Source organism: Trachypithecus francoisi, unplaced genomic scaffold (assembly GCF_009764315.1).
Source record: "Trachypithecus francoisi isolate TF-2019V2 unplaced genomic scaffold, Tfra_2.0 Lachesis_group3, whole genome shotgun sequence".
Lineage (NCBI taxonomy): Eukaryota > Metazoa > Chordata > Mammalia > Primates > Cercopithecidae > Trachypithecus > Trachypithecus francoisi.
Window position 1 is genome coordinate 161,570,401 of NW_022681468.1, and position 105,950 is coordinate 161,676,350.

Here is a 105,950-nt window from a genome sequence, read left to right on the forward strand (position 1 = left end):
AATAAAGATATGGAATTATCAAGGGAGCTCTATTAATGGAGCTGAATCTTTGAAACAAGAACATCTTCCTTCATCAAGGGAGCAAAACTGCCCAGAAAAAAAGTACAGATGAGGTAGAAGCAGCCTGGTCCATGAGTTGATCTTCACAGTGGATTGAGAATAGGGAGACTAGAGAAGAGGTTGAGGGGGAAGTCAGGGCTCACTTTTGTCCTAAGAGCAAAAGGGAGCAAAAGAACCATGTTCATCTTCAGATTCACACTCTTCACTTTCAAAGAAAATTTAAGTTTAGTAGGAAACAATATCAATGAGGAGTTTTTATTTTTTTGTTGTTATTGTTTTCTTTTTTTGAGACAGGATCTTATTTTGTTGCCCAGGCTGGAGTCAGTGGCATATACACAGCTCACTGTAGCCTCTACCTCCTGGGCCCTAGCAGTTATCCTGCCTCAGCCTCCCATGTAGCTGGGACCATTGGCATATGCCACCAAGCCCTGTCTATTGTTTTCTTTTTGTTTTGTAAAGACATGTCTCACTTTGTTGCCCAGGCTGGTGGGGTAAAAGTTTTAGAGATTCATTAAATCGTTTGTGAAATTCAAAATAAAGAAAAATATTCTGTTTTGGGTATTGCCCAGTACATGTTTGGGGCTCACAGGTGAACAATATAGACAAAATAACCTCTGATATTACAATCCAGCAGTGATTCAAAGACTGTAACCAAAATCTCAACTGTAGGAGTTAGAGCAGCTCTTGGGAGCTGAGAGCACAGGTATCAGACCTGAAACGGAATGGACAAGGAAGGCCTCTAAGAGGAGGAACATTCTGGAGAGTGTGGAGCAGTGAATCTGGCAAACAGGAGAAGGAGAAGAGGAAAAAATGTGTCCGTAGCACAGGCCAGGACATGAGAAGGGGACAGTGGATTGGAAGGACTGCTGGGATTAGCAACATGTAAGGAGGGCAGGAGCGGGAAGGGTAGACCATGGAAAGGCTGTGCAGTGGAGGGTAGGCAGGTCAGGAAGTGACACAGAGCTGGCCAGCCTACTAAGGAATGCATTGGTTGTGCTGGTAGTTCAAATATCTGAGTCTTGTTCCTTGTAACTGTACCTCCAGGTCAGGAAAAGTGAGGATAGCTTCTGTCTCTGGGGAGGTCCCTGTGCATTATGAGGAATTGGTTCTAGGAAGAAGGGAGAGTGAAAAGAAACAGAGAAGACCTTCCAGATCCAGTACCGGCTGACTAAGGGAACTTGGATGCTCCTGTTCATGTCCCTTTCTCCATCGCTCAGACCCACCCCATTCTACCCTGAGGGCAGGTTCCTTTCCCCTCAGTTATTTTGTGCATCTCAGATGATGACATGTATTGTGAGTTTATTCTATCACATATGACTTCGACATTATACCATAGAAAGAGTTACTTACATAAATTACTTAATGGTAGATTATTCATAGTCAAAATGTTGTCAGCTTAGTAAACAAATGAAATTTTCACACTTTAGTGTTTCTTCGTTGATCATTTGTGAAGATTAATGTCTCCTCATTTTCATGGATGTCACAACTACCTGTTCTTAAGTAAGGTATACGCTTGGGGTGTTGTGTTTTGCCTGTTAATGTTGGATACTCCAGTGTTCAGCGAACTATAAACCTGTCAACACGCATTTGAAAAATCCAGTTGCTCTGTGTTTTATTTCATGTTTCCTGTCTTTACAATATTGTATCTTTTCTTCTGCTTACTTTAAATTGAATTTGCTCTTCTTTTTCTATGTTCCTAAGATGGAAACTTAGGTGATCATCATTGGGCACCATCATAGGGTCTATGCAGTCCAACCTGGGAAACAGAGTGAGACCATATCTCAACAAAAAAGAGAGAAAAGAAAAACTAACAGAGAAAATTAATTTTTAAAAATTAGGTAATGACAAATAGGGAATTCCAAATATATTGCTAACAATATCGCTAATGGTCTGTTAAGCTTGACAGTGCTTTCAGTAAACTTGTTTTGTTTAGAATAGTGTTAGAGTCACAGAACAATTGCTAATATAAAAAGTTTACATATACCACACACACACAGTTTTCCTTATGAATCTTATTATTAACATTAGTGTGCTGCTCTTGTTACAATTAAGAACCAGTGTTAAACAGTATCATTCACTACTATCCTTGCTTTATTCACATTTCCTTAGTTTCACTTAATGACCATTTTTGACTCTGGAATCCCATCCAGAATGACACATCACATTTAGATGTCATTTTTCCTTATGCTTCATAAGCTGTTGACACTTCCTTTAACTTTCCTGGTCTTTCATGACATTAACATACTTCATTAGGAAGTTGTCTGATGTTTTTCTCCTGATGAGAGTTATAGGTTTTTTGTGTGTGTGTTTTTGTTTTATAGACGGAGTCTCACTCTATTGGCAGGCTGGAGTGCAGTGGTGCAATCTCGGCTCACCGCAACCTCTGCCTACCGGATTCAAGCAATTCTTCTGCCTCAGCCTCCCAAGTAATTGGGACGACATGTGTGCACCACTACACCCAGCTAATTTTTGTATTTTTAGTAGAGACAGGATTTTACCATGTTGGCCAGGATCGTCTTAATCTCTGGACCTCGTGATCCACCCACCTTGGCCTCCCACAGTGCTGGGAATACAGGCGTGAGCCACCACGCCCAGCCTAGAGTTGTGGGTTTTCAAAAAGAGGACTGCACAGGGAAATTGCCCTTCTTATCACATCATACCAGTGTTACATACTAATAGCATGCTGTATCATGTTGACCTTAATTTGATTACCTGTGTGAATTACTTCTTATCAGATTCCTCCACTGTTAAATTGCTATTTGTTACACTTTCTGTGTTGTACTTTTGAAAAGAAGTCACTAGGCTTAGCACGTAAGAAGTGGGAAGTCATTTTTCACCTCCTTATGGGAAAAGTATCTGCAAAAACAATTTGGAATCCTTCAACATGTGAAATGCGTCAGTTTTCCTCCATTTGTTTTTTATATCTTTTCACTCATTTATTTATATCACTATGCAAACATGGATATTTATTTTACACTTAAATCTTACTAGTTTATTTTGTTGGTCAAAGTTTTCCACTCTTGGCCATTGGAAAGTCTTTTAATTAGCTCCTATATAATTTCCATATACGTACTCCTAGTATAATGGCATTAATCCATTTATGAGGCTAAAGCACTCAAGCCCTAATTACCTGGTAACAGCCTCACCTCAATACTGCTACAGTGGCACTTAGTTCCCACATCAGTTTTGTAGGGGACAAAAATTCAAACCATAGCAGGAACATAGCAAAACCATTTTTAGAAACAATAATGCATTAATTTTTGCAAAACTTGGCCATAAAGGGCCACCTTTATATGTGATCATGTAGATCACCATCTACATGATAAGAAAGACAAATGGAGAATGAATTGGATAGAGAACTGTTGTGAATTAAAGTATTAGGTTTGAAATACAGCTTTTTGGGTTCATTGCTCATATTTCTTAGAACAGAAATTCTCAATGTACAACTTTAACTCTGAAGAAAGCTACCCACCCAATGAAGAAGTAGCAAAGTGACTGTCATTTCTATCTTCCTTCTCAATAGATTTATTGAAACATAGCATATATAGCACCTCTCCACATTTATTGTATTTTTGTTATTTCTAGTTCATTCTTGAGGTTTCTCTTTAATACAGTGACTATTAATTCTAGCCTACTTGGCCAGGAGCAGTGGCTCACACCTGTAATCCCAGCACTTTGGGAGGTTAAAGTGGGTAGAACACTTGAGCTCAGGAGTTCAAGACCTTTGGGCAACATGGTGAAACCCCCATCTCTACTAAAAATACTTATTTAGCTGGGCGTGGTGGTGGGCACCTGTAGTCCCAGCTACTTGGGAGGCTGAGGCAGGAGAATCACTTGAACTTGGGAAGCAGAGGTTGCAGTGAGCCGAGATTGTGCCACTGCACTCCAGCCCGGGTGACAGCGAGACTCTGTCTCAAGGAAAAAAAAAATTCTAGTGCTGCTCCAGAGGCCTCTAGAAGATTTGGTCATGGATGTTTACATTGTGCCTTTCAGGACAAACTTTTTTAAATCTTATTTTACAGCCAAATACATTATTATCTGACTTGTCAGTGGTTTTATTCTCCATTGTGAAATGTAAAGTAATGATGCAACTTATAATTGATGTATGTAATTTATTTTGCAAATACTGTTTATGTCAGTATCGGCAAATACTACATTCATTTGTATAGACTTGATATTAATCTACAGGTTTTATGGATTATTAGTTCATTTAATCCTCACAGCATCTCAAGAGGTCGGCACTAGTTTTACTCCCATGTTCCCCTAGTGAATTTGATCTGAAGCCCTACAGGAAAGGAATGGATGAAACTTGAGTTTGACTGAGTCTATCTTTGAAGTCTTTACTTACATCAAGTGTTTTAGAATATCATTTTTGTATGGAAAATACATTCTAGGACCAGATTAAGAAATGTTACTCTAGGGCCAGGCGTGGTCGGTTATGCCTGTAATCCCAGCAATTTGGGAGGCCGAGGCAGGCAGATCACCTGAGGTCAGGAGTTTGAGACTAGCCTGGCCAATGTGGCAAAATCCCATCTCTACTAAAAATACAAAAGGCCGGGCGCGGTGGCTCAAGCCTGTAATCCCAGCACTTTGGGAGGCCGAGACGGGCGGATCACGAGGTCAGGAGATCAAGACCATCCTGGCTAACGCGGTGAAACCCCGTCTCTACTAAAAATACAAAAAAAAAAAAAAACTAGCCGGGCGAGGTGGCAGGCGCCTGTAGTCCCAGCTACTTGGGAGGCTGAGGCAGGAGAATGGCGTGAACCCGGGAGGCGGAGCTTGCAGTGAGCTGAGATCCGGCCACTGCACTCCAGCCCAGGTGACAGAGCAAGACTCCGTCTCAAAAAAAAAATAAAAATACAAAAAATAAAAATACAAAAAAATTATCCAGGCATGCTGGCAGACACTTGTAATCTCAGCTACTCAGGAGGCTGAGGCAGGAGAATTGCTTGAACCCAGAGGGCGGAGGTTGCAGTGAGCCAAGATTGCACCACTGCACTCCAGCCTGGGCAACAGAGTGAGACTCTGTCTCAAAAAAAAAAAAAAAAGAAATGTTATTCTACCCTGTGAAGTCATGTTCCCAAACTAGATGTAAATCCTGTGTGAAACTGATTTAATAAATAGGTCTAAGATCCACCTAGGAATGATTTTATGTGTAATGTGAGGTTATAGATCAGATTTTATTTTTTCCTGTGGATGTATTTCTTGGAATATTTATTGAAAAATCCACATTCCCCCAATTAATCTCATAAATTATTTGTGTATACACGCATGTGTCTGATTTGCTGACTCCCTTTTTTTCCATTGGTTTATTTCTCTTTGTGAAAATATCACACTATTTTAGTAAGAAACTTCATTTAACACAAGAATTCTCTCTCTAGGGCCTTCTCTTAACCCAGTGTGCTATTATGTAAAAAAGAAAGAACTAAAATCTGTAGGCCTTGCACCTATACCAATATGCTCAGTTGCCCGTTGAAAAAAGAGGATAATTTAGAACTCATCATTACTGTTGACACGTCTTTAATGTCCTTGTGAATCTTAGGCAACCTCCCCAACATCATTCCCTGCTTTGTTTGCTTAGTCCATTCTTGGTAGATTTTATGAGATGTCAATATTCCTCATTAGGATTCCCTCCTTCTGAAGCCTTTGGGATTTTGTACCCACCCAGCAACCACCATAGGTGGCAGAAACCCCTACAGACATCCCTCTTGCGCAAGCGCAGTTGCCCCATGAATGCGGGCCTCCTGCTGCAGACCACGCCCACCAAGGGCGGGGCCACAACCACTGCAGCTGAGCTCAGAGCCTTCTGTGGGGTCTACAGTGTGGCAAGGCCAGCTGCCCCCTGGCTTTCCTCTGGAGCTGTTTGAGGAATGCGGTTCTTTTGCATAAGAAAGACTTTTCTCTCCAGTCATTCTGCTTGCTGATCAAGAACACTTAACAGCTTCAGGCTTTTCTGGTAATATTCATTCTTGCTTTTGTGTTTTTGTTTTAAGGTCCAAATATCTTTAATATTTGTATGCAGTTTTCTTTTTTATAATTTCACATAAACATCATCTAAAACCAACTTCGCATGTTCGTATTCTGTATTAACAACTTTCATTTTTGTATTTAAAAATGCATTCATAATCATTTTTTCAAAGTATCTTGTCAGTTATTTTCATCTTTTCCATTATCATTCTTTACCTGTGCAATGGAAATATTACTTTTATTAGGAAAAGCAGATGTTACACGCTTTTTAGTGTTGTCGAGAAATTTCCTATGAAATATCTCTGGTTGAAAAGGAGAGGAACAAGATTTTCTCTGAGGCACAAGATCAAATATGCTCAGAATTTCATGCTTTAATAAAGGCTATGATTATTTTCATTATATTGTTTAGCTTGTTCTAATTGTAAAAGGTGGACAAAGAATTAATTTATGTAGACAGAACATTATGACTCCCATTCTAAATGTAGAGACAGTCACTCCGCACTGCGCAAATAGGAATGTCGTCATGTTGTTTGCTTTTCTCCGTACCCAAAAACTGTAGACATTGCCTAGAGTCTTTGATTTGTTTTCCCAACTTGCTTTTGTAATTGTCTGCATGATGTTTGCACAGATAACCAATAATATAGATATATATTTTTCTTACTATTTGATGAATGATTACTACATTTTTTTTTTTTTTTTTTTTTTTTTTTTAGTTTTCAGTGAACCAAAAATATCATTCAGAAAACGTTGTCATCCATATCCAGGTAGCATATAGTTTTATAATCTGATCTTGTAATAAGGAAATTACAGTCCTTAATGATTTTCTATTATTAGCATTTTTTAAGTTTTGACGCTTGTGAGTGTTTGGGGATTTTCTTTTCTTTCTTTTTTTTCCTTTTTTTGACTCTGTCAATAATTTAACACCTTTGTATTGGTTATCTTCTGGGTTGATGTCCATTGTTTAGGCTGAACCTTCGACACTTCTCTGAGGTAGTTTTTATGTGAATTGGTAACCACCCAAGGGGTTCACCTTGCCAGCTGTCTAGACAGAGCCGATTTCTCAAAACAGGGGAACTGTAATAGGGAAACAACAGTTCACCCAGAGTCGGCTGTGCGGGAGACCATAGTTTTATTATTCCTCAAATCAGTCTCCCTCCCGTAGGGGGATCAGAGGTTTCTAAGAATAATTTGGCGGGTAGGGGGTCGGAAAGAGGGGAGTGCTGATTGGTCAGGTTGGAGATGAAACCATAGGGAGTGGAAGCTGTCCTTTTGCGCTGAGTCAGTTCCCCAGTTGGGGCCATAAGATCAGATGAGTCAGCTTATTGATCTGGGTGGTATCCGCTGATCCATCCAGTGCAGGGCCTGGAATATATCTCAAGTACTGACTGAGCTTAGGTTTCTCAATAGTGATGTTATCCCCAGGAGCAGTTTGAGGCGGTTTAGAGTCCTGCAGTCTCCAGCTGAATGAATCCTAAACCCTAATTTCTAATCTTGTAGCCAATTCGTTATTCCTGCAAAGGCATGATGGAGGGGTGTTGTTTTGGGAAAGATCTGTTACGTCTTCGTTTAAAAGCTAAGCTATACACTAAATTCCTCCTGAAGTTAGTGGGGAATGAACAAGGGCGGCTTGGAGGTCGGAAGCCAGATGGAGTCGTTTAGGTTGGATATCTTTCATTGTAATAATTTTCTCGGTTATGATTTTTTGCAAAGGCGGTTGCAAATCGATGGTTTAGTGTCATGGGTAGTGAAAATGGGATTCCTCAACCTGAGTTGAACATGGATTTCCTCCTGAAGAAACAATTTAGGGCTCCAAATAGGAGACTAGGGGCCGGGCGCAGTTGCTCACACCTGTAACCTCAGCACTTTGGTAGGCTAAGGCGGATGGATCACAAGGCCAGGAGTTCGAGACTAACCTGGCCAACATGGTGAAACCCTGTCTACCAAAAAAAAAAAAAAATTAGCCGGGCATGGTGGCATGCACCTGTAATCCCAGCTACTCGGGAGGCTGAGGCAGGAGAATTGCTTGAACTCAGGAGGCTGAGGTTGCAGTGAGCCAAGATCAAGCCACTGCACTCCAGCCTGGGTAACAGAGAAAAACTCTGTGGGATATGATGAGGTTTCTCTTCAAATAGCCCGATCAATTCTTTATTATTTAATTCATAGTAAACCCCCCCCCCCCAGCCCCTTTTCCTTTTTTCCCTTTTTTCCTTTCTGCCTTTGTTACGTGCCCGGACATGCCACAGTACCAGGCTTATCAGTACCAGCTCACATTCCTTTCCTTATTTGGAAAGGAGACTAGCTCTCTAGCTCATTGCAAACACCCCTTCCCCTCTCCTCTCTCTCCCTTACATGCCCATCTCATCTAAAGAAAGTTCAAATATCTAGTCAACCGGGATTAGTTCACATTGTGCGACCGGACTCCGGCCAATGGGGAAAGGGTAGAGGGGCAGGACTTGCGTCAGGAATAAAGGCTCTTGTGCCCCTTTGTTCAGGTGTGCTTTCATGGCGGCTGGCCAAGGAGAAGCACCCCTCTGCGCAGAAGTAAAATTGCTTCGCTAAGAATCCTTCGTTTGAGTGTTCAATCTCCTTAGGATTTTGAGCATTATTCCAACAATTCAATCTCAAAAAAAAAAAAAAAAAAAAAAAAAGACCAGGATTGATTTAGGGCCTGTATTGTAAATTGTACAAATGTCAACAGGATTGTATTGAGAGGAACACATTCTCCAGTGAAGGAAGCATTCCTGCAGGATGAGTCCCTGAGACTCATTAGCAAATTTCATACAAGTGATGAAATCCTCAGTCTAATGGACTAAAACAATTCCGGGGCATTTGTTAAAGATGTTTAAGATGTGAGAAACCAACAGATTAACAGTATTGATACTTGGCCGGGCGCGGTGGCTCAAGCCTGTAATCCCAGCACTTTGGGAGGCCGAGGCGGGCGGATCACAAGGTCAGGAGATCGAGACCATCCTGGCTAACACGGTGAAACCCCGTCTCTACTAAAAAATACAAAAAACTAGCCGGGCGAGGTGGCGGGCGCCTGTAGTCCCAGCTACTCAGGAGGCTGAGGCAGGAGAATGGCGTGAACCCGGGAGGCGGAGCTTGCAGTGAGCTGAGATCTGGCCAGTGCACTCCAGCTTGGGTGACAGAGCAAGACTCCGTCTCAAAAAAAAAAAAAAAAAAAAAAAAAAACAGTATTGATACTTTGTGTATATTTTTATTCCAAATTAATAGATGTGTTACAGGGAAAGGGTCCTGATCCAGACCCCAAGAGAGGGTCCTTGATATTCAGGGCCAATCTGCAGAGTAAAGTTAAAGTAAGTTGATTAAGAAAGTAAAGGAAGAAAAGAATGGTTATGCCATCGACAGCAGGCCTGTGGGCTGCTAGATTCCCATTTTTATCGTTATTTATTGATTATATGCTAAACAAAGGGTGGATTATCCCTGCCTCCCCTTTTTAGACCACATAAGGTAACTTTCTGACGTTGCCATGGCGTTTGTACACTGTCGTGGTGCTGGTGGGATGTAGCACTGAGGACAACCGGAGGTTACTCTCGTCACCATCATGGTTTTCATGGGTTTTAGCCGGCCTCTTTACTGCATGCTGTTTTATCGGCAAGGTCTTTATGACCTGTATCTTGTGCCAATCTCCTGATGCGACTTAAAATGACTTAACCGTCTGGGAATGCAGCCCAGTAGGTCTCATCCTTATTTTACCCAGCCCCATTCAAGATGTAGTTGCTCCCCTTTTTAGATGTCTGTTCACGTGCCTCTGGCAGGTGGACATTTGTTTGCCAAGCAATGCTGCAGTCAGGGGCTCTGGATTTCAGTCCTCCATACAGAGAATGTCAAGGGCAGACCTTAATAAAAATAAATAAATGAATAACCAAATTTTAAAAATTACTTCTCATTTCCATTCTTTTATTGTGTTATAATCTGACACCATTAACTTTAATTTCCTTGCAGAGGGAGAGCAACTTGATACAAACTGTGGTATTTATTTAGTGAAGAAAAGAGACAAGATGATTCCCAAATGTAAAGAAAACTAGAAGTTTTGTGGGAAACAATAGAGGAGATAAGACTTACCAGTTTCTGCCGGGCGCGGTGGCTCACGCCTATAATTCCAGCACTTTGGGAGGCCAAGGCAGGCAGATCATGAGGTCAGGAGATCGAGACCATCCTGGCTAACCCAGTGAAACCCTGTCTCCATTAAAAATACAAAAAATTAGCCGGGCGTTGTGGTAGGCACCTGTAGTCCCAGCTACTCGGGAGGCTGAGGCAGGAGAATTGCTTGAACCCGGGAGGCAGAGCTTGCATTGAGTTGAGATTGCACCACGGCACTCCAGCCTGGGCGACAGAGCAAGAACTCCGTCTCAAAAAAAAAAAAAAAAATTTACCATTTTCTATTTATTTTAATGAGAATTGTGTTGCTCATTTATAAATAGAAAGCTCCATTTAAATTACAGATGTTTTTTGATTTATGATGAGGTTACTTCCAGATAAACCCATCACAAGTTAAAAATGTCATCAGTCAAAAATGCATTGAAGACACCTAACTTACTTAAAATCATAGCGTAGCCTATCCTCCTTAAGTGTGCTCAAAACAGTTATATTAGCCTAATGTTTGGGAAAATCATCCACACAAAGCCTATTTTATCATAAAGTGTTGAATATCTCATGTAATTTATTGAATACTGTACTGAAACAGAAAAACAGAAAGACTGGACACTCAAAGTATAGTTTCCATTAATGTGTATTGCTTTTGTTTAATTTTAAAATTTTAATTTGAATCATAGCGAGTCAGGAAGCCCATATATTATAAAATGTAATAAGTTTACCAGCCATAAATAACAACCAATCACAGGAAACTCAGGGATTTGGTTGAGGTGAGGTGGTTCAACCTATTATATCCATTTCCTTCATCTCTAATGGGCTGCCCTTCATCCTTGGGGTTGTTGCAGGGTGGCTGTGCAGTACAAAGACCTGAGAATCACTTGAATCTGGAAAGTGGAGGTTGCACTGAGCTGAGATTGTGCCACTGGACTCTGGCCACTGCATTTTAGCATAATCCACCCTTTGTTTAGCATATAATCAATAAATAACAATAAAAATGGGAGTTCAGCAGCCCACAGGGCTGCTGTCTATGGCATAACCATTCTTTCCTTCCTTTACTTTCTTAATAAACTTGCTTTCACTTTACTCTGCAGACTGGCCCTGAATATCAAGGCCCCTCTCTTGGGGTCTGGATCAGGACCCTTTCCCTGTCACATATCTATTAATTTGGAATAAAAATATACATAAAGTATCAATGCTGTTATTTATTCATGTATTTATTTTTATTAAGGTCTGCCCTTGACATTCTCTGTATGGAGGACTGAAATCCAGAGCCCCTGACTGCAGCATTGCTTGGCAAACAAATGTCCATCTGCCAGAGGCACATGAATCAGAGCAACTCCATCTTGAATGGGGCTGGGTGAAATCTAGCAGATAGGGCAACAGAGTGAGACCCTATCTCAAAAACATAAATAAATAAAAGGAAAATATCTCTGTCAAAGTGCAGTGATGCATTGCTTCATCATGGAAATACCATCTGAGAAATGCATCGTTGGGTGATTTCATCAGTGTGCAAACATGGCGAGCATTACACAAACCTAGAGGGCATAGCCTACTACACATCCAGGCTGTATGGTGTTTACTATTGCTCCCAAGCCATAAGCCTATAAGCATGTGACCATCCTAAATACTATAGGCAATTGTAACACAATGATAAGCATTTAAACATATAACCTATCTAAACACAGAAAACGTAAAAATATGGTATAAAACAAAAATTATTGTTCCGTTGTACAGACAGTTGCCATGCCTGGAGCTTGCAGGACTGGAAGTTCTTCTGGGTGAGTCAGTGATTGAGTTCTGTGAAGACCTAGGACATTACTGTACACTACTGCAGACTTTAGAAACACTGTAAACTAAGGCTGCACTTAATTTATTACAAACTGAAGTAATTGTTTTATGACATTATGACAGCTTTGACATCTCTAGGTGATAGGAAGTTTTCAGGTCCATTATAATCTTTTTTTTTTTTTTTTTTTTTTTTTGAGATGGAGTCTTGCTCTGTCGCCCGGGCTGGAGTGCAGTGGCCGGATCTCAGCTCACTGCAAGCTCCGCCTCCCGGGTTCCCGCCATTCTCCTGCCTCAGCCTCCCGAGTAGCTGGGACTACAGGCACCCGCCACCTCGCCCGGCTAGTTTTTTGTATTTTTCTTTTTTAGTAGAGACGGGGTTTCACAGTGTTAGCCAGGATGGTCTCGATCTCCTGACCTCGTGATCCGCCCGTCTTGGCCTCCCAAAGTGCTGGGATTACAGGCTTGAGCCACCACGCCAGGCCTATTTATGTTAAAAGCCCTTCCGTAGTTATAAAGCATAAGTGTTAGTCACATAAAAATATAAACAATCTTGAAATTAATTCATAAGTAAATTAATAGATATCTTGAAAGTGTGCTTATGATAGTTCTAAACCAGACTTTAATGCACAATCTTGAATATCTTAATCACACTGGCATGAAGACTGATGGCAATAAAACATTTCTTAACAAAAGACACTGCAGCATTTTCTGTGCAATTTGCACCATTCCTCTTCACGCCTGTTCTGTAAGTGTTGCTGCATCACGCCTGTTCTGTAAGTGTTGCTGCATCACGCCTGTTCTGTAAGTGTTGCTGCATCACGCCTGTTCTGTAAGTGTTGCTGCATCACGCCTGTTCTGTAAGTGTTGCTGCATCACGCCTGTTCTGTAAGTGTTGCTGCATCACGCCTGTTCTGTAAGTGTTGCTGCAGGCCATCCTACAAGAAATGACAACAGGTTTCAGCACAAGTTCATGCAAATAATGAAAAGCATGTCATGGCTACCACTAGGCTAACAGCTATTGTAATAAAATTTGAAAAAAAAAAAGACTAGAAATGATGAAATATGACAATAACGTTGGAAATATTTATCAAGGGAGCCATATTAATATAGGTGAATTTTAGAGAACAAAATACTTTTCCTAGGTTTGCAAGGACAAAACTGTCCAAAAGAACAGAAGAGGGACAGATGAGGTAGAAGCAGCATGGCCCATGAGAGGGGCTCTGTGGTGGATTGAGGATGGAGAGGCTGGTGAAAAGGCTGGGCAGAGTCAGGGCTCACATCCTGACCTGAGAACAGAAGAGAGCACAAGAAACAGGTTCATCTTCAGGTACAAACCCTCTTCAGACTGAAAGAGAGATGGGGTGTCTAGGGAAGTAGGCAAGCATTTGGGTAAGGAGAGTCACTGATTCATTAGTGAAACACAATAAAAGCAAAATCTGTGTTGCTGTTTGTCCACTGCAGATGTGGGGCTCACAGGGGAGCAACATAGACAAAGTTGCCAAATTCTCAGGTGTTTAAGACCAGTGGGGATTCAGAAAACTCAACAGAAACTGAACTACAAGTGCAAGAGCTGCCCTTGGGCACTCAGGGGACAGGCATCAGGCCTGGGATGCGATGGACAAGGGGGGCCTCCAGGAGGAGGAGCATTGGAGGAGATGCTGGAGAGTGAGGGGCCGAGGTCCGCCAGACAGGGGAGGGAAAGGGAAGAGGAAACAGCGTGTCTGGCACAGGTCAGGGCGTGAGATAAGGACAGTGGGTTGGAAGGATCGCTGGAATGAGTAATATGTGAGGAGGCAGAAGCAGGAAGGACAGACCATGAAGGGACTGGGCAGGGGAGGGAGGGCAGCTCTGGAAGTGATGCAGAGGCTGCTCCCTAAGGACTGCATTCTGTGGGGAGAAGTTCGAATGCCTTTTCTTCTTTTAAGTGTTACCCACAGTCCATGAGATCTACTGACAAGGAAGACAGTTGGAACAAGTAAGGATAGTCCTTGTTTGATGGCAAAGAGCAGCAGCATTACCAGGAGGGGTTGGTGATGGGGAGGGGCAAGGTTGGGGAAGGGCAGAGAAGTTTCTTTTCCCTCAGCCATTTTGCAGATGTAGGTTGGATCACTGGATCACAAATTCACAGTGGCTGGCTCACAGCCACCTTGCATCACAGGGTGAGAGCGGCCTCACAGGAAACTGCAGATGAGGGAGGTTCACAGCTGCACAGAAGAAGGACCCCAGGTAACTTTCAGTGAAGGTTGGCAGGGGGCTGCAGAGGTGACAGCAATGATGGTGGTGGGCAGTGTGCAGCCTTTTGGGGCACTGTCTTCATGGACATGCAGATGTGCACCCATCTGTGTCTGCATGTCCTCTTCAGTGTTCTGACATTCTTATAAAATCCTCATGAGTTTCTCATTGTTCTGAGACCATAACATGTATTTTGACTTTTTTCTATCGTATGTACCTTTTCTTGTGTACCTAGCAAAATTTACCTAAATTCCTTGTTGCTAGATTATTCATAGCTATTTTATTCATAGCTAATAACATAGTTATTAAGTATTTTCCAACTTAATAACTAAATGAATTGCCCTGCTTTGTGTGCTTTTGCTTAATCATTCCTGAAGATTCACGTCTCCTCACTTCAGGGGAGCCACCCCTGCATGTTGATAAGCAGGAGTTCAGTTTAGAGTGTTCTGTTTTCCTAGTTAACTGCGGACACAGCTATGCTCTGGAAACTATGAAACTCTCAATACTCATTTGAAAATTCCAATTGCTTTATCTTTTACTTAGCTTTCACCTTATTTACAGTACTCTCCATTTTCTTTTTTCTTTTTTTTCTTTTTCTTTTTTTTTTTTTTTTTTGAGACGGAGTCTCGCTCTGTCGCCCAGGCTGGAGTGCAGTGGCGTGATCTCGGCTCACTGCAAGCTCCGCCTCCCGGGTTTACGCCATTCTCCTGCCTCAGCCTCCCGAGTAGCTGGGACTACAGGCGCCGCCACCACGCCTGGCTAATTTTTTGTATTTTTAGTAGAGACGGGGTTTCACCGTGTTAGCCAGGATGGTCTCGATCTCCTGACCTTGTGATCCGCCCGTCTCGGCCTCCCAAAGTGCTGGGATTACAGGCTTGAGCCACCATGCCCGGCCAGTACTCTCCATTTTCTTCTGCTTTCTTTGGATTTAGTTTGCTCTACTTTTAAGCCTCCTATGGAGGAAATTTAGATTATTGATTTTTAGATGTTCTCTTTTTCTTTTCTTTTCTTTTCTTTCTTTCTTTCTTTCTTTCTTTTCTTTCTTTCTTTCTTTCTTTCTTTCTTTATTTATTTATTTTTGGAGACAGAGTCTCGCTCTGTCACCCAGGCTGGAGTGCGGTGGCCTGATCTCCGCTCACTGCAAGCTCCGCCTCCCGGGTTCACGCCATTCTCCTGCCTCAGCCTCCCGAGTAGCTGGGACTACAGGCGCCCGCCACCTCGCCCGGCTAGTTTTTTGTATTTTTAGTAGAGACGGGGTTTCACAGTGTTAGCCAGGATGGTCTCGATCTCCTGACCTCATGATCCACCTGCCTCAGCCTCCCAGAGTGCTGGGAGGTGAGCCACCGTGCCTGGCCCTTTTTTTTTTTTGAAGTGGAATTTTGCTTTTGTCAGGCAGGCTAGATTACAATGGCTCAATCTCGGCCCACTGCAACCTCTCCCTCCTGGATTCAAGCGATTCTCTTGCCTCAGCCTCCCTAGTAGCTGGCATGAGTCCTTGTTTGATGGGAAGTTTCCGTTTCCAAAAACAAAAAAATAAAGTAAATAAATAAATAAAAATTTTTACAAAGAAAAGAAAAAGAGAGCAGGCGCCTGTCACCACGCCCAGCTCATTTTTGTATTTGTAGTAGAAACAGGGTTTCACCATGTTGGCCAGGCTGGTCTCCAACTCCTGACCTCAGGTGATCTGCCCACCTCAGCCTCCCAAAGTTCTGGGATTACAGGTGTGAGCCACTGTGCCCGGCCAATGTTTTTTGTTTGTTTGTTTGCTTTGTTTTCAATAGATACATTTCCCCCCATGCTCCCTCACTGCATTCTAGAAATTTTGATAAGATGCATTTTAATTTAAACTTAGTTCAAAATGTCGTTTAATTTTCTCTTGAGATTTCTTGCATCATGTGTTATTTAAAAGTATGTTGGTTAATCTCCGTGTAGTTTGAAGTTTACCAGTTATGTGCCTTTTATTGATTTTGATCTTAATTTTATTGGGGTTTTAGGGTATATATTTGTTAACATGAAAATCATAAGATCTATAAATTTGGAAAGAAAAAAGCTATAAATATTCTTGAAGGTAGCCCTATGGCATGTGTACTGAACAAACATGCATGTAACCTATGACCCATGTTCACCTTGGTGTGGAGACTGAGTTTTGTTTCTTTCTTTTTTTTTTTTTTTTGAGACAGAGTCTTACTCTGTCCCCCAGGCTGGAGTGCCGTGGCACCATCATGGCTTACTGTAACCTCTACCTCCCGGGTTCAAGCGATTCACCTGCCTCAGCCTCCCAAATAACTGTGGTTACAGGCATTTGCCACCATGTCCAGCTAATTTTTGTATTTTTAGTTGAGACAGGATTTCACCATGTTGGCCAGGCTGGTCTTGAACTCCTGACCTCAGCTAATCCACCCGCCTTGGCCTCCCAAAGTGGTATGATTACAGGCACGAGCCACCGCGCCCGGCCGAGACTTAACGTTTAAATGTATTACAGTTAGGCCCTATGCACAGAAGCCCCTTTCAGGACACAAAGGTAGACAAGTACACAGTCTCTATAAACCAGTCAGACCCAGTACATGTTTGATGGGCTCTTATCAGAAGAAAGTCACTGAAAGTCAGTCTCTTGTGCAATCAAAGCCGTAGCTATGGCTGGAGGAACAGAGGGTGGAGTCAGCGTCTGGCGGTGGATGAGCTGCAAATTGTTTTAAGATTGTTTGTGTGGAAGTCAGTGCTTGCTTATTGGCTAGAGAAAAAGATAAACCTCCTGTGAGTTAGAACATACCTCAAGTATAGGGGTGAGTGACTTAACCCTTGCCTGGCATGGCCTTAGGTCTTGTTTATAATTTGATATCTTATTGCCACCAAGAAGAGTTCATTCCTTCATTCTTATGATCTCTATTTTAACATGAATGCTGGTCAGTTGTTGTGTCTAAACTGCAAAAGAGACAGATGATAAGGAGGCATGTCCCACTTCCTGTCCCATCGTGGCTGGAAACTTAGTCTTTATAGTTTCCCTGGGGTCCTGTCTGTTCAGTCAGTTGGGAGGCTTAGGATTTTATTTTTAATTCTCATAGAGTGTTGAAGTCACCCACTATAATAGTGGATTCATCTATTTTTCCTGTTTTAACAGTTTCTGCCTCATAGTTTTATGTTCTGTTGCTACATGTTAGAATTATTATACTTTCTTGGAAAATTGACCTCACTATTATTATGTAATGCCTTTCTATTTCCGATAATTTTTCTAACTCTATAGTCAGCTTTTTCTGAAATTAATATAACTACTCCTGCTTTTTCTATTTGCTTGCTGTATTTTGTTCCATCTTTTACTTTCAGTTAATATGTGTCTCCATTTTTATTAAATAACAGATAAAACGAGATGTATGTACTATGTATAACATGAGGTTTGAATAATAATGTGCATTGTGGAATAGCTAAATCCAGCTAATTAACATGTGCACTACCTCACAATAGTTATCATTTTTGTGGAGAGAACACTTTCTATCCACTTTTTTTTTTTTTTTTCGAGACAGAGTCTTGCTCTGTCGCCCAGGCTGGAGTGCAGTGTTGCGATCTCGGCTCACTGCAAGCTCCGCCTCCCGGGTTCACGCCATTCTCCTGCCCTGCCTCAGCCTCCCAGGTAGCTGGGATTACAGGTGCCTGCCACTATGCCCGGCTAATGTTTTGTATTTTTAGTAGAGACGGGGTTTCACCATGTTAGCCAGGATGGGCTCGATCTCCTGACCTTGTGATCCACGTGCCTCGGCCTCCCAAAGTGCTGGAATTACAGGCATGAGCCATCGCACCCGACCGTTCTATCCACTTTTTTAGCATTTTAAAAAATAGACACAGGCTCTCCCTCTGCACCTAGGCTGGAGTGCAGTGGTTTGACCACAGCTCACTGCAGGGTAGACCTCCTGAGCTCAAGCAATCCTCCTGCCTCAGCTTCCCGTGTGGCTGGGATTACCAGTGCACACCACCATGCCCAGCTAATTTTTATCATTTTAAAAATAAGACTGTATGTTTTTTAACTATAGAGACCATGTTGTACAATAGATCTCTTGAAATTGTTCCTCCTTTCTGACTGAAATTTTCTATCCATCCACAAACATCTGCCCAACCCCACCCTCAACCCCAGGCTCTGGTAACTACCGTTCTATACCCCCACTTGTACGAAATCACATTTTTTAGATTTCACATGAGTAAGATCTTGAGGTATTTATCTTTGCATGCTTAACATTTCAGTTAACATACTCCAGGTTCAACCATGTTGTTGCAAATGACAGGATTTCCTTTTTATATGCCTCAGTAATACTCCATTGGGGATAGATATATAATTTTCTTTATCTGTCAATGGACACATAGGTTGATTCCATATCTTAGCTATTGTGAACAATGCTAAACACTTCTCATAGAGGAGTGTTGAAGTCACCAACTATAATAGTGGATTCATCTATTTTTCCTGTTTTAACAGTTTCTGCCTCATAGTGGTTTGAACGATGCTAAAATATACATGAGAGTGTGGATATCTCTTCAACATACCGATTTCATTTTCTTCGAATATGTAACAAGCGTTGGGATTGCTAGATCTTATGGTAGTTCTATTTTTAATTTTTTGAGGGGCCTCTATACTTTTTTCCATAATGGCTGTACCGATTAACATTCTCATCAACAGTGTGCAGGGGTTTCCTTTACATTCTCACCAACACCAACATTTACAACCTTTACATTCTCACCAACGTCTTTACTCTTTTTGATAATGGCTTTGTAATAGGTATAGTGTGATATCTCATTTTGGTTTTAATTTACAATTCCCTATACCTGTCTTTATATTGAAATGTTTTCTTTAGAGAACATACAGTTAGGTCTTGGTTTTTGATCCACTCAAACAATCTGTGTCTTTTCATTGGTGGTTTTGGACCATTGACAGTCAACGTGATGATTGATATAGCAGATTGACATCTACCATATTTATTTCTGCTTTTCATTTGCTGCCCTTGTTCTTTGTTCGTCCTCCTGTCTTCCATTTGTTTGCTTCCCTTTATGGTTTTAATTGAGAATTTTACATGATCCAATTTTCTCTTCTTAGCATATCATTTATTTTATTTTATTTTTAAATATTTTAGTAGTTGCCATATAAAGAAAACTTTTTCATATTTTAGTTGATATAACAGATAACAGTTTGTTTAAAACAAAAATTGTAACCATGTATTTGACGAGGTATTCTTATGTTTATAGTTTGAGTGTGTGTGCATGCATATGGGGGTGTGTGTGTGCGTATACACATATACATACATATACATATGCATGAATGCTCATATATAAATGCAGTGAATGACAGCAATAGTACAAATTACCAAAGGTACAAATTAGGATTGTTTCCTTCTTATAGGCAACTCACACTACTTGTGAACTGATAGAGTGTTATTTGAAAGGGAGTTTGAATTAACTGTAAATTTAGCAACTGGTTATTGGATTAAGGTCCTCCATTCCTTGGCTGGCTGTTGTCCAGAGGCTGCGTTCAGCTCTTCCCATGTTGGCTTCTCCCACATGGCAGAATGCTCCATCAAAGGTACAAAGGGAGAGTTTGCTAGCAAGACAGAAGTAACGATTTTACGTAGCATAATTACCCATGTGATATACCTTCAGCTGTGCTCTATTCTCTTGTTTCAAAATAAGTTAAGGTTCCTGCCCATGCTTACAGGGAGAGGATTAGAATGCAAGGTTGTGCTCACCAGTAGGTAAGAATCATTGGGTGCCAATCTAGGGTCTGCCTGCTCTGTCAGATCTTCAACCTACAACAGTTTCTGAGTGTTCAATTATTTTGTATAACCTGAACTCTTTTGAAAAGTACCAGTCAGGTATTTTATGGAATGTCTCACAAAATGGATTAGTCTCATGGGTCTCATTATTACAATAGAGATAAGCATTAATTTAGACACATGTATCTGAGTGTTAAGAAAAACTGAACAATATATCACTTAGAAATACAAAAGGAGAGGCCAGGTGCAATAGCTCACACTCGTCTTCCCAGCACTTTGGGAGGACGAGGTGGGAGGATCACTTGAGGCCAGGAGTTCCAGACTAGCCTAGGCAACATAGCCAGACCCTATCTCTAACAACAACAACAACAACAAAAATTAAAAATTGGCCAGGCATGGTGGTGCACACCTGTGGTCCCAGCTACTAGGGAGGCTGAGGCAGCAGGATGTCTTGAACCTGGGAGATGGAGGCTAAAGTGAGCCATGATCACATGACTGTGCTCCAGCCTGAGCTACAGAGTGATACCCTGTCTCAAAAAAAATGGAGATATGCACTAAGGGGCATTCAACAATATTGACAAGGTTTGGCTTGTTATACTGGGGAGGGAATTTATAAAAAAAAGAAACTTGTTAAATTTTAGAATAGTTTAGATTTACACAGCAGTTGCCAAGATAATACAGATCATTTGCTTATGCCTGGCATATAGTTTCCTTTATTGTTAATCCCTTACATTAGTGGGTGATATTTGTCACAATTCATAATTCAATAGTACACATTATCTTCTCTACAATTCACATTTTATTTAGAATTTTTATTCTACCTAATGAACACTTTGTGTTTCAGGATCCCCTCCAGGAGACCACATCATGTTTAGAAATCCCATCTCATTAGGTTCCTTCTGCCTGTGACAATTTCTCAGACTTCCCTTGTTATTCATGACATTAACATCCCCAATTTGGGATTTCTCTGACATTTTTCTCATGATTATACTGGAGTTGGGTTTGGGGAAGGAAGATCACCGAGAGAAAATGTCATTGTAATCACATCATATCACGGGTGTCTACTATCAACTCCATTCACGCCTGTTGACAGTAATTTGACTACCTGGACAAGGTAGCTTTTGTCAGATTTCTTTAGTGTAAAATTATTTCTTTCTCCACTCTCCCTGTTTTACTTTTTGAAAATAAGTCAGCATACATAGCACATACTTAAGAACAACAAATTCATGCTCTACCTCCTTATGAACTGAGTACCTAAAACAAGAGTTGAGAACTCTCTACCGTATACAGTTGGCCTATTCTCCACCATTATTTCATATCATTTATTTATACCATATTGAATATTATATGAAATTGTGTATCTTCAGTTTACACCTCCCTTGTAGTCCTTTATTCATTTCATTGCTCAAATTGTTCCATTGTTGGCCACTGGAAGGTCTCCCAGTTGGCTTCTGTATCATTTTGAAATAACCACACTATTTTGGTTAGATTTTGCTTGTTTGGTGGTTCAATTATAAAGATGTTTCATATTTTCTTACTTTCAGGCACTACATGGTCCTCCAGGCCAATTGTGTTTATTTCGTGCCCAAGCCTAGTACCCATCATTTCTTCCATGGGTCCTAGTTTCTTTTATTGGAAAATGCCTTTGAAAACAAAGATACAGACCCAGGTATATTCACTGATACTGGGTCATCTGTCGATTTGAGGAGTCATCAGCTGACAAAACAATGAAACATACCTGTGTATACTAACCCACACATATACACATACCTGTAACTATTTCCTCATGTGTTCATATATAACTTGATTAAACATAAATTCCTACTAATGTCTCCAGCACTACATTAATATAATATACTGAATATATTATAATATATTATACTATAATATCATATAATATACTGGATCAGTCTCCCCATTCCCACTACTTGGTTGTAACCCCCACTCTAACAGTGAGTGAGTTGGCCTTGTTAGCTTAGTCACCAAGTTTTAGGCTACATGCATAGTGACTTCAGAATTGTTCATCCACACTCTCATGAAGAACAACATTACCAACTAAAGTACAGTGCTCACAGACAATTCCTTTGACCTTTAGATGCAGAATCTTCACTTTGTATCCAAGTTACTTAGGTCAGTTCTTTCCCCCGCCTCTCAGCTTCCTTTAGTGGGGTTATATCATACATTTTTTATTCGTTTTTCTTATTTTCTCTGTATTCCTCCATGGGATCCCCCCACCTACAAATAATTTTTATATTTTGTTTTTTGTTTGTTTGTTTTTTGAGATGGAGTCTCACTCTGTCTCCCAGCCTATAGTGCAGTGGTGTGATCATGGCTCACTGCAACCTCTGACTCCCAGGTTCTAGCAATTCTCTTGCCTCAGCTTCCCAGGTGGCTGAGATTATAGGCATGCAACACCACACCCAGATAATTTTTTAGTTTTTTTTAGCAGAGACAGGGTTGCACTATGTTGGCCAAGCTGGTCTCAAACTCCTGACCTCAGGTAATCCACCCACCTCGGTCTCCCACCTGCTAGGATTACAGGCATGAGCCACCATGCCTGGCTTACAAATAATATTTTAAATTTCCATACATTTAGGTTCACTGTTTGTATTATAAAGTTACGCAGGGTTTCAAAAACAATATGATGTAGCCACCACGCAGGAAGGTTTTATTACCCTAAAGAAATTCCATCTACTTCACCTATTTCACTGTCCTTCTTGCAGAGTCCCTAGTTAACATGCATCTGTTTACCATCTCTATTGTTTTACCTTTCCCAGGGTGTCATATAAATGGAACTGCACAGTTTGTAGTCTTTTCAAACTGGCTTACTTAGCTTAAAAATGTGCCTTTAATTTTATAAAGTATATCTTACAGTGATTTAGATTTGTATTGCCGAAGGACTAATGATGTTGATCATCTTTTTATGTGCCCTTTGGGGATACATACATATTCTCTGAAGAAATGTCTATTTATACAGTTTACCCATTTTTAGTTGGGATATTTGTCTTTTACTTTTTGAGATGTGACAATCTTTTATATATTCTGAACAGTAGACCCTCATTACCTATATGACTAGCAAATATTTTGTCTTTTTTTTTTTTTTTTTTTAGACAGAGTCTCGCTCTGTCGCCCAGGCTGGAGTGCAGTGGCACCATCTCGGCTCACTGCAACTTCCACCTCATGGGTTCACACCATTCTCCTGCCTCAGCCTCCAGAGTAGCTGGGACTACAGGCACCCAGCATCATGCCCGACTAATGTTTTGTATTTTTATTAGAGATGGGGTTTAGTAGAGATGAGACTCAGTCTCAACAAAATACAAAAATAAAAAATAAATAAAAATAAAATTATAAAAAAAGTGAAACTCCGTCTCAAAAAAAAAAAAGGCCGGGTGTGGTGGCTCATGCCTGTAATTCCAACACTTTGGGAAGCTAAGGCAGGCTGATCACACTGCACTCTAGCCTGGGCAACAGAGCAAAACTCCGTCTCAAAAAAAAAAAAAAAAAATTCCTCGTTGAATTGCCTTGGCAACTTTTGCAAATCCATAGACTATAAATGTCAGGGTGAATCTTTGGGCAGTCATTTATATTCCATTGACCTATACTGCTGTCCTTATGCCAGTACCACAATGTCCTCATTACTATCACTTTATATTGTTTTGAAATCCCATAATCTAACTTTGTTCTGCTTCTCATTATTAATGTGGCTCTTTTAGATCTCATGAATTTCCATATGAATTTTAGAATCAGCTTACAAATTACTCTCCCCTTTGCCCCAAAAAGCAACAGGGATTTCCATAGCACAACATCATCACTCTGCTGGACAGCAAGAGGGTGTGTCCGGGAACCACACCTAGTCTACAAAGCCATGGGACTACATACCACACTTCCAGGGACATCTACAAAATCAAGACTCTTCTTTTTATGGTCTGAAATCACAGAGTATATTCTCCATATCTCATTCCTACCTTCAATGAGGAAATGAGTTCCTGGGATCTGAAGACCTGGAGTGAGAGTTGCAGCTGACCTAGACCACATTTCTCACTTGTAAGATCAGAATAGCAAACATGTATGTACTAGTAATTTGGACATTTGCAATTCAAGAAATCTCACACCTCCCAGAGCATACTTCATTCACTCCATGAGAAAAAAACAAACTCACTTAAATCTTCATCTTCAGAAAAAAAAGAAAAGGCAGAGTGGCAGACCAAAAACAAGCCATATGTCAGTCTGGAGTAGGAGTGACCAGTGTCAAAGTGGAAAATGAGGGCTGATGAGCTTTGGTTCTCAGGCTTCAGAGTAAAGATGGTAGATGCAAAACTATCTATCCACCATGGGTTTATACTGATAATTTGGCAGTAAGTGAAAGAATAGTGTAATCAGCTGATGTCAGAGTGCACCTTTTAACAACGTTCAAGTACAGATGCATCTTAAAATTGACATTGTGAAAACAAAGTTTTCCAGAATCTAGTCATAATATGGCTGTCCTTGTCTGCACATGCGGGAACTTGATCTAAAAACCTTTGATTGACGTCTTCCGGTGATACGATCACCATCAAAACTTACAGAAGTGCTGTCAGTAGGTTGAATAGATAATCTCACAAACAGGAGTCTAGGACTCTGTCAAGAAATGTGATGTCACCAAAGTTCCTGGTTAGCAAAGATGATGACAATGTGGGGAAAATCATGGACAGAATGTGTAGAAGGTGATTCCGAAGAGTTTGCTCTGAGTGACAGGAATTTTAGGAATGCTGTTGTTAGTTTATTCTGCTTATATTTTCCATCTTTGTCATCACAGAAGTGATGTAAGACTAATACCTACACTTATAGTAGTTGATTTTTCAGTAATAAAATTCTAAGTGATAAGATGTATTTGTGCAATAGTCTACGAATTTATTCCTTTATTGTGACACAAAATAATGATGCATTTTATAGTTGACTCAAATAATAACTATTTCAATTCCTTAGAAAACACTGTATTAGAAAATGTGGCTTAGTGTTTAGTATAGATGTGCTATTAGTCTACAGGTTTTAAGTATTATTAGTTCATTCAATTCTCACAACATTTCAAGAGGTAGGCACTATTACCACTCCCAAGTTCCAGTTATGAATCTGAGCTAAAGCCTCACAGGAAAGGAGCAGAAGAACCTGAGCTGGACTTGGTCTGTCTCCAGAATCTTTGTTTACATCAACTATGTTAGAATATCTTTTCTTCCATATGATAAATACATCCTAAGTCTAGTTTCAGAAATCATTCTTTACACAATGATATGAAATTATTTTTCTCAATTGCAATCTAAATGCTACATAAAATTGTTTTTATATTCAGGTCAATGAACCATCTGGTGATCATTTTGTATGTAATGTGGGGTCAAAGGTCAGATTTTATTTCCCCTCCCCCCACAGAAGGATATTCAATTTCCTAGAACATTGATAGAAAAATCAATTTTCCCCCCATTGAACTTTCTTAAATATGTATGTTTGGAGTTTTCCACCAGCCATGGTAGCTCACACCTGAAATCCCAGCAATTTAGGTGGCTGTAGTGTGAGGACTGCTTGAGCCCAGGAGTTGCAGAAAGGCCTAGGCAACATAGTGAAACACTGTCTCTATAGAAATAAAAATTTTAGGCTGGGTGCGGTAGCTCACACCTGTAATCCCAGCACTTTGGGAGGCCAAGGTGGGTGGATCACCTGAGGTCAGGTGTTCGAGACCAGTCTGGCCAACACACTGAAACCCCGTCTCTACCAAAAATACAAAAACTAGCTTGGCATGGTGGCGCATGCCTGTAGTCCTAGCTACTCAGGAGGCTGAGGCAGGAGAATCGCTTGAACCCAGGAAGCAGAGGTTGCAGTGAGCCGAGATCACGCCACTGCACTCCAGCTTCGGTGACGGAGCGAGACTTTGTCTCAGAAAAAAAAAAAAAAAAAATTGTAACAATAAGGAGTGTTCAGTACTCATTCTACTTGCTAACACTATGCAGCTTCAAATCTTGCCTTTTTTTTTTTTTTTTTTTTTTTTGAGACAGAGTCTCACTCTGTCACCCAGGCTGGAGTGCAGTGGCACAATCTCGGCTCACTGCAAGCTCCATCTCCCGGGTTCACGCCATTCTCCTGCCTCAGCCTCCCAAGTAGCTGGTACTACAGGTGCCCACCACCACGCCCGGCTAATTTTTTATATTTTTAGTAGAGACGGGGTTTCACCATATTAGTCAGGATGGTCTCGATCTCCTGACCTCGTGATTTGCCTGCCTCTGCCTCCCAAAGTGCTGGGATTACAGGCATGAGTCACCGTGCTCAGCAGAAATACTGCCTTTTAATGAATTTGTTTTTAATTTGTCTTTCTGACTAATGTCTTTATCACGTGTACATTTTTTTTTCTTTTAGCCACATAAATATCATCTACAACCCAAAATACATTTCTCCTTTATTTAAAGCACAAATCAAGCAGACGTTCAACAAATAGGCAATAAAAATCAGATTAAAGATACTGTAGGTCCAGGAGCCATGGCTCACACCTGTAATCCCAACACTTTGGGAAGCTGAGGCAGCAGATCACCTGAGGTCAGGAGTTTGAGACCACCCTGGCCAACATGGTGAAACCTCTTCTCTGCTAAAAATATAAAAATTAGCTGGGTGTGGTGGTGTGCACCTGTAATCCGAGCTACTCAGGAGGCTGAGGCAGGAGAATCGCTTGAGCCCAGGAGGCAGAGGTTGCAGTGAGCTGAGACTGCGCTATTGCACTCCAGCCTGGGCCACAGAGTGAGACTCTGTCTCAAAAAAAAAGATGCTGTAGTAGGAAATGTGCATTATTCTATTGAAATCCACAAAATGCATGAGCATACAACCTAAATTTAAATGGTAATTGAAGGTTTTCTGGAAGAGGCAATTTATGATTGAATAGATGAAGAATAAGTAGCTGAAAACCATGTAAATTAGAGCTAATAAATACAAAAGATCATTAGTATTGAGGTAGAGAATGGGAGTGTAGAGAATGCAAAAAAAATTGAGACATCGCAAGGAGAGCAGCAATTTCAGTACACTTGAAGGAAGCCAGAAATAGATATACAAATTTCAGTACACTTGAAGGAAGCTAGAAATATATACCAGGGCTAGATTTTTAAGATATTTAATGTCGTGTCAATGTGTTGGTATTTTATAATCTTCTGTAGTTCCAGATATTAGCTAGGGTGTGCTCACTTAGGAACACAGCTGTTGAAATTGTAAATGAGAATTTGGGTCTCACATATTTGAAGAAAAAATTATATGAGGCTTAGGTTCAGATTCTGTACAGACAAAGGAAAAGTATGGGTGGGGAAAATAGCCTGAGGTCCAGGAAAAATGGGCACAGAAAATTTTCGTATTTTCAGATAAAATCTACTCTTCACGTTAGACCTCCCTATGAAAGATGCTGGTTCAATAATAAACTCTCCACCTGGAAAAGGACATTTAAGCTCCAAATCCAGGTTGCTTTCCTGCCTGGAAGTCACCTTATTTGTACTTCAGAAGCACGTGCTACACTAGCTTTAGGGAATGAGGAACCCTGTGCCGACAGTGCCATCTAGCATCAACAGAAACAGGAACCAATGGCAACCTTAATAAGTACAGAAAAAAAGGTGGGGTCCAGGAACCAAGAATGACTGCTCGTTTGAGCAGGATTTTTACAATTTCCTTTTTTTTTTTTTTTTTTTTTTTTTTTTTTGAGACGGAGTCTGGCTCTGTCGCCCAGGCTGGAGTGCAGTGGCCGGATCTCAGCTCACTGCAAGCTCTGCCTCCCGGGTTTACGCCATTCTCCTGCCTCAGCCTCCCGAGTAGCTGGGACTACAGGCACCCGCCACCTCGCCCGGCTAGTTTTTTAAATTTTTTAGTAGAGACGGGGTTTCACCGTGTTCGCCAGGATGGTCTCGATCTCCTGACCTCGTGATCCGCCCGTCTCGGCCTCCCAAAGTGCTGGGATTACAGGCTTGAGCCACCGTGCCCGGCCTACAATTTCCTTAAAAACTTAAACATGATGCATAAATAATGTAACGTAGGCCGGGCGCGGTGGCTGACACCTGTAATCCCAGCACTTTGGGAGGCCCAGACGGGTGGCTCACCTGAGGTCAGGAGTTCAGGACCAGACTGGTCAACATGGTGAAACCTCATCTTTACAAAACACACACAGACACACACACACAAACGCCAGGCGCACTGGCACGCGCCTGTAATGCCAGCTACTCGGGAGGCTGGGGCAGGAGAATCGCTTGAACCCGGGTAGAGGATGTTGTGGTGAACCAAGATCGGGCCACTGCCTGGGCGACAGAGCGAAAACTCCGTCTAAAAAAAAAAAAAATGCAATCTAATAATGCCCATCAACGATACAGGGAAGCCTGGCCCATGCTCACTTTTCCAATCACCTGCTGTTAAGTAGTGCACGGGTTAAAGGACTATGTGAGTGCTAGTGGCTGATGCTTTCACTTACAAACATGGATGGACACGATTGTGTTAACATGGGCAAACACGTAAAATCTGATTGTAAAACTAGTTGACGCTGAACTGTGACACAGTAAATCCTTCAGTAACTGTGTTTCCATACATATATTCGGTCCCACTACAGTTCACAAGATGAACAGCACTTCTTAGGTTAAAGCCTTGAAAAGTTATTCTTTAAAACGTTTTCCAATCTGATAAGAGAGATCCGGCGTATTCGCTCAAGTCTCCGTGGCGGGTCCGGGGCTCCTCAAGCCCGCGGGTCTCGCTGGTGCCACCATAGCTATTAGAGCGACCACCGCGGATACGCAGCCCGCAGGAAATGCGCCATCGTTCCGTGCGGCTGACAAACCCGCAGTGCGCTATGGGAAGGTCACCTGACAGTTGGGGAGAACGGCAGCCCGCGGGGGCCGATCTTCTGCGCGCCTGCACAGCGCAGGCGGAATTGGGAGGCCTCTTCCCCTCCCGGTTTCCGTTTCCGCGCGCCCCAAGGGTCCGTTCCGCTTATGGCGGCCGCCAGGAGTCTCCCTTCCGTCGCAAGCGTTAAAAATTTCCTCTCTAGGCTTCGTATAATTGTTCTGGTCTTGCACTTTATATTTGCATTAACCTTGGGTTTGCTTGTTGTTTTCCCGTGAAAGCTTTATTGTGGTATTTCTATAACATCCTCTCCTCTTGTTATATAAACATTGACCTATAATTGTATATCCTTCCCTCTCAATATTAATAATTTTCTCTTTTTTGCGTTCTTTGAAAAAAAGAAATCCTTTTAACTTGTCATTTTTAAGAAATCAGATACTACTTTAATCATTTATGTGCTGTCCTTAAGATTCTCTATATATTCTCTATTGTTTATCTTTTCCGGTAATATACCATTAATATGAGAGGACTTGTGGAGGCTTCAAGGTCACACTTTCAAAACCCAGAGTTTTAGTATCTCATCATAGAATATTTGTAATTTTAAAAAAATTATACAAGGTTGAAAGAATTTTCACAAATGTATTTTTTAAATAGCTGCTAGTCCTCCAGAATGCATAAGGACAATACTACTTTTCAGCTAGTACTTTTTAAGTGATTATTTTCTGCCTCGTATGCTTTTGAAATTAGGCATTTAGGCCTGGCGCGGTGGCTTACGCCTGTAATCCTAGTACTTTGGGCGGCGGAGGCGGGCAGATTGGCTGAGCTCAGGGGTTCGAGACCAGCCTGGGCAACACAGTGAAATCCCGTCTCTACTAAAATACAAAATAAATTAACCGGGCGTGAAGGTGTTCGCCTGTAGTCCCAGCTACTCGGGAGGCTGAGGCAGGAGAATTGCTTGAACCCTGGAGGCGAAGGTTGCAGTGAGCCCAGATCGTGCCACTGCACTCTATCCTGGAGGACAGAGCGAGATTCTGTCTCTACAAAAAAAAAAAAGAAAGAAATTATGCATTTAATTGAAGCCCAGAAAATATATGTGTAATGTGTTCTATGAAATGAAACATTGTTTAGATGAGAAAATAAACGTAAAATGCATTTGCCTTTTCAAAGCAGCAATTAGTGACGAAGTGTGAACACAAAACCAGTCTTTCTGCAGAGACCATGTCTGTCACCCTTGTGCTGGAATGAACAACATCACATATTTTTTTTGTTTGCATATGGCCTGAGGGTCAAATTCTGCCCAGCATGTTGGCTTTCTTTTTTAAATAAATATTTGTTGGAACACAGCTATGCTGTTCATTTTTGTATTGCTGATAGCTGCCTTAATGCTACAATGGCAGTAGTTGCAAAAGAAACAGAATGACCCATACAACCAAAATTATATACTCTCTAGCCTTCCTACCCCCCAGTGTTCTGTCTGGTGTTAGGGCAATTAAGTCTTTGGTATGTTAATTTGGGTGAGATTCACACTTGGGCAGAGGAGTGGGTGAACCTGTGAGTTAATCAGCAACTCCAAGAGGTCCATTTCCCAAGCATCTTTCCTTCCATAACTTCACGTTAATTTTGGTTTCCTTTTGTCTCCTCTGGCCATTATTTTTCTACTTCTGGGGTAGAGAAAAAAAGGAAAATGATGAGGTTGGATCCACTGTCTTGGACCTTTAATGACTCCTGGCAGAGAAAGGTTTTCCAAGTTTTAGTTTTTGTTCTTGTGAACTCCCTGAGCAGCCACTGTCATCATGACCACAGGATGGCCTGGGAGATGGAGTAGAAGAGATTGGAGAAAAAGGCGACAGAGTGAGACCCTGTCTCAAAAAGAGGAAGATGGTGGTGGAGGGATGGGAGGAAAGGGGAATTCTTCACTCTGAGTTCCGTTTTCATTCCTTGGACTAGAAGACTTTTCCTGGAGCCCTCAGTCTGCACCACAGACTCACTTCCGGGTTTCTGCCTGTCTTAAGTTCAGGCCTGGGGATAAGTGAGAGGTAAAAGTTAAAATTCATCACCAATTTAGTAGTACTTCACAATCCAGTGTTATTCCTTCATTTCCCTGTTACTACTTAGTCCTCAAACAGCTCTTCCATACGTTGTATCCAAGTTTTATAGCTATATTCAGTAGGAGAGACAAGGCAGAATATACTTTATCTTTCCTGAAAATGGAACCCTAATGGGAGCCTGATGAATCTTTTTAATTGAAGCCAAAATTAAAAAAAGAAATTAATATGTGCTCACAAATTCGTATTTGTACTCATAAAATATGACATTCAACCCAAGTTATTCATTTTAATATTTATGTCTTTTTTTGTGAGACAGAGTCTTGCTCTGTTGTCCAGGCTGGAGTGGAATGGCACAGTCTCGGCTCACTGCAACCTCTGTCTTCAGGGTTCAAGCGATTCTTGTGCCTCACTACGGGGTCTTACTACGTTGCCCAGACTGGTCTCGAACTTCTTGACTCAAGTGATCCTCCCGCCGTGGCCTCCCACGGTGCTGGGATTATAGGCAAAAGCCACCATGCTGGCCCCAAAGAATTTTAATCTTCAAAAAAACAAAATCCTATTTGCTGTCCCCGTGTGACATTTGAATAATGACGGTTGATGCCACTTTACATTTCACTTTTATGAACTAAAAAAATTGAGCCTCCACAGGGCAAGTTCTCTGCTCTGCCTGGAAGATAGGCAGGTGTTCAGAGCATAGAAAGATACTGCTGCCCCAGGTAATGCAGTCAAGAGGGAATTCAAGCATATAGAGGTGATTTTCATTGCTATCAAAAGAGTGTGGTTTAATCACACATCTACAGCCATCTGATCTTTGACAAACCTGACAAAAACAAGAAATGGGGAAAGGATTCCCTATTTAATAAATGGTGCTGGGAAAATTGGCTAGCCATAAGTAGAAAGCTGAAACTGGATCCTTTCCTTACCCCTTATACGAAAATTAATTCAAGATGGATCAGAGACTTAAATGTCAGACCTAATACCATAAAAACCCTAGAAGAAAATCTAGGTAGTACCATTCAGGACATAGGCATGGGCAAGGACTTCATGTCTAAAACACCAAAAGCAACGGCAGCAAAAGCAAAAATTGACACATGGGATCTAATTAAACTAAAGAGCTTTTGCACAGCAAAAGAAACTACCATCAGAGTGAACAGGCAACCTACAGAATGGGAGAAAATTTTTGCAACCTACTCATCTGACAAAGGGCTAATATCTAGAATCTACAAAGAACTCAAACAAATATACAAGAAAAAAACAAACAACCCCATCAAAAAGTGGGCAAAGGATATGAACAGACATTTCTCAAAAGAAGACATCCATACAGCCAACAGACACATGAAAAAATGCTCATCATCACTCGCCATCAGAGAAATGCAAATCAAAACCACAATGAGATACCATCTCACACCAGTTAGAATGGCAATCATTAAGAAGTCAGGAAACAACAGGTGTTGGAGAGGATGTGGAGAAATAGGAACACTTTTACACTGTTGGTGGGATTGTAAACTAGTTCAACCATTATGGAAAACAGTATGGCGATTCCTCAAGGATCTAGAACTAGATGTACCATATGACCCAGCCATCCCACTACTGGGTATATACCCAAAGGATTATAAATTACTCTACTACAAAGACACATGCACACGTATGTTTATTGCGGCACTATTCACAATAGCAAAGACTTGGAATCAACCCAAATGTCCATCTGTGACAGACTGGATTAAGAAAATGTGGCACATATACACCATGGAATACTATGCAGCCATAAAAAAGGATGAGTTTGCGTCCTTTGTAGGGACATGGATGCAGCTGGAATCCATCATTCTTAGCAAACTATCACAAGAAGAGAAAACCAAACACCGCATGTTCTCACTCATAGGTGGGAACTGAACAATGAGATCACTTGGACTCGGGAAGGGGAACATCACACACTGGGGCCTATCATGGGGAGGGGGGAGGAGGGAGGGATTGCATTGGGGAGTTATACATGATATAAACGTCATGCACATGTACCCTAGAACTTAAAGTATAATAATAAAAAAAAAAAAAAAAAAAAAAAAAGAGTGTGGTTTAAAAAGTCAAAGTAAGGGCCGAGTGTGGTGGCTCATGCCTGTAATCTCAGCACTTTGGGAGGCCAAGGTGGGCGGATCACCTGAGGTCAGGAGTTCCAGACCAGCCTGGCCAATATGGTGAAACCCGTCTCTACTAAAAATACAAAAAAAAAAAAAAAAAAAAAAAACAATTAGCTGGGCATGGTGGTGGGCGCCTGTAATCCCAGCTACTTGGGAGGCTGAGACAGGAGAATTGCTTGAACCTGGGAAGCAGAGGTTGCAGTGAGCCAAGATTGTACCACTGCACTCCAGTCTGCGCAACAAGAGCGAAACTCCATCTTGAAAGGGAGAGAGAGAGATCACAGTAAGGCACCCTAGCTGACTCAAACAAAAATTTAAAAAGTCATTGTGTTCCAGCATAGGCCTGATAGTTTAAAAATCGAAGAACCGTGGAAATATTAACAATTACATAAAGCATATCTAGATTTTGAAGTCATTTCATGCCATATTCATGAGTTCTGGGTTTATTAACTATTCCTCTGCTTTATTTGGTGTATCAGTTTTAGGAATACTGTATGTATAATTGTCAAGTCTTTCGTCTGAAAGGTGCCAAAACAAAGCCTGGGTTTAGGATCAGATCCTGGGCAGGCAAAAGAGAGATAGAAGCAGAATAAGATATCCTTCCTATCTGAAGCGGCCATGTGTTTTGCATTGACAGCCTTCTCCTCATCCACTTCTTCCCTGAAGCGGCCATGTGTTTTCTATTGACAGCCTTCTCCTCGTCCACGTCTTATCTGAAGTGGCCATGTGTTTTCAATTGACAGCCTTCTCCTCATCCACTTCCGCCTTCCCCTGATGCTCTCAGAGGTAGACTACGAAGGCCTCTCCCTAACCACATTCTAGCTGCGTCTTCATATCCTTAGTGCATCATTTCTCCAAGCTGTACGTGTTCTGGTAATTGGTTTTGAATTTTTATGTTCTTCTATGTGCAAATGATGAAATATTAAATACAAAAGTAGGTTCATTTGTTTTTTTTTTCCAGGCCCATAATCTCTAACTTTTGTTTTTGCTACAAAGCCTTTAAAAAAAAATTCAGTCACCCTAGATTCAGATTTTAACTAAAATTTATTTTTGAAGGTAAATGTCTTACATAAAGTTTGGCTAAAAGGGAAGAAAAAAATATTACCTACAGTTTTTGTGGTCATCCTACTTGCAGTATTTTAGCAAGCATGATTTTTAATGATATTCAAAAATTTTGACAATGAATACTGTTATAGAGACTAAGAGTGCATGATTTCTTCCACTTTCATAGCACAGATGCTCCTCGACTTACAATGGGGTTATGTCCCCAATAAACCCACCATAAATTGAAAATATTGTAAATTGGCCGAGTGCAGTGGCTCACGCCTGTCATTCCAGTACTTTGGTAGGCTGAGGCAGGCGGATCATGAGGTCAGGAGTTCGAGACCAGCCTGACCAACACAGTTAAACCCCATCTGTACTAAAAATACAAAAATTAGCTGGACATGGTGGTGGGCATCTGTAATCCTAGCTACTCAGGAGGCTGAGGGAGGAGAATCACTTGAACCCAGGAGGCAGATGTTGCAGTGAGCCAAGATCACGCCACTGCACTCCAGCCTGGGTGACAGAGCGAAACTCCACCTCAAAAATAAAAAATAAAAATAAATATATAAGCTGAAATGCATTTAATATACCTAATCTATTGAATATCATTGCTTGGCCCAGCCTTGAGCACTTAAATGTGCTCAAAACACTTTAGCCTATGGTTGGGCAAAATCATCAAACACAAAGTGTATTTTATAATAAAGTGTTGAATATCTCATGTAACTCATTGAATACTGAAAGTGAAAAACAGAATGGTTGTGTGAATTCTCAAAGTTCAGTTTCTACTGAACACTTACCACTTTCATACCATCATAAATTTGAAAAATTGTAAATTGAACCATCTTAAGTTGAGTACCATCTGTACTGTGAAATTCCAACTTCTGGATAGTCAAGAAGGAAGCCAGGGAAATTTGAAATCAGAGGCTTTGAAGCCAACTAAGCAGAGAGGCCAAGCATATTCCTTGGATGACCTGTGGTGGACTGTCTCTGCCAAGATGTGCCCCATTAGCATGCACAGCCCTATGCATACACAAAACCTCCCAGAAAGGCACCTTGGCCAGAGCCTCAGGCTCACCCTAATGCAGTGTAGAAAGGTCATCTGGCTGTCTGGGAGGATAGTAGCTCACAGGGGCTGAAGCTGGGCACACCCACTGGGTATAGATGGCTCAGGGCCAGTTTTATAATCCCTGCCTCCTCACAAAATACACTCCACTCTTGACCATTGCACTCCAACCTCTGTCCCTGCATCCTCTACCAGGCTGCACACCTACAGTTGCACTTTGGATAATAACAGGCATCATTGGCAATATCTTACACTCTTATTTCAGATAAAGGCTTGAAAAACATATGTGCAATTATATCTGTGCTTCTTTGTGGATATATGTTTTATTATATTCACTATATGATTATAATAATATTAGTTACTACTAGTATTTATCAAGAGTGTAGGGCTGAAGCTGGGCTCAGTGGCTCATGCCTGTAATCCCAGCACTTTGGGAGACTGAGGTGGGTGGATCACTTGAGGTCAGGAGTTCAAGACCAGCCTGGCCAACATGGCGAAACCTGGTCTCTACTAAAAATACAAAAATTAGCCGGGCGTGGTGACTCATGCCTGTAGTCTCAGCTACTTGGGAGACTGAGGCACGAGAATCGCTTGAGCCTGGGAGGTGAAGGTTGCAGTGAGCTGAGATCGTGTTGTTGCACTCCAGCCGGGGCAACAGAGCACCTCTCTGTCTAAAAAAAAAAAGAAGAAGAAGAAAAAAGAATGTAGGGCTGGGCATGGTGGCTCACGCTTGTAATCCCAGCATTTTGGTAGGCCGAGGCAGCAAGATTGCTTGAGCTCAGGAGTTCAAGACCAGCCTGGGCAACATGGCAAAACACCGCCTCTACAAAAAAAAAAAGAAAAATTGTGTGTGTGTGTGTATATGTATATATGTGTGTGTATGTGTGTGTATATGTATATATGTGTGTGTATGTGTGTATATATGTGTGTGTGTATATGTATATATGTGTGTGTATGTGTGTATATACGTGTGTATATGTATATGTGTGTGTGTGTGTATGTGTGTATATGTGTGTGTGTATATGTGTGTGTGTGTGTATACATGTCAGGCATGGTGGCACATGCCTGTGGTCCCAGCTACTTTAGAAGCTGAGGTGGGAGGATCGCTTGAGCCCAGAAGGTTGAGGCTGCAGTGAGGCATGATGGATCCATTGCACTTTAGCTGGGGTGAAAGAGCAAGACCCTGTCTCAAAACACAAACAAACAAAAAGGGTGTAGTATATTCCTGGTGTTGATCATGTTTTTCATAGTTTAAGTAAGACTTGGTGTAAAGATATGCATTGTGTAGTATAAATGCACAGAGAGGAAAGGAGAGATTGGGTGCAAATTCGGGAAGGCACGAAGTATTGATGTCATGACACTTAGCCCATCCTTGCTTTGCATAGACCACGTTTCTCACCACTGTGCTGGTGTATACACCAGCATGATCTTAAGCCTTGGATAATTTGGTGTGGTTGGCTTTCTTTTGGATTCTTTTAAATTTTGTTCTCTTAAAACTTTCTGTAGTGTTTCATATTCATAGGCCACAGTTACTTTCCATTTACTATTATACTTTTATGTATTTTTTTTTCTTATGTTGGTATGAGAAACAATGTTGGAATAATCATGCCTAGACATAACTAAGCCAACGTCAAAATGTTTGTAGGGGAGACTCATAGTGTTGCCAGAAAAAGGGGCCCCGACCCAGACCCCGAAAGAGGGTTCTTGGATTTCTAGCAGGAAGGAAAACAAGGTGAGACGCAGAGTGCACTGGAAAGAGAGAGTTTATTGAAAGCTACTCAACTATAGAGCACAGCATCCTCAGACAGCAGGAGGAGAAATGCCTTGTATTTAAGTTTTTCTTATGTAAGCGTCTTGTCTATGTAAAGACTAAACTAAACTGTGTCTATGTGCAGGTGGGTTGACAGCATGACAAAATTTACTATTCTGTTGATTTAAAGAAAATGGTCCTTGACATTTTATTAAGTACATCAAAGCCATAACTGTAAGTAATTTGAAAGCACATATTGTTATGAGTATTGGGACATCTGGATTTTGTGTTGTAGGAGTGTGTCCTTGCACCAGTAGCCTAGGTATTGTTAAGCTGTTTCCTCAATTATAAACATGACTGTGGGTTGTGACCAGCAAGGAATGTGCCTTAGTTAATCTCAAGATAGAGCTGAACTTAAAATGCCATTACTTTGACTCTAACCAGCTCCTGCTTCTCTAACAATAGGGTCAAAAGGTGTTCTTTAAAATCTTCCTAGACATTGCCAAGTTGCATGATTATCTTTGGCTCATTTTTCTACATAGACTTGGAAACAGTTTTATGTTTATAAACATGTATCACCTCATTTATAAATTTGTTTGAATAATTTAACCATTTTGCTTTCATTGGCTGTTTTGCTACTCTCTATTTTCCTTGCCTGAGTCTTTCCCACATCTCTGCAACATTTTAGCATTTCCCACACCTAAAACCAAAGAGGGACAGGCAAGCCAGTGGAGAGAGCAGAGGCTGATGAGAAGGAAGGATTTTCAGGGAAGGAATCTGAGGCCACGCTTGTGTGTGTGTGTGTGTCTGGGGTGTGAGTATTGTTATTAGAGTGTTGCCCACCTGTTGCATGGCCATATTTTTACTATCAGGATATAGAACACACTTACTACAACTGCATACAGATGAAATGAGTTTATTTTTCATATGCATTTCAAAATAATAGTGTGAACAGACCAGAACTCTTCTTCAAAGTTGAAGAATGTCCTCATGGATCCAGCATCCAAACCGTCTGGTTTCTGTTTCTGCATTCTCAGTGGATAGCCTCACTTCTCTTTCTCCAATTTTGGAGGATGTGTCAAAAATTCTCTTCTTATCCAAACATTAGTCAGGCTGAGGAACGTTCTCCTAACTCCATCCATGCACTTTCTTGTAAAATGTAGTTTTAGCAAGAACACTGCTATGTTAGTTTAGCAAGACTCCCACACCTTAGATAACTGATCACCTTCAATATCTTATCAGGTTCCTCATCCTCCACCATCCCTTAAGTGATCATCCCAGCTTGTCTTCAGCGAGAATCCTGTTAGATCAGTTTAGCCAGAATCCCTCTTGCCCCTGATGTTAATTCTTAGTAATTTTCCAACCACTAGTCCCCACCCTATTCCATGGGTATAAATTGCCATGTGCCCATGCTGTACTTAGAGTTACTTAAAGAGTTGAGTCTAACTCTCTCCCACACTGCACGGCCCCATTACGGCGGTCCCTAAATCTATTGCAGTGGTCCTGAATAAAGTTTTCCTTACTGTGCATTAACAAGTATCATTGAAAATTATTTTTTTCTTTAACAGATACTTTGACGAAGGCAATTGGGAGTCCCATCAAAACTCCACGCAGCTAGCAGCCACGTGGGGTACTTCTCCAGGTAAGGATTGCCCCTGTTTCACTTACATTCCTGTCAGTAAAATGGTAGGTTCAGTGTCAGGCTTTACCATTTTCTTCAGGAGATACCCATCTGATACTCAATCACCCATCAGATGGGTTCAGCCGTAGCACACATTAGCTGTGACATGACATCGTTTATGACAATGACTGTGAGCAGAGTTGCACACCTGAAAAGGGACTCAATTAAAATTAACATTCATTTTAGTGATTTCTCATATGCATTTATGATTTCCATTTTCCAAAACCCCTAATGTTACATTTCTTCTTCACATGTTAGATATGAACAAAGTAAGACTAACTGTAGCCGCATCCTCTTTACTTGGGACCCTACCCAAAGTGGCAGGAATGGGATGTAAAGTGACATAATCAGAGACTGTCAAACTGGCTTTTAATCATTAAGTATCATTGTCATCTCAAAGCAATTGGCATAGTTGCTGACCCCTTAAATGTCCTTTCTCTGTCTTATCGTCTCCTTTGTTCCCTGTATCATCTTCTGGTCCTGTAGCAATACATCCACACGAGCACACACTGAGGTGTTTGTTTGTTTGTTTGTTTTGAGACGGAGTCTCACTCTGTTGCCAAGACTGGAGTGCAGTGGCGCGATCTCAGCTCACCGCAACCTCTGCCTCTCGGGTTCAAGCAATTCTCCTGCCGCAGGCTCCCATGTAGCTGGGATTACAGGCGTGTGCCACCATGCCCGGTTAATGTTTGTATTTTTAGTAGACACAAGGTTTCACCATGTTGGCCAGGCTGTTCTTGAACTCCTGACCTCAGGTTATGCTCCCGCCTTGGCCTCCCAAAGTGCCGAGATTACCAGTGTGAGCCACCGCACCTGGCCTCACTGAGTCTTAATGCTGACTTGAACTTTGTCTCTGGGCATGAGCATCGGTCCGTGTATTATAATAGGTCTGGGTTGGGTGTGGTGGCTCACACCTGTAATCCCAGCACTTTGGGAGGCCGAGGCAGGCTCACAGGTAAACAACGTAGACGAAGTTTTCACATTCTCCGAGATTTGTATACACTGGAGATTCAGAAAAATGTAACCTAGAATTAAACGATAGGTGGAATAGCTGCCTTTGGGGGCTGAGAGGACAGGCATCAGACCTGGGAGAGACAAGGGAGGCCTCTTGTTCCTTGAAATGGTACCCCAGCCTATGAGGTCTGCATGCCAGGAAGCTGAATGAGTGAGGAGGTCCCTGGATGTTACCAGGAGGGATAGGGTCTGGGAAAGAGGGAGGGTGGAGACAGGCAGAGAGGACCCCCCCCAGGCTCGTGGATGGACTGACCCGAGGACTTATATTAAGTCATAGGACAGTAGATAAAGTAAGAGCCAAGCATAATGTAATCCCAACAATGTACAAAATATTAATCATTTTATTAGTTAATGTCAATGAACTGTACACTTAAAATGGTTAAAAAAGGTAAATTTTAGGTTACATATATTTTACCATAATATAAAATGAGAAATATATTAGAAATGACTTTTTTTTAATTGTTTTTTTGAGATGGAGTCTTGCTCTGTTGCCCAGGCTAGAATGCAGTGGCACAATCTCGACTCACTGCAACCTCCGCCTCTCGGGTTCAAGTCATTCTCCTGCCTCAGCCTCTCAAGTAGCTGGGATTACAGGCACCCACCACCATGTCCAGCTAATTTTTGTATTTTTAGTAGAGACGGGTTTCACCGTCTTGCCCAGGCTGGTCTCAGACTCCCGACCTCGTGATCCACCTGCCTCGGGCTCCCAAAGTGCTGCGATTACAGGTGTGAGCCACCACACCTGGCCAGGAATGACTTTCAACTATATTTTCTTAACTATGTATTCCTACACAACATCAGTTTTGTAATAGTTTATTTTCGTTTTGTTTTGTAATTTTTTTTCTTTTATTGTAAAGAAAGAAGTACATTGTTTCAGTGTGTAAGAATGCAAAAGTCACTTTGGGAGGCCGAGACGGGCGGATCACGAGGTCAGGAGATCGAGACCATCCTGGCTAACACGGTGAAACCCCGTCTCTACTAAAAATACAAAAACTAGCCGGGTGAGGTGGCGGGCGCCTGTAGTCCCAGCTACTCGGGAGGCTGAGGCAGGAGAATGGCGTAAACCCGGGAGGCGGAGCTTGCAGTGAGCTGAGATCCGGCCACTGCACTCCAGTCCGGGCGACAGAGCGAGACTCCGCCTCAAAAAAAAAAAAAAAAAAAAAAAAAAAAGAATGCAAAAGTAATAATCAGACGTTTATCACACCTTAACAAAAAGGGACCTTATTTTCTTTTTTTTTTTTTGAGACGGAGTCTCACTCTGTGGCCCGGGCTGGAGTGCAGTGGCCGGATCTCAGCTCACTGCAAGCTCCACTTCCCGGGTTTACGCCATTCTCCTGCCTCAGCCTCCCGAATAGCTGGGACTACAGGCGCCCGCCACCTCGCCCGGCTAGCTTTTTATATTTTTTAGTAGAGACGGGGTTTCACCGTGTTAGCCAGGATGGTCTCAAACTCCTGACCTCGTGATCCGCCCGTCTCGGCCTCCCAAAGTGCTGGGATTACAGGCTTGAGCCACCGCGCCCGGCCAGGGACCTTATTTTCTAAGATGTTGCTGCATTGAGTCCCTTTCTTGGTATGGTGAAAGCACCAATCAGCCAGGGAGGCGACTATAAATACAGAAGAGAAGTTTCCTACGAAGAGTCAACCATGTTACCCCACTTACTGACTTAATTATAATATATGGAACCTGGCACAATTAACCTTAGTTTCCTTGTATACACAAGAACAACAATGTACTGCAATCAATATAGGCAGATACAGGCTTTTAAAGTTCTGAGCAGCAGCAAGTAAGTTCATAATTTACTAAGATCCTTGACATTTTTCTGTTTCTGTGAAATTTTATGTGTCTGTGAGAAGTTTCTTTTATTTTTTTTTTGAGACAGAGTCTTGCTCTGTCACCCAGGCTAGAGTACAGTGGCACAGTCTTGGCTCACTGCAGCCTCAGCCTCTGGGGTTCAAGTGATTCTCCTGCCTCAGCCTCCTGAGTAGCTGGGAGTACAGGCGCCCGCCACCACGCCTGGATAATTTTTACATTTTTAATAGAGACAGGGTTTCACCATGCCAGGCTGATCTCGAACTCCTGACCTCATGATCCACCCACCTCAGCTTTCCAAAGTGCTGGGATTACAGGTGTGAGCGACTGTGCCCAGCCGAGAAGTTTCTTATACTAGAAGAAAAAAGAAAATTTGATTTATTTTAAAATACAATAGCAAGTAATATGAATTTGTGTGTGTGTGTGTGAGACGGTGTCTCATTCTATCACCTAGGCTGAGTTCAGTGGCATGTACTCGGCTCACTGCAAGCTCCGCCTCCCAGGTTCAGGCCATTCTCCTGTCTCAGCCTCCTGAGTAGCTGGGACTATAGGCACCACCACGCCCGGCTAATTTTTTTGTATTTTTGGTAGAGATGGGGTTTCACCATGTTAGCCAGGATAGTCTTGATCTCCTGACCTCGTGATCCACCCACCTCGGCCTCCCAAAGTGCTGGGATTACAGGTGTGAGCCACTGTGCCCGGCCCTGACATGAATTCTTTAGAGAGGTGATCCAGGGATGGGTTGTGGGTCAATCATGCAAAGACCCAGTCCTCTGGGCTTCATTTCCTCCATAGTGAAAGTGCATCCCTACATGTTCATGTTGTTGTTTCATAGGTAGTGCAGGCGATCAGAATGGGATATCCCCAGCCGGGCGTGGTGGCTCACATCTGTAATCTCAGCACTTTGGGAGGCCGAGGCGGGTGGATCACCTGAGGTCAGGAGTTTGAAACTAGCCTGGCCAACATGGTGAAACCCCGTCTCTACTGAAAATACAAAAATTAGCCAGGTGTGGTGGTGCATGCCTGTAGTCCCAGCTACTTGGGAGACTGAGGTAGGAGAATCACTTGAACCCGGGAGGCGGAGATTGCAGTGAGCTCTCATTGCACCTCTGCATTCCAGCCTGGGCGAGATTGAGACTCCATTTCAAAAAAAAGAAAAAAAAAAGGATATCCCCAACTGCAGTGCCCTCGCATACTGAGTGTTTTAAGCTGAAGGAAATTGAGAAAACCACAGAAGCAGGAAGGACACTCTGACTTGCTCCCACTTTTCTCCCCTGAAATAAGTCATAAAAGAATTAACTGCCCTACCTGTCCTGAAAGTAGGTCATAATGAGACCCTTATTTTGGAGGAGTTCTGCCCTATACCTGGATGCCAACAAAGATCTGAACAAACAGGTCTTGTGAATTTCTCCTCAGATAATTACTATTAGATGATACCCTTTGTTCCCAAAGCTATTTCTTCAAAACTGTCCATAAAAATACAACTATCCAGCCGGGCGCAGTGGCTCCCACCTGTAATCCCAGTACTTTGGGAGGCTGAGGCGCATGGATCATGAAGTCACGAGTTCAAGACCAGCCTGACCAACATGGTGAAACCCCGTCTCTACTAAAGATACAAAAAAACAATTAGCTGGGTGTGGTGGCACAAGCCTGCAATCGCAGCTACTCAGAAGGCTGAGGCAGGAGAATCCCTTGAACCTGGGAGGTGGAGGTTGCAGTGAACCTAGATTGTGCCATTGCACTCCAGCCTGGGCAACAGAGTGAGACTCTGTCTCAAAACAAAACAAAACAAACAAACAAACAAAAAACACCTATCCCTTGGCCTTTGCATCTTGATTTCTGAAGACTCACAGGTCGTGTAAAACTTGTATTAAGTAAACATATTATGTTTTCTCTTGTTAATCTGTCTTTTGTTATCAGGATCTCAGCCATTATGTATTTTGGGTTGTCAGGAATAATCGCAACATGTGAAGAAATAGATAAAATGCCATTTTAAAAATTATTATTATTATTATTATTATTATTATTATTATTATTTTGATACAGAGTCTCATTCTGTCACCCAGGCTGCAGTGCAGTGGCACGATCTTGGCTCACTGCAACCTCCACCTCCTGGGTTCAAACACTTCTTGTGACTCAGCCTCCCCAGTAGCTGGGATTACAGGCATGCACCATCATGCTTGGCTAATGTTTGTATTTTTAGTAGAGATGGGGTCTTGCTATGTTGGCCAGGCTAGCCTGGGACTCCTGGCCTCAAGTGATCTGCCTGCCTTGGCCTCCTTAAATGCTGGGATTACAGGTGTGTAATGGCCTTTTTTTTTTTTTTGAGACAAAGTCTCAAAATGGCATTTTTTTTTTTTTTTGAGACAGGGTCTTTGCTTTATTTACCAAAAACTATACAAGATTATGTGAACTTAAAATAATGTTTGGGTTAATTTCTATATTTTGAAGTTTTAGGAATACTTAGTTATATAAGCATGTACTTCCCTTTAAGTCAATTAAATCCTCTTTTAAGGAACTTTATAAATTAATTTGGTAGTATCATTGAGCCAAGTAGAGTCCTTCCTTCCTTCCTTCCTTCCTTCCTTCCTTCCTGTCTCTGTCTTTCTCCTTCCTTCCTTTCTTTTTCTTTCTTTCTTTCTTTCTTTTTTTTTTTACGGATTCTTGCTCTGTTACCCAGGCTGGAGTGCAATACTGCAACGTCTACCTTCCTTCAAGTGATTCTCCTGCTTCAGCCTCCCAAGTAGATGGGATTATAGGCACCCGCCACCACGCCCAGCTAATTTTTGTATTTTTAGTAGAGATGGGATTTCACCATGTTGATCAGGCTGGTTTCAAACTCCTGACCTCAGGTTATCCACTCGCCTCAGCCTCCCAAAGTGTTGGGATTACAGGCATGAGCCACCGTACCAGGCAAATGTCTTTTAAGATATTTTATTAATTAATTTGGTAATACCATCAGAGGTAGAAAAATTTCACACAGAGAGACATACATAAACATACAGGCAAATATCAAAACAGATCTTGTAGTTATCATTCTAGAATCTTAGCCATGAATTAGAAACACATAGTAACACGAAGTCACTGTTTTATATGAAACAATTATCTCTCGTATTTTCTCCATTTCATATTTTTTCCCTATTGTCCCTGGTAAACAGGACAAATTAAGGCTACCTACTAAATATTAGGCCTAATGCTTTTTACCAGTATTCATGGAGAAGGTTTTTAAGATCTTCATTTGCCTTGTGAAGCCCTTTGGAAGGCTGTGGGCTAAATTTTAAATGAGTCACTGCAAAGACATCTGACAGCTATCAGAATGTCTCCACCACCCGTCTGAGTGGATAGAATATCCAGTCTATTTCCAAATCATCTTTTTTTTCCTCTTCAGCCTTGGTACTTACTTTTGGAGGACTCTGAGTCCCTTGACAGCAGGGTGGACTAAAGTTTAAGAGAAGAAGTCTGACAGGGGAGGAAGAGAGAGAGATGGAGAAGGTAGGAGTTTCAAGGGATCATATCCAGGATTCAAGGGAACGAATGGAAGATTGAAGGTGGCAAGAGTAGGAAGGAGGAACGGAAAGTGTGGGAAGGAAGAGGTCTTAAAGGAACCAGTGGGGGGAGATATTAAATTCCCCAAAGAGGCCAGTGAAGCTCCAAATTATCCTTAGCAAAATCAGGCCAGGTGTGGAGGAGCACTTGAGGCCAGGTGTGGAGGAGCACTTGAGGTCAGGTGTGGAGGAGCACTTGAAGTCAGGAGTTTGAGAGCAGCCTGGTCAACATGGTGAAACCCCATCTCTACTAAAAATACAAAAATTAGCTAAGTGTGGTGGCACATGCCTGTAATCCCAGCTACTCAGGAGGCTGAGGCAGGAGAATCCCACCTTCCAGATGGGAGGTGGAAGCTGCAGTAAGCCGAGCTAGCACCACTGTACTCCAGCCTAGGCGACAGAATGAGACTCCATCTCAAAAATAAATAAATAAATAAATAAATATCCTTAACAAAATCATGCCAAAAAGAGGGAGGTAAGCAGAGTTGTGAAAGCATATAGCCAACAGAGGTTCAAGAAAAGGGTTTTTGTCAATTGATAAGTTTCATGGGAAGATCAGTATCAAAAGGAGAGAACAGAGAGGCCTTAAGACAATTGTTCCTATTGGCTGGGTGTGGCGGCTCATGCCTGTAATCCCAGCACTTTGGGAGGCTGAAACAGGCGGATCACCTGAGGTCAGGAGTTCAAGACCAGCCTGACCAACATGGTGAAACCCCATCTCTACTAAAAATACAAAAGTTAGCTGGGCGTAGAGGCGCACACCTGTAATCCCAGCTATTCGGGAGGCTGAGGCAGGAGAATTGCTTGAATCTGGGAGGCAGAGGTTTCTGTGAGCCGAAATCAAGCCACTGCACTCCAGCCTGGGCAACAGAGTGAGACTCTGTCTAAAAAAAAAAGAAAGGAAAAAAGAAAGTTGTTCCTATAAGTCTATAACTATCAGCTTCCCATTAGGAGAACTATTGATCATAGAGGTCTTAAAAAATCCTTTCAGGCTGGGTGCTGTGGCTCATGCCTGTAATCCCAGCACATTGGGAACCTAGGCGGTAGCACTGGTTGAGCCCAGGAGTGCCACACCAGCCTGGGCAACGTAGTGAGACCTCATCTTCACTAAAAATAGATAAAGTTAGCTGGGTGTGGTGGCATACTCCTGTAGTCTCTGCTACTCAGGAGGCTGAGGTGAGAGGATCGCCTGAGCCCAGGAGGTCAAGGCTGCAGTGAGCTGTGATTGCACCACTGCACTCCAGCCTGGGTGACACAGCAAGATACCATCTCAAACATATATAAAATTTTTCAAATATCTTACCAGGTTTTGGTCAAGAGAAAAAGTAAATACTCCTGATAGCACAGTCCCATTAAAAAAAAAAAATGTACCCATTACAAGAGACTTGGAACCAAAATTAATAGATTCTTTCATGGTTCTTTATTGATATGGTGATAGGGTTTTCATATTCATGTGTGAGATGTGCCTCCCTCAGTCCTTGTTATGACATCATTATGTATGTAGCATGACAAAAAGAAAAAGAGAAAAAAGGTGGAGAAACGTAAAAAATAAGAAAAGAAAAAATGAAGGAAAAAGGAAAAAAACCAAATCCATAAGACTTTTATGAGTTACCCATAAATGCAGAGGCATCTTCAAAGAGGGTGCAAAAAATGTAGCCCTCTGAAGATGCCACACTACTCTCAAAGGTAGCCAAAAGAAAGGCAGGCCTAGACAGTCCCCCTGAGAGCTGGCAGTAGATGTTAGCTGCAAATGGGTTGCAACCCACATGTCTGTCCAGCTGTATTCCCACAGCCCCTCAACCTGATGGTTGGCTGCCGGCACACACAAGAACCAACAACTCGGCCGGGCGCGGTGGCTCAAGCCTGTAATCCCAGCACTTTGGGAGGCCGAGGCGGGCGGATCACGAGGTCAGGAGATCGAGACTATCCTGGCGAACACGGTGAAACCCCGTCTCTACTAAAAAATACAAAAAAAACTAGCCGGGCGAGGTGGCGGGCGCCTGTAGTCCCAGCTACTCGGGAGGCTGAGGCAGGAGAATGGCCTGAACCTGGGAGACGGAGCTTGCAGTGAGCTGAAGTGAGCTGAGATCCGGCCACTGCACTCCAGCCCGGGCGGCAGAGCGAGACTCTATCTCAAAAAAAAAAAAAAAAAAAAGAACCAACAACTTGTATGTCCTGTCAAGTGGAAAACTTCACAAAAATTCTTGACACAAAATGACAGAAACAGAAAAGCAGTAGCTGCTCCTGGGAGGGAAGGGATCAATAACCAATAGGCACCACGAAACCAAACTAGTCACAATCTAGATAATGAATTTTGTAATTTTTTTCCTGTCCATCTGCATTGGGAAAATAAGGGACAAGGAGGTTTTACTTTCTTCTCTTGACCAGGAACTACTAACAGAGATCTGGGAGAGCTGACTTTGGTGAAAATGCTCACCTTGCACAGGCTTGTGTCTGTTTTCCAGAATCCCACCTCAGACTCCAGAGTGAAGTGTCCCACCTGTCCCCTTCTCATGGCCAGAAACTTCTACCCTTCTCATTCCTTTGCTTGCACCCCTGTAACAAGCGACAGATTAATGAGAGTAAAGCATGCAAGTTGATTTACTGTATGTTTTATGTGACATGAGTCTTCATAAGAAAACAAAGCCTAAAAGAAACAGTTAAACCTGAGTATTTTTTTTGCTGGTTTGATGAAGAGTGAAGGGTCATGGAGAAATGTAATGGGACCAAAAGGTGTCAGCTAAGTGTAATACATGGGGGAAAACAGCAAGGGCTATTCGTTCAATGTCCCTGTGTCTTCAGAGATGGAGATCTTTTCTTCCGGGTAGAGCAGGGCAGCTTTCCTAGGAGGGTTTTACTACTTGCTTCAGCGGAAGGTCAAAATGCCCTTCCCAGGTTTTATGACCTGTTTCAGGGAAAGGTGAGAAAGTCCTTCCTACACATTTGGTTTCTAAAATTGCTTCAGCTTAAAATGTTAATTACGCCAAGTTTCCATACATTGGGGTAGCATGTCCTGAACGTATTGTCAGAGCATTACGGAAAAAATACACACACACACACACACATACACACAGACACACACACACACACGAGGACAGCACATTCCCTATGACTATCTTAAAGTTGATTAACCTCAAACGTTTAATTTTGGATGACTGAGTCAAAAAGAGAATTGAAATTGCCATCGCATATCTGGTCAAGCTGAAAGATGGCACTTGGTATTGGAAATTGATGGCTGCTGGTCATTTAACACCCATTTCTCAGTTACATATCTGGCCCATGAGATAAGAATGCTAAACTGTATAAACAAGACACCTCAATATGAAAACATTCTGCCATTACAAAGGTATTCTCTTTGTGTTACTCTGCATTCTCTCCCAGCCCTGTAGCAATTTATCCTTTGTCCATACGTTGAAGATTTGTTTACATCTACTCTTGGCCTTCCTGAATATCCTCTGCTCCAGTAGAGCCTTAAGCCAAGGGTAGGAATGACAAGACAGACTATATTTGCAGAACACCACATAGTCACAGCGATGCACGTGGAAAGGAAGGTATGAGAACAAGGTCTTTCAAGCCAGATTTGGACTATGTTTGTATTAAAGGTGTTATTCCCATGTAAGACCTTAAGACATAATATTAATAATAATTCAGCTATGAAAGATTCATGTTGAGTTCTACTTGCGTGGGCAAGCTGTTAGGTAGAAGTTAAGGACACACAGAACACTTAAGTTCTTTCTAGGTACATCCTTAGCTGAGCAGAATTGCAACCCAAGTTACAACAGGAAAAACTTGGTGAAGCAGGAAATTACCAGCTGGTCTGATGGGAGATAGGATGTGGCCCTAAAGTACAGTAGATGGTGACTGAAGCATGGTGACAGTAGTGGAAGCACTTTAGGGTGACCCACAATTAGTCACTCTCTTATGCAATCCCATTTCCTTGGGTGTGGGAAGAACCTGCCAATAGCATGTGGCAAAGGATATCGTTACTGTGTTTATACTATGTTAAATGTCAAAAGTGAAGATATAATGCAGATGTAATTAAAGTAATCAGTTGACTTTGAGTTCATTAAAAGGCAGAATAGCCTATGTGAACCTCCCCTTATCAGATGAGCCATTTAAAATGGCTCCTAGGCCTTCCCTGATGTCAGGCAAAATAGAAAAGACTCGGTCTCTTCATTGTTGCCTTTGAAGAAGCAAGCTGCCATGAATTCTATAGCCATTGGAAAATGAATTCTGCCAACAAGCAAATGAGCTTAAAAAGTAACACAGGGCCGGGCGCGGTGGCTCAAGCCTGTAATCCCAGCACTTTGGGAGGCCGAGACGGGCGGATCACGAGGTCAGGAGATCGAGACCATCCTGGCTAACACGGTGAAACCCCGTCTCTACTAAAAAATACAAAAAACTAGCCGGGCGAGGTAGCGGGCGCCTGTAGTCCCAGCTATTCGGGAGGCTGAGGCAGGAGAATGGCGTAAACCCCGGAGGCGGAGTTTGCAGTGAGCTGAGATCCGGCCACTGCACTCCAGCCCGGGTGACAGAGCGAGACTCCGTCTCAAAAAAAAAAAAAAAAAAAAAAAAAAAAAAAAAAGTAACACAGAGTCTGGGCACAGTGACTCATGCCTGTAATCCCATCACTTGGGAGGCTGAGGTGGGTAGATTGCTTGAGCCCAGGAGTTTGAGACCAGCCTGGGCAACGTAGTGAAACTTTATCTCTACAATAAAATATAAAAATTATCCAGGCACAGTGGCATGCACCTGTAGTCCTAGCTACTCGGGAGGCTGAGGTGAAAGGATGGTTTGGGTCTGGGAGGCAGAGGTTGCAATGAGTCAGAATCACCCCACTTCACTCCAGCTTGAGTGAGAGCCAGACTCTTATCAAAAAAAACCAAAACAAACAAGCAAACAAACAAACAAAAAACGCAATACAGGCCACTGACACCTTGATTGCATCCCTGTAAAATATTCCACCTGAAAACCCAGCTAACTTGTGCCCACTGACCCACAGGAATGGAGACAATACATTTACATTGTTTTAAACTGATAAATTGGCTGGGTGTGGTGGCTCACACCTGTAATCCCAGCATCTTGGGAAATCAAGATGGGGGGAATCACTTGAGGCCAGGAGTTTGAGACTAGCCTGAGAAACGTAGCAAGACTCTACAAAATTAAAAAATTAGCCGAGTGTGGTGGTGTGTGCTTGTAGTCCTAGCTATTCTGGAGGCTGAATGGGAAGATCTCTTTAGCCCAGGAGTTCGTGGTTACAGTGAGCTATGATCACAACACTGCACTCCAGCATGGATGACAAAGTGAGACCTTGTGATACGGTTTAGCTGTGTCCCCACCCGAATCTCACCTTGAATTATAATAATCCCATGTGTCAAGGGTGGGGCGAGATGGAGATAACTGAATTATGGGGGGTGGTTTCCTCTATATTGTTCTCTTGGTAGTGAATAAGTCTCATGAGATCTGATGGTTTTATAAATGGGAGTTCTCCTGCACAGGCGCTCTTGCCTGCACCAGTAAAATGTGCCTTTGCTTCTCCTTTGCTTTCCTCCATGATGGTGAGGCCTTCCCAGCAATGTGGAACTGTGAGTCCATTACACCTCTTTCTTGGCTGGGTGTGGTGGCTGACACCTGTAATCCCAGCACTTTGGGAGGCCAAGGAGGGTGGATCACGAGGACAGGAGATCGAGACCATCCTGGCTAACACGGTGAAACCCTGTCTCTAGTAAAAAATTCAAAAATTAGCCGGGCGTGGTGGCGGGCGCCTGTAGTCCCAGCTACTCGGGAGGCCGAGGCAGGAGAATGGTGTGAACCCACGAGGCGGAGCTTACAGTGAGCTGAGATCGCACGACTGCACTCCAGCCTTGGCGACAGTCTCAAAAAAACAAAACAAAACAAAAAAACTCTTTATTTATCAATTACCCAGTCTCAGATATGTCTTTATTAGCAGCCTGGGAATCAACTTATACACCCTGTATTAATGTATTAATACACAAATTTAAAAAGTTGCTAAATATGTGAAACTACATTCTGTCTTCCCATTAGTGTTAGGAAGATCAGATAGGCACTACAAGAGCATTTTCTTGCTGAATGGTATCTAAATTCCCTCTTATCAGTGGCAATTACTCTGTTGGACTGCTAACACTGCAGGGCAAAAATCCTAACATGTATGAGTCTTGTAGCAGAACAACCTGGAAAAAAAAAACAGAGACAAACATTTCTGAGCAAAACTGCAAGCTTTTTAAACAAATAGTTTGTTTTCATCAGTTCACATCATGTAGGTCATTTCATCCAACCTCACTGGCACATAAGTCGTATGTATTGAGCTAGGCATGGTGGCTTATGCCTGTAACCCTAGCACCTCGGGAGGCCGAGGCAGGCACATCACGAGATCGAGACCATCCTGCCCAACATGGTGAAACCCCAGCTCTACTAAAAATGCAAAAATTAGCTGGGTGTGGTGGCGGGCTCCTGCAGTCCTAGCTACTCAGGAGACTGAGGCAGGAGAATCACTTGAACCCGGGAGGCAGAGGTTGCAGTGAGTCAATATCGCATCACTGCACTCCAGCCTGGCGACAGAGTGAGACTCTTTCTTTAAAAACAAATGGCCGGGCACAGTGGCTCAAGCCTGTAATCCCAGCACTTTAGGAGGTCGAGACGGGCAGATCACAAGGTCTGGAGATCAAGACCATCCTGGCTAACACGGTGAAACCCTGTCTCTAGTAAAAAATTCAAAAATTAGCCGGGCGTGGTGGCGGGCGCCTGTAGTCCCAGCTACTCAGGAGGCTGAGGCAGGAGAATGGCTTGAACCCAGGAGGCGGAGCTTGCAGTGAGCAGAGATCCGGCCACTGCACTCCAGCCCGGGCGACAGAGCGAGACTCTCTCTCTAACAAACAAACAAACAAAAAAGTAAATATTGAAAGTATAAGTGATGAACCACTTTGAATTGTGTATGAGGAAAGAAGCTCAGAGTTCAGGTGGAAAATGTGTTATTACAAACTCAACTATCAATTTAATCTGTCTTTAATGTATGAATCAAAATTAAGTATTTCCTGTTGGGGTGATCGGACCAGGCCGTGGGGTGATGAAGTCCAGCGGAGTCAAAGGAATAAGAAAAGACAAGGTAAGAGAGAAAGTGGGACCAGGGGCCAGCGCTAGTATGGAGGCTGCAAATGCCCCAAGCTCTGGAAGCCCAGGCTGTTTATTGGTGGTCAAACAAAGAAACAGGTGGTGAGGATGTGGGGGTTGAAAGGAAGTGGTGTATCAAGCAAATGAGCTACAGCTGTGATGGTTTAGCATTTTCTTTGAAACATATGGCTACTTGAGATAATGGAAGTGCTGGAAGCAAGGAGCCAGCAAGTCTAGACACCTTCCAAAGGCCACAAGGGGTTTTAGACCCTGGACCCTGGACATGTTCCAAGACTCTTTTACTTTATGTCAGACATGCAAGCCCTGCCTCAGTTTCTCTCCCAACACTCAGCTTTTCTCCCAACATTTTCTATTACAAACATCAATGGAAAAATCAATGATCTATTTAAAATATTGCAATACCATCACTATGTTTGAAGATATGTTTTAATTTTTTATTATTCCTTTAATTAGAAGAACTGTATGCCAATTAATAAACTTGCCTTTTAGATCCAAATTAATCATTCATTGCCTGCTCTGTAAAAATTGAGTCAGATACCCTTAAGAATATATTGTGTTGGCTGGGCGTGGTGGCTCACGCCTGTAATCCCAGCACTTTGGGAGGCCAAGGCGGGTGGATCACGGGGTCAGGAGATCGAGACCATCCTGGCTAACATAGTGAAACCCCCATCTTTACTAAAAATACAAAAAAAAAAAATTAGCCAGGCATGGTGGTGGCACCTATAGTCCCAGCTACTTGGGAGGCTGAGGCAGGAGAACGGCGTGAACCCAGGTGGCAGAGCTTGCAGTGAGCTGATTGTGCCACTGCACTCCAGCCTGGGCGACTGAGCAAGACTCCATTTCAAAAAAAAAAAATATATATATATATGTATATATATATATATGGTGTTGCAACAGTAAGCTTTGTCAGTAGTCGAAGGTGGTTGGACATTGTAAAAAGAGATTTTCCTTTCTGATTCCACTGTGGTCTCTCAACAGTTTCCCACAGCATGCATGCCTTTCTCCAGCACTAGGTTTCTACAGTATGCATGGGCAATCCTGCGGCAACAATGGCTTTTCTAGCATCAGGCTCCTACAATGCATGACAGTCAGCAGCACTGGTTGTCAGTCACTTCCCATATCCCCTACCCTTAGGTGGTTTCTAGTGTAGTGCTTCCAATTTGACACCTACCTGTGAACACCTTTCCCTGGCATCTAAGCGGGAAGATTTCTGGAAAGTTCCACTGGTGCCACACACTGTGACCATTCTGTGTACCCTCTAACAAGCTCTGGATTGCAATCCACTTATAGTAAACAAATGTCCATTTCAAACACTCCCTCCTCAAATTCTTGTGCTTTGTCTGCCTGCTGATTGGACCCTCCCTGAAAGAATTAATACTGGCGTTGTTCCAAGACAGTTCCACAGAGATGAGTCTGGGAAGTTGTGTTGATCATTCCTTTATGTTTGAGCACATTCCGCAGCTCCTTGCCAATTTATGTGCAATGGGATACTAGTAACTATGACATGCAGTGGTATCACAATTAATCGAGCAATGACCTGTGGTTGATTGTGACAAAGTACCAACTGAAACATGTGCCTTGGGAGTCCAAGTGACTGCTGCACCGAATGTGATGGTAGTCAAGATAACTGTAAGGACTGTGGGGTGGAATGCATTCAGGTGAGGGTCCTTGAATGATTATGAAGAGAAAATAACAAGTTCAGGTTCCTTAATTCTCAGTTCAAGCCACGGTTTGAAACCTGAGAACTTCCATGGCGACTATGAAGGAAACTCATTTCTTGTAGCTGCAGGGCTGATATTGTTGAACATCAAAACCAAGAATGAGATCCTGAAACTTGGAATGGGGGAATCTGTTTAGACTCGTTTGAAACTGACAATCTGGAAACAGAAAGTCAGGCTGAGCCTTTCTTACCAGTGGAAGTAGCTTCTCTCTATTGTTTGAAGAAAACGTCTTTCCTCTGCACAAAAGCTGGGTTAGATACCATTAAAGGGGATGCCCGTTTTTCTTAAAGTCCCCCACAAATCATTACTTTTTGCTAGTAGCATGACTAGACCCCATAACTAGGGCTGAATATCAACCTACTCCTAAGGGACAGGTACACACTATGACCTGTAGGAAACAGCTACATGCAAAAGAAATTGTAACATGTATTGGAAGAAACCTGGGGAAGGTTGGAAGAGCATTCTAAGGTCGTTATACTAAGGAGGACAAAATATAACAGTAGATTGGGTTAATTAACCTCAGTGCTATTATTGGGGATCCAAGATTTACTGTGCTGCGGGCATGTGGCTCACACCTATAATCCCAGCACTTTGGAGGCCAAGGCGGGAAGATAACATGAGTGCGTAAATTTAAGACCGGTTTGGGCAACCTAATGAGACCTTGTATCCACAAAAAGTAAATAAATAAATTAGCCATGGACAGTGGTGTGCACCTGTAGTGCCAGCTACTTGGGGGACTAGGCCAGAGAATCACTTGAGCCTTAGAGGTTGAGGCTGCAGTGAGCTCTGATCATGCAACTGAAGTCCAGCCTGGGCAATAGAGACAGACCCTGTCTCCAAAAACAAAAAACAACAAAAATATAAAGATTGATTGTGCTGTCTTATGTAGAGGAAAATGACTCAAGCATCTTGCTCATGGGATAACTTTGCCAAAGACAGGATGTACAATTTGTTTTAAAGGCCAGAGGAGGATGTACCAGTAATCAGAATGTTTTGGCAAACAGAAGACTTTGGTGGTAGCTAACTAATCACAGGATCCCTAGAATGAAATAGCCGAGACGTGTACTTAAGAGTATTGTTTGATCTCTATGTGAAGAAAAGTTCCGGGTCTGGTAGTCAAATGTTCAACAGATGCCTACCTAGCTTTCAATCCTAAGTCAATTCACAGATGCAGTGTGGTACTACACGGACCATGAAAAGAACACTTGTTTGTATGACTGAGACAAAAAAGAAGAATATCATCTTGTTCTAGCTTACCTGGGAATATGCTCAATTGGTGACAAAATTGTTGCCACTCTGTGCATGACCATAAAGTTACCGCAGGTATTGATTTTGAAGTTACACATAAACTTTATTGAGTGGGCATATTTGCGAATATGTAACCTGACATGAATGAAGATTGACTGTCTTTAAACAACATAAGGAGTCAATAATCAGTTTCTGAAGTAAAATAATGACTCAGTTAAAATTTCAAGGGCAAATTCAGATTTCAAGTGCACAGAACATAGGAAGGAAACGACATGCAAATCAGAAAAATTCGCAAGTGTAATGAGGTGAGAAGGGACATGGCACACTGATTAATTACAAAGAAATCAGAATGATCTGTGCGTAGAGTTGTAAATGGGGTTGTGGAGGAAGAAATGAGGAGGAACAGATAAGCAAGACTGAAGTTCTTTTACTTCTATGCAAATAAGGGAAACTGAGGAATTGTAAGACAAGATCTAATAATATTTTTGGACGTCAAGAATGGTATTCCATAAATGCTGAATTGTTCCTAATTTCGGGAGGAGAAAACGGAAATAGCATTTCCATTGCATTTTTTTGAACAAAATTTGAGTGATCACCTTCTTTCTTGCATGTAGTAGATGGACAGGAGAATGAAAGATTCAGCTTTCTTCCTGCACTTGGGGCATCTGTGAATTGGGAATTCAGACAAACAAATAAGCAACTAATTCTGGATAGAAAATTTGTGATTTAGACTGTGCACTCTACTGGGGAATTTCAGACGTATAGGAATGTGGTTGAAATTGAAGTGGTTAGGGAATGCTATCTGGAGGAAGAAAATTATAACTAGATACAAGAAGTAGTTGGCCGGGCACGGTGGCTCACACCTGTAATCCCAGCACTTTGGGAGGCTGAGGCAGGTGGATCACGAGGTCAGGAGATCGAGACCATCCTGGCTAACACGGTGAAACCCTGTCTCTACTAAAACTGCAAAAACTTAGCTGGGCATGGTGGCGGGCGCCTGTAGTCCCAGCTACTAGGGAGGCTGAGGCAGGAGAATGGCGGGAACCCGGGAGGCGGAGCTTGCAGTGAGCCGAGATCGTGCCACTGCTCTCCAGCCTGGGCGACTGAGCGAGACTCTGTCTCAAAAAAAAAAAAAAAAGTAGTAGTAACTAAAGAAAAATGTATCAGGGAGGCTGGGTGCGGTGGCTCACGCCTGTAATCCCAGCACATTGGGAGGCCAAGGCGGGCGTATCACAAGGTCAGGAGATCGAGACCATCCTGGCTAACACGGTGAAACCCCGTCTCTACTAAAAATACAAAAAATTAGCCAGGCATGGCGGCAGGCGCCTGTAGTCCCAGCTACTCAGGAGGCTGAGGTAGGAGAATGGCATTAACCCAGGAGGTAGAGCTTGCAGTGAGCCAAGATTGTGCCAGTGCACTCCAGACTGGGCAACAGAGCAAGACTCCATCTCAAAAAAAAAAAAAAAAGAGAAGAAAAATATATCAGGGAAGAAAAAATGGATTTTGGTGCCAGGAAGGAAACTAAGTATGAACAGATGACAAAATATTTCAGGAACTGTGTCCGGAATTGGTTCCTTCCGGCGGGTTCTTGATCTCGCAGCCTTCAAGAATGAAGCCGCGGACCCTTGCAGTGAGTGTTACAGTTCTTAAAGATGGTGTGTCCAAAGTTTGTTCCTTCAGATGTTCAGATGTGTCCGGAGTTGGTCATTCCTCCCGGTGGGTTCATGGTCTCGCTGACTTCAGTAGTGAAGCCACAGACCTTTGCAGTGAATGTTACAGCTCTTAAAGGTGGCACGTCCAGAGTTGTTCATTCCTCCTGGTGAGTTCGTGGTCTTGCTGGCTTCAGGAGTGAAGCTGCAGACCTTCATGATGAGTGTTACAGTTCGTAAAGGTCGTGCAGACCCAAAGAGTGAGCAGCAGCAAGATTTATTGTGAAAAGCAAAAGAACAAAGCTTTCACAGGTTGGAAAGAAACCCCAGCAGGTGCTGCTGGCGCCCGTGGCCAGCTTTTATTCCCTTATTTGGCCCCACCCATGTCCTGCTCATTGGTCCATTTTACAGAGCACTGATTGGTCCGTTTTTACAGAGTGCTGATTGGTGCGTTTACAAACCTTTAGCTAGAGGCAGAGCCCTGATTGTTGTATTTACAATCCTTTTTTTTTTTTTTTTTTTTTTTGAGACAGAGTCTCGCTCTGTCCCCAGGCTGGAGTGCAGTGGCCGGATCTCAGCTCACTGCAAGCTCAGCCTCTGGGGTTTACGCCATTCTCCTGCCTCAGCCTCCCGAGTAGCTGGGACTACAGGCGCCCACCACCTCGCCTGGCTAGTTTTTTTTTTTTTTTTTTTTTTTTTTTTTTTGAGGCGGAGTCTCGCTCTGTTGCCCGGACTGGAGTGCAGTGGCCGGATCTCAGCTCACTGCAAGCTCCACCTCCCGGGTTTACGCCATTCTCCTGCCTCAGCCTCCCGAGTAGCTGGGACTACAGGCGCCCGCCACCTCGCCCGGCTAGTTTTTTTTTTGTATTTTTAGTAGAGACGGGGTTTCACTGTGTTAGCCAGGATGGTCTCGATCTCCTGACCTCGTGATCCGCCCGTCTCGGCCTCCCAAAGTGCTTGGATTACAGGCTTGAGCCACTGCGCCCGGCCGTATTTACAATCCTTTAGCTAGACAGAAAAGTTCTCCAAGTCCCCACAGACCCAGAAGCCCGGTTGGCTTCACCTCTCAGAACTACAGATAGAGATTATTTCATTTACCTTAATCAATCTGAAAGTATATGCTGGGGCTAGATGTTGAGGATACTTAATGGCACATTAATTCTTTGATTTTATATGTATTTAGATACATTCATTAGCTACAGTTGGCAGCTTCCTAATAGGGATGCCACAGATATGACTGTAAATTGAGAATTTTGGTTTCCTAGTGTCTGAAAAGTGGTTAACCCAAAGTTTTGGCTTTAGAGAAAGTCTATACAGGCAAAAGTGTAGAGGGTTTGACAGAGAAAAAACAAAATCAAAACCAAAACATCCTAAGGGCCAAAGGAAATGGTCGCAAGGAAAATGGTCAAACACTTGCATCATTCTCTTCATCCACTCACTCCACTCTATGCAGGATCCCACATCAGTCCTTGAATGTTTCAGGCACAGGTTCCATTCATGCTTTCCAATGGAAACTTCATTTGGTTTATAGGATTCAGGATTGTGGAACCATCTGGTATCAAGAAAATAAGAAGCCATGAAAAAGCTTACAGAATGTTGGTACAAGCAGCTGCTAGGGATATTACTGAGTTTTAATGAGAGAGATGGTGCCAGAAAGCTGGAAGAAGAAAGGTCAGGGCCAAGCCCGGTGGCTCACGCTTGTAAAACCATCAGTTTGGAGGCAGAGAAGCGCAGATCACTTGAGTCCAGGAGTTCGAGACCAGCTTGGGCAATGTGGATAAACCCCATCTCTACAAAAACATACAAAAAAAAAAAATTGCTGTATGTGGTGGTGCACGCCTGTGTTCTCAGCTGTTCAGAAGGCTGAGGTGGGAAAATCATCTGAGCCCAGGAGGTGGCAGTTGCAGTGAGCAGAGCTGAGATTTGACCACTGCATTCCAGCCTGGGCTACAGAGCAAAACCCTGTCTCAAAAAAAAAAAAAAAAAAAAAAAAAAAAGAATCGGAACAAGAAAAAGGAAAAAGAGGGGTAAAAACATAGAAATGACTAAGTTCATTTCAGCAGGAATATTTTTTTAAATATATTTCAAAACTGAAACAATGCTATGTTTTGCCGCAGTGTGTGAGGGGAACACAATTCAGGATAATTCACAGTAAAAATGCAGGGAAGCCTGGCCCCATATCCACTTTTAATGCCACATACTACATTTAACAGTTGGTGTGAACTCTATGAGGCTGATTTCAATTACAAACATGGATGTACACGAGTGTGTTTTAATGGCACACATGCATAGTTCATATTTTATTAGAAAATCTGTTCATACGGGCTGCAGTGGCTAATGTCTGTAATCCCAACACTTTGGGAGGCTGAGGCGGGTGGATCACCTAAGGTTAGGAGTATTGAGACCAGCCTGGCCAACATGGTGAAACCCTGTCTCTACTAAAAATACAAAAATGGCCGGGTGCGGTGGCTCACGCCTGTAATCCCAGCACTTTAGGAGGCCGAGGCGGGCAGATCGCGAGGTCAGGAGATTGAGACCATCCTGGTTAACACGGTGAAACCCCGTCTCTACTAAAAATACAAAAAATTAGCCGGGCGTGGTGGCGGGCACCTGTAGTCAGTCCTAGCTGCTCGGGAGGCTGAGGCAGGAGAATCACTTGAAGCCGGGAGGCGGAGCTTGCGGTGAGCCCAGATTGTGCCACTGCACTCCAGCCTGGACAATGGAGCGAGACTCCGTCTCAAAAAAAAAAAAAAGACACATTTTTTCATTTGAATGATGTTAGTCAATTTGTTGTTGTTGAGTTGCTTTTTGTTCATTAAGAACCAGCTGTAATATTTGTTGGGACTTGGTAGAAGATAACTGCTAGGTGGTCATAGCTGTCAGGCTTTTAATGAGAGGAGTTTAGTTTATGTGAAAATAAAAGAAAAACGAAGATTAATATTTGGAATAAACCATAAACTCAGCTTCTGAGTCCAGAGATCAACCAGTCAAGATTGTTTAAACTTGAGGTTGTCTTTAGATGGTGAAGTTAGGAAGGCAGTGACAGCCTAATGTGTTTTCCTAGTTTACAGTTCGTATGTCTTTGGTGATGACATCCAGTGTTCTGGTGAACTTCCTGAGTGGCCCACCCACCAATAGACACAAATTGATTTGTTTGAAATTGTAGGAATAAGAAAGTAATATATTTTCATCACCTGTTAGAAGGTTAATGAGTGAGACCCGTATAACAAAAGACATAGTAATAAGAAAAAATCGTATCAAATGTAGTTACCAAAAGTATGATGTGACATGGGAGCTTTTAGAAATGAAGACCAAAAGAACCAGGGAGAACCCTGTTTTTTTTGTTTGTTTGTTTCTTTTTTTTTTTTTTTTTGATTGAGACAAGGTCTGGCTTTGTCACCCTGGCTGGAGTTCAGTGACACGATCTCAGCTCACTTCAACCTTCACCTCCTTGGGCTCAAGCCATACTCCACCTCAGCCTCCCGAGTAGCTGGGACTACAGGTGGGCACCACCACACCCGGCTAATTTTTGTTTTGTTTTGTTTTTGTAGAGATGGAGTTTTGCCTTGTTGCCCAGGCTGGTCTTGAACTCCCAAGCTCAACCGATTCACCCACCTTGACCTCTCAAGGTGCTGGGATTATAGACATGAGCCACCGAGCATGGCTGGAAAAATCCACTTTTACAGACAGCTATGCAGATGTGTGATTGGAAAACAAATGGGTACGACCTAGTGGCAATAATCTGGGGAGAACTTAGCAAAAGCTGTTCAGATTCTTCTTGGTCCCTGGGAATAGAGAAGGACCCCTCTTGAATGAGGATTTTATGACCTACTTTCAGGGGAAGTAGGTCAGAGAATTCGTTTATGACCCACCTCAGGGGAAAGAGGTCAAAGAGTGTGCTTCCTGCATCTATTATCTCAATTTCTGAAGTGCCACATTAGGGCGCATTATTGACAGAGACTCAGGGGGATGTCAGTGCCTATTATCGGAAGTCATTCTTATGGAGGCTGTTAACTAAGTTTTAGGTGAATGGCTGAGCAGACGTCTAGCAATTGTCATCCAGTCTATTTCCAATGAGCTTTTTTTTTCTTTTCTGACTCAGGTAGTTGATTTTGCAGGATCTTCCGTCCCTTAGGAGAAGAGGGCCCTAAAAAGCAAGTGATTGCAGTACTAGAGGAGATAAAAGGCTGGCAGGGGAGGGCAGAGGGAGGAACGATGAAGCAGGTAGGGGCTTGAAGGGGGAAATATCAAAGGATGCAAGGGAACCGAAGGGTAAAATAATGCCAAGAAAGAGGTGGACAGAGTCGGCAAAGCATATCGTAAGCAGGGATTTGAGAAGAGGGGATTCAGATGACAGAGAAATCCCAAGGGAGAAGCAGAATCCAATATAGAGAATGGAGGGGTCTTAAATAGAGCTAGGAATACGAGCTTTGCAGCCCAGGAAGTCAGGGAATACCTATAGAGGAAAGAAAGCCAAGAAGGAAAGAATTCCAGGCCAAGTATCCAGGGAATAATCCTCACTGCTGTGGTTCGAATGATGGTGACCTCTCAAAAATTCATGTTGAGGCCGGGCGCGGTGGCTCATGCCTGTAATCCCAGCACTTTGGGAGGCTGAGGCAGGCGGATCACAAGGTTAGGATTTCTAGACCATCCTGGCTAACACGGTGAAACCCCATCTCTACTAAAAATACAAAAAAAATTAGCCGGGTGCGGTGGTGGGCGCCTGTAGACCCAGCTACTCTGGAGGCTGAGGCAGGAGAATGGCGTGAACCCAGGAGGCGGAGCTTGCAGTGAGCTGAGATCCGGCCACTGCACTCCAGCCTGGGCGACAGAGCAAGACTCCGTCTCAAAAGAATCAATCAATAAAATAAAATAAAAATAAAATATAAAATAAAATTCATGTTGAAATGTAATCTTCAGTGCGATAGTATGTTTCCCAGGCTGGTCTTAAACTCCTGGGCTCCAGTGATCCTCCCACCTTGGCCTCCCAAAATGCTGGCCCTATAGGCATGAGCCACCACACCTGGCCAGACACTACCTTGAAAGCACAGAGTAGGCCAGGCGTGGTGGCTCAGGCTTGTAATCCCAGCATTTTGGGAGGCTGAGGTGGGCGGATCACGATGTCAGGAGTTTGAGAGCAGCCTGGCCAACACAGTGAAACCCTGTCTCTACTAAAAATACAAAAGTTAACTGGGCATGGTGGTGGGCACCTATTATCCCAGCTATTTAGGAGGCTGAGGCAGGAGAATCACTTGAACCCGGGAGGTGGAGGTGGCAGTGAGACAAGATTGCACCACTGCACTCCAGCCTGGGCAACAGAGTCAAACTCCATTTCAAAAAAAAAAAAAAAAGAAAGAAAGAAAGCACAGAGCGGCCCTTACCAGACACCAATTAACCAATTATGCCGGTGACTTGATGGCATAATAATTGGATTGACATAATTGGATTTCCAGAACTGTGAGAAACAAATTTCTGATCTTTATAGATTTCCTAGTCTCAGATATTATGCTTAGCAACACAATGGACTAAGATAGAAATGGGTACTGAGAAGTGGTGGTGTCGCTGTAACAAATGCCTAAAAACGTAGCGGCTGCTTTGGAGCTGGGTGATGGGTAGAGGCTGGAGGGGTTTGGAAGTGCGCACTAGAGGAAGCCTCGTTTGCCTGCATTAAGGCGATTCTGGTGAGGTTTCAGAAGAAGATGAAAAGCCGTAGAGAAAGCCTCCATCTTTGAGATTACCTAGGTGGTTGTGAACAGAATGTTGGAAAAAATATAGAAGTAAAGGCCATTCTGATGAAGTCTTAGATGGAAATGAGGAATATCTTATTGGAAACTAGAGGAAAAGCCATAGTTGTTACAAAGTGGCAGAGGATTTGTTCCTAGAAAGAACAAGGTCTGGGAAAGAAGGAAGTTTATTTCTGCAGCTGGTTACAGGGAGAAGGCCGGAGTAATTCACCATACCAACGCAAAATTACAAGTTTTTTTCTAGTGCTTATATACATTCTAAGCTCCATGCTACGAGTGGAATTCCATCTCCAAAGAGGAGCGTTTCCTTCAATCTATATCTTATCTTTAAGTAGGACCTAGGGTCTGGAAATCTTTCTCTAGAGTCTTGGGAAGCTTTTTAATCTTAAGTGGGTACCTGGAACAAGGTATATGTGTAAAATGCTTTTATTATTCAACTAGACTTTAGGCTAAGAAAGCCCAGGCAAGGTCTTAATGGGTTTATTTTAATATTCCAGCCCTTACGCTCAGGCCCCAGTTTCTCCAGTTCTTTAATGTTTACATTATACATTCATTAGAATTATAATAGAGGGTCAGTGGAAACAGACTGTTCTGGTTGCTAATGGGAGCCTGCCTGCCACAAACTTGGTGGAGGTATTTCTGTGCCTTAGTAGTTTTTGGAGGGTAGAATGTAAGAGCAATGAACTAGGATATTTGGCAGAAGAAATCTCTAAGCCAAGTTTTCAGGGTACTGCATGGCTTCTCTTAAATGCTTATAGTAAACTGTGAGAAGAGAAAGTCAAGTTAAAGATAGAATTTATAGGCTGGGCATGGTGGTTCACGCCTGTAATCCCAGCACTTTGGGAGGCTGAGGTGGGCGGATCACGAGGTCAGAAGATGGAGACCATCCTGGCTAACAGGTGAAACCCTGTCTCTACAAAAATACAAAACCTTAGCTGGGCGTGGTGGTGGGCACCTGTAGTCCCAGCTACTCGGGAGGCTGAGGCAGGAGAATGGTGTGAACCTGGGAGGCGGAGCTTGCAGTGAGCTGAGATCACACCACTGCACACCAGCCTGGGTGACAGAGTGAGGCTCTGTCTCAAAAAAATAAATAGCCGGGCGCGGTGGCTCAAGCCTGTAATCCCAGCACTTTGGGAGGCCGAGACGGGCGGATCACGAGGTCAGGAGATCGAGACCATCCTGGCTAACACTGTGAAACCCCGTCTCTACTAAAAATACAAAAAACTAGCCGGGCGAGGTGGCGGGCGCCTGTAGTCCCAGCTACTCGGGAGGCTGAGGCAGGAGAATGGCGCGAACCCGGGAGGCAGAGCTTGCAGTGAGCTGAGATCCGGCCACTGCACTCCAGCCTGGGCGACAGAGCGAGACTCTGTCTCAGAAAAAAAAAATAAATAAATAAATAAATAAAATAAAAATAAAAAATAAAATAAAATTCATGTTGAAATGTTATCTTCAGTGCAATAGTGTGTTGCCCAGGCTGGTCTTAAACTCCTGGGCTCCAGTGATCCTCCCACCTTGGCCTCCGAAAATGCTGGCCCTATAGGCATGAGCCACCACGCCTGACCAAGACACTAGCTTGAAAGCACAGAATAGGCCAGGTGTGGTGGCTCAGGCTTGTAATCCCAGCATTTTGGGAGGCTGAGGTGGGCGGATCACGATGTCAGGAGTTTGAGAGCAGCCTGGCCAACACAGTGAAACCCTGTCTCTACTAAAAACACAAAAGTTAACTGGGCATGGTGGCGGACATCTATAATCCCAGCTATTTAGGAGGCTGAGGCAGGAGAATCACTTGAACCCGGGAGGTGGAGGTGGCAGTGAGACAAGATTGCACCACTGCACTCCAGCCTGGGCAACAGAGTCAAACTCCATTTCAAAAAAAAAAAAAAAAGAAAGAAAGAAAGTACAGAGCGGCCCTTACCAGACACCAATTAACCAATTATGCCGGTGACTTGATGGCATAATAATTGGATTGACATAATTGGATTTCCAGAACTGTGAGAAACAAATTTCTGATCTTTATAGATTTCCTAGTCTCAGATATTATGCTTAGCAGCACAATGGACTAAGATAGAAATGGGTACTGAGAAGTGGTGGTGTCGCTGTAACAAATGCCTAAAAACGTAGCGGCTGCTTTGGAGCTGGGTGATGGGTAGAGGCTGGAGGGGTTTGGAAGTGCGCACTAGAGGAAGCCTCGTTTGCCTGCATTAAGGCGATTCTGGTGAGGTTTCAGAAGAAGATGAAAAGCCGTAGAGAAAGCCTCCATCTTTGAGATTACCTAGGTGGTTGTGAACAGAATGTTGGAAAAAATATAGACAGTAAAGGCCATTCTGATGAAGTCTTAGATGGAAATGAGGAATATCTTATTGGAAACTAGAGGAAAAGCCATAGTTGTTACAAAGTGGCAGAGGATTTGTTCCTAGAAAGAACAAGGTCTGGGAAAGAAGAAAGTTTATTTCTGCAGCTGGTTACAGGGAGAAGGCCGGAGTAATTCACCATACCAACGCAAAATTACAAGTTTTTTTCTAGTGCTTATATACATTCTAAGCTCCATGCTACCAGTGGAATTCCATCTCCAAAGAGGAGCGTTCCTTCAATCTATATCTTATCTTAAGTAGGACCTAGGGTCTGGAAATCTTTCTCTAGAGTCTTGGGAAGCTTTTTTTTTTTTTTTTTTTTGAGACGGAGTCTCGCTCTGTCGCCCAGGCTGGAGTGCTGTGGCCGAATCTCAGCTCACTGCAAGCTCCGCCTCCCGGGTTTGCGCCATTCTCCTGCCTCAGCCTCCCGAGTAGCTGGGACTACAGGCGCCGCCACCTCGCCCGGCTAGTTTTTTTGTATTTTTAGTAGAGACGGGGTTTCACCATGTTAGCCAGGATGGTCTCGATCTCCTGACCTCGTGATCCGCCCGTCTCGGCCTCCCAAAGTGCTGGGATTACAGGCTTGAGCCACTGCGCCCGGCTAGGAAGCTTTTTAATCTTAAGTGGGTACCTGGAACAAGGTATATGTGTAAAATGCTTTTATTATTCAACTAGACTTTAGGCTAAGAAAGCCCAGGTAAGGTCTTAATGGGTTTATTTTAATGTTCTAGCCCTTACGCTCAGGCCCCAGTTTCTCCAGTTCTTTAATGTTTACATTATACATTCATTAGAATTATAATAGAGGGTCAGTGGAAACAGACTGTTCTGGTTGCTAATGGGAGCCTGCCTGCCACAAACTTGGTGGAGGTATTTCTGTGCCTTAGTAGTTTTTGGAGGGTAGAATGTAAGAGCAATGAACTAGGATATTTGGCAGAAGAAATCTCTAAGCCAAGTTTTCAGGGTACTGCATGGCTTCTCTTAAATGCTTATAGTAAACTGTGAGAAGAGAAAGTCAAGTTAAAGATAGAATTTATAGGCTGGGCATGGTGGTTCACGCCTGTAATCCCAGCACTTTGGGAGGCTGAGGTGGGCGGATCACGAGGTCAGAAGATGGAGACCATCCTGGCTAACAGGTGAAACCCTGTCTCTACTAAAAATACAAAACCTTAGCTGGGCGTGGTGGTGGGCACCTGTAGTCCCAGCTACTCGGGAGGCTGAGGCAGGAGAATGGTGTGAACCTGGGAGGCGGAGCTTGCAGTGAGCTGAGATCACACCACTGCACTCCAGCCTGGGCGACACAGCAAAACTCCGTCCCCCCCCCCAAAAAAAAGATAGAACTTATAATCAAAAGGGAAGCAGATTAGCTGGGATGGGTTGCTTGAACACAGGAGGTCGAGGCTGTAATGAGCTATGATCATACTACAGTCTGGGCAACAGAGTGAGACCCCATCTTTAAAAAAAGATAATAAAAATTATTATTATTATTGAGATGGAGTCTTGCTCTGTCGCCCAGGCAGGAGTATGATGGCGCGATCTTGGCTCACTGCAACCTCTGCCTCCTGGGCTCAAGTGATTCTCCTGATTCAGCCTCCCAAGCAGCTGAGATTATAGGTGCCTGCCACCATGCCCGGCTAATTTTTGTATTTTTAGTAGAGATGGGGTTTCATCATATTGGCCAGTCTGGTCTCGAACTCCTGACCTCGTGACTCAACAAACTCGGCCTCCCAAAGTGCTGGGACTACAGGTGTGAGCCACCTCGCCTGGCCAAAGATGATGATGATGATGATGATTATTTTATCCAAAATGTGTTTATTGAGATGGTTTCCCACTAATCTTGATTCAGAGTGCTTTTAGTGCTGCTTCCTCCTAAAGGAACATCCTTCTGTAAGCCTTGCTTTTCCTCCTGTAGGCTGGCAAAGGACAGTGCAGCAGCTAACACGCAAAACTACCGTTTGTGTATGGCTGAAGACCGTGGTGATTTTATAGCATCCTGGGGATTTCACATCCATGAAGTAGGAATTGGGGCTCTGCACCAGGCGTTTCTTGTTGTGTTTCGTCTTCTCCTCTTCTGGAGAGAGATGAAGGAGATCCTTTGCAAGAGACATGTTCTTGTGGGTAGGTCGTCACTGCCGGAAAGGGCCAAAGAAAATTATTTTTAAAGGGAAGTTGAACATAAAGATTTGGAAAATTAACAGCCCGGCCTTGTGAAGAATTTTTAAAATGTGTTCAGGAGAGAAAACCAACTGTGTGGCCAAATGACCGTTTGATAAGGAGGTTAGTATGACTAGGACACCAGCTACTATTCATGAACACAATGGGAGGGTGACCCTGAAGACATTTCAGAGAACACTGAGGATGCCACAACCATCACAGACTCAAGTGCCAGGTCCTTGAGGGAATAACAATTGTAAGGAAGGAGCCCAGGGTCCCAGTGAAACCCAGGATGCCTGTGGGAACTTGGGGCTCAGTGACTCTGCTGCCTCATGTATCTTCTCCCTGAAGTCAAGCAAAGCATTCCCCAGCTTCCCCATCTGTGGTTCAAGTGGGCCCAGGTACAGCTCAGATCACTCCTCCAGAAAACACAAGGAGCAAAACATGGGGCAGCTCTCATGCGGTGCTGACTGCGGGCATGCTACATCTACAGCTGTGAAGGCATGGCTTTCTCCACCTAATTTCCGAGGAAGCCTTGAAGAATGCCTCAGGGCCCAATCAGAAAACTGCTATAGGGGCAGGGCTGCCATAGAAAGCTCCCACCAGGGCAATGTCCAGCAGAACTGTTGGGCTGGGGCCACCACAGAGTGCCCTCACTAGGGCAATACTCAGTGGAGCCATGTGGGCAGGGCCACCCCTGAGTTCCCAGACCCAGACCTGTAGATTCACTAGTGCGTAATTCCAACCTGTGATAGACATAGACACCTGACTACAACCTGCAGAACTGTGGCGTGGGCTGACTCCAGCAGTCATGGCAGCAGAGTCCCTTGGAGGCTTGGGAACCTAAGCCCTACCCCAGTGTCTCTGTAAGGTGAGAGGTAGAATCCAAAAAGCTGATTCTCACACCTCAAGATTAAATTTTGTTGGCCTTGTTGGGTTTGAAGTTATGTGGGACATGTTACCCCTATCTTCTTGCCTATTTCCTCTACCAACCTTTTGTTTTTGCCATGGACCTCGTGATCTGCCCTCCTCAGCCTCCCAAGGTGCTGGGATTACAGGGGTGAGCCACCTTGCCTGGCTGAGAAGAGAGTTCTTGATAAACAGGCTTCCATGTTAAAACTAGATTTTATATTGAGGTCCACAGATGGGTGGAGGAGAAGCCTGAGTAGATTTTGGTTAAGCAGAGAAACTTTGTCATCCCTCCTGTATGCATTATGCTCCCTTTTCTCCAATGGAGCTCTCTTCCAACTTGACGTTATTTTCCAATCAATCAGTTTTCCTAGTGTTGATGTTCTGATTTCATCTTACAAAAATATAGCATAAACTTTTATTTGTTGCATTATACAACATAAGCCTGACAATATAACACATTGTTCCCAAAACTATGAATTCCTCACCTCTTTATTTGTAATTTGACTTTTTAAAAATCTATGTAATTATAGAAGAATGTTGCTATTATAAAAATTTTAAGGGGTGGCAGGGAATAATTCCAAAATTATAAAACCCCTTGTGACAAATTTAGGAATGATATTCAGCTAGTTCTATAGTTTTTTTATTCCTTGAATAATCAGAGATATACATCTGATTATAAACACACATTGTGGGTTTTTTTGGCCAGGTTGCCTTTTTTTTTTTTTTGAGATGGAGTCTCACTCTGCTGCCCAGGCTAGAGTGCAATGGCGCAATCTCGGCTCACTGCAACCTCTGGCTCCCGGATTCAAGTGATTCTCCTGCCTCAACCTCCCAAGTACCTAGGATTACAGGCACCCGCCACCATGCCCAGCTAATTTTTGTATTTTTAGTAGAGATGGGGTTTCACTATATTGGCCAGTCTGGTCTAAAACTCCTGACCTTGTTATCCACCCACCTTGGCCTCCCAAAGTGCTGGGATTATAGGCATGAGCCACCGCGTCTGGCCTTGGGTGACTTATTCTTTTTTTTTTTTTTTTTTTTTTTGAGACGGAGTCTCACTCTGTCGCCCAGGCTGGAGTGCTGTGGCCGGATCTCAGCTCACTGCAAGCTCCGCCTCCCGGGTTCACGCCATTCTCCTGCCTCAGCCTCCCAAGTAGCTGGGACTACAGGCGCCCACCACCTCGCCCAGCTAATTTTTTTGTATTTTTTAGTAGAGACGGGGTTTCACCGTGTTAGCCAGGATGGTCTCGATCTCCTGACCTCGTGATCCGCCCGTCTCGGCCTCCCAAAGTACTGGGATTACAGGCTTGAGCCACTGCGCCTGGCCGACTTATTCTTTTAAGGAGCAATGTGGGTTAATGTTTCAAGGTGAAAAAATTTAAAATCTTGGGGGAAAGTGGGGGGAAGAGACAGACAGATATTGAGAGAGATCAGATAGGTACATAAGCTTAGTGACTCAGCCTGTACTCCCCGTTACTTAGGAGGCTAAGGCAGGAGGATCACTTGAGCCCAGAAACTCAAGTTTTCAGTGAGCAGTGATTGTAACACTGCACTCCAGGCCATGCGATAGAACCAGACCTCGTCTCTAGAAAAAAAGAAAAACATGTATATACATATAAACATTGGTGTTTGTTTCTACATATGCTTCACAGTATATGTGTACATGGATTATAGGTAGATCATATAATGGTAACAGTATTAAATTAGGTGGCGGCATTTGTTCAGGAAGTAGTATGCACTACGTTTCAAATTTTTTTTTTTTTTTTTGAGACGGAGTCTCGCTCTGTCGCCCAGGCTGGAGTGCAGTGGCCGGATCTCAGCTCACTACAAGCTCCGCCTCCCGGGTTCACACCATTCTCCTGCCTCAGCCTCCCGAGTAGCTGGGACTACAGGCGCCCGCCACCTCGCCCGGCTAGTTTTTTGTATTTTTTAGTAGAGACGGGGTTTCACCGTGTAGGCCAGGATGGTCTCAATCTCCTGACCTCGTGATCCACCCATCTCGGCCTCCCAAAGTGCTGGGATTACAGGCTTGAGCCACCGCGCCCGGCCACGTTTCAAATTTTAATTGAGAATTGTGTCTGGGTGCGTTTGTGGTCTTGCTGACTTCAGGAATGAAGCTGAGAACCTTTGCAGTGAGTGTTACAACTCTTAAAGGTGGCACGGACCTGAAGAGTGAGCAGCAACAAGATTTATTGTGAAGATGGAAAGAACAAAACTTCCACAGCACGAAAGGGAACCACAGCATCTTGCCTCTGGTGGTTGGGGTGGAGTGGCCAGCTTTTATTCCCTTATTTGTCCCCACCCATATCCTGCTGATTGGTCCATTTTACAGAGTGCTGACTGGTCCATTTTACAGAGTGCTGATTGGTCCATTTTACAAACCTCTAGCTAGCTACAGAGCATCAGTTGGTGCGTTTTTACACAGCACTGATTGGTGCATTTTACAAACCTCTTGTAAGACAGAAAAGTTCTCCAAGTCCCCACCGGACCCAGGAAGTCCAGCTGGCTTCACCTCTCAGAATCAGCTTTTAAAGACCATAAATTTCCAGGCAAGTAGGAATAGAAGAAACGAACATTTCCTTTGAGATCTATGATGTCATTTTTTTTCTCCATCAATGATTTAGTTCCTTCTGGATCAAATACTTTTTAAATGGATGTATGTTTTATAGATGTTATGTTGTCTTAATTATTTTAAAACTCCTATTCCTAGACTCTCCTGAAGGAGAGAATTTAGTAGTTTTGAAGTATTTTTTGAGGCTAGGGAAGAAAAACCAAGATGACTGCATAAGGTTTCAGGGGATGTTCCATGCCTGCCACCAGGGGAAAATGAGGGAGCTTTCCTCCTACCCGCCACTATTGTAGCAGCCTGCAGGGAATATGCCATCATTTCAGCGCGGCCGGCTGGCCCCTGGGTATTCAGGGAAGGTGACGTGTCGGGGCACAGTGGCCGCTCGCAGGGGCCAAACCCGCCCTGGTCTGGGCCGCAGTGCGCGGTGAGGATGTTGGTGCTGGTCCGCAGGGTTTTCGTTCCGCGGCCGCGGGAAGCCCGTGTTCCGTATTTGTTTTTTATGTTCTCTTGTTTTTATGTTGTGGATTTAGTTTTTTAAAAAACAAATGTTCCTCTACAGTCTTAACAATGTACCCTATAAAATAAGATTTTAAAGGATTCTACTTTCCCTCTTAATTTTAGACTTTTTTCTTTTAGTTCTGGCTTTATAAATGTGACCTGAAGAGAGCACTTGGTTTTATGTAGAACAATACAGACATCGTTTTACATGAATTTTATGGTTACAAAAATCATTTGTGGGCAAATTTGTTCACGTGCCTTACTTTTAAAATATTGTGTTGTCTTTAATAGATTTTCAAAATACTTTACATATTTTTCAGTAAGTTTGAGGGTAGAATTTATTTTAATGAGACTCCTCTTATAAAGTACATATCTGTGTGTGCATATGTGTATATTGAATTTGCTTTTGATTCTATCCTGTCAGTTTTCTACCAAAATATCTCTAATGGACAGAGGCCAGAGAAGCACAGCAAATTTGCCACAGTACCACACATTTTATCTTAAAAGATGGTATGGATTTTGCATAACATATGTGCAAACATATAACATAAAAACATATATAAATAAAACATATAGCTGTTTGGTTTATTTTGTGTGTGTGCATTAAATAATTACTCAATTGCTGGGTGCAGTGGCTCATGCCTGTAATCCCAGCACTTTGGGAGGCCGAGGCAGGTGGATCACGAGGTCAGGAGATCCAGACCATCCTGGCTAACGTGGTGAAACCCGTCTCTACTAAAAATACAAAAAATTAGCCGGGTGTGGTGGCGGGCGCCTGTGGTCCCAGCTACTCGGGAGGCTGAGGCAGGAGAATGGCGGGAACCCGGGAGGCGGAGCTTGCAGTGAGCCGAGATCCGGCCACTGCACTCCAGCCTGGGTGACAGACAAAGTAAATAAATAAATAAATAAATAAATAATTCAATTATGCTTGTTAAAGCAAGGTAAAGGTCACCATGGTGATAGATACAGGGACCTCTGCAGATAGAGATTGGGCTAACTCTAAATACAGCCTGGGCAAGTGGGAGTTTATAACCAAAGAGCAGCCTGGGAGGTCTGTGAATGGAAACTTACCAAGGAGAAGCCTCAAAGGTTAGGGGGATTATGGCGAAACCAGCCTAAAAGGATTTTTGCTGAAGACAGGCCAGGGTGATCAAACATCACTTGGGGGAATGGTGCAGGATGATGAACCTGGTAAGGGTTTTTTTGTTTGTTTTTGTTTTTGTTTTTTGAGATGGAGTCTCGCTCTGTCGCCCAGGCTGGAGTGCAGTGGCCGGATCTCAGCTCACTACAAGCTCCGCCTCCCGGGTTCACGCCATTCTCCTGCCTCAGCCTCCCGAGTAGCTGGGACTATAGGCGCCCGCCACCATGCTCGGCTAATTTTTTGTATTTTCAGTAGAGACGGGGTTTCACCGTGTTAACCAGGATGGTCCGGCCTCCCAAAGTGCTGGGATTACAGGCGTGAGCCACCGCGCCGGGCCCCTGAACCTGGTAAGATATCAAAGGTAAGGAGGTTCTTGCTAAAGCTGGATTTCACAAGGGAAGTGCACAGACCACAGAAGGTTCAAGTGCCTGACTAAAGTTTGATCAAGCAAAGCATCTTTGTCAGTGCACAGAAAACTACGTTTTTCTAAAATATTCCTCTGGCGCATCTGTATCTCCCCTTTTCATGGAACACAAAGCACGTTTTGCGTAACTTCTAGATATGTACTTGTATTTTGAATGACCTGATGTATCTTCTCTTTACAATTCTCAGCCTCAGTATATATAAGTGGAACTTAGAAGGCAACATTCCCTGAACATACTCTTCCACCAGAATCTCCTCTACAGATTTTTTACTGCCCGTTTTACCAGTGGCTGAAGCTACCTTCTCTTATGTAAGTAGAAATGTTACATATCTCCAGCCTCTTCCTCCTTGCCTGCCACTTGCATGCACACCCTGTCTAGTCCATGACCTCCTCTGTTATAAATGCTTATAAAACTTTTTTTCTGAATCAGAAACGTGTTGTATTGCTCAAGCCATGTTCACTTTAATTACAATTTAACTGCATAATTTAATTTCCCCATTTTTTGGATATAGTGTTTGCTTTTCTCCAGCGGTTCTACTTTGTTCTAGTATATCCCTCTGGCAAGGGCAGTTGTTTCCCCACTTGAGTGTGCATTAGTATCACCTGGGGGCTTGTTAAACTACAAGCTCCATCCCGGGGTTTCTGATTGTCAGGGTTTGGTTTGCGGCATAAGAATTTGCATTTCTAACAAGTGCCAGGATTGGTCTGAGGAATGCACGTTGAGAGAAGCGGGATTTGGGTTCACTAACCTGGGGTAGAGAAAATTACAGTAGTGTGCCAAATCTGAGGAGGGAGCAGAGTTGAAGCCCAGTTTCAATATGTGAATGAGTGCTTTATACACTCAAACCCCTTCAAGGGCCGGGGAGTAAGGGAGAATGTGAGCGGGCGGGCAGGGGCGTGCACAGGGGCATACACTCAATCCCAGACCTATGGATTGAGAATCACGTGTTAATAATACTTCCAGTGTTTTGTGTGTTTATTACAGTTTGAGAATGACTGGACCAAATTGCCTCCAAAATCTTAAGTCCTAGCAGCAAAGCGAAGCTCAGACAGCATTTGGATGGCTATTGCTTTCTGTCTGTGTTTTAAGTCAGCTGTTAAAGGTTTGGTTCAGAAAGTTACCCAGGTGTAGTACCCTTCCAAGTAGATAATGATTGAAAGAGTATGTCCTGCAGGTGTATGATATTTTCCATCCACTTCAGCACGTTTTTCTGATGGGTCAATGACAGTCCATGAATTGTCTGGTGTAATACTCAAAAATTCTGGAAGTGGCATATATTCAAGGACAGCCATAATATTCCACTTGGCCAAGGCTCTTCTGACAGGCTCATGTTCATGCAGGATCAGATCTGACCCAGAATCAACAGAACTGAAGCTGCAAATTCAGCTTTGTGAAGGCTTCAGATGTAGCCACGGTTAAAGAAGATTGACTTTAAGCAGGTGAGCAGAGTTTGCTTGAGGTTCACCCAGGGAATTCATGAGGCTGCAGGTGCATTCCTTCATGGCCTGAAAAGCACAGTTTTTGAGGAGTTGTAGTCCTTCTCAGAAACTGTTCCTGCAGAGTAGTCCTGGAAACGTGTTTGTCTGTATTCAAGAAAGATCTTCCTTTTGTTTGTATAAAGGAAGCCCAACTTATTTCCCAGGTAAGGGAGTGAAAGCAACTGTGATACAGAATCCTGAGGCATGGGGGCTAGTTGTCATCCAGGCAACATATAGGGTCAGGTTCTCCAAGTCATCCTGTGGTTAAAGGGCTCCACACTAGGAAAGGGAGCCACCCAGGGCTTGGCAAATGACCTTATTATCAGCCCTTGGCCTGTGAACATGTCGTAACCGAGGCACGGGACCGGGTTCTTGGTTTGAATTTGCCAGTCAAATGGCCACTGCAGAAAGGGAAGAGAGCACAGTCCTTCAGGCCAACTCACTCACTTGGCCTATTGAAACATTTGCTCTTCTGAGCAAAGCCTAGTATTGTTGCGGATTAAATACAGCAGAGGATGTAAGTTACCAGTATTAGTCACCATCAATTGAGTACTTATTCTGTATCAGTCACTGTTCCTCTTGCTTTCCATTTCCACTTGTTATATATTAGTGACGATAAAAATGCCATACAGGCTGGGTGCGGTGGCTCATGCCTGCAATTCCAGCACTTTGGGAGGCCAAAGCAGGTGGACCACCTGAGGTCAGGAGTTTGAGACCAGCCTGGCCAACATGGTGAAACCCCTCCGTCTCTACTAAAAAAAAAACCAAAAAAACAAAACCTAAACAAAAATTAGCCTGGCACGGTGGCGGGCTCCTGTAATCCCAGCTACTCTGGAGGCTGAGGCAGCAGAATTGCTTGAACCTGGGAGGCGGATGTTGCAGTGAGCCAAGATTGTGCCATTGCACTCTAGCACGGGCGACAAAAGTGAAACTCCATCTCAATAAAGAGAAAAAGCCATACAAAAAGGCTAAGAGCCTTGTTCAGCCTCACACAGGAAAGTGGCAGAGCTAGGGTATTAATTCAGGCATTCATAGTCCAGATCCTCTACACATTTCACTGACATGAAACCCAGAAATTTCAGGTCTGTTACCTTGAACCCAGAACTATTTTTTCTCAAACTTGTTTTCTTGTGAGGTATATACAGGAAAAAAATTGCATACAATACAGTACTGCTTTACAAATATGTAATCTAATACCCAAGTCGAGAAAGAAATGATCCTGAGCTCCTCAAACCTTGTGGGTATCCCTTCCCCATCTTGACCTTTTCTTCTGAGATGAGTCCTCCATGCTGCTGTTTGTCATTTTGTTCCTCGTGATTACATATTTAAGCTACAGGAATACATCTTACATGGTTTTGCTTCTGCTTACCTGTATGTATTTTTTTTGTCTTTCTCATTTGATATTTCATTTTCTGTATTTATCCATGTTGTGTGTAATTCCAACTTCTTAATTTTTATTGATAGTGTTATCTCATATATAATATATACAGCATGTAGTATGTATCTTTCTCACTATGTATGTCTACAGAGTGTATGTGTATCACTATATAGATGTATCATTATCTTAGTATTTCCATATGTATGCCACAGTAAGCAGATCCCTTCCCCCCACCCCCACCCGGTGAAATGGAGTCTTGTTCTGTCGCTCAAGCTGGATGGAGTGCAGTGGTACAGTCTCAGCTCACTTTGGCCTCTGTCTTCCAGGTTGAAGTGATTCTTCTGCTTTAGCCTCCCATGTAACTGGGACTGCAGGCACCCGTCACCACACCCAGCTAATTTTTGTATTTTTAGCAGAGACAGGCTTTTGCCATGTTGTCCCGGCTGGTCTCTAACTCCTGACCTCAGGTGATCTGTCTGCCTCAGCCTCCCAAAATGCTGGGATTATAGGCGTGAGCCACCGTGCTCGACTGCAGATGCCTTCTATACCTGATGATTGTTTGGGTTGTGTGTAGTCTGCAGTTATCACCAACACTGCAATCGTAATCACTGAAGTATGTGTATCCTGATTTACATAGGTACACATCTCTCAGGGATCTGTTACTGGAAGTGGAATTGATGGATCTTCAATTCAAATGTTGCTCATGGCAGGGTTAATTATAACAAGCACTTTGGTAAACTATCTGCTATTACCTAGAAAACCATGTGTACCTTACACATGCACCAGCCATTCTACTGTATGGAGTAGGCCATGGAAAAATACATGCACAGTTGATGAAAAGACAAGTATTTAAATGTTTATAGCAGCATTATTTGTAATAGCCAAAAACTAGAAACAAAGCAAAGTGGGTAAGTAAATGGTGGTATATAAATTCAATGGAATTCAACTATAAATAATAAAAAATAGGCCGGGCGCCGTGGCTCAAGCCTGTAATCCTAGCACTTTGGGAGGCCGAGACGGGCGGATCACGAGGTCAGGAGATCGAGACCATCCTGACTAACACGGTGAAACCCCGTCTCTACTAAAAACTACAAAAAACTAGCCGGGCGAGGTGGCGGCGCCTGTAGTCCCAGCTACTCGGGAGGCTGAGGCAGGAGAATGGCATAAACCCGGGAGGCGGAGCTTGCAGTGAGCTGAGATCCGGCCACAGCACTGCAGCCTGGGTGACAGCGCAAGACTCCGTCTCAAAAAAAAAAAAAAAAAAAAAAAAAAAAATGACCCATATCTACATGTAAAAACCTTGATGAATTTTATTTTTTGTTTTTTATTTTTTTTGAGATAGAGTCTCGCTCTGCCGCCCGGGCTGGAGTGCAGTGGCCGGATCTCAGCTCACTGCAAGCTCCGCCTCCCGGGTTCACGCCATTCTCCTGCCTCAGCCTCCCGAGTAGCTGGGACTACAGGCGCCCGCCACCACGCCTGGCTAGTTTTTTGTATTTTTTAGTAGAGACGGGGTTTCACCGTGTTAGCCAGGATAGTCTCGATCTCCTGACCTCGTGATCCACCTGTCTCGGCCTCCCAAAGTGCTGGGATGACAGGCTTGAGCCACCGCGCCCGGCCTATGAATTTTATAAACACAAAGTTGAGCAAAATAATCTAGGCAAAAACATACCTGTCTGAATTCATCTCTATAACATTCAGAAGTCAGTGTGAAAAGTCAGGATGGTGGTTACCTGTGAACAGGAGAGAGGCTGTTTTGGGAAGGGCTCACTTGGGTATTCTCAGTTGCTGGAGTTCACTGTGATAAATTTAGGGTTTGTTTCTTTTTACTGCCATATATATATACATATATATATATATTTTTGAGACAGAGTATCGCTCTGTCCCCCAGGCTGGATGCCTGGCTTTTTATATTTTAGTAGAAACGGGGTTTCAGCATGTAGCCCTGGCTGATCTCAAACTCCTGAGCTCAGGAGTCTTTCCTTCTGTACAGGAGGGAAGACCTTTCTTCTACTTCCTGAGAATTCAATAATTGAGTCCATGAAAGAAATTGACAGTAGTCAGATAAACAGTAGAAAAGGTACACAAATTAGATATGGACACAGGGACATCACATGAAAGAAAAGCAAATGTCCCAGAACCCAGTGAGATCCAGAAGCTTATGTACCCTCTTCTTAGGACAGAGGGTATAGATGATTAGGTAACTTAGGGGAGAGTAAACAGTTTGGGGGAAAGATAAACGGACTGTCAGAAGAACAGGTAACAGCCGGTGACAAAGTCTGCGTGTGTTGTCAAGGTCGACTCCCCTTTCCTGTGATAGGAGCCAGTCTTCCCTGGTTGGTGAGTTTCCTGGGGAGGGGATTCATGACAATTAAGTTCCTTTTGGATAATCTCTTTAGATAAGGAAGCTCAGAGAAAACCTCTGCCTGTATGAGCTGCTCCCCACATACCCTCAGTTCAAAGTAATCAGCATACCAAAGCATCATATTTTGGGGTGGAGATCCTCCCACCTCAGTCTCCTGAGTAACTAGGACCACAGGCATGCACCATCATGCCCGGCTAATCTTTTTTTAATTTTTTTCCAGAGACAGAGTCTCACCATGTTGGCTAGGCTGGTCTCCAATTCCTGGCCTCAAGTGATCCTCCTACCTCTGTCTCCCAAACAGCTGGGATTACAGGCATGAGTCACCATGCCCAGGCTAGGGGTGGCATTTCCTGAACTCCTTCAGCCCTCTTGGGAAATGTGCAGGCAGAAAGAATAAAAAAGAATACCCCTGTCCACAGCCAAGTCTTGTTGAACTTATGCTTGGCAGAATAGAAACTTACAGCCAACCACGTGAAAACTGGGATGATAAATGTCTGCATGTCTGACAGAAGGTTTGGCTTCTGATTCAGCTGTGGTGATTTTTCCATCTACTTAACTCCAAATTCTATTAGCTAGTTTAAACTCTTTATTGGACTATGAACACTGTAAGTACACAATCATATGATTATTTTATCTGTTGACTTAAATAGAATTGTGTATGAAGGCTGTACTGAAGTTATTCAGGGTTGAGTCAGGAAAAGCTAAATTTCAACCTCTTTTAAGAAAAATACTGATGCCTCCAAATCCATAGTATATATGTTGCTTACTAGTTTATAAAGGGCCCCTGGAAGAAAGGACATTTCCAGTGTTTTATGTCAGTGATAGGAAAATAAGCTGTAATTCTTTGGTTATTAAAAGTAGGATTGTGGCCAGCATGGTAGCTCACACTTGTACAGCACTTTGGGAGGCTGAGATGGGAAGATTGCTCAAGACCAGGAGTTCGAGACAAGCCTGAGTAACATAGCAAGACCCCATCTCTACATAAAGAAAAATGTATGATTGCTTCCCCCCACCACTCCCCAACACTTCCCTGGCTCCAAACCCCAATTCCTCTGCTCTCATTTCTGCTGTGTCTTACTCTGTGAAGCTTTCAAAAACTGCCTTTCTAGAGTCCTCCTTTTCCTTTTTATGAATTTATTACTGTTTATTTAAAAGACAGGGTCACACTCTGTTGCCCAGGCTAGGGTGCAGTTGTGCGATCACTACAGCCTCAGTCTCCAAGCGATCCTCCCATCTCAGCCTCCCCAGTGGCTGGGACCATAGATGCATACCACCATGCCCAGCTAATTTTTTTTTTGAGATGGAGTCTTGCTCTGTTGCCCAGGCTGGAGTGCAGTGGTGCAATCTCGGCTCACTGCAAGCTCCGCCTCCGAGGTTCACGCCATTCTCCTGCCTCAGCCTCCTGAGTAGTGGTAGCGCCTGCCACCTTGCCCAGCTAATTTTTTGAATTTTTAGTAGAGATGGGGTTTCACCATGTTAGCCAGGATGGTCTCGGTCTCCTGACCTCATGTTCCGCCCGCCTCGGCCAACCAAAGTGCTGGTATTACAGGCGTGAGCCACTGCACCCAGCCCACTAATTTTTTAATCTTTTAAAAATGAGATGGGGTCTCACTATGTTAACCAATCTAGTTTCAAACTCCTGGCATCAAGCAATCCTTCTGTCCAAAGTGCTGAGATTGCAGGCATAAGCTGCTGTGCCAGGCCCCTCATTCTTTAAATAGCTACTTTAGATTCTATTGTGATGATATTTTAATAATTTTCCCATTTTCCAACTTTTATTATACTAATGAGTATTTAGGTGATTCCTTTTTAAATTATATATGTAAATTTTTATATATTTGAATAATATGTTTACATAGTTAAAAAATCAAAATATACAAAAGGCATACAGTGAGAAGTCATCTTTCCACCCGTAATGACAGTATATCCCCTTTTGCCTGGCGTAGATGCACACATAAATTATTGTCCTGACATGATTATGAATAATCCTACTTTCTGTCAGAAGTGTGCTAGTTTGGATGATAAATTATACAGACATTCTGCTTATATCCTTGCTTCTTCACCATGCTGTTCTATTCCCTCCAATTCAGAGGCAAATGTGGTATCATTGCCTCTGTCTCTTCCAGAGGAATTTTATTTGTGTTTTGTAAGTACATACATGAATTCTGTTTTTTTGCACTTTTAAACAAATGGATGTATCCATGCTGTTTTAATTTAAATTTTTACTTTGAAACCACCTTAAACTTACAGAAGTTAAAAGGATATTAGTAGCCAGGTATGCTGGCTCACAGGTATAATCCCAGCACTGTGGGAGGCTGAGGTGGGTGGATCGCTTCAGGCCAGGAGTTCGAGACCAGACTGGGCAGCATAATGAGACCTCCTCTCTACAAAAAAAAAAAAAAAAAGTAAAAGTTAATTGGGTGTGGTGTTACATGCCTATAATTCCAGCCACTCAGGAGGCTGAGGCAGGAGGATCACTTGAGTCCAGACTTAGAGGCTGCACTGAACCGTGATCACACCACTGCACTCCAGCCTGGGTGACAGAGTGAGACCCTGTTGTTTAAAAGAATGTTAAAAAAAAAAAAAAAAAAAAACCCAAAAACCCTACCCTTTACCCAGATTCACAAATACTAATATATTTTCACATTAGTTTATAAATTTTTCTCCTTTTCTCACTCTTTCGTTTCTCTCCCCCCCCCTTTTTTTTTTTTTTGGAGACAGGGTCTTGGTTTGTCACCCAGGCTGGGGTGCAATGGCACACTCATAGCTCACTGACATTTCAAACTCCTGGGCTCCAAGAAACCTCCTGCCTGAGCCTCCAGAGTAGTTGGGACTATCATCATATGTCTCTGTACCTGGCTAATTTTAAAAATTTTTTATAGAGACAGGATCTTGCCATGTTGCCCAGGCTGGTCTCAAACTTCTGGGCTCAAGTGATCCTCCCACCTTGACATCCCAAAGTGTTTTAATTACAGGCATGAGCCACCAAGCCTGGCCTCCTTTCCCTCTTTTTCTTCACCTTCTGTTTCCCCCTGCTTATAAACTTTTTAATTTTGTTTTTTTACTTTTGACCACTTTGGGAGAAGGTTGCAGACATCATGTCCCTAATGCATTTCCTGAGAACCGAGATACACATTTGGATAACCATAGTAAAGATATTAATTGAGGAAATGTAACATTAATACAATTATTTTGTCTAATCTACAGGCTGTAACCCAATTTCTTCATTTGCCCCAATAATGTTATTTATGGCTTTTTCATGTTAAGTATCTTGTTTAACACTATGTATCTTATCAGTCTGCCATAATGTTTAATATCTTTACTCTGGAATGGTTCCTCTGCCTGCCTTTGCCTTTCGTGTGTTTGTGACTTCTGAAGCATTCATGCTAGGTATGTTACAGAATGCCCTCAGCTTGAGTCCATCTGAAGTGCTCTTAAGACTGGATTCTACTAATGCTGTTTTGGTTGGCACAACACAGTTTTTACCAGTGTGGTCGTCAAAATGATGTTTTATGGCTAAACCATTCTTTCAACATTTAATCATCAAGGAAATGTAAATCGAAACCACAATGAGATATCATCTCCTCCTAGTTAGAATTGCTGTTATCACAAAGACATAAAAAATAAATACTGGTGAGGATGCAGACGAAAGGGAGCTCCCCCACACTTTCGATGAGAATGTGAATTAGTGTAGTCCATATTGAAAACAGTATGCAGAGTCCTCAAAAAACTACAAATGGAACTACCCTAGGAACCAGCAATTCCACAACTATTTGTCCAGAGTTAAATCAGTGTATTGAAGAGATAGCTGCACTCTTGTGTTCATTGCAGCATTATTCATGATAGCCAAGATATGGAATCCACCGAAGTGTTCACCAGCAGATAAATGGATTAAAAGAATGTGGTGCATATACACAATTGAATACTACTTAGCTATAAAAAAGAATGAAATCCTGTCATTCATAGCAGCATGGATGGAACTGGAGGACATTATGTTAAATGAAATAAGCCAGGCACAGAAAGATAAATAGCTTAAAAAGTTGACCTCATAGAAGTAGAGAGCAGAATTGTAATTAATAATCACAATTATAAATAATGGTCAGTATCAAAAAATATTGTCATCCTACAGTGCTACAGAACATTAGAACTTGTTTTTCCTATCTAGCTGTAATTTTCCCTCTTTTTTTTTTTATTTTTTTATTTTTTTATTTTTGAGACGGAGTCTCGCTCTGTCGCCCAGGCTGGAGTGCAGTGGCCGGATCTCAGCTCACTGCAAGCTCCGCCTCCCGGGTTCACGCCATTCTCCTGCCTCAGCCTCCCGAGTAGCTGGGACTACAGGAGCCGCCACCTCGCCCGGCTAGTTTTTTGTATTTTTAGTCGAGACGGGGTTTCACCATGTTAGCCAGGATGGTCTCGATCTCCTGACCTCGTGATCCGCCCGTCTCGGCCTCCCAAAGTGCTGGGATTACAGGCATGAGCCACAGCGCCCGGCCCCTCTTTTATTTTTTTTGAAACAGGATCTCGTCCTGTACACTCAGGCATGACACGATCACAGCTCACTGCAGCTTAAACGATCCTCCTGCCTCAGCTTCTGGAGTAGCTACAGACACATGCCATCATGCCTAGCTATTTTTAAAAAATTTTCCATAAAGATGGGGTCTTACCATGTTGCCCAGGCTAGTCTCAAACTCCTGGCCTAAAACAATCCTCCCGCCGTTGTCTCCCAAAGTGCTAGGATTACAGGTGTGAGCTATCACGCCCAGCTCCAATTTTTAGATACCCCAGAACACATTCCAAGCTTGTCTTGTACCTCTCCTGTCCCGACTTTTTTTTTTGGGGGGGGGGGGACGGAGTCTTGCTTTGTCGCCCAGGCTGGAGTGCAGTGGCCGGATCTCAGCTCACTGCAAGCTCCGCCTCCCGGGTTCACGCCATTCTCCTGCCTCAGCCTCCCGAGTAGCTGGGACTACAGGCACCCGCCATGCCCTGCCCGGCTAATTTTTTGCATTTTTTAGTAGAGACGGGGTCTCATCGTGTTAGGATGGTCTTGATCTCCTGACCTCATGATCTGCCTGCCTCCGCCTTCCAAAGTGCTGGGATTACAGGCTTGAGCCACTGCGCCTGGCCTGTCCCCACTTTTGAATCAGCTGTTTTTTTCCAAGGAATCCTGATTTCTGTTGTGGAGAAAGGTACTTAGAAACCAAGGTCTTGGTGCTACTGGTATATTATTGCTTTTAGGACCTTTCAAATATACAGGATATAAAGATATAGCTGTATGCATGTAACTCTATTGTGTATATATATATATAACTATGTGTGTATGTGTATATATATCTTCATGTACTTTCAGTGATATTTTCCATCCCAATCTACGCTGCAGAGTTTTTCCTTGCCTTCCCTATTTGTAGAGCTTCCTTCCACATTGAGAACCTTATCTCCCAGTGAGTGTCACCCCATTTCTTTTTTTTTTTTTTCTTTTTTTTTTTTTTTGAGACGGAGTCTCGCTCTGTTGCCCAGGCTGGAGTGCAGTGGCCGGATCTCAGCTCACTGCAAGCTCCGCCTCCCGGGTTCACGCCATTCTCCTGCCTCAGCCTCCCGAGTAGCTGGGAGTACAGGCGCCGCCACCTCGCCCGGCTAGTTTTTTGTATTTTTTAGTAGAGACGGGGTTTCACCGTGTTAGCCAGGATGGTCTCGATCTCCTGACCTCGTGATCCGCCCGTCTCGGCCTCCCAAAGTGCTGGGATTACAGGCTTGAGCCACCGTGCCCGGCCAGTGTCACCCCATTTCTGTCTCATCTCTTTCCCTACTCTGCCCCTTGCCTCCTAGGGTCCCCTTTCCTCTCATCAGTTGTCAGACAAGAGGAGCATCATGCACACATCATAGATTTAATATTAAACTTTTAAAATTTTCAGAGAAATGTAAGCAGGCTTCTGCAGTGAAAGGGGCTAGGTCTGGGAAGATGGGGAATACTTGCAGGCACCTGGGAAGCTCAGGGAAGCAGTAGGCACCCTGTCAATTGGTTGTCCGTCATGAGGGTGGCAGACTGTCTCCCTGAGTTCTGGGTGGCAGCAGCAGCCCAGGGCCCTGGGCTGAGGCCCAGCCAACCCTCTGTAGGGCTGCCACACCACTTCCTAAAAAGGCAGAAACGCATTTTCTTCCAAGTGGAGTCCAGCATATTTTATTTTCCTGTTGAATGGTAGACAGCATGAGGGCAGGGTCCGTGTGATGATTTTTCTGCCAGTAATAGTTTCTTTCTGCAAGAGCAACAGTTACATAGTTTTCAAATAAAAGCAATTAAGGCAGTAACAAGTTTGCTCAAAGAATCAACCTGAATATATATATATATATATTATTATGTATCAATAAAAAAAAAATTTTCCAGATTAAAAATGTAAAAATTATACCACAGTCAAAACAAACAAACAAACAACTCTGTTTAAGATTGATCTTTCAGCCGGGCACGGTGGCTCAAGCCTGTAATCCCAGCACTTTGGGAGGCCGAGACGGGCGGATCACGAGATCAGGAGATTGAGACCATCCTGGCTAACACGGTGAAACCCCGTCTCGACTAAAAATACAAAAAACTAGCCGGGCGAGGTGGCGGCTCCTGTAGTCCCAGCTACTCGGGAGGCTGAGGCAGGAGAATGGCTTAAACCTGGGAGGCGGAGCTTGCAGTGAGCTGAGATCGGCCACTGCACTCCAGCCTGGGCCACAGAGTGAAACTCCGTCTCCAAAAAAAAAAAGATCTTTCATCTTTCATAGTGATTTGGCCTATGAGTCAATGATAAATAGATGATTTATTGGGTTTCTTTTTATTTCAATGATGAGATGGAGAAGTATATTTTACATAAAAGGGCAAAAAATATTTTATGCATAGATATTTTTTATTTTGCCTATGTCCTTAGTTTCAATCCTCAGAATATACATTATTGTCTTCAGAAATCAATCTAGATTTACCTGTACCTTATTAGAACTCAACTTTCCATCCTGGCTAACACGGTGAAACCCCGTCTCTACTAAAAATACAAAAAAAACTAGCCGGGCGATGTGGCGGGCGCCTGTAGTCCCAGCTACTCCGGAGGCTGAGGCAGGAGAATGGCGTAAACCCAGGAGGCGGAGCTTGCAGTGAGCTGAGATCCGGCCACTGTACTCCAGCCTGGGCGACAGACAGAGACTCTGTCTCAAAAAAAAAAAAAAAAAAAAAAAAAAAAAAAAAAAAAAGAACTCAACTTTGCTGGGTGTGGTACACACACCTGTAATCCCAGCACTTTGGGAGGATGAGGAGGGAGGATTGCTTGAGCTCAGGAATTTGAGACCGGCCTGGGAAACATGGTGAAACCCTGTCTCTACAAAAATACAAAAAAAAAAAAAAAAAAAAAGGCTGGGCACGTTGGTTCACGCTTGTAATCCCAGCACTTTGGGAGGCTGAGGTCGGTGGATCATGAGGCCAGGAGTTCAAGACCAGCCTAGCCAACAGGTAAAACCCCGTTTCTACTAAAAATATGAAAATTAGCTAGACATGGTGGTGAGTGTCTATAAATCCAGCTAATCGGGAGACTGAGGCAGGAGAATCGCTTCAACCCAGGAGGCAGAGGTTGCAGTGAGCCGAAATCACGCCACTGCACTCCAGCTTGGGCAACAGAGCAAGATTCTGTCTCGGGGAAAAAAACCAAAAAATTAGCCGGGCATGGTGGTGCACACCTACAGTCCCAGCTACTCAAGAGGCTGAGGTGGGGAGCCCTAGTGGGTGTAGTGAGCCAAGATCACACCACTGCACTCCAGCCTGGGCGACAGAGTGAGACCCTGTCTCAAAAAAAAACAAAACACTGAGCTTTAATTTTATAAAACTTTTTTGTAGTTGAGAGTACATTGCTACAAGCTAACTTTAAAAAAGTTACATTCCGGCTGGGCACGGTGGCTCACGCCTGTAATCCCAGCACTTTGGGAGGCCGAGGCGGGTGGATCACAAGGTCAAGAGATCAAGATCATCTGGCCAACATGGTGAAACCCCATCTCTACTAAAAATACAAAAATTAGCTGTCCGTGGTGATGCATGCCTGTAGTCCCAGCTACTTGGGAAGCTGAGGCAGGAGAATCGCTTGAATCCGGTAGGTGGAGGTTGCAGTGAGCGGACATCATGCCAATGCACCCCAGCCTGGTGACAAAATGAGACTCTGTTTCCAAAAAAAAAAAGTCATATTCTTTTTTTTTTTTTTTTTTTTTTTTTTTTTTTTGAAGCGGAGTCTCGCTCTGTCGCCCGGACTGGAGTGCAGTGGCCGGATCTCAGCTCACTGCAAGCTCCGCCTCCTGGGTTTACGCCATTCTCCTGCCTCAGCCTCCCGAGTAGCTGGGACTACAGGCGCCCGCCACCTCGCCCGGCTAGTTTTTGTATTTTTAGTAGAGACGGGGTTTCACCGTGTTAGCCAGGATGGTCTCGATCTCCTGACCTCGTGATCCGCCCGTCTCGGCCTCCCAAAGTGCTGGGATTACAGGCTTGAGCCACCGCGCCCGGCCCATATTCTTTGATTACTAGGAACTTGGAATTTGTTTTGCTGCTTCTGATTTTTATCTTTGCCTGGCACAGCATTTCCCTCCTTGGCCCCTGTCTATGTTAATAATGCTACCAGGATATACTGAATGATTTTATTCCAGTATTTTCTACCTTAATTATGTTAAAGAAAAACAAAAGGTGGATATTAGTTATAGTGATAAGGACACATTTTAATCACTAATAACTATTGTAATAGTGAAGAGAGTCCAGCATGATCTGAGCTCAACTTTGGTGTGTACAGAGGTGACTGGGTGTTTTAAAGGAAGAATGAAGCTGGGTGTGTACTGGACACTGGGATGAAGCTACTGCAGGGGCTGAGGCAGAAGGATTGCTTGAGCCAGGGGTTTGAGACCAGCCTGGGCAATACATCAAGACTTAGGCTGGGCGGGGTGGCTCATGCCTGTAATCTACACTTTGGGAGGTGGAGGCGGGTGAATGGCTTGAGTTCTGGAGTTCGAGACCAGCCTGGGCAACATCGTGAAAGACTGTCTCTACAAAAAATACAAAAATTAGCAGGGAATGGTGGCATGTGGCTGTAGTCTCAGCTACTCAGGGGGCTTGGGTGGGAGGATCCCTTGAATTTGAGGAGGCAGAGTTTGCAGTGAGCCAAGATCTCACCACTTCACTGTAGTGTGGGCTACAGAGTGAGACCCTGTCTCGGGGTAAAAAAAAAAAAAAAGGACTTTGCTTCACCCACAAATGGAAAATGAGGGACTAGGAGGGGATTGAGTTGGGGGGCAGGGTATGCTTGACAGTCAGGGAAATACAAATTTACCAAAAGTGGCTGGTCCACGTAAAACCCAACTGGGATTGCTAACTGATGCTGTTTGAAGTTAGGCTCTGACCCTCGCACAGAGGCCAGGAGACGGGACCCTATCTTCTGGTGTTGGCTAGAACAAACAGGAAATTCATTTATGAGCCTTCACTTTTTTCAGGCATGTTATTTAAGAGGGATAGGGTCAACCAGGGGATGTGGCCTTGAGCTGCTAGAATCTATGTTAGTATTTTGTTCAAATATTTACAGGCCTAGGTTAAGACCAACTTTGTTTCTTTGTTTTTTGAGATAGAGTTTTGCTCTTGTCGCCCAGGCTGAAGTGCAATGGCGCGATCTTGGCTCACTGCAACCTCTGCCTCCCAGGTTCAAGTGATTCTCCTGCCTCAGCCTCCCGAGTAGCTGGGATTACAGGTACTTGCCACCACAACTGGCCAATTTTTGTATTTTTCGTAGACACGGGGTTTCACCATGATGTCCAGGCTGGCTGAAACCCCATCTCTATTAAAAATAACAAAAATTAGCCAGGTGTGGTGGTGCACGCCTGTAATCCTAGCTACTCGGGAGGCTGAGGCAGGAGAATCGTTTGAACCTGGGAGGCGGAGGTTGCGGTGAGCCGAGATCCTGCCGTTGCACTCTAGCCTGGGCAACAGAGCGAGACTCTGTCTCAAAAAATAAAATAAGGCCGGGCGCGGTGGCTCAAGCCTGTAATCCCAGCACTTTGGGAGGCCGAGACGGGCGGATCACGAGGTCAGGAGATCGAGACCATCCTGGCTAACACGGTGAAACCCCGTCTCTACTAAAAAAATACAAAAAATTAGCCGGGCGAGATGGCGGGCGCCTGTAGTCCCAGCTACTCGGGAGGCTGAGGCGAGAGAATGGCGTAAACCCGGGAGGCGGAGCTTGCAGTGAGCTGAGATCCGGCCACTGCACTCCAGCCTGGGCGACAGAGCGAGACTCCGTCTCAAAAAAAAAATAAAAATAAAAATAAAAATAAAAAAAATAAATAAAATAAAATAAATAAATACTTGCAAAAACCAAAAGAATACCATTTAATAAAAATTACATAAGATTCAAATGGCACAGTCCATAAGTGAAGTTTTATTGGAATACACTCATGCCCACTTGTTTACATATTGTCTGTGACGGCTTTCACACTACGAAGGTTGAGTGGTTGTGAGCGATGGCCCTCAAAGCCTAAAATATTTACTGTCTGGCTCTCCTCTCTACAGAAAAAGGCTGCTGGTCTCTGACTGATTCATTGATTGATTATTATTCGAAACGGGGTTTCACTCTGTCATCCAGGCTATAATGCAGTGGTGTCATCTCAGCTCACTGCAACCTCCACCTCCCAGGCTCAAGCAATCCTATCTCAGCCTCCTAAGTAGCTGGAACCACAGGCGTGTGCCACCGCTGCCAGCTAATCTTTTGTATTTTTGATAGAGACAGGGTTTCACCGTATTTCCCAGGCTGGTCTAAAACTCCTGAGCTCAAGTGATCTGCCTGCCTCAGCCTCCCAAAGTGCTGGGACTATAGGCATGAGCCACCATGCCTGGCTGACCTCTGATTTATGTGGCCAGGTGGGGACAGGTACTCAGTTGCTTGTGCATATGTTGTTTGGAGATCACGAGTTAGCAAGATAAAAGCGCTTTCATCACAGAGGTTTCAGTCTAGTAGAAGTTAAATTTTTGTGCCGGGTGCAGTGGTTCACGCCTGTAATCCCAGCACTTTGGGAGGCCGAGGCAGGCAGATTGCCTGAGCTCAGGAGTTCGGGACCAGCCCGGGCAACACGGTGAAACCCCATCTCTACTAAAATACAAAAAACTAGCTGGGCATCGCAGCATGCGCCTGTAGTCCCAGCTACTTGGGAGGCTGAGGCAGGGGAATTGCCTGAACCCGGGAGGTGGAGGTTGCAGTGAGCCGAGATTGGGCCATTAGACTCCAGCCTGGGCGACAGAGCGAGAGTTTGTCTCAAAAAACAAAAACCAAAGTTCGATTTTTGTGTAATAGGTGAGATCATTAGAAACATAGGTGTAGGTACTGATGTACGGATTGTGCCTTGTGAATGAGTCTCTGCCTGCAAAACATTCCTGAGAAGCTTTCTGAAGGGTTCAGGCTGAAAACGGAAGAATGGAGAAAGAGATATTCTGAAAGCTAGGAGGCAAGAGTCTGAGCTAAGATTTGGATGTGACAGGACCATGAGCGGACAGGGAATGTTTTGTTTCTGGAGTGGGAAGTGGGAAGCATTTTGGGAACAGGGTAAGGAAGAGAGAGGAGGCTCCCATGTTTCCAAGGAGTCCTGCCCACACCAAGAAGTCTGGACTGCACGTTATTTGCTTCAAACATGTCATCTCAAGCGTGTGTGATCTATTTGGAGCAAATAAAGTCAAGGGAAGTTTTAAACAGGAGAGTTTTCAGAGCAGTGGAGTCTGAAAAGTTGCCCTAAAATAAGGTTGAGCATAAGAAAGTCCTTCCTGCTTCTGGAAAAAGTGGACTGCGGGTGCTCACTCTTTGGGGCCAGACAGAGAAGAGTTAAAAATTATGTGCTGGGTGCGGTAGCTCACGCCTGTAATCCTAGCACTTTCAGAGGCCGAGGTGGGTGGATCACGAGGTCAGTTCGAGACCAGCCTGGCCAACATAGTGAAAACCACGTCTCTCCTAAAAATACAAAAATTAGCTGAGCATGGTGGCGCATGCCTGTAGTCCCAGCTACTTGAGAGGCTGTGGCGGGAGAATCACTTGAACCCAGGAGGCAGAGGTTGTGGTGAGCTGAGATGACACCACTGCACTCCAGCCTGGGGAACAGAGGTAGACTCCGTCTCAAAAAAAAAAAAAAAAAAATTGTGTTATTTCTCCGTTTTGCACCTAATCTCCCACTGAAGATGACTGCAACTTTCCTGTGAATTCTGAACCTGCCGCCAAAAGATACTTCTTTATATTCCATGGTTTTGTGTAAAACTTTGTGGTGAGAATTGGAGAAAGCTTAATTTGCTGCTTTGCATCCAGAGTGAGGAGGCCAAGTTAGGCTCCCGTGTTAATTTGCAGAAAGCCCATATTCCCGATCTGGTAGGGACGGTGGTGCTGAAGGTGTTGGAAACCAGAATCTTGGCAGAAACGGAGTCAGCTTTGAACATGGTACAAATTTGGACCAAGGGACTAGTGATGATTCAGGTCAGGAAGTTGGGAACTGTATTGGTCCATTCTTGCACTACTATAAAGAACTACCTGAGACTGGGTCATTTATAAAGAAAAGAGGTTTAATTGGCTAATGATTCCACAGGCTCTCAAGGAATCACGGCTGAGGAGTCCCTAAGAAACTTGCATCATGGCAGAAGGCAAAGGGGAAGCAGGCACATCTTTACATGGCAGGAGCAGGAGAGAGAGAGCAAGGCGGAGAGGTTCTATATACTTTCAAACAACCAGATCTTGTGATATATCACAAGAACAGCACCAAAGGGGAAATCCACCCCCATGATCTAGTCACATTCCACCAGGCCCCACGTCCAACATGGGGGATTACAATTTGACATGAGATTTGGATGGGGACACAGACTCAAACCACATCAGGGACCAAAGAAATATTTTACTTATTTTCAGTTATCAATGGAATTTACTGCTGATGAGAAATAAATGCATCTTGCCAATAACTTACAAAGTAATAAAACCGGCCAGGTGCGATGGCTCACGCCTGTTAATCCCAGCATTTTGGGAGGCTGAAGCGGGTGGATCACGAGGTCAGGAGATCAAGACCATCCTGGCCAACGTGGTGAAGCTCTGTCTCTACTAAAAATACAGAAATTGACGTGGTGGTGCATGCCTCTAATCCCAGCTACTTGGGAGGCTGAGGCAGAGAATAGCTTGAACCAGGGAGCCGGAGCTGGCAGTGAGCCGAGATCGTGCCACAGCACTCCAGCCTGGTGACAGAGTGAGATTCCATCTAAAACAAAAAAACAAACCAAAACAATTTCCCTGGAAATGTATAATGTATTGACACTTTTTAGTATTTAAAAAATTTTCAGTGATACCCTGTATCTACAAAAAAAAACCAAAAAAGCAAGACAAAAACCAATAGGCGTGGTGATGTGCACCTGTAGTCCCAGGAGGCTGCGGTGGGAGGATTGCTTGAGCCTAAAAGTTCAAGCCATGATTTCAACACTGTACTCTAGCCTGGATGACAGAGCAAGACTGTGTCTAAAAAAATTTTTTTAATTAAAAAAAAATTCATCTTGACTTGCTTTTCATGTGAATCTCGTATATTTGCTACTTTTTGATAATGCTTTGCACTTTTTAAATTGTGGTAAAAACAATACATAAAATTTCCATCTTCCCCATTTTAAGTGTCCAGCTCAGGGTCATTAAGTGCATTCACAGTGATGTGCAGCCATCACCACCATCTAGCTCTAGAACTTTTTGTCTTACAAAAGTGAAAATTACCCATTAAATAATAACTCCATTTCCTCCTCCCTGGACCCCATCCCCTGGCAACCACCATTCTACTTCCTGTCTCCATGACATTTGATTAGTCTACATACCTCATATAAGTGGAATCATACAGCATTTGTCCTTTTGTGTCTGGCTTATTTCACTCGGTGTAATGTTTCCAAAATTCATCCATGTTGTAGCATGCATCAGAATGTACTTTCTTTTTGAGGTTGAATGATACTTCATTGCATGTATACGTTATGTTTTATTTATTAATCCATCAATGGACATTTAGGTTGCTTCTGCCTTTTGGGTAATGTGAATAATGCTGCTATGAACATGGGTGTGCAAATAGCTCTTTGAGTTTCTGCTCCTAATTCTTTTTTTTTTTTTTTTGAGCTGGAGGCTTGCTCTTTTGCCCAGGCTGGACTGCAGTGCCACGCTATAATCTCGGCTCACTGCAACCTCCGCCTCCCAGGTTCAAGCAATTTTCACTTGATTCTCCTGCCTCAGCCTCTCAAGTAGCTGGAATTAAAGGCTCAAACCAACACACCAGGCTAATTTTTTATAGTTTTGATAGATTTGGGATTTCACCATGTTGGCCAGGCTGGTCTCGAACTCTTGAACTCAAGCGATCCACCCGCCTTGGCCTCCCAGAGTGCTGGGATTACAGGTGTGAGCTACCATGCCTGGCCTTCTGCTTCTAATTCTTTTAGATATAACCCTGAAGTGATGATGCTAGATTATTATAGTGTTCTGTGCCCAGGTCTTAGTTTATGGAGATGACTGAGTGATGACATGGAGAGAACAATGCCACTGAATTTTTTTTTTTTTTGAGATGGAGTTTCGCTCTTGTGCAGGCTAGAGTGCAATTGTGTGACCTCGGCTCACTGCAAACTCTAATCTCCCGGGTTCGAGCGATTCTCCTGCCTCAGCCTCCCAAGTAGCTGGGCTTGTAGACTCCCACCCACCACGCATGGCTAATATTTTGTATTTTTAGTAGAGACAGGATTTCACCATGTTGGCCAGTCTGGTCTTGAACTCCTGATCTCACGTGATCTGCCTGCTTCGGCCTCCCAAAGTGCTGGGATTACATGGGTGAGCCACCACACCCGGCCAATTGAATATTTTTATTACTTACATTTTTCCAGGAAGGGGGCATGCTACACTACACCACATCACGTGAGGAGCACTAGGTTTTGGTCTGGAGGCAGAAGATAGCAGTGAAGGGGAAAATCTAGGGTAAAGCCTTTACTGGGAACTCCAAGGGAAACAGGGCAAGTTTGAGCATAGGATGGGGTAGTTTAAATAATTCTGGTTGGCTTTGGGCTATAGGGATGGTCTCTAGTGGCTTGGTTTGTGGCCTGGGTATATAGAATATGGGAAATAGCGGCCAGTGAGAGTTAGCTAAGGAGTTGGCTGGGCTTCAGACTGGGATTGGTTGTTTGGCATATGAAAGACATGCTTATAGACAAATTATTATATTTGGGAATTAGCTTTGGGAGGGGCATTCTCTCCCATGATTTGCAAGGCCCTCAAAAGCCAGAGCAACAAAAATACAGAAAATAAGATATAGTTAATATAATTGGCTTGGTGATGAATGGATCTCAAATAGACAAACACAGAAGCTAAGAAAACTCAGAACACATGGTAAAACTTCTTTTGAGGCCGGGCACGGTGGCTCAAGCCTGTAATCCCAGCACTTTGGGAGGCCGAGATGGGCGGATCACGAGGTCAGGAGATCGAGACCATTCTGGCTAATACGGTGAAACCCTGTCTCTACTTAAAAAATACAAAAAACTAGCCGGGCGACGAGGCGGGCGCCTGTAGTCCCAGCTACTCGGGAGGCTGAGGCAGGAGAATGGCGTAAACCCGGGAGGCGGAGCTTGCAGTGAGCTGAGATCCGGCCACTGCACTCCAGCCTGGGTGGCAGAGCAAGACTCCGTCTCAAAAAAAAAAAAAAAAAACCAAAACAAAACAAAAAAAAAACTTCTTTTGCATTTTTTGAGGAAACCACGTAGTGTTTTGCATAGTGCCTGCAAAATCTTCCATTCCTACCAACATTCTACAAGATTGTCAATTCATCTGGTGTTCACCATCTCTTATGTTCTGTTTCTTCTTTGTTTTATAGTAGCCATCCAAATGGGTGTGAAGTGGTATCTCACTGTGATTTTGATTTTGATTTCCCTGATGATTAGTGATGCTGAGCATCTTTTCATGTGCTTCTTGGCCATTTGTATGTCTTGGGAGAATTCTTATTAAGACATTTGCCCATTTTTATGTATGTATGTATGTATTTATTTATTAAGATGGAGTCTCTTTCTGTTGCCCAGGCTGGAATGCAATGGCCTAGTCTTGGCTCACTGCAACCTCTGTCTCTTGGGATCAAGCAATTCTCCTGCCTCAACCTCATGAGTAGGTAGGATTACAGGTGTGCACCACCATGCCTGGCCAATTTTTGTATCTTTAGTAGAGACGGGGTTTCACCATGTTGACCAGGCTGGTCTTGAACTCCTGACCTCAAATGATCCACCCACCTCGGCCTCCCAAAGTGTTGGGATTATAGGCGTGAGCCGCTGCACCTGGCTTGGCCCATTTTAAAATCACGTTTTTTTTTTTTTTTTTTTTTTAATGTTGATTACGGAATTCTCTCTTTTTTTTTTTTTTTTTTTTTTTGATAGAGTCTTGCTCTGTCGCCCAGGCGTGATCTTGGCTCACTGCAACCTCCACCTTCCGGGTTCAAGCGATTCTCTTGCTTTAGCCTCACAAGTAGCTGGGATTACAGATGTGCACTACCACGCCCAGCTAATTTTTGTATTTTTAGTAGAGACGTGATTTCACCTTGTTGTCCAGGCTGGTCTCAAACCATTGGCCTCCTGTGATTCACCCACCTTGGCCTCCCAAAATGCTAGGCTTACAGGCATGAGCCACCGTGGCTGGCTGAGGAGTCTTATATCTTATGTGTACTAATAACGTCTTATCAAATATGTGATTTGCAAATATTTTCTCCCATTCTGTGTGTTGCCTTTTCACTCTGTTGATTGTGTCCTTTGATGCACAGAAGGTTTTGATTTTGATATACTCTAGTTTGTCTATTTTTGTGTTTCCTTAGCTTTTGGTGTTGTAGTCAAGAAATCATTGCCAAATCCAAAGTTATGAAGCTTTTTTTCTGACAGTTTTATAGCTTTAGGTCTTATATTTAGGTCTCTGATCCACTTCAAGTTCATTTTTGTATATGATGTAAGGAAAGGGTCCAACTTCATTCTTTTGCATGTGGATATCCAGTTTTCCCAGTACCACGTGTTGAAAAGGCTGTCCTTTCCCCATTGAAGGTCTTGGCACACTTGTTGAAAATCATTTGACCATATGGGAGAGCTTATTTTTGGGCTCTCTATTCTATTCCAGTTGTCTATGTTTTGCATTCTTTTTAAAAAATATTTTTGGTCTTTACATTTCAGAATCAGCATTTCAAATGTGACTTGTAGGACTACGTGCAGTGAGGAAGATGGTTAATCATCCTATTCTGACCAGGAGTTCTGACAACTTTGCTGCTGTAGGCGAAGTGTCTAAGGCAGGTGTCAGCAAATTCTCCTCTAAAGGAGCTGTGTGTGTGTGTGTTTGTGTGTGTGAGTGAAAAAGAGGGTGAGGTGTATTTTAAATTTATTTTAAGAAAAAAAAAAAAAAAAGAAATTGGCTTACGTGATGGTACAGTCTTGCAAGCCAAAAATCTGCAGAGTAGGCTGGTAGTCTGGAAACCCAGGGAAGAGTTGCGGTGTTAAGTGTTAAGTCTGAAACTAGTCTGAAGGCAGAATTCCCTCTCTTCCTCAAGAGATCTTCATCTGTTTTCTTTTCTTTTTGTTGTTTTTTTTTTTTTTGGAGACAGAGTCTCGCAGCCCAGGCTAGAGTGCGGTGGCACGATCTTGGCTCATTGCAACCTTTGCCTCCCAGGTTCAAGCGACTCTCCTACCTCAACCTCCTGAGTAGCTGAGACCACAGGTGCACACCACCATGCCTGGCTAATTTTTGTATTTTTAGTAGATACAGGGTTTTACCATGTTGGCCAGGCTGGTCTTGAACTCCTGACCTCAGGTGATCCATCTGCTTTGGCCTCCCAAAGTGCTGGCATTACAGGCATGAGCCACCGTGCCCGGCCTTAATTTGTTTTCTCTTAAGGTTTTCAACTGATTGGTTGAGGTTCACCCACATTTTGGAGGGTATTCTGCTTTACTCAGAGTTTACTGACATAAATGTTAATGTCATCGAAAAAGTACCTTCACAACAATATTCAGGGTGGTATTTAGCCATGTATCTGGGACCAACCAGGGGCACGGTGGCTCACGCCTATAATCCCAGCACTTTGGGAGGCTGAGGCGGGCGGGTTATGAGGTCAGGAGATTGAGACCATCCTGGCTAACATGGTGAAACCCTGTCTCTGCTAAAAAAGAAAAATACAAAAAAATTAGCCTGGTGTGGTGGTGGGCGCCTGTAGTCCCAGCTACTCAGGAGGTTGAGGCAGGAGAATGGCGTGAACCCGGGAGGCAGAGCTTGCAGTGAGCCGAGATGGTACCACTGCACTCCAGCCTGGGCGATAGAGTGAGACTCCGCCTCAAAAAAAAAATTTTTGTTTCAAAAAAAATAATAATAATTAAAAAATAAAATTAAATTTTAAAAAAAGAAAATTGCCAGGCGCGGTGGCTCAAGCCTGTAATCCCAGCACTTTGGGAGGCCGAGACGGGCGGATCACGAGGTCAGGAGATCGAGACCATCCTGGCTAACACGGTGAAACCCCGTCTCTACCAAAAAAATACAAAAAACTAGCCGGGCGTGGTGGCGGGCGCCTGTAGTCCCAGCTACTAGGGAGGCTGAGGCAGGAGAATGGCGTAAACCCAGGAGGCGGAGCTTGCAGTGAGCTGAGATCCGGCCGCTGCACTCCAGCCTGGGCGACAGAGCGAGACTCCGTCTCAAAAAAATAAAAAAAAATAAAAATAAAATTAAATAAAAAAAATTAAACATCAGGGGCTGGACACAGTGGCTCACGCCTGTAATCCCAGCACTTTGGGAGGCCAAGGTGGGTAGATCACAAGGTCAGGAGTTTGAGAACAGCCTGGCTAATATGGTTAAACCCCATCTGTACTAAAAATACGAAAATTAGCCAGGTGTGATGGCGGGCACCTGTAATCCTAGCTACTTGGGTGGCTGAGGTAGGAGAATCACTTGAACCCAGGAGGTGGAGTTTGCAGTGAGCCAAGATTATGTCACTGCACTCTAGCCTGGGTGACAGAGCGAGACTTCTTATCCAAAAAAAAAAAATATATATATATATATATATTAAACATCACAAATTTACCTATTGTCAACACGGATGCCATAAGCATCTCCTGGAAACTTACTTACTCTCCAAATAAAGATATTAACAAGATCATACTCCTACCTAACATGATACACCACCTTGTGTACAACTAAAAAACACACCAACGTTTTAGTGCAAACAGAAGAGGATACAAAGTGTGTGGGTGATAGTCACTTTTCCCCTTTTTATCCTGTAACATAAAAACTATAACATGAAGTTAATAACACTGAAATACTATAACATAAAGTTAATATATCGTATATGTTATGTGGTAAGGGGATAAGAGAGGAAAGAAAACTTTAAAAATTTTTTTTTTATTTTAAGACAGAGTCTCGTTCTGTCGCCCAGGCTGGAGTGCAGTGTTACGATCTCAGCTCACTGAAACCTCCACCTTCCTGGTTCAAGCCATTACCCTCCCTCAGCCTCCCGAGTAGCTGGGATTACAGGCTTACGCCACCACGCCCAGCTAATTTTTTCGTATTTTTAGTAGAGATGGAGTTTCACCATGTTGGCCAGGCTAGTCTTGAACTCCTGACCTCAGGCAATTTGCCTGCCTCAGCCTCCCAAAGTGCTGGGATTACAGGCGTGAGCCACTGCACCCGGCCTAGCGATGACATTTTATATACACACATGCACATGCACAGACCTATTCATAAAAGATGAAATACTGAAGACTATTACAGTTCTGATTTCTGTAACTGGTCAGGTGGTTGCAGCTCATATTTGTAATTAACTCTGTCTACTATTCATCATGTATTCCCATTGTCCTCAGCAAGTACTGCAGCTGGTTGTGATTATTTACCTGGTGGGGTGACCCAAACCTTCAATTTCTGAAGGGTCTAGGCCAGTCATAGTCCTGCCTGAATTTGGTTGTTAACGTTTTCCATGGGCTTTAGTCACAGAGCTTGGTTAATCCTAAAATACCCTAAGGGACGCCGGGCGTGGTGGCTCATGCCTGTAATCCCAGCACTTTGGGAGGCCGAGCTGGGCAGATCATGAGGTCAGGAGTTCGAGACCAGCCTGACCAACATGGTGAAACCTGTCTCTACTAAAAATACAAAAATTAGCTGGGCGTGGTGGCTCACACCTGTAATCCCAGCTACTCGGGAGGCTGAGGCAGGAGAATTGCTTGAATCCCGGAGGCAGAGATTGCACTGAGCCGAGGTCACACCACTGCACTCCAGCCTGGGCAACAGAGCCAGACTCCATCTCAAAAAAAAAAAAAAAATACCCTAAGGGATCCCTTGTACTTCACATATATTCTTCCTTACTTCCTTTATGAAGCAGAAGCCCAGTTTCCCCTTGGTAATCAGGATGAGTAGCACTAGCCAGCAGAACAGTTCCCTTCGTTGTTGATTCAACACTAGAAGCCTAAAAGGGTTAGATTAGATAGCAGTCTTTTTTTTATTTTTTATTTTTTTTTATTTTGAGACAGAATCTCATTCTGTCACCCAGGCTGGAGTGCAGTGGCGCACCTCGGCTCACTGCATCCTCTGCTGCCCGGGGTTCAAGCATTCTACTGCCTCAGCCTCCCCAGTAGTTGGGATTACAGGTGCCTGCCTCCGTGCCTGGCTAATTTCTGTATTTTTAGTAGAGACAGGGTTTCACCATCTTGTCCAGGCCAGTCTTGAACTCCTGACCTCATGATCCACCTGCCTCGGCCTCCTGAAGTGCTGGGATTACAGGTGTGAACCACCGTGCCCAGCCTAGATGGCAGTCTTAACTTCTAGTTCAGTCCAATCACTGCTGTTTCTACTGATGGAAGTATTCCTGCTGTTGGAACTAAGACTGCCAGACCAGAAGAGCATGAGGTCATGGCGACAGGAAACAGAAATTTTGCTAGATGGTCAACTAGGGATAATTGTGGAGGGCTGCCATTCCCATTTCTATCTTTTGGTTTCTAGCCTTGTCAACCCTGACTGTGGGAGAAGCAGCAATATATTGAATACTGACCCAGACAGTATACAGCCTCCTGAAAAGCCTTACCCCAGTCCTGTAAGGTATTACCAAATAGCTGGTACTGTAACTGAATCTTCAAAGGGCCTTTCCACCATTCTGTGAAATCATCTGCCTTAGGATGGCGGGGAACATGGTAAGACCACCGAATTCCGTGAGCCTGGGCCCATTGCTGCACTTCCTTTGTTATGAAGTGAGTTCCTTGGTCGGAAGCAATGTTGTCTGGAATACTATGACAGTGCATAAGGCATTTGTGATTTTACAGAGGGAGCTTTTGACAGAAGCATTGCATGCAGTGTAAGCAAATCTGTATCCAGAGTAAGGGTCTGTTCTATTAAAGACAAAACACTGACCCTTCCATAATGGAGGGTTTCAAAGTAATCAGCCTGCCACCAGGTAGCTAGCTGATCACCGTGGGGAATGGTACCATAGTGGAGACTCAGCGTTGGTCTCTGCTGAGGGTAGATTGGGCACTCAGTGGTGGCCATAGCTAGGTTGGCCTTGGTGAATGGAGTTCATGTGGCCAAACCCATGCGTAACCTTCATCCCTGCCATCGTGGCCACTTTGTTCATAATCCCATTGGGCAATGGCAGAAAAATGAGCCTGACTGTATGTATGAAACAGGTCATCCTGTCCACTTGGTCATAAAATCCTCCTCTGCTGAGTGGGCATTCACATGGACACAAATGTCTTTTCCTTTTTTTCTTTCCCTGGTTGATTTAGAGAAGTCTATCTATAGGTCCATCTATCTCTTCCCAAGGCTTCCTTGTCACCAATTTTCCAATCATGCTCCTTCTGCATTCCTGACCAGCCAAACCATTGGCCACAGCCTATAAATTGGTATATAATTGTATGTCTGGCCATATGTCCTTCCAAACAAAATAAACAACCAGGAACACTGTCCCAAGCTCTACCCACTGGGAGGATTTGTCTTCACTGCTGTTCTTCAGGGAGGTCTTCAGAAAGGCTCTGTAGTGCAGCAGTTGTCCACTTCTGGGTGATATGTGCATATTACGTAGAACCATCTGTCAACCAGGCCTGAGTCTTTACTTTTTCCATCATCTGATTGAAGGGAAGGCCCATGAGCCACAGGGGCAGCTGGGATAGAGAAAGCAGTGTAGCAGGAGTGGGGGCCGTGGACATTTGAGCCACGTCTTCATGTAACTTAATTATGTCTTCAGATCATGTTCTGGCTGTGTGGGCTTAACTTTACAGCTGGGCGGGTAAGATAACACCCAGTTCATGAAGGGCAGCTCAGGTTACATGGTAACTTGGTGTCCTGTGGTTAAGCTTTTAGTCTCCATTAATGCCCAGTAGCAGACCAACAGCTGTTTCTCAAACGGAGAGTAGTTAATTACAGAGGATGGCAGGGCTTTGCGCCAATATCCTAAAGGCCTGTGGTGCAACTTACCAATGAGGGCCTGCAAAGAGCTCCTAAAAGCATTACTGTCTGCTACTGACACTTCAAGCATTATTGTTTTTTTTTTTTTTTTTTTTTTTTGAGACAGAGTCTTGCTCTGTTTCCCAGGCTGTAGTGCAGTGGCATGATCCTGGCTCACTGCAGCCTCTGTCTCCCAGGTTCAAGCAATTGTCATGCCTCAGCCTCCTGAGTAGCTGGGATTACAGGGGTGTGCCACCATGCTCAGCTAATTTTTGTATTTTTAGTAGAGACAGGGTTTCACCACATTGACTAGGCTGGTCTTGAACTCCTGACCTCAAGTGATCTACCTGCCTCAGCCTCCCAGAGTGCTGGGATTACAGGCGTGAGCCACCACACCTTGGCTGCATCATTGGTTCTTGCAGAATCATGTGACCATAGAGACAGAGAAATTTATGTTGTAGCCTGAACCTGTTGTAGAAGCTTCTCTTGTTTTGGGATCTACTCAAAACTACAGCTTTTCAGGTCATGAATGTAGCACACGAGCTGGGTGTTTGAATCCCTGAGGCAGTTTTCCCCCTACTTTATTCAGTGAAATTAGGAGCAACTAGACAGTCTCATTATACTTGTTAGTTTGACAAAATGTTTGAAGGTATCATACACGTTAATCCAGAACCTTGCCTTTTATATTTATTTAATTTAAAGTATCTGGGCCGGGAGTGGTGGCTCATGCCTGTGTTCCCAGCACTTTGGAAGGCCAAGGCGGGCGGATAACCTCAGATCAGGAGTTCGAGACTGGCCTGGCCAACATGGTAAAATCCCATCTGTACTAAAAATACAAAAAGCAATTAGCTAGTGTTCTTCTGATTACTTGTAATTAATGCCTTTAAATCTAGTTAATTTAGAGTACCAATTTCAGAAACCAACCCCAGAACTAACTCAGAAAATTTATTCTTAAGATCTGTTTCCTATAGAACTATTTTTGATACCAAAATCTGTGTGTGTTAGGGTTCTCCAGAAAAACAAAGTGAACTAGTAGGATGTATATAGTCTCAGTCTCTGTCTCTCTTTCTCAGAATTGATCATGTGGTTATGGAGGCTGGCTAGTCCAAAATCTTTAGAGCAGGCTATGGATTCAGGGAAGAGTTGATGTTGTAGCCCTAGACCAAGGGCAGTCTGGAGACAATTTCATCTTATTTTTCTTTGGTTTGTTTTCTCTTATGGCTTTCAATTGAATGGATGAGGTCCACCCCTATTAAAGAAGGTATCTGCTTTACTCAGAATCTACTGATTTAAACGTTAATCCCATCTCAAAAACATGCCATCATGGCACCATCCAGGTTGACGTTTGACCAAATACCTGGGTACCATGGCCTAGCCCCATTGACACATAAGATCACTCTCACAGTCAGATAACAAATACTTTTAGCTTTGTGGGTCATATGGTTCATGTTACAACTACTCAACTGTGTGGTTGTAGTCATAGACAATACATAAACAAATGGCCATGGCTGTGTTCCAATAACACTTTATTTATAGATACTAAAATTTGAACTTCATATAATGTTTACATCACAAAATAAACTTTTACTTGGATCCTTTCCTCCTTCCCCCCACCCACCATGTAACAAAAAAAAAAAAAAAAAAGTACCACAGCAGGTTGCAATGGTAGGTACCTGTGCATATCACTATGCCTGTAATCCCAGCTACTTGAGAGGCTGAGGCAGGAGGATCACTTGAGCCCAAGACTGCAAGGTTATATTGTGCTATAATTAAGCCTGTGATTGTGTCACTGCACTCCAGCCTGTGCAACATAGAGAGGCCCCATCTCTTTAAAAAAAAAATATACAGGCAGCAGGCAGGATTTGGCATAGTTTGCTGACCGTCAAGGGCTCTCTTTTCTAAAACATGGACGTGGTAACAATATGTGCAAAGGCCATGAGTGAAGAGCTTTTTATTTTGTTGCTTGTGTTCCAGTTAGTGCATTCTCAAGAGTAGGTACTTTCTTTTCTTGCTAATTCTCTTCCTGAGCCTATCTTGGGATTTTCTAAGAAGGTTGCTATTAGTCTAGTCTTTTTCCAGCTGTTCCCTAGATGAGGCGGGAGAGGAGAAATTCAGCAAAGATTTATCTCTCCTCATCAAGGCTGTCCCTTGCCTGCTTTCCTGTGGGACAGATGGTGCCTGTGGGCAAAAGTCTGGAAAATGTCAGCTGCCCCTGTTACTTGGTGCTTTGAGCAGAAAGGCCTGTTGGGTTAGTTCCTGGGTTCCAGTGCTTAATGTGTGTGTGTGCTGTTTTGTGTTTTTACCCATCTTTCTGCTTTGGCTTTAGGTTTTTGTATTTGCATTTATATAAACTTTTCATGGAATAAAATTATAATGAAGAGGAGCAGCATAGAGTTGGGGTTGAGAGCTGGCAGTACTGGAACCAGCATGCTTGGCTTGAATCTGGGCTCAAATGCTTGAGAGCTGTGTGACTTTGAGTATAGTTCTTCTGTTTTCTGGGCATCAGTTTCCTAATCTGTAAAAGGGATGGAAATAGGGCCAGGCATGGTTCCTTAGGCCTGTAATCCCAGGTACTCGGGAGGCTGAGGTGGAGGATAGCTTCAGCTTAGGAGGTCTAGGCTGCAGTGAGCCATGATTGTGCCACTGCACTCTAGCCTGGGTAGCACAGTGAGACCCTGTCTCTAAAAAAGAAAAAGAAAAGATGGAAATGAAATAGTAACTCACACGGTTTTTTGTTTTGTTTTGTTTTTTTGAGACGAAGTCTTGGAATCTCACTCTGTCATCCAGAGTGGAGTGCAGTGATGTAATCATGGCTCACTGTAGCCTTGACCTCCTGGGGTCAAGCAGTTCTCCTGTCCCAACTTCCTGAGTGGCTGGAGCTACAGGCACGTGCTATCATGCCCGGCTGATTTTTGTATTTTTAGTAGAGGTGGGGTCTCCCTATGTTATACAGGCTGATCTCTAACACCAAGGCTCAGGTGATCCCCCTGCTCAGCCTCCCAAAGTATTGGGGTTTTAGGCATGAGCCTACAGTGGCCATCACATGGTTTTTATTTTTTGTTTTTGATTTCTTTTTTTTTTTTTTTTGAGGCGGAGTCTCGCTCTGTTGCCCAGACTGGAGTGCAGTGGCGCAATCTCGGCTCACTGCAAGCTCCGCCTCCCGGGTTCACGCCATTCTCCTGCCTCAGCCTCCCAAGTATTACAGGCACCCGCCACCTCGCCCGGCTAGTTTTTTGTATTTTTAGTAGAGACGGGGTTTCACCATGTTAGCCAGGATGGTCTTGATCTCCTGACCTCGTGATCCGCCCGTCTCGGCCTCCCAAAGTGCTGGGATTACAGGCTTGAGCCACCGCGCCCGGCCTGATTTCTTTTTAATATTTTTATAGATCTAGTCCTGAATCCAGAACATGATTTTTAAATGAACTAATGTTAACGTACTTAGAAAAGTATCTGCTGCATAGTAAGGATATGGGTTTGTACAATAAATAAATAAAAAATAAAGAGAGCTGCTCACATAGAGTGCAGATTTCAAACCCTCTAGTCTTTCTAGTTTTATTACACTGAATTTCTGCTTCTGAATTTTTAATTTTGTTATAAGAAGGATGTTAGTCCCTCTAAAGTATCATTTCCAATATTGTATATGTTCCATAAATTTTAAGATTATTTACTTCAAATTATTTTATAATGCATATGCTTTTTATATTTGTTTTGGTTCTAATATATCAAAATGCAGCTTTCAAAAATATTTTAATGTGTATAATTATCTCAGATTACTATTAGTAGAGGTGCTTTTTTTTTTTTTTATTATACTTTAAGTTCTAGGGTACATGTGCATAACGTGCAGGTTTGTTACATATGTATACTGATGCCATGTTGGTGTGCTGCACCCATCAACTCGTCAGCACCCATCAATTCATCATTTATATCATGTATAACTCCCCAATGCAATCCCTCCCTCCTCCCCCCTCCCCATGATAGGCCCCAGTGTGTGATGTTCCCCTTCCCGAGTCCAAGTGATCTCATTGTTCAGTTCCCACCTATGAGTGAGAACATGCGGTGTTTGGTTTTCTCTTCTTGTGATAGTTTGCGAAGAATGATGGTTTCCAGCTGCATCCATGTCCCTACAAAGGACGCAAACTCATCCTTTTTTATGGCTGCATAGTATTCCATGGTGTATATGTGCTACATTTCCTTAATCCAGTCTGTCACAGATGGACATTTGGGTTGATTCCAAGTCTTTGCTATTGTGAATAGTGCCACAATAAACATACGTGTGCATGTGTCTTTATAGCAGCATGACTTATAATCCTTTGGGTATATCCCCAGTAATGGGATGGCTGGGTCAAATGGTATTTCTAGTTCTAGATCCTTGAGGAATCACCACACTGTTTTCCACAATGGTTGAACTAGTTTACAATCCCACCAACAGTGTAAAAGTGTTCCTATTTCTCCACATCCTCTCCAACACCTGTTGTTTCCTGACTTATTAATGATTGCCATTCTAACTGGTGTGAGATGGTATCTCATTGTGGTTTTGATTTGCATTTCTCTGATGGCGAGTGATGATGAGCATTTTTTCATGTGTCTGTTGGCTGTATGAATGTCTTCTTTTGAGAAATGTCTGTTCATATCCTTTGCCCACTTTTTGATGGGGTTGTTTGTTTTTTTCTTGTATATTTGTTTGAGTTCTTTGTAGATTCTGGATATTAGCCCTTTGTCAGATGAGTAGGTTGCAAAAATTTTCTCCCATTCTGTAGGTTGCCTGTTCACTCTGATGGTAGTTTCTTTTGCTGTGCAGAAGCTCTTTAGTTTAATTAGATCCCATTGTCAATTTTGGCTTTTGCTGCCGTTGCTTTTGGTGTTTTAGACACGAAGTCCTTGCCCATGCCTATGTCCTGAATGGTACTACCTAGATTTTCTTCTAGGGTTTTTATGGTATTAGGTCTAACATTTAAGTCTCTAATCCATCTTGAATTAATCTTCGTATAAGGGGTAAGGAAAGGATCCAGTTTCAGCTTTCTACTTATGGCTAGCCAATTTTCCCAGCACCATTTATTAAATAGGGAATCCTTTCCCCATTTCTTGTTTCTCTCAGGTTTGTCAAAGATCAGATGGCTGTAGATGTGTGGTATTATTTCTGAGGACTCTGTTCTGTTCCATTGGTCTATATCTCTGTTTTGGTACCAGTACCATGCTGTTTTGGTTACTGTGGGTTTGTCATAAATAGCTCTTATTATTTTGAGGTACGTTCCATCAATACCAAATTTATTGAGCGTTTTTAGCATGAAGGGCTGTTGAATTTTGTCAAAAGCCTTTTCTGCATCTATTGAGATAATCATGTGGTTCTTGTCTTTGGTTCTGTTTATATGCTGGATTACGTTTATTGATTTGCGAATGTTGAACCAGCCTTGCATCCAGAGGTGCTTTTTTAAAAGACAAATATTATATTTAAAAGACCCTGCCACAAAAGTACTCCTCATGGCAGGTAAGATGGACTGGGGATGATGTGGCAATTATGCAAAGAACACTTCACGTTGTTTTGTATTTAAAACATAACCTGAGGCCGGGCGCGGTGGCTCATGCCTGTAATCCCAGCACTTTGGGAGGCTGAGGCTTTGGGAGGTGATCATGAGGTCAGGAATTCGAGACCAGCCTGGCCAATATGGTGAATCCCCGTCTCTACTACAAATACAAAAATTAGCTGGGCATGGTGACATGCACCTGTAGTCCCAGCTGCTTGGGAGGCTGAGGTAGGAGAATCACCTGAACCCGGGAGGCGGAGGTTGCAGTGAGCCGAGATCACACCATTGCATTCCAGCCTGGGTGACAGAGTGAGACTCTGTCTCAATAAGAAAAGAAAACAAAACAAAACAAAAAAACCTGATTTTATATTTTGTCTTGGCATACAGTTGTATTTGTTTTAAAAT

General features: G+C 43.4%; 2 long non-coding RNA genes and 1 other non-coding gene across 4 annotated transcripts; 2 read left to right on the forward strand and 1 right to left on the reverse strand.

Annotated features, from left to right (window-relative positions):
- Positions 1-5,838: 5,838 nt before the first annotated feature.
- LOC117070972 lies at positions 5,839-38,407 on the reverse strand. Its single transcript, XR_004432122.1, has 3 exons — positions 38,334-38,407; positions 15,597-15,602; positions 5,839-6,008 (listed from the first exon to the last, which is right to left on the reverse strand). It is a non-coding gene; the product is annotated as an uncharacterized LOC117070972 (long non-coding RNA).
- On the forward strand, positions 38,339-73,809 carry LOC117070971. Of its 2 annotated transcripts, none has more exons than XR_004432121.1 (3): positions 38,339-38,409; positions 72,563-72,683; positions 73,716-73,809. It is a non-coding gene; the product is annotated as an uncharacterized LOC117070971 (long non-coding RNA). The 2 variants fall into 2 exon arrangements; XR_004432120.1 differs by lacking the exon at positions 38,339-38,409 and adding an exon at positions 72,216-72,311.
- Positions 46,222-46,328, forward strand: LOC117071945. Its single transcript, XR_004432663.1, has one exon. It is a non-coding gene; the product is annotated as a small nucleolar RNA U13 (small nucleolar RNA).
- Positions 73,810-105,950: the final 32,141 nt, after the last annotated feature.